Source organism: Pseudopipra pipra, chromosome 28 (genome assembly GCF_036250125.1).
Source record: "Pseudopipra pipra isolate bDixPip1 chromosome 28, bDixPip1.hap1, whole genome shotgun sequence".
NCBI classification, from domain to species: Eukaryota; Metazoa; Chordata; class Aves; order Passeriformes; family Pipridae; genus Pseudopipra; species Pseudopipra pipra.
Genome location: NC_087576.1, coordinates 2,203,342 through 2,342,892, shown reverse-complemented (window position 1 = coordinate 2,342,892; position 139,551 = coordinate 2,203,342). Strand labels below are relative to the sequence as shown.

At 50.9% G+C, this 139,551-nt stretch overlaps 4 protein-coding genes and 3 long non-coding RNA genes across 8 annotated transcripts; 5 read left to right on the top strand and 2 right to left on the bottom strand.

Moving 5' to 3' along the window:
- Nucleotides 1-61,199: 61,199 nt before the first annotated feature.
- LOC135403698 (uncharacterized) lies at nucleotides 61,200-62,549 on the top strand. Its single transcript, XR_010425464.1, has 3 exons — nucleotides 61,200-61,267; nucleotides 61,896-62,047; nucleotides 62,376-62,549. It is a non-coding gene; the product is annotated as an uncharacterized LOC135403698 (long non-coding RNA).
- A 13,247-nt stretch (nucleotides 62,550-75,796) lies between these two features.
- STC1 (stanniocalcin 1) lies at nucleotides 75,797-89,098 on the top strand. Its single transcript, XM_064637950.1, has 4 exons — nucleotides 75,797-76,144; nucleotides 79,127-79,269; nucleotides 81,247-81,458; nucleotides 85,616-89,098. Exons 1-4 carry the CDS (start codon nucleotides 76,027-76,029, stop codon nucleotides 85,890-85,892), a joined length of 750 nt encoding a protein of 249 aa, XP_064494020.1. The 5' UTR covers nucleotides 75,797-76,026; the 3' UTR covers nucleotides 85,893-89,098.
- Nucleotides 84,312-85,619, bottom strand: LOC135403699 (uncharacterized). The gene is made up of 2 exons (XR_010425465.1): nucleotides 85,509-85,619; nucleotides 84,312-85,003 (listed from the first exon to the last, which is right to left on the bottom strand). It is a non-coding gene; the product is annotated as an uncharacterized LOC135403699 (long non-coding RNA).
- Nucleotides 89,099-102,160: 13,062 nt separating the features above from the next.
- NKX2-6 (NK2 homeobox 6) lies at nucleotides 102,161-104,751 on the top strand. Its single transcript, XM_064637852.1, has 2 exons — nucleotides 102,161-102,290; nucleotides 104,189-104,751. Exons 1-2 carry the CDS (start codon nucleotides 102,161-102,163, stop codon nucleotides 104,749-104,751), a joined length of 693 nt encoding a protein of 230 aa, XP_064493922.1.
- A 3,482-nt stretch (nucleotides 104,752-108,233) lies between these two features.
- Nucleotides 108,234-112,276, top strand: NKX3-1 (NK3 homeobox 1). The gene is made up of 2 exons (XM_064637951.1): nucleotides 108,234-108,652; nucleotides 111,850-112,276. Exons 1-2 carry the CDS (start codon nucleotides 108,316-108,318, stop codon nucleotides 112,248-112,250), a joined length of 738 nt encoding a protein of 245 aa, XP_064494021.1. The 5' UTR covers nucleotides 108,234-108,315; the 3' UTR covers nucleotides 112,251-112,276.
- A 12,269-nt stretch (nucleotides 112,277-124,545) lies between these two features.
- On the bottom strand, nucleotides 124,546-137,835 carry SLC25A37 (solute carrier family 25 member 37). 2 transcript variants are annotated; one of them, XM_064638114.1, is made up of 4 exons: nucleotides 137,332-137,835; nucleotides 128,614-128,842; nucleotides 127,176-127,232; nucleotides 124,546-125,295 (listed from the first exon to the last, which is right to left on the bottom strand). In XM_064638114.1, the coding sequence occupies exons 1-4, from the start codon at nucleotides 137,512-137,514 to the stop codon at nucleotides 124,775-124,777; spliced, it is 990 nt and encodes a 329-aa protein (XP_064494184.1). In that variant the 5' UTR covers nucleotides 137,515-137,835; the 3' UTR covers nucleotides 124,546-124,774. The 2 variants fall into 2 exon arrangements, with proteins under 2 accessions (XP_064494184.1, XP_064494185.1); XM_064638115.1 differs by lacking the exon at nucleotides 127,176-127,232.
- LOC135403790 (uncharacterized) lies at nucleotides 137,805-139,207 on the top strand. The gene is made up of 2 exons (XR_010425492.1): nucleotides 137,805-137,942; nucleotides 138,293-139,207. It is a non-coding gene; the product is annotated as an uncharacterized LOC135403790 (long non-coding RNA).
- The last annotated feature ends 344 nt before the right edge of the window (nucleotides 139,208-139,551 follow it).

The window sequence follows — 139,551 nt, the reverse complement described above, 5'->3', positions numbered from 1 at the left end:
AATTCCCAATTTATTGTGTGTGTGACTCATCTCCCCAGTCCAAACACTGAGCAGAGCCTTTGCTGCCCCTTTAATCCCTCTTGGTAATGTTTGCTTGAGGTTCATGTGATAAGGGCTGAATAAAGGAGGCAGAGCAGTGAGCAATCAGGTGAGGGCTGGCAAATAATATTAAAAAAAAAATCTCTGCTAAGAAAGGAGAACATTGGCTTAGTCAGCTGTAATAAAGTGGTAATAAAGCTGCTCAAGGCCACAGGTGTCAATATAGAGCTGCTTTATAGAAGCTGAAATTTTTATAGGTTCAAATAAGTGTTACAGAGCACATGGAACTAAAACTGTGCTGTATATAAATTTGTATTTATATATATTCATATATCCAGTATATTATATCTATTCATCTTATATATTTATATATATATAAATATTCATATATATTCAGTATATTTTATATATATTCATTTATTATGTTCATTTATAAATGTGTAAATATATCCATTTAAATCTACAGGAGAACTATATCTACAGGAGAATTTTCCTGCCATAACTAACATAAGTTCACACTTCTAATATAAGTGCTATTAAATAGTTATTTCTCTCTCGGGTATGTGTTAAAAAGCTCTGATTTTTGGGACATTCTTAATTCAGACTTTCCCCTTGGGTTTTGCTGCAGCTCCAGCCATTCTGGGGCAGACTGGGAGCTGCAAACAGGTGGGCTCTGAGCTTTTATTAAGGGTAGAATGTGCTAATTAATGACAATTTCTGTTCGGTGCTGATTGCAGGAACCAACTCAGGTGTAGAACTGGCACGGGAAGGGTAAAACTGGATTCTAAATCTGTGTCTGGATATGTTTAGACATTTACAGTGGGTTTCAAATGGGTGTAAAATGCTGGTGAGCAGAGGCAGAAGAGTCTCTGCAAGTATCTGAGAGCCCCTGGAGGGGGATTTAGTGGCAGGGAGAGGAAAAGGACACCTGAGAGTGCCCTCAAAGCTCTTCTGAGCTGCAGGAGGGACCCAGGAGCTCAGGGAGCACTGTCACAACTTGGGGCAAAAACAGGCTTGGACTCCTGGAATGGGTTGGGTTGGGAGGGACCTTAAAGCTCATCCCATTCCCAACCCCCTGCCATGGGCAGGGACACCTTCCACCGGCCCAGGTTGCTCCAACCTGGCCTTGGACACTTCCAGGGATCCAGGGGCAGCCACAGCTTCTCTGGGAATCCCATCCCAACCCCTCCCCACCCTCCCAGGGAAGAATCTGTGTCCCATCTAACTCTCCCCTCTCTGTTTGCAGCCTTTCCCCCTCGTCCTGTCCCTCCTGGCCCTTCTGTCTCCTCCTGGGGAGCAACCTGAGACTCCTGGGACAGGAATCCTTGTTGGGAGCAGCTTCTTTGGGACAGGGTGGCTTGGAGACAGTCCCATCCCTCCCCCCAGCCCGTGTCATCAGCCCAGGTTATGAAAGAGGCCTCCAGGCAAAGAGCTGGGGAAGGTTTGGACATCCCCCTGCCAAAGTGCTCCTTGGAGCTGCTCCGAATCCCAGAGGAGCCGCTGGCATTGAACTTGGGTCGGTGTCTTTTTAGCTGTGTCAGGAGAAAGCTCAGTCCAAAAGGTGGACAATTCAGTGTTTGAAATGTTCTACGAATGGAAACGAGCTGGGCTCATTCTTGGACTGCATCTTTGCCTTAATTAAGAAAAATAACTGCGAGCAGCTTGGTTTTCCAAACGAGTGGCCGCTCTCCAAGCATTTATCTCGGCTCGTTCTCTCCGCATGACGCACTTGAAAATTATGAGCTGACCCCCCCCAATCTCCTCAGCTAATGCTCTGAAGAAACTCGGGCTTTTGAGCAGGAGAGGAGGGAGAGTCACTCTGTGAACAGACACAACATCCCGACAAAGAGCTGGCAGGAAGGAGGGAATGTGATGTGATGTGGTCTTGGGTAGACTTGAAAGGGAATTGGATGTAATTTCCTTTTGTGACTTGAGAAGCATTTGATGTTCCTGCCCTTGCTTCAGTGATTCTGTAATAATCTGATTGCAGCTTCTTCCCCTGGAGGTGGTCAGAGAGTCTGGGAGGCCTCAGATGGCAGCAAAGCTGCTTTGAACTTTCTGAAACCCCCAAACGATTGTGCCGAGTCCAAGGGAGCAGTTTTCACGTTCATGGGGGGTAAAACTGGACAACAAGTTTGTCTCAACAATTAATAACAGTAATATTGGTGTTTTTAAGCTGAGTGCTCTCTGCTTAATTGAAAGAAGGAAGCAGAAAAGGGTGAAATTCCTTCTTGCACTGAGGGTCTGCACAAATCCTGCCTGTGTGAGATTAAACTGAGTGTCAGAAGTCAAGTCATGGTTGTATGTGAAGCACTGGACAGAGCTCAGGAAAAATCAGGGTTCAAATCCCTTCTGCCTTGTCCTGAAGTTCACTTTGAACCAGGTTTGCAAAGGCACTGAAGCACCTGACAGGGATTTTCAGGACTGTTTCCCAGGGTGGGTGTCCTTTCCCCTGCACTTCAATGGGTCCATGTTCAGCCATGACCCGAAGGACCCCCCTGTGAGCCCTGCAGGGCTGGGCAGTTCAGAGAGGTGATTTTATTCTGCCCTGTGTCTCTGTTTGTTCCCTCCTGCTGCCCCCCCTGAGCCCAGGCCAGGCTCAGCAAACAGCTCAGCAGCTCTGCCCAGCCCCGTGGCCACATCCTCTTCCTCTGGGGGCAAGTTTGGGGCCAGACTGTGGTGTGTCACAGCCCAGCCACGGGGTTGTTGCTTCACTCCACAGTCACCTGCCCTCTGCTTCCCTGCATTTCCCTTTCCCAGGCTCCAGCCCCAGCCAGCCTGCAGGTTGTTTTTCTTGGGAATCCAAACCAACCCACACAGCTTTGCCTCCGTGTTCCTTTGCTCCCCTTTGCTTCCTCCACCTATTCCCAGCTGCATTCCAGCCTTCCCACAACCTGCCTCTCCCTGCCAGCCCCATCCCTTCCCCTCCACTTCCAAAACCCACTGGAGTCAACAGGAGACTTTCCACTGCCTTCCAGGGCCTTTGGATCAGCTCTTGGATAATCTCAGTGCCTTTTGAAAACCTCCTCTTTACATAAAGCTTTTCCTTGTGCTTGCCTCTGTTGTCTCACCCATCCCAAAGTGAATTATCCTTCTTTTCCTCAACTGGCAGCCTTCAATATTTTACATTCTGGGGTTCTGTTGAAGGATATGATCCAATGGCTGCTTTAGACCTGGATGTTTGGAGAAGTTCCTTCCCTTCTAGCTGTGAATTACCTGCTCCTCTGCTTATCTGCAGCACTTGGCTACCTTTGTACTGCCGGGGTTTAATGGAAAGTAAATATAAAGGATAATGTTTTCCCCCAAAAGGTGATTGAAACTCACTCAGTGAGCAGCAGCTGAGTTATTTTTGGTGTGGCTTTAATCAGGTTACAGACTGTCAGCCGAGTCTGACTAATGAAACCTCATTACAAACATTCTGCATCCCTGCAGCACTTTTTGCCTCAGAGATCATAGACAAATATGGTGTTACGAGCCTGTGGCTTCCTTCTTTCCTTCCTTTTTCTTTGAAATGTAGGACCAAAAATTGGTTACTTCATCTTCCTCCTCTCTCCCTCTTAGTTAGCTGCGTTTTGCTTAATTGTCCTTAATGAACCCATCCACATGCCCCAGTGTGATGGAGCACATGCAGCAGCAATCTAGGCAGGCTGGAGGGAGTTCATTGAAGGTACAGGACCTTTCCATGGATTTCTCAAGACCCATGAACGTCTTGTGAGTTCTTAAGTTGATTAAAGTGACTTTTTTGAAGGTTAATTCTTCTCAGAAAACACCTGCAGCCCCATTTCGGGCTGTGCCATGTGTTGTGTAATTGTGTGCACACGTAGAGCTGTTTAATGTTCTCCATCCAAAAGGGGACAAAGCAGATCATTGTGAATTCAGCACTGTGGTCTCAGGGCCTTTTTTTTCCTCTAAAGTGTTGCCTGTGGTATTGTTTATCCTGGTGCTACGTGAGGCCTGGCTCCTTTTTTCCCAAGGGAAGGGGAATTCTGCGTGTTCCGACGTGGTCCTGAGCACAACCCTCTGCTGGCTGCCATCCACCTGGGCTCTGCTTGCCAGGCACGAGGGCACAGGGGCTCAGTTCTTACAGCTGGGCTTAAGGAGGGGGCAGGCACCACTCAAGGGTGTGGGTACATCACAATCATGGAATGGCCTGGGCTGGAAGGGCCCTAAAGGTCACCTCATTCCACCCCTGCCATGGGCAGGGACACCTCCCACTAGCCCAGGTTGCTCCAACCTGGCCTTGGACTCTTCCAGGGATCCAGGGGCAGCCACAGCTTCTCTGGGCAACCTGTGCCAGAATTCCAACCGAGAATTCCTTCCCAACATCCCATCTATCCCTGCCCTCGGGCAGTGGGAAGCCATTCCCCCTTGTCCTGGCACTCCAGGCCCTTGGAAACAGTCTGTCTCCATCTTCCTTGCAGGCCTCTTCAGGTCCTGCTGCAATCAGGTCACCCCAAAGCTTCTCTTCTCCAGGCTGAACAATCCCAGTTCTCCAGGCTGAACAATCCCAACTCTCCCAGCAGAGCTGCTCCATCCCTCTGATCCCCTTGGTGCCTCTGGACCCTCTCCAGCAGCTCCATGTCCTCCCTGTGCTGTTCTCCAGGGCTGGAGCAGCTCTGCAGGGGGGTCTCACCTGAGGGGCAGAGGGGCACAATCCCCCCTTTCACCTGCTGCCCCTGGGACACAGGGAGGGCTCCTGGAGCCAGAACTTTGAGCATGGTTGTGTGGGAGCTGTCACAGAGGGTGGATCCAACCTCAGGCCTCCATGCCCCTCGTCTCTGTGCCCCGGGCCAGCTCGGACAGGGCTTGGAGCAACCTGGGCTAGTGGAAGGTGTCCCTGCCCACGGCAGGGGGTGGGATTATATGGTGTTTAAGGTCCCTTCCAACAAAACCATGCTGGGGTTGTACCCACCCTGCCCCTCCTTCACCCCCACGTTGCCCGTGGAAGGCTGTGCCCTCCCTGCTGCCGGTGCCACCGCCGGGCCCTCCGGCCCCGCTCCCTTCCCTCACAGCTCTCATTCCTGGCAAACAGGAAAAGGGAAGCAGAGCTATTTTACCTGGATAATCTGCCTCGGTCTCCAGCCCGATGGATCCAATCCCTGCCCACGCACCCGGAGCAAACACAGAACAGTTATTGAGTCCCCCCTGCCCTGCGCGAACAAAGGGGCAACTGTCCCCCCCCCGAGCTGCCTCTGCTGCCAGGGGCTGTTCCTGGCGTGGGAAGGTTGACGGACTTGGTGACAAAGAGCTCCCAACGTGGACAGGGCTGTCCACCAGCCAAGCTCTGCTTTGGACCAGTGGAGTTAAGCTTGAGTAAAGCCAGGCCTACAGGTCCGGGTGCGGGTGTGTCCGTCGGGATGTCACAGCATCAGCAACACCCTGCCTGGGAGTGCCCCCGGTATTCCTTGGTATTATCCTTTAGGATCTTTGGAACAGCTTGCCCAGAGAAGCTGTGGCTGCCCTGGGATGCCTGAAAGTGTCCAAGGCCAGGTTAGATGGGGCTTGGAGCAACCTGGGCTGGTGGAAGGTGTCCCTGCCCACGGCAGGGGGTGAGGCTGGATGGGCTTTAAGGTCCCTTCCAACCCAAACCATTCCATGATTTTCAGATCAGAGGACTGCAAATGCAGTTAAGCCTCTCTTGCACCTTATTAATAAGGCTCAGACCTTCACAGACCTCAGCCTAACAGCATTAATAAGGCTCAGACCTTCACAGACCTCAGCCTAACAGCACCTACCTTCAGTGTAAGGCTTTACATTAGCAGGACTTAAACCACTTTAACAATAAAGTTCATATTTCCCCATCCGAGAGATGAGGAAACCCAGGGTGTCCAAATTGGGTGGTTTGCTGCAATGTCCATCCAGTGTGTAAACCTGCAACCTCCTGGGTTTGGGTTAAACTGAGCCTGTGATGAACTACAGTTCATCTCCTGTGATGAACATCATCATCAAAACTACTGTGATGAAGGAGGTGGGACCTGGAGAGGGACCCTGGGCAGTGTTTGCACTCAGGGCAAGATGCTGGCTGGGTGGTTTTCCACGTTGGTTTGATGTGAGAAACTATAAGAAAGTAAAAAAAAAGCAGAATAAACCCAACCCCCTGATGAGCTGGAGCATCTGTGGCTGCCTGAGCTGCAGGGGATTGCAGCACCTGAACACAGCTCCTCACTCCTTGGGGACACACCACAAATGGTGAGGACAGTGCCAGAAGCCCTCTGACAGATTTTAATAGGTTTTTCTTCTGAGAAGGAAGAACCACTTTTAATTATAAATTATAAATGGCTGTTTCCTGGGGACCCATCCTGGTGGACATGAGGCCCAGAGTGGCTGCCCTGCTCCCATGATGATTTGGGGATGAATTTCAGGATATTTATTGCTTTCCCCAAAGCCTTGATCCCTGGAGTCATGTGTAGCACGGCCTCAGCTTTCAGTTATTACTGTTGTTATTTTAATTGCAAAGAAAGCAGTTTTCTGGGTCTCAGAGATCTCCAAAAACTCCTGAAAACATCAACCCGAGAGATGTAAAACTGAGAAAGCAAAATAAAAAGAACTCCAAGCGGGTTATTTGTTTATTTTTTTTTAATCTCCTGGTCTCTGTTATTTTTTTGACATGGCTGATGGTTTTGAAGGCTTGGAGCTGGCAGTCCTGAGCCCTGATCTGACCCAGTCCTTTCTCCAGAGAGGCTGCAAAGCTGTCAAAAAAGTGAGTTAAAGCATGAATTTAATCCTGCTTTGCAGATGTAGGACTTTGGAGAGGTTGGGACTAAGGACTCAAAGTCTCATAGGACACCTGTAGTGGCATAAAAAATTAGACTATGTTAGACTATAAGATTATTAGACTTATTAGACTATAAGGCTTCTCTGCAGTGAAGTAGCTCAGAGCCTCCCCTAATGTTGCTGTGTTGCTTCTGGAAATCTCAGAGAAAATAAGATATATTTCTATAAATTTATATCAATTATTTATAAAATAAAAGAGAAAAAATAGGGGGGAAAAAAAAGAGCAAAACCTGCCAACAGTCTTTGAGGGGAACAGATGAACAAGGAGAGCAGACGAGCAGAGCTCAGGGGTTTGATCCTGGTGGGGTCAATTCTACCAGGAGAAGAAAAAGTAATCCCTGCCTGCCCAGCTCCCTTCCCCCGGCGATCGGGAGCTCTTTTTGTGCCGGTCACGTTTCTGTGCCACCCTCCCCGTGCCCTGCGAGGGGACAGGCACCGGGCAAGGAGGAGAGGGAACAAAGGCAGTGCCCGGGGCTGTTTGCTCACTCCACGCACTGTTGTCTCCCATCAGATAAGCCCGTGGCCATAGGGTGGAAGATTTCCAAACCCAAACCAGCCAGAAAAAAAAGAAAAAAAAAAAAATAAAAAGGGAGAGCGGGGAGACAAACAGCAGAAACTCTCGAGTTTCATCTGCCCGAGGTCTGGACCTGCACCCCCCCGGGTCATATGATGAGATTCCCGGGCAGAGGGAGCCTTCTGGTTCCATCCTGCTCCAGGGTGTGCCTCCTGCTGCCGGCAGATCTTCCTGCACCGGCTTTCACCCACTGAACAGGACAAATTGGGGAGGGAGGATGAAGGAGTGAGGTGTTGGGAGGAAAAGCTGCACCTGCCAGGTGGTAGGTGGGTTATTCTTTAAAGCTGCCAAGACAGGAGGGCTCCAAGGGACAGGAGCCAGCCCTGGGGGGACAATTTGGGGGCTGGGGGCTCCAAGGGACAGGAGCCAGCCCTGGGGGGACAATTTGGGGGCTGGGGGCTCCAAGGGACAGGAGCCAGCCCTGGGGGGACAATCTGGGGACTGGGGACTCCAGGGTGACCGAATCCTGTGATCCCCCTCCACAAGCACAAGCAGCAGGTCACTCCCTTGTCCATATTAAAGAACCCAAACTGTCCCCACTGGGGTTTGTTTTGCTCTCTGAGCTGGAGCACAGCCAGGATTTAATTGGTGTCACTCAGCCCAAACTTACTGACCACCTTCCCCCTGGTTTCCTGGAGTGACTTTTGGCCTGCTGGGGTGTTTTAACTGGAGGAAAAGCAAAGGCTGCTTTCAAATGGTGCTTTTAAGCATCCTGTTTAAGGAGTGGGTTTGCTGGGTGCCAACCCAAACGGGCACCATACATTCCAAAGAAAAGCTGCTTCCAAAGCATTGCCTGCAGAAGGCAAAACTCTGAAGCTCAAATGGAGTAAAACAAACTTCCCAAAGCATTTAATTGGGTTGCTCAGTTTTACAGAATCCCTTGTGTTTATTAACTAAGTGCTTTTGAGCTGCTAATCCATTTTTTCCCCGTTGCTGTTTTAATCCTGAGAAAACAATGAAAAGCGCTTTTAAAGAGCAGAGCTCAAGTATTTCGTGGACAGCAGGAATGTCCCTCCAGCCTAGCACATCTCAGCAGCCCTCTGGGATATTCCATGGGCTCCATGGCAGGAATTCCAAGGCCAGTGCTGACAGGAGTGGTTGTGTTGTCCTGGTCTTTCCTCGGATTATTCCAGCTCTTGGCTTTGTTTGAGCTTCCACTCTCCCTCACCTCATTTAATTGAGGGTCTGACAGCTCTGACAGTATCAGGAAAGGTTCCCTAAAAGATTCCCTAAATCCCTGGGCTGTGTTAATGAGCTGTCAGCAATCACTTAGGCTGGCAAATAGTGGGAGGGAGAGTTGGGTTTTGCTAATCCCGCTCAAATAAGGCATAAAAGAAGCAATAAAAATGAGAGATAAGACCTCAGCAAGTCCTTTTGCCTCAAATCCATCCAAAAAGGGGGGATGGCTTTAAATTTTTGCCACTTCAAAGAAGTCATTGGAGAGTTACCCGTGCACCCAGCACAAGGATTAAGGTTGGAAAAGGTCATAAATGTTGGAAAAGACCTCTGAGATCATCAAATCCAACCTTCAAATCCCACTAAACCACAAAATGTCACATCCACTCATTTTTTGGACACTTCCAGTTCTACCTTTGTACAACCTTTGTTCCCTCTGTGCCACCCTCTGGCACCACTGTCCCCAGAGATTAAATTCAAATGAAATGCCCCCAAATTAAAACCATTTAATGGTTTCCTGCTGCCAAAGATGAACCTCCAGCCCATTTTTTCCCATCCAGCCCAGGTTGGTGTTGCAGCCTTTGGGTGTAGAACGTTGATTTCTCTCTGTCCTTGTCCTCTGACCACACAAGAACACACAGGGGGAAGAGCCCAGGGCAAAGGCATCTCTTTTTATCTCACATAATGTGCTTTTTGTTGGTGTCACCCCACGGATAATCTTGTCCCCTGGCACCCCCACCTTTATCCTGAGGGAAGGAAAACCCCCTTCTTAGGAGAATGGGAGCTGGAATGAACAATGCAAAGTGCTGTGTGTGTTCAGGATCTCCATGAAGGGCTGGAAAATTCCAACAGAAGCTTTTGTGTGACAACTTTGGTGATGTTTGGGTGGTGAGTCTGTGGCAGTGCATCCCAGAAACAAAGCAGGAACACCCCTGGAGTGAGATCCTGGTCCTTTTTTTATGCAGCTTAGGGCAGAAATATCACAGAATCACAGAATCCTGGGGTGGTTTGGGTTGGGAGGGACTTTAAAGATCATCCCCTGGTCCCACCAGAGCAGGTTGCTCAATGTCCCACCCAACCTGGCCTAAATATCACCTCAGACCATGGCAGGCTTTGCTTTATTGATGATTTCCACCCACTTTCCACCCTGTGCAGCTGGATTTGGCATCCCAAGGGATGCTCCAGCAGGACCTGTGAGGCCATCCCTGCCCACAGGGTGGACCAGCAGGCACCAGTTCCACCAGTCCCTGGCCTGGGACAGTGGAGAGACAGGACATGGAGCTCCCCAGACCTGCAGTTGTTCTAGAAACCTCTCCTCCACTGCAGGGAGGACTTACAGTCAGTTCTCCCTGGAAAAAAAACCCTTGGAATGGCAGGCTCTGATGGGAGAATGGAGAGCCAGATAAAGGCAAGATAAAGCTTATCCAAACACCTCTGTTTGTCCTGCAATTCATCCAGTAAATTGCTCTGCCTGAATGGAATTTGATGGGAAGTGATTCCAGGCATGGAACACAACTTACAACATCTCCTCAGCTGCCACGTGTGTCCCTGTGGGAATTGGAGCCAACCTGATCCTGAGGAGATTGCTGCTTTAAATAGTTTGAAATCTATTTAGCCCATCTCAGACAATCTCTGCTGTCAGGGGATGCCATGAAAGCAACTTGCCACCATATCAGCACTTGCCAAAAATGTAGGCTTTGATTTCTCTGCCACATCATTGTGATTTCCCCACTTTTTAGAGTCTCATTAGGTTCCTGCTTCCTTTGAAAGGAAATATTGAGGTCAGAGGGGTCGTATCTATCATACTTTTAGCTCTCTTAAAATTTACCTTTTTGTTAAAATCTTCAGCTTTAACCCTTTTGAAATGAAACCTGGTGATTTTGTGCTCCCAAACCTTCAGGTAACAGGTGGGATGAGGGGAAGGGCATTAAAGAGCTCCTTGTTCCAGCCTGGGCTCTGTGCTGGCTGCTTGGCCTCACAAATCCTGCCAGGGGCACACCTGCCTGCACGGGAACAGCAGGTCCTGGACAAAAATAAGGCAGCTTTGCCCTTCCAAATCCATTTTTCTTTTGGCTGGGATGCATTTCCTGAATGTTTCCTTGCACCTCTTTGCTCCCACAGGACTCAGGTGCACACGAGGGCAGGTGTGTTCCCTCCCTCCTCCTCACAGGGCTCTGATTCTCCCCTCAACTGAGCTTTTTGATATGAATTGCAGTAATTTTTGCCTTTTCTGTGCCTTGTTAACAGCCACTGAAATGCTGGCCCAGGAGCTGAGGTGTCAGGAGCTTTGGGGATGCACACCCCAGTGCTCAGAGGTGCTCAGGGACATGTGCCCAAAGAGGGGGGGATTTATCAGCCTGAACCAGGAAAATCTCATTTCTAGGACCAAAAAAAAAAAAAAAAAAATAGCACTTTTCTCCTGTTCAGGGTTGTGTGTTTAATCCCTTGTCCTGTGATAACTTTCTGTGAGAATTTCTGAACTTCTCCCTCACAGGACCACGATTTTTAACCAAGAGCAAGGAGCTGAACTGGGTGTTTTACCCAGCAGGCTCTAAATGGGAGCCTTTGTTACCACAGTGCAGCTTTTAGAGACACTGAAACCAATTTTTTTTTTGACATTTAAATTTCTGCTGTGACACCAGAACCCTCAGGCCAAGCTTCTCCAATCAGCAGTTTAGTAAGGGACTGATTGCACAAGAGTTTCGAAAAGCTGCACAAATACCATTAAATCTGTTTTACAAGGTGGGAAACGGAAGAGCAAAGCTGTTCCCTGAGCTGATAACGTGGATTTGGGAGCAAAGATCAACAGGGATCTTTCTCCAGTCTCCCTGTGCTTCCGGTTCCCAAGATGAGGAGATTAAAAGTGGCATAAAAATCTCTGATTGGACTCCGCTGTGTTGGCTCAAACACCTCAGGGAAGTTTTTAGGCTCAGGTTTTTCAAAGTGTCCATGGCAGCACAGACCTTAAATGCCAAGGAAGGACAAGCCAAGTTGTGCTGACTGGGACAGGGAAGAAGAGGAACATTTCTGGCTGATTCAGAGCTCAAATCACCCTTCTCTCTCCCCAAAGTGACAGCAGGATTTTAGGCTTCTCAGTCTCAAAATATTACCCTAGAAATTTTGTGTAATGTGGGAATTTCAGTGCTGCCCAAGCACTTCAGGGAGCAGGTTTTGCAAAGCTGAAATGTACCCTTCCAAGTATTTTGAGGCTGCAAAAGTGCCCGAGGTGCAACTTCCCTTTCACCTGTGATTTTGCTCGACGTGCACCAGCACAGGCTAAACCACAGCAACAGCGGAGAGCAAGTGCAGAGGTGATTAAAGAGGGTGAACAAAGCCAGTCTCGAGCTTTCTGTGGCTCTAAACATTTTTAAGAAGTGCTTTAGATAAGGATTTATTGCTGAGCAGCGTGTTGGGCTGCGTCCTGTGCCAGGTTTCACGTTGCTGACTAATTCTTTGGGCTGTTCCGAGCCACTGACTCCAAACCTGCGTCATCAGAGCCCTCAGTCCAAACAAGTGGGTAGGAATTCGTGGCTGAGGCATTGGCTGGAAGACCCTGTGTAGGGGGAAGGATTTCACCTCTCTGAGTTGTGTTTACCTGCTCACACTCCCACACCCTGGGGGCTCAAACCCTGCTGGGTGTCCCTGTCCCGGGAGCCTGGGCAGGATCTCTCCTGGTGGTGGGGACGTGGAGGACCAGGGACACCTGCTGCGTTCCCCTTGGATGCTGGCAAGGAATTGGGGTTTGAAGAACTCCTTTTGAAGTCAGAACCTTGTTTGCTTTGCCCTCCCTGCATCTTGGGCAACGAGGTGTTGTTTCCTCATTTTGGGTCTTACGGCACAGCCCGTTTTCCTGTCGGGGTGGCAGGAAAAAGGTACAGGATGTACAATCCCCTTTCTTGTCATCCTCCTGTCCACCTGTCAGTTCATCTGTGCTGTGCTCTTGATGCAGGAGATGCCACTCCTGGTGTCTGCCAGCATAATTGTGCTCGGTTGTCCCCGTAATTCCCAACAGATTCCAGGTTTTTAGCTCTTCCTTCATATTTTTTCCCGGTGCTTTCACAGATTTCCGTGCACGTCTCGCCCTCACCTGCTGCAGATTTCCCAGCACTAAACTCTACAAGTGTTACCTACTGCAAGGATGAAAGAACAGAGCACCAGGGAGCACCAGGAAAGGCTAAAAATAGAGCAGCAGGGAGAGAGGAAGGATGTGGGAGGAAGGGAGATGAAAGAGAGATTATTTCAAAAAGCTTTTCGTGAGACTTTCGAGCATTATCTGTAAAACTCTGAGCAGCAGAAGGTGACAGCACCTCCTCAGGGCTGGAGCAGCATTTCCTCTGCTCGGGGATGAGTCACTGGAAGTGATATTTGTGCCCTCAGGTTTGGAGAGAAGTGAATCAGTTCTGTTAAAAACCAACACGAAACCATCCGAGGACAGGGGTTCTTCCAGCCCCCCTGGCTGGGACATCTCGGAGAGAACAGCATTTGGGAACTCAAATGTCAGGGCCTGATGGCAAATGTCTGATGGCAGAGAAGTTTTTTCTCAGCTTCCCAGTCTGCTCCTGCTTTCAGAGCAGCGAGGGAGGTTTGAGATGCTCTGAAAAGGTCACTTCTCAGGGAGGTGTTTGAAGCCCAGAGGGAGGGATTCGTTCACCAAGGGCAAAGGTTTGATCACTTCATAAAAGCTTCAAACTTCAGCAAAGAAATGGAAATTTCCAAATTCGAATGGTTTTGTTCAGGGTGGGTTTTACCTCAAAGCCCAGAATCCCAGGGTGGTTTGGGTGGGAAGGGATATTAAAGCTCATCCAGTGTCACCCCCTGCCATGGGCAGGGACACCTTCCACTGTCTCACCTTGCTCCAGCCTGGCCTTGGACACTTCCAGGGATCCAGGGGCAGCCACAGCTTCTCTGGGCAACCTGTGTCAGGGCCCCAGAGATAAATGGGAGCCCAGTTTGGAGAACTTTGATAGAAACCTCTCCCAGTGTCACAGGAGTGGGTCCTCACTGGATCCTCACTGTTATTTCATTTCTTACTCAGCCTTTATTGCCTGGTGACTAGAGCTGTATCAGTTACTGATTACTGATAATCCCATGGTCCATAAACCCTCCCTGAAACAGTTGTTGAGCTAAGTTTGAAAAGCCTGTGTGGAAATCACACTTAAAATCAAATTATTTAGTCATACTTGGTTCAACTGCCCCAAGGAACGGAGGATATTAAGGCAGAGAAAACCCCCTTGGAGCAATTAGTGTGTGATTATGGTACAAAGCTCTCAAAGGCCTTTTCCAGCCCAAAGGATTCTGTTATTCTGGTTTAGTGCTCAGTTTTATTTGGTAGCTTGGGGACAGGTAACGTGGTGAGACTCGGGGAGAAGGTGAGACTTGTTGGAACTTGGCAGCTTATAAGTGGCTGGAAAACGCCAGAAAGGGTTTCCAGGAGGCATCCAACCCCTCGGGAAGGGCAGGGACAGGGCCAAGCTGTGCCCCCCGGTTGTGCCTGTGCTGGGACACCTGTCTGGGTGCCGAGGCAGGGATGGGAATTCCCACCTGGAGCTGCTGCGCTGTGCGCTGCTGCCATCCAGAGCTCGCCGGGGGAGCTGCGCTGGGAGAGGACGCTCTGCCGGCCCCTCACCTGCCAGGGAAAGGCAATAAATAATAAATGCCATAAATAAGGAATGAGGGTCCAAAATAGCTTCTGTTTCCAGCGGGGACTGGAAGCTGCCACTGGCACATCTGGAGCGAGGATGTTTTCATTTCGTATTCTCTGTTCTCTCCTCCCCCAGACACCGGTTTGAGGGAGGAGAACATGATCTCCTCAAAAAGAACCTGCAGGAGACCAGTGTTCACACACTGGCGTTTTTATAACCTGATTCAGTTCGTCTTAAATGACTCTTTATGGCTCTGTGTGAAAAATAGATGTAATTCTGGCTGCTGGTCATTTATAGGGATGTCTCCTGGAAGGGAAGCACAGATCTGCCACTTGGGGGGTTGTGGGAAACCTCCTGACTTCTGCTTTCAGAGAGAACAGACTTGGGAATTGCATCCCTGGGGGTCTCATACAGGTACTAGAAAGTAAGGATGGAGCAGTGTGGCCCTCATGGGAAGGACGTGGAGCTGCTGGAGCACCAAGGGGATGAGAGGGATGGAGCAGCTCTGCTGGGAGGGAAGGCTGGAGAACTGGGATTGTTCAGCCTGGAGAAGAGAAGCTTTGGGGTGACTTAATTGTGGCCTGCCAGGATCTCAAGGGAGTCTGAAAGAAAGATGGAGAGAGACTTTGGACAAGGGCCTGGAGGGACAGGACAAGGGGGAATGGCTTCCCACTGCCAGAGGGCAGGGACAGATGGGATAGCGGGAAGGAATTCTTGGCTGGGAGGGTGGGGAGGCCCTGGCACAGGTTGCCCAGAGCATCTGTGGCTGCCCCTGGATCCCTGGAAGTGTCCAAGGCCAGGTTGGAGCGACCTGGGCTGGTGGAAGGTGTCCCTGCCCATGGAACTGGAGCAGCAAGATTTGATGGGCTTTGTCCATCCCTGCAATTCCCCTGGCTCCAACACTGCCATGTGCCACTGGCACGTTTTTATGGCATTGCTGCCGATCCCTGAGTTTAGGAAAAGCTCCGCTGGCCACGTGAGCCCCGGGCTGTGCCAGGGAAGGGTGGGTTCAGCTGCAGCATCGCCTCCTGTCATCGCCCCGTTTAATCCGATGTTTTGGGAGATTCCCAACTCCGGTGCCCACAGGAGGGAGCCAAATCCTTTGCTCTCGAGACAGACAAAACTCACCTTTGTCTCGAGTGTCTCCATCAGCTGCTCGTGTGTGAAAGGGAGGAAAAGCCAATGGAAATCTCTGCACACACCAGAGGAGCCTCGTGTGCCTTTTCAAAGGGAACTCAAACTTATTCGGGAGATTAAATGAAAGAATTCAGGGGAAAAGCATCATGCTGAGGGATATCATATAATCATGGAATCCTGGAATGCTTTGGGATGATGGTTTTCCCTTGAATTCCTTCAGATAGTTTGGGCTGGAAGGGACTTTAAAGCTCATCCCATCCCACCCCCTGCCGTGGGCAGGGACACCTTCCCCTGTCCCAGGTGGAGGCAGGAATGTTGTGTCAGAGGCAGGGAAAAGTAGCCTGAGCTCTGGGAACCTCTTCCTGTGCCTCATTTTTGGTTTTTCCCTCTGGTATGTGGCCTGTTGCTGGATGAGGAAAATCCAAAGCAAAGAAAACTTTCAAGTGACTAAAAATAAACGGGTTTTTTTTATGAATATTTCACAGAAGGCTGGGATTTCTTCATCTTTGGCGACACTGGGGGCAGCTTTTCCATATTAAAAGAATCCATTCTTGTTATTTTTTCACTTGGTATTTGCTGGATTCCGTGAGTTTTTCAGCTGCTTTTTGCCATCTGCAAAAAGGGTTGCAGATGCCCTTGGACATTTGCTTTTGCTTTGGGGTGGAATGGCCTTTTCCCAGCTCTCCAAGGGCTGCATCCCAAACTGATAACCCCAAGACAAGGCACCCTGGCAGCCCAGCCAGTGGGATAACCTCTGTGGTGGGAGGAATGACCTGTTGCTGTTTGTTGTCACCATAACAGAGCGGGGTTGGAGCTGGAAGTTGGCAAATGGGATTCTTCCCTTCTTAAGGGCTGTGAGGAATATTTGTAGCATCCCTTTCCCCTGAGTTCCCTGTAGGATTTCATTCCAAATGCCACTTTTCCTTGAGCTGGGTGGTAAATCTGTGCCTCTCCTGTCACCAGCAAAGCCCATCCCAGCTCTGGCTGATCCAGAGGATCAATCCTACAGGAACATGGTGCTTCCATGGGATGCTGGGGACACAAAACAAAGGGTGTTTCATACAGTTATTGGATCAATGATAATGAAAAAGTTTAAAGCAGCCAAAGTACCCCCCCCCCCCCAAAAAAAAAAGCACGAGGGCAAACAGAGCCTGAATCCTCCCTCCATAATTCAGAACAGCTCCAGGATGGAAAAGAAAATAGACGTGTCATGGGCAGTGTTTGTTCATGTGTGCAAAGAACACATTCCTTTCCCCTGTGCTGGAGTGGGGGATCTGTCAGGGCTCACGTTTTTTCCTCTTATTATTTCTCCTCGTTAAAGGTCGTGGTGCTCTAAAAGCACATCGTCCATGTGCTCTCATCCCTGGGACACGGCGTGGCCAGGGATCAAATCCCTGTGGAACAGACCCCCAGGGATGAAATCCCTGAGGAACAGACCCCCAGGGATCAAATCCCTGTGGAACAGACCCCCAGGGATCAAATCCCTGAGGAACAGACCCCCAGGGATCAAATCCCTGTGGAACAGACCCCCAGGGATCAAATCCCTGAGGAACAGACCCTCAGGGATCAAATCCCTGAGGAACAGACCCCCAGGGATGAAATCCCTGTGGAACAGACCCCCAGGGATCAAATCCCTGCAGAACAGACCCCCAGGGACCAAATCCCTGTGGAACAGACCCCCAGGGATGAAATCCCTGTGGAACAGACCCCCAGGGATCAAATCCCTGTGGAACAGACCCCCAGGGATCTCCTGCTCTGCCCCCAGATCCATCCAGGATGGATCCTGGGAACAACAGCCAGGGCTGAAATCCAGATTTCCTGAAAAATGAAGGTTTCCTTGTCAATCCACAGCTCCAGGAGTCTCCACCTTGGTGTGATTCACCAGCTGGAGAGGGAACCATCTTCATATGAACATGTTATTTGAAGACAGCTCAAAGATGCTGTGATTCATTTGCTTCATTGATCTGGGGTTTTTTTGCCCCTTTTTTTAGCTCCCTTTCAAAAAAAAAGCCAACACTTGCCCTGCTGTGGGTGGCAGTGAGAACATCCTGTCCCTTGAAGGCCCCAATATGACCCTGATTAATTCTGATTAATTCCCCAGTCCCCAAAACTGGGGAGCCACGTCGTGGCCTCCCGGGCTTTCCTCCCAGTTTAAGGATTAACAATGTGAGTCCAAGCCTAAAATAACTGGTTTATTGCAGCTCTGAATCTTTGGTGTGCTAGAGCATGAAAAAGGCTCAATCCCTCTTGCTTTGGGCTCAGTAAATACTCTCCCAGTGCAGTTTAGATTTTGGGCAGTGCAGTGTCCAGGTTTTTATTTAACATCCCTGTCTCAGCACTGGGGATGATAAAGAACATTAAATCCAACTTTTGCTTGATGGCAAAACGCCTTCACTCCTCAAGAATTGGCCCTAAACTGGTCACAGCTGAGGAAGAGACTTGAGCTGTAGTTCCACAAGGGAAGGAATTGGCTGCAAATGTGGGTTTTCTGCTTCCAAAAATGGGGGATCCTTCACGTGCTGAAAGGAGTCCTTTGCTCTTGGGAAGCTCAGATGTTTTTAGGGATAAGGGGGAGGGAGAGAAGCTTCTGGTTCCCCATCCCCTGTCGGTAGATTGGGAAGAAGACTCAGCCAAAATCACTCAGAAAATCGGTGGCAGCACAAGATTCTGGTAATTTTTTATTTTATTTTTTTTTTTCTCTTTTTGATTTTCTTCTTGAGAGCTTCTCAGAAGTTTCTCCTTTGCTTTAGGATTTGGGATTGGGAGGAGGTGAAAAATGGGGAGTCAATGAGGACTGTCTAAATCCCCTGTATAATTGTGATACTCCTCTGTGGGTTTTAAGTAAGTATTTAAAACAAAAAGCTTTTCTACTGGAGGCCAGGAGATATAAAGATGATTCAAAGCATAAAATAAGGGGATGGATTAAATGGAGAATAAAAAGGAAAATAAATGAAGAACTTCTGTGGTTAAGTGCTAGGAGCTTTGGAAAATAATGCTCAAATTAAAAGCATGTGCTCTAGAAAGTTACAACATAGGTATTGCAAAAAAATCCATTTTTCCCAAAGGGTGGGGGGGAATTAGGATTCAAAATCATGAAATGAGCTGGGGAAGGGCTGGAGATTTCTGCACAGGAGGCAAAAATCGGGATGGGGATCAAATGTAGGGGATTGTCAAGCACAAAACATGGAAGAGCTCCAGTGGGTGATGTGGTGCCACTTCCATGGAATAGGGAAGAACTGGAATAGAGGGAAGGGCTCAGCTTCAGGACTCATTGCTTGTCTGATTTTCACATCTGGGATTTAAGAGCCTGTGTTTGCTGGGAGATGTCCTGCTAAAGCTGGCAGTGGGCACCTCCAGGGGGAGTTTAAAGGACTGTGGTTATTCCTTTGCCTGACTGTTTGCAGGAAGCTTCCTGCATGTGGAGAGAGGAGCTGGATTCATGGGGCAAGAGGCAGTTTGTGGCTCATGGATGCAGAAATCCCACGGCTGGGAAGGGGCCCCTCTTCCTCCTTGTCAAAGAAATGATCAAAACCATTATTTCTAGATCTGGAACAAAGTCTCTGCTAGAATCTGCAATGACTCGCAGCAATTTCCCAGTTGGAGAATTCAGGAAGGAGGAGAGAATTCCAAGCTGGAGATTTCAGCCCTTAATTGGAACCCTCTGGACGTGCCTCTCCCGTCCCCAGCCCAGCATGTGGAGCTCAGCAGCTCCTTGCTGTGTCTCTGTCCAGCACTTCTCTCCCAGCACAGATATTCCTGCTGTGCTTCACCAAACCAGCCTTCCCAGCTGGGTTTTGTCATTAACTGGTCTGATCCTGCCCTTTGAAACCTTCAGAATTCCCCCATCCTGCTGGAACACACGGCTTTGGAGGGGGGTTGTCCTGCACTGAGGGTGGTGAACCTCCCAACTGGCTCGTTTTGGAGACACCACACAGAAGGTGGTGCCAAGGCTGTTCCCAGCCTGGAAGAGCCAGCTGAGGCAGAGGGAATGAGGAATGGAATGTTGAAAGCACAATGGAGGGGTTTCCTGGATAAAAACACACTTTAAAAAGCCATGGAATCCCAGGTTTGGCTCATCCTTGCCATGGGCAGGGACACCTCCCACTAGCCCAGGTTGCTCCAGTCTGGCCTTGGACACTTCCAGGGATCCAGGGGCAGCCACAGCTTCTCTGGGAATTCCATCCCAGCCCTCCCCACCCTCCCAGGGAGGAATTTCTTCCTAAAATCCCACCTATCCAGCCATCAGCTCATGGAAATCAGCATTGCTGCAGTGAAGTCAGCAAATCCAAACTCACATCAGCTAAAAATCAAACCACGTGTCTCTCCTAAGCTAAAAGACTTAAAACTGCAGCTGGTGGAGGTTGGTGGAGGGAGTGGCAGAGAGGAAAACAATGAGGGACCTGCTGTCCTACACAGACAGTGGGAAGGGGGGAAAAGAACAAAGGGAAAAGGTGGAAATCAGAGGAAAAGGGTGGGAGATGCTCCGAGCACGAGCAGTGCTGCAGGGTTATCACTGCCCTCAGCAAGAGAGGAGCTCTGCCACTGGTTCAGTTGATGCCATGAGAAAGCAAAACACTCCCAATCCCAAATCCAAACTGGGAGCAGTGAATGGAAAGGCTGTTTGTGTTCTTTGCATGGTCAAAGCTCTTGTGGCCGCGGGCTCCACCACCAGGCTCTCAGCGCTGGTGGCACTCAGGTATTGCTGTCCCAGTCATCCCAGTTGTTCCCAGTTCATCCCTGAGAGCAAATCCACCTTTTGAGTGACTGCCAGGCTTTGGAATCCTTGAGAAATCTGGGAATTCACTGTGCTTCCAGCCCTGGGCTGGCTGTTCCTAACCCTGACTGCAGGACTCATTCCCCAAGGTTGGGGATAGGTCTTTCTAATTTTATCCCTGTGGAATTCCTAGAAACCAGACAAAATTGACTTTCACACAAGAATCTCCATTGTTTACACACCCTGGCCCTCTGTTCAGTCAACAAAACGTGGTTTTTATTAGGTTTGCCCTGGAAAAAAGGAGACATTTCAAATGAAGGGGAAAAAAATGCTCGGTTTGGGTGTTTTTGGTGAAATCTGGGGGTGGGGAGTTGGTGGGCAGAGAATGTGGATGGGAGATCAAAGCTTTTGGTTGCAACTCAAAGGTTACCAAGTGTCACAGATCTTTATCAGCTGAGAGTCACAGAGTCATCCAGGTGGGAAGAGACCTGGCCAGGCTTGGAAGGGACCCTAAACCACCTCATTCCAAGGGCAGGGACACCTCCCACTAGAGCAGGTTGCTCCAACCTGGAGCAATCCAGGGGCATCTCATCCATTAGTTCTGGAAGGAGCAAGACAAGGGGGAAAAAAGGCAAATCAAGCCCTGAAATTCTCAGGGACACTCATCCTGGCCTGGTGCTGGAATCAGTCCAGGGGATGGGTTTGTTGTTGGCAGCTCCCCCCGTGGAAGCAAAAAGAACTCGGGTGCTGGTGAAGGGTCTGGGTGGGAGGGAGGAAGGAAAGAAATCAAATAAAGGCTCTGTAGTAGCAGATTAAAATCTGGATAACGAAAATGTAGTTTGTTTTAAAGGTGGTGGTGATTCCTATCTGGGCTGCTGGAACATTCCCACATCAGGGCTTTGCTCTGGGAGAGCCCAAAACATCCCTTTGCTGACATTATCACCCAGGCAACTCCAGATAATTACCTGTGTGTGTCTAATTGCTGGGGTCACAGGCAACTCTGGGCTTTCATTTTCCACCAAGTTGTTATTTCTGTCTCCCTCTCTCTCTCTTTTTTTTTTTCCTTCTCCTTTAGCAATGACATTTGCATTCCTTTGAGCAAAATACCAAGGTTAAACTAAAAATAATCCTGCCCATCAGTTTTAGATTAGGACTAGTAAAGCAGGCACAGCTTTACTGTAAATGTGGATGTCATGACTGCTGGGTGCTCTGCCAGGAAAGTGCCACAGTCAGACACTGCAGGAATTCGATTAATGGGGTTTTTTTTAACATAATCTGAAGTTACTTTTGATTGCCAAGTGGTGCCTACTATTAATATCTGTGTGAACCCACCTTCTTTCGGGAGAAATGAAGATGTGTGGGAATTGTTTCCTTTCCTGAGAAGGAGGAGGGGTTTGAAACCTGTGCCATTCTCCTTCTGGAAAAAAAGCAGCAGCACATCCCCGAATCCCAGTTCCCTTGAAAGCAATGAATTCATGTTTATTATAAGGGTCCAAGGCCAGGTTGGAGTGACCTGGGCTAGTGGAAGGTGTCCTTGCCCATGGCAGGGGGTGGAATTAGAGGAGCTTTAAGGTCCCTTCCAACCCAAACCATTCCAGGATTCCATTAAACAACATTTTGCCCACAAGGTTTTAATCTCTGGTCGTGACTCTGAGTTACCTGAAACAGATTTATAAATATTCCCTCCCCTTTTCCCAGGGAAAGCACAAATCTGGTGGTTTGGGAGCTCAGCTTGCAGGGCTGGCACAGGAGACCCTGTAAGGGAGTGTTAATCCTGCCTCTCCCACACTGCAGAGGTTTAAAGGAAGGTGTTACCCTGTGTAGTCCCACAGGGGAATTAGAACCAGTTCTAATTCTGAAATCAGAGTCTCCTTCAAAGGCCCAGTGCCCCGGAAGGCCCAAGTCCCTGGGAAGGAATCCATTCCTCTGTTCCCCTTTCAAAAGCTCTCAACATCCAAAGCATGGGATTATTTTTGCTCCCCGTGGGTGAGAGAAAAGCTGGAGCTCGTGTTCTCCTTCCAGAGGGCTCCATGAGGTCACCAGGGAATCAGAGAATTCATCAATAACTCCAATAAACTCATTTTGGAGCCCCAGCACACGATGAGGAGGATCCACGTGGGATCTTGGTGCTTTCCTGAGGTGGGTTTTGGGCAGCCCAGTCTGCACAGCCCAACCACTGAACACCATGGTAAAAACAACAACACAAGGCATTAGAATCAGAGAATCAGAGAATCATAGAATCACAGAATCAGCTGAGTTGGAAGGGACCTCTGAGATCATCCAGTCCAACCCTTGATCCAACCCCGCCGTGGTTCCCAGCCCATGGCACTGATGCCACATCCAGTCTCACCTTAAAAACCTCCAGGGATGGAGAATCCCCCCCTTCCCTGGGCAGCCCATTCCAATGGCTGAGCACCCTCTCTGCAAAGAAATTCTTCCTCATCTCCAACCCAACCCTCCCCTGGCACAGCTGCAGACCCAGCCCTCTTGTCTTGCTGATGGTTGCCTGGGAAAAGAGACCAACCCCCCCCTGGCTCCCCCCTCCTGTCAGGGAGTTGCAGAGAGTGAGGAGGTCTCCCCTGAGCCTCCTCTTCTCCAGGCTGAGCCCCCCCAGCTCCCTCAGCCTCTCCTCCCAGCACTTGTGCTCCAGTCCCTTCCCCAGCCTTGTTGCCCTTCTCTGGCCCTGCTCCAGCCCCTCCATGTCCTTCCTGAGCTGAGGGCCCAGAACTGGACACAGCACTCCAGGGGTGGCCTCACCAGCGCTGAGTCCAGGGGCAGAATCACTTCCCTGGCCCTGTTGGCCACCCTGTTCCTGAGCCAGGCCAGGATCCATTGGCCTCTTGTCCCCCTGGGCACACTCTGGCTCCTGTTCAGCTGGAATTAAACAGGATTCCCTGGATGCTCTGTGCATGTTCTGCTCTCCAGGCAGCTACAATATTAATTCCCCTAAAAGTAGGACAAAAAAGGCGGCAGAACCAGCTGCTGACTCTTTAGGCTTGAATGGGACAAATATCACAGATATTTACAGGATTTTGGCTCAATATCTCAAATTAAAGGAGCTTCCCACAGCCCAGGCTGGGTGAGGAAAACCCAGGCACCATAATTTATCAGAGATATTAAAGAGAGACAGTAAAGTTCGTTCAACATTTATTAGTGTGGCTGTAAAACTTCATCTCCTTTGCAGTGGTTTTGGGGGGGGCAGAGGATGTTTCAGATAGAGATTTGTGTTGGAGCAAAGCCTGGGAGATGTTCTCTCCTCCTCTGGCTTATTTGAAATCTCCTGCAGCCTTGGCTCTCCTCCCTGAGGTGGCAGAATGGTTTTTACATGGGCTTGCAAAAAGATTTGACTTGATTTTAATTTTTTTCCCCAGGATTTAATTTTTTTATTTAATTTTATTTTAATATTTTATTTTATTTTAATTTTTTTCTCAGTGGAAACTTGTGAATTGGTTTCTTAATAATAAATGCACTGCAAAGCTCATTTATTGCTCTCTACATAAACTCCTGACTTGCTCTGGAGACCAACAGATCCTTCTTCCCTCTGGAATTGCTCCTGGACCCAGTCACAGACTTCAACATTTGTATTTTGAGACAAAATAATACAATTAATGTCCTACCTTTTTGATCCTTTGCAGGCTCAATGCTCCCAGGGTGTGTTTGTTATCCAGAGCTTGGTGACATTGAATATTGAGGTTCTGCTTGCACAGGGTTTAGAGAGTTAAAGAAATGCTAAAAATGGATCAATTAATTTTAAAATATTTAATCAATTCATTCCCTGACAATACTTCCAGCAACGTGTTTCTGAGCATTAATAATAATTAATTACTGTGTATTGAAAGGATGTGTTCAAAATATGTGACATGTATTTCTATATTTAACATTCTCATCCTCCTTTATTAACCTTTGGCAAATCACTTCCACAGGCAGCTCCAATATAAAATAGGGCTGAAAGAATTCCCAGCCACAAAAAATTCCCTCCTGGAATTTCTCCTAAGATGAGCTGAAATACTCTAGTCTGTGAAAAGGAGCTTTTAAAGAATTCCCCACTTCCTTTGGCTTGGAGGAAGGGAAGTTGTAAATTTGATTTTTGGAGCCGTTCAGCTCTCTGGAACTTTTAAAACATTTACTTAAGGGTAAAAGAGACTTTTTGGTGTGGGAGCTGCTGGGATTGCTTTTACATCCACTTGCATCTGTGGCTTTCTCCCTTCTGAGCAGAGAAGATCCATCAGAAAATTAATTTCTGTCTTCAAAGCTCTTCCCCTACAACAGGAGCACAGAAAAACTGACTTTCAAGAAAACAGTCCCAAAAAATTCACTGCCAAGGAAAAAAAACTTTCCATCCACTCAGGGTTCAACATGTGGGGTTTTCACGCCCTGGCCCTGAGAGCTGAGTGCATCTCTTAGCTAATTACCCACTGACATTTAATTCAGGCCTAAAAAGAGTCATGGGGGGGCTAAAAATAATGCCAAGGCACCAGTGAACACTCCACTGGTGGGATTTAACACCGGGGGTCCTGCACATGCTGCTGGGGTAGGTTTGGGGTAGGGTTAGGGTGAGGGTTTAGGGTTAGGGATTGGTTTAGGGATGGGGTTAAGGTTGGGGTAAGGGTTAGGGTTATTGTTAGGGTTAAGTTAGGGTTAGGGTTAATATTAGGGTTAGGGTTACCTTAGTGTTAGGGTTAGGGTTGGGGTTAATGTTAGGGTTAAAGTTAGGGTTAGGAATAGGTTTAGGAATAGGGTAAGGGTTGGGGTTAATGTTAGGGTTTGGGTTAGGGTTAGGCTTAGGTTTAGTGAAAGGTTTAGTGTTGGGTTAGGGTTAGTTTAGGTTTAAAGTTAGAGCACATCAGTGTGAGCAATGCTCTGAGTTTCTCTGGGACATCCACTGCACCAGGGTTTATTCCTTACATGCAAGAGCATGAATTCTGTGCACTTTAAGGACACCCTAACTCAGGGCAGTGCCCCCATGCCAGGGAGCTCAGCTCCAGCCCTGCCAGCAAACCCAGTTGTGCCCAGGGGAACAGGAGAGCTCTGCAGGACAGTGGGCCCAGCCCAGCAGCTGCCTGGCTCCAGGAGAAGATGCTCCTTGCACGAGTCTGGCTCTGCAAGGTCGAGACTTCCCTTCCCAGCAGCAGCTTTTGCTCCCCCCAGCCCCGCAAACGTCACCCAGAGAACCCCCCCAGGGCTGTTGTGGGTTAGGGTTGGGGTTGGGGTTAATGTTAGGGTTTGGGTTACAGTTAGAGGTAGGGTTAGGGTTAGGGTTAGTGTAGGATTTAGTGTTGGGTCAGGGTTAGTTTAGGTTTAAAGTTAGAGCACATCAGTGTGAGCAATGCTCTGAGTTTCTCTGGGACATCCACTACACCAGGGTTTATTCCTTACGTGCAAGAGCATGAATTCTGTGCACTTTAAGGACACCCTAACTCAGGGCAGTGCCCCCATGCCAGGGAGCTCAGCTCCAGCCCTGCCAGCAAAGCCAAGGAGACAGTTGTGCCCAGGGAAACCAGGCAGTGCCCCCATGCCAGGGAGCTCAGCTCCAGCCCTGCCAGCAAAGCCAAGGAGACAGTTGTGCCCAGGGAAACCAGGCAGTGCCCCCATGCCAGGGAGCTCAGCTCCAACCCTGCCAGCAAACCCAGTTGTGCCCAGGGGAACAGGAGAGCTCTGCTGGACAGTGGGCCCAGCCCAGCAGCTGCCTGGCTCCAGGAGAAGATGCTCCTTGCACGAGTCTGGCTCTGCAAGGTCGAGACTTCCCTTCCCAGCAGCAGCTTTTGCTCCCCCCAGCCCCATAAATGTCACCCAGAGAACCCCCCCAGGGCTGTTGTGGGTTAGGGTTGGGGTTGGGTTAGGGTTAGGGTTTGGGTTATAGTTAGAGGTAGGGTTAGGGTTAGTGTAGGATTTAGTGTTGGGTCAGGGTCAGGGTTAGTTTAGGTTTAAAGTTAGAGCACATCAGTGTGAGCAATGCTCTGAATTTCTCTGGGACATCCACTGCACCAGGGTTTATTTTTTACATGCAAGAGCCTGAATTCTGTGCACTCTGTGCTTCATGGACACCCTAACTCAGGGCAGTGCCCCCATGCCAGGGAGCTCAGCTCCAGCCCTGCCAGCAAACCCAGTTGTGCCCAGGGGAACAGGAGAGCTCTGCTGGACAGTGGGCCCAGCCCAGCAGCTGCCTGGCTCCAGGAGAAGATGCTCCTTGCACGAGTCTGGCTCTGCAAGGTCGAGACTTCCCTTCCCAGCAGCAGCTTTTGCTCCCCCCAGCCCCATAAATGTCACCCAGAGAACCCCCCCAGGGCTGTTGTGGGTCGTGACTCCCCCGACAAACGACGTCAGCGGGGTTTGGATCATCAAACCCGCTCCTCCAGTTCCAGCAGAGATGGATTTTTGGCTGCTGGGCTTGGGCAAGGCTGGCTCTGACGGGGAGGATGTGATGAAATCCCTCCTGCTTTGTAAACGAACCCGACGAGAGCTGGAAATCCTGAAATAGAATAAATACAGCTGACCCTGAGCAGGGCCACTGGGCTGAATGGAACCAGCCTGGGAGCAGTGGTGTGAGATCCCCCTTCCAGGTTTGTCTAGAAATAGAGCTGGGGAGGAAATAACGTTCCCGTTCTGCACATTTTTTTTTTTTAAGATTTTTCAGCTTTTCCCTGTTTTGCAACAGGATGGAGCTGAGATCTTTTGAAGTGTGGCGTGGAAAAAAACTGAGATAGACTCCAAAATAAAAGGAAAACAAATAGCTCAGGGACCAGATCACCTGAGATGTGGAAAACCCACATCCCTCTTCTGCCTGAAATACAGGAGGAACTTGAACCTCCACTGTTTGTATTTGAGATGAATATTTGAACTCGGCTGTGTAACCCATCAGTCACCTCCTTCCATTGAACCTTCTCGATCTGTGGCAGCAAAGGGGGTTCCTTGGGGTGTCCTCTGGCAGCTGATGAGCTTTGCAGTGGCTGTGGATTAACTGCAGTAAAACATTTCTGCTGAAATGGGAGGGATTATCCAACATCAGGCCAAAGCAGCCACCTTGGATCAGTCCATTCACACAACCTGCCCTTGCTTTGCCTCTGGGAATTCCTGTCCTCTGGCATGTGCCAAGCCAGGGACCTCCTGTGAGCTGGGACCTCCTGAAATGAGGAGGTTTTATGCTTGGTTTAAGTGCTGATGGACCTCCTGTGAGCTGGGACCTCCTAAAACAAGGAGGTTTTGTGCTTGGTTTACGTGCTGATGGATCTAAGGATGATCAGAGGATGCTGCTCCAGCGTGTTTCAGTATGAAAACTTCCAGGCATCCTTTGGGCACACATCTGGGTAATAACCTGAATTATAGGAGAATTTTCTCTCCTGCTTGGAGGTGTTTATCCTGTGATCCCTGATCCTCCTGGGAGTCAGGACCCTACTGTGTGCTTTGGGTCACCCTGGATGACCCCAACTGCTCCTCTGGTGCTCTGGGGCACCTTGGAGGTCCAGAGAAGTGTCAGAAGCAAAAACTGGATTTTCTGTCTGCCAGGGGGCTCCTCTGAGTGTTCCTGTGGTTTGTGGAAGGGACAGAGTGTGAGTTCTCCAGCTGAAGGCATGTGCAGTCCAGAGGGAACTGCATGTTCTGTCCAAAGGGAACAAAGTGGGGGAGGAAATTGTTTAATCCTATAGAATTCAGGACTCCCAAATGCCATCGATTAAAGGACTGAGCAGTGGCTGAAGGTTAAGATCCTTCAAACAAAGCTGTCAGCTGATTTGCCATTTTTAATTGGGATTAGGATTGGGGCTGAGCATTAAAGGGACTTCTCTCCCTCCTCAGGACTTGCTTTGGGTTTGCAGAAGGCAATATTCTCTTTACAGCTGGGATGTGAAGGACAGGGGGCCAATCTGGGGGACTTCCTTTTATAAAACATCATTAATTTTATACTTAGCTCCGAAAACAACATTTTTAACTTGATCCCCACAGCAGCAAAGGAGCCACGGGCAGGTGATCCAAGAGGGCTTGAATATGAAAACCAGACACCCCAGTGGAAACTTCCAAGAATTTGAGCCTGCAGAACCAATTTACTCCTCTGAAAGTTCTGTTTGCACTCCCTCTGTGCAGCCACCGAGGGGATCAGAGGGGAGGGAAGGATGGGAGAACTGGGATTGCTCAGCCTGGAGAAGAGAAGCTTTGGGGTGACTTAAGTGTGGCCTTCCAGGACCTTCCACTTTTTAATATGGCACAGCATATTAAAGAGTGGAGTTAATGGAGCACCAGGAGTGTGTCTTCCCACAGATCAGCCACTTCTCAGTGCTTTTAACCCCTGGCCTTTGTTAATTGTTGTTTGGGGATCAGATTTTCCTCTGCCCGTTGCTCTGTGGGACGTGAGGATGGTTGTTGCCTCCAGCCCACTGCAGTCTGTGTCTGGCTGTCTCTCTGTTCAACAACCCAGATGTTTTTATAGCCACTTTATAAAAGCCTAAAACAAATAAACACCCAACCCTAGCCCTTCACCTCTCTTTGGATTCAATATTCCCGGAGTGTCATTGAGGCTAATGAGTGTTTCCTTCTCTTGATGAGCAGCAAATTCACACAGATCTGTGGCAGAGCTGGAGAACCACAGTGACAACAGAGCTGAGTCCCTGCTGGGAATCCTTGGGATCCTTGGGATCCTCGGGACCCTTCCCCAGAGCTCATCCCACCACAGCAGAGCCTCGGACGTGCAGCCCAGGAAGTAAAACAACAACATCTCCTCTCCCCCACTGCTTCCAAAGGGGGGATGATTTGCAGCTCCATCCGTGGAACTTTCAAACGAGCATTTCCCTGGCAGATTCATTTCCAAATACCAAGTGGCTTTTTTAATGGGAAAAATGAACCAAGAGGTCTCACACTGTTGTTTATAATCACAGCAACGTCATGGGGTAATGCTTCGCCCACTTATCTTGCCACGGGATTATTCATCCCAGGAGTGGGGATGGGAGGAAAAAAAGAGCCTTCTGACATGGTTGTTTTGCAACCTTTTCCTATTTTTAAAAGGCACCCAAGCCCAGAAACAAACAGCGTGGGTTTAACTCAGCCCGACGTCACCTCGGTGCCCCCAGAACCTTTGTGGGCGCTCCCGGATCCTGTGTGTGATTCCATCCCTCTGAGCTGTGATCCCAGGGAATTCATGGGACACAGCTCTGCCAGGTTTGGGGCATTTGCTGTGTGTGCTGAGCAGGGATCAGGATGTTCTCCATCATTTTCCCAGTGCTCAGGTTTAACCAGGACACCCAGTTATGGGTTGGTTTGCACCACCTTGGGCTAAAGATCCAAAGATCCAGGGGCATCCTGTGCTTGCTTGGTTTGGTTTTAGGGACAGGGGTAGGAAAGTGGATTAGTCCTTTTAAAGGATGGATCAGAGAGTCCCAGAAATGGAGCAGGAGTTTCAGGGATTTCCTGTGGCAAAGATTGCTGAGTGTCTGATGTGCCCAGAGTTCCAGGTCATGTACTTTGGATATTAGGGGAAAACTTCTCACTGAAAGAAGGGTCAAGCACTGGGACAGGGGATGGTGCTCCATTCTGGAAGTGTCCCAAAAATGAGCAGTGTCTATTTACCATCCCTCTGTGGTTTAGTGGGCAGGGTGGCATTCAGTCAAAGGTTGGACTTGGTGACCTTGGAGGTCTTTTCCAACCTGAGTGATGGTGTGATTCTGTCTGCTGGGGGCTGCTTTGCTGTCATGGCCCAAGAAGACACCCCAGGGTGGATCTTTAAACCACAAAAATTCAGAGTCTTGCCATCCATCCATTGTCTGTTGGCTGCCCCAGTTCCAGTCCTGTTTTCCAAGCATTCCCTTTGCCACGGAGCACCCAAAGGTTGTTGGTACCCATTTCTGAGCCACACAACATGATAGAAACCCAAAGGGAGGCAAGACACCCTCCACTACAGGCTTGGAACGTGATAACATTGAATCAAACCCTCAACCTTTATATTTTTGTCCTGTGTCTCCATGACCAGGGTCTGAATTAGTGCAGTGGAAAAGAGGAGCTTAAATACCCACTGAACCACAAAAATACACTGAGATTTCCCAAACAAACTGAAGGAGAACCAGGGAGTACAAATCAGTTGCTGGCAAGTCGAGTGGAGTTGATGGTGAGTTGCTTTGAAGGCAGTGTGAGCAAACAAACAAATGTATCCAGAATTATTTACCCCCACCTTGTTTAGGAACTTGCAAGTAGCAAAACACCCAAACACTGTTTGGCTGTTCCAAACGCACTTCTTGCACTTCGATATTGTTTATAAACATCTCTTAGAGCTCCCAGGGCAAAGCAAGCCCCTGTTCCAGAGGGCACTGAGTAACCAGCTGGAGGGAGGGAGGTGGGCACGGGAGGGGAGCCAGGCTGGTGAGGTGAAGTCACCAGTTAATGGGTTGCAGACTCCTCAGTGCAGCTCTTTCCCATCAGTGTCTTTCCACTGAGAGACTCTTCCTGTGGCTGCATTTGCAGCCCACAGCAGCCTCCAAACCTCCTGAGCCCCCTGTCCTTGGGCTCAGGGACCCCAGGCTTTGATGTCCCCCCTCGAGGGACAGTGGTGGGACCATTCCCAGCACTTTGGGGGCTCTCTGGACACAGAATAATCTCTGTTTGATGTGCTGGGAGGGTCTTACACCTCTGCAGCCCTTGTGAGCACAGGAGGAACTCCTGAGTGTTCCTTGCTCCAGGCACTCTGGAGAATCACACACTGGGAATCCTCAACAGCAGCACCCACCTGTCTGCACTGGGGGGTCGTGTCTGGGCTTTGAATTTGTTCTTAAATAGCAACAACCATCCACTCTGCACTAAGGAAGAAGGAAGAAGGAAAAAGGAATGAGGAATAGGGAATAAGGAATGAGGAAGAAGGACTAAGGAACAAGGACTAAGGAATAGAGAATAAAGAATAAGGAATAAGGAACAAGGAATAAGGACTAAGAACTAAGGAATAAGGAACAAGGAATAAGGAATAAAGAATAAGGAATAAGGAATAAAGAATAAGGACTAAGGAATAAAGAATAAGGAATAAGGAATAAAGAATAAGGACTAAGGAATAAGGAACAAGGACTAAGGAATAAAGAATAAGGAATAAGGACTAAGGAACAAGGACTAAGGAATAAGGAATAAAGACTAAGGAATAAGGAATAAAGAATAAGGAATAAGGAACAAGGAATAAGAAATAAGGAATAAAGACTAAGGCATAAGGAATAAGGAATAAGGAATAAGGAATAAGGAATTAGGAAGAAGGCCAGTGCATTATGTGTGCCCTGTGCAGAGGCTGCAGTTGGTGTCTGCAGTGACACAGAGCAGCCCCAGCTCTGTCGTGCTGCTGCACCAGCCAGACGTGATTGGAGCTTCATTTCTGGGCAAGGGAGAGGCAGAAGAAGTTAATTAAGGGAATCTGGAACAAATTCTCCCCAGAGGAGCTGATGATGTGACGGTGACTGGTGCCAGCAGAGCTGGAGCTCATCAAAGGTTTGGGGCTTATTGAGTTAAAAACTACTAAAGGTGTATTTTCACCTCCAGCTGATAAGGAGATGGGTGCTCTGGGTGATTAGCAGGGCTGAAGGGCTGTTTGGAATAAAGAGATAAGCTCCCCTGGATCTGGAGCTGAGTGTGAGACGAGCTCTGGACTGGATGATCTCAGAGGTCTTTTCCAGCCTAATTGATTCTGTGATTCTGGGAGTCTGGGCCTGACATCTTGCACTTCTCTGGCTTTGATTGGGGTGGGTTGGGAGTTGCTTCAGCTGGGGAGGGAGGGCCAGAACATAGAGAACTGGTGACACAGAGTCTCTCTTCTTCTTTCCACCAGGGCTAATGGGAGTTTGCTTGGGCTTCAGCATTAAATCACTGCCTGAAGCTGCTCACTTTGCTTTTGCTCTGAGGTGACAGGGAGAAATATTGGGTGCAGAAAGAAGCCCTGACCTCTAATAAATGACCTTTGACTGGTAGGTCACGGCTCTCCCATTCCTTCCTGATTTCAACACTTCATTTCTTCTCCGGGATAAAAAAAAAAAAAACTCCAGCAGCTCATAATTGATCCTTTGAGAGGAAAAAAATGGGGAAAAAAAGAGATTTAAAAAAACAGGTAGACCTGCACTGAATTTATTGCAGCTCCTGTGTTTTCCCTCAGTGAAAATGGAATAAGTTTTTCAACTCTCCATTTTTAAACAGCAGCACCAACCCCTGTGCTCTGTGAGGGCAATTCCCTTCTGCTTCCACCCAGCTCTGTTGGCAGATGAAGGTGGTTGTTTTCTTGGGGTGCATTGTGGATTTAAACAACTTCCCCAGACTAACCAGGAGCTGCTTCTCGTTTTCCTTCCTGCCAGGAATCCCAACCAGCTCTGGAGGGATCCTGGGATTGGGAACCCAAATGCTGAGGCAACACTGAGGGGGAGTTTGAGATACACCTTGAAGAGTTGTCACCAAATGGCTTTTGGGACTCACAAAATTCATCAGTTTTATAAAATTCGGGTGTTGTTGCTTCTCTCACTCCTCCCAAAGCAGATGACAGTGCTCTGGTTAACTCCTGCTACCCTTTCACCTCCCAAAATTTCCAAGGCTGATAAAGAGAACTGTGAAAGGTGGAGACTGTTGACAAGGAATGGAGGGACAGGACACAGGGAATGGCTTCCCACTGCCAGAGGGCAGGGAGAGATGGGATACTGGGCAGGAATCCCTCCCTGTGAAGGTGAGGAGGGGCTGGGATGGAATTCCCAGAGGAGTTGTGGCTGTCCCATCTCTAGAAGTGTCCAAGGCCAGGTTGGAGCAACCTGGGCTAGTGGAAGGTGTCCCTGCCCATGGCAGGGGGTGGCACTGGATGATCTTTAATGCCCCTCCAACCCAAACCATTCCATGATAACAATAATAACCACCCCCACCAGAAACTTTTTCAGGAAAGGGAACACTCTCCCTTTATTTCCAAAGATTTCCAAGGGAGGGACAGCTGCACTTCAATGGCTTCACTGCTTATTTCTCCTCTGTGATTTTAACAACAAAGGATAAAATCAGGTAAATCTGATGCCTGGGTGTGAAAATTCCCACTGGAATCCTCCAGTTCAGAGGGAGGAGTTAAATTCCTTTTTCTTCCCAGTGCCACTGGATGCATCCCACGAGGAGGGACATCTGCTGAGTGACTCAGAGCAGGGGACCATCCCATGCGTGTGAGCAGCACAGGCTGCCTCACACTCAACCTTTCTGAGGCTTTTTTTGCTGGTTAGGCAATAAAATAAAGAAAAGGGGGGAAAGTCATGCCAGGGAAGAACTTTCAGTCAGCTTTGAAAGCAGCAATTTGGCCTGGAAACGTCTCCAACATCCAAATGTTAATAATGAGGGCATGTTCCTGCTGACAGTCCTGGAGACAGGAATTCTCCTGGAGTCCAGGGCCAGCTCCTCCAGTCCTCTCTCCTTCGTGGCTTTGCTCTTCCTCATGGAAAACCCTCTGGGGAGGGGGTGGAGGAAGGGAATGGGAAGGGACTGAATGCCTCGAGGTTTGGCCTTCAGGGAGAGGAGAGGCCAAGCCTTGAGGAGCAGGGGGAGGATGATGATGCTGAGGAGTTAACCAGGGTGATGGTGGAACCCGGAGCTGAGCCCTGGGGATCCCTTGGGAAAGAGGAGGGGGCAGGAGGGGGGGCATTGGTGCCTCCATGGAATTCTAAAGCTAAGTCCAAGGTGTGAGCAAATCCCACTGAGCCACCCCATGGAATGCTCGATTTTTGGACACTTCCAGGGCTGGAGACTCTACCACTTCCCTGGGGAGCCTGCTCCAATGATTAACCACTCCTTCCATGACAAAAAATTCCTCCTGATCTCCCACCTGAACCTCCCTCAAGCCGTCTCCCCTCCTTCTGTCAAACCTGCTGGTCGAGGTGCCAAGGAAACACCGGGAATTGGCTTTTTTTTTGCCAAGCTGAAGGGGATGGCATTTGGCCTGTGCCACCTGGAATTGCCAGCTTGATGCTGCAGGACTCAGGGAGAAATAAATCTGGGCAGTAGCCCTGGCAGTCCTTGGAATTCTGCAACCCTTTAAAGCAGTTGTGCAACGAAGGGGAAAATAGGAATGGGTTGAAAAGGGGGGTTTCATCAGCCAAGGGCTGGGGGATAAATCAGAGAAAGCCACATGCTGAAAGTAATGGATCTGCAGGGTTTGCCTGGGCCTTGGCATTTGTTTTCCTTATTTTTTATTTTTTTTTTTTAATTCTTCACAAATTGTTCCTCTGCCAATTGTGGTGCCAGGCTTTAAATGGGGTATAACTGTCCCCTGCTGAAGTTTGTGAACCAGTGTGACCAGTGGAGCTCTGTTCCTTCCACCAGCTGAAACATTGGCCTCTGGTGTGTTTTTGTGACCTTTTTCATTAATCTGGCTGGATGATGACAATATATTCCTTCCTTTATGTAAGTGACCCAACACATCCTTTGTTCTCCTGCAGCCAAATGAAAATGCAGGCCAGAATTAATCACTGGCACAAGAGGCCTCCTGGGAGAAGGGAGGGGAGGACTCCAGGGAGGGAGTTATGGAATCACAGGATAATTTAGGCTGGAAAAGACCTTTAAGGTCATCAAGTCTGAGTATTAACCCAGCACTTGGGGGGTCAAGTGCACCTCTAACCCCTGTCCCCGAGGACCAGGTTTAGCTCAGAGCTGGGTGAGCTGTGGATGAATCACCACCCATTCCATGAGGAACTGGATCTCTGGAGTCTGTCTCCAACTTCTGTGGCATTTTGGGGCATCAGGGAGCACTTGGCTGGTGCTGCTGGTGCTCCTGGGAAAAGCAGGAGGCAGCTCTTTGGTCCTGGGAGAGTTTTAGAGCTGGGAAGTTCTTTCCTCGTCCGAGGTGAGACAAAAAAGTCGAATGATTTGCTCGTGACTTTGCCCAGGTCATTTTGGGAAGTCTTCACCTTCTCTTTCTGGGGGTGAGTTTTAATGTTCTGACCTGGGGGTTGCTTTAACACCCAACCCACCCCTCTTGCACATGAGGATGTTTTAGTGGAAATAATAACCCATTTTCCCGGGCTCGTCCAGAAAAGGGATTTTATCCCCAGCTGAGTGTTTCCCATTAAGACTTTTGATTTTTAAGGGGCTATTTCAACCAGTCTGCACCCATCTCTAATGACCACCAGCCTCTGCCTGAAGCTGTAGCCCAGTTTTCAGCCCTCAGCCCCTCCTTGGAGGAGCACAGCCCGTCCTCCCCACGTCAGTGGAAAGAGCAGGGTAATATTGTGACTGGCCCAGCTCCAGCTCTCCGGGGCTGAAGCCGTGGGATGATTTGCCTGTTGTTTAAATGTCAGAGGATCAGGGGTGTCCGAGGGGAGAAGTGGCCTCTGAGCTCATCAAATCCACGTCACGGGAGCCACAGAAATCCGGGGCCAGAGCAGAGTTGGGGGAGACATTGCAAAGACAATTGAAGAGAGCAAAAGGATAAAAGCAGGCACTCCAAACTTAGAGGTGAAGACAAATATACTGATCTATACAGGCACTGGCAGATGCAATTTAATAGTTACTATTACTTGTAACACACACCCCACCCTACAGTACATTTTTTCGTTCACTAATCACCGAGGTACCAATATTTAAGAATGGAAAAAAATTCAATATTGAAAAATAAAACCTAAACTTGAAGCCTTTTCTTCTTTTTCTTCCCCAGAAAACTACAGCAATTTCAGTATGAAATGTCAGGATACTTATAGAATTTTACAGTCTACATTGGCTTTTTTTTTTCGTGTGTGTGTGTGTGGTTTGTGGTTTGTTTGTTTGGGTTTTTTTGAATTTTCTGGAAGCCAAAGTGGCTTTCCCGCACAGGTCCTGTGGGTGTCAGTGATCCCATCGGAATTCCTGTGACTCAGCAGTTGTGCCTGACATCCCAGCCCATCCCAGCCCGTGGCACTTTGCTCCACACACATCTGGCCACGTTTAACATTTCACGGGCAGAGCCCTCTGAGCTATGCCAGGAATTCCAGGGAGAAACCTGGAGGCCAAGCTAATCCCAGCCCTTCAAAGCACTGAAGCATGGCCTGGATGTGGAATATTTCCCAACAGCACAACCAGCTGTGCCCTGATCCACTTGTTTGACCCTGCAAACAGCTCTGACATCCTCAGGAGGGGATCAAACCAGCCCAAGTTTATTCCAGCCACTTCCACCAGCTGGAACCCAGCCAGGATTCCTCCACCACAAATCCTGGAATGACTGTTCCCCCTCTTCCCCTAACCCAGTTACAAACCAGAACACACCTTGTCCTTGTCCCCCTTCAAACACACTGTGCTGGGAGGGGTCACCCTGCAGGTCAGGAGGCTCAATTTGGTCAAGCAAATTATTGCTGCAAAGTTCTCCTCTCCCCGTTTCAGAGAGGGAAAAAAAACTGCAGAGTTTGGTTGACTTGGTAAAGCAGGAAAAAAGAATTATTCTTCCTGACACCCCAGTTTACCCAGCAGGTTCTCCTCTCTCTTTTTTTCTGCACTTACTCTCTTCTCTTTCCCTTTTTCATTAATTTTATTTTTTTTATGGGTTAAATCTTGTTTGGTTTGTTGGTTTTTTTTTGGTCTTTTTGTGTTTTGTAAAAATGTGCTTTGGCAGGAGCCGGGATTTTTTTTGGTCAGTAATCCACTTATGCTGTGGTTTAGAAAACCTCTCAAATCACAGCTTGGACACAACATTGCTCACTGGCCTCGTTGGCTGCTGGTGTGGCACGAGGAACGTGGCAGGAAACCCATCCTTTTGTGTTCAACCACCCTCCCAAACAACCAGAGGAGCCAGTTCCTGCCACAGTCAGGCCTTTGGGCTTGGAAGGGGCTGCAAATTCGGGATAAAAATACTCCCAGGTGCAATCTTGACAGATTTAAACTCAATATCTCGTAGCTTTGTCTCTCAGGCTCTGTATTTCTGTGCATGCAGGTGTAAATCAGGGAATCATGGAATGGTTTGGGTTGGAAGGGACCTTAAAATCATCCCATTCCACCCCCTGCCATGGGCAGGGACACCTCCCACCAGCCCAGGTTGCTCCAGGCTATCCTTGGACACTTCCAGGGATGGAGCAGCCACAGATGCTCTGAGAATTCCACCCCAGCCCCTCCCCACCTCCCAGGGAGGAATTCCTTCCCAATATCCCACCTAAACCCACTCTCTGCCAGGCTGAAGCCATTCCCTGTGTCCTGTCCCTCCAGGCCCTTGTCCATGCTCTCTCTCCATGATTTTTGGCAGCCCCAATATTATTAATATTATTATGAATGGCAGTTGCCCACCTGGAGCTGGGCAACCAAACCCCTGGAAAATCCCATTTTTCCATGGAAATCCCACCTGATGCTGAAGGCAGTGGAATTTTACGATGGCTCACGAGAAAAACTCCATTTTCAGGTTCAGTAACGTTGCAGGTCAGTAGTTGGTGTTTCAGTTCCCAGGTTAATTTTATGGAATATTTTGCATTGTGCCAGACTCTAATTATCTCCAAACAATTCCTGCTTTCCTTTATTTTTGCCCCTTTTGCACGTAAATGTCTTATAAAGGAACTGAACTCTCCCTTTTCTCTGAGACCGGTAATTTTTAGACAGAAATGAGGAGAAATCTCGAGTGGCTTTTTTTTCTGCAAACCCATTACAGGCCTTTAGGATGAGGACAAAACACTTCCTTAAAAACAGGTTAAAAGCCCATTTAACCAAAAGCAAATGAAATCAACGTTGCTTGGAGAAATTTCCAGGTACAGTTTTAGAGGACCAAAAAAAAAAACAAAAAAAACCCCTTGTGTTTGACTTTTTGTTGTTTTTTTTTTTTCTTACGACATTTTCAGGCTTTGATTTTTAATATAATTTAATATAATTTTAATATAATCTCGAAGGCTCGTGGGTTTTTTTATTTTCCAAGCAATTTGCTGGTGGGTCAGCCTGCTGAATTAAATAGTGGGTGAAGTGCCCTGGGTGAAAAGCTTTGCAGTGTGTTAGAAAATTTGGAGGTGTAAAAAAAGTTTGGGGTCAAAATCAACCACTGAGAGCAGCCAGCCTGAGTGTTGGTGCTTCCTCTGAGCTGGTGCTGGGTCTTTCCTGTAGAACCCACAGAATTCCTGCCCCAAAAATTGTCTTCCACCTCCCCACTTCCCCAGAGCATCAATCAGCTGAGGGGTTGGGCTTTTCCAAGCTGAATGATTCCATGATGCTGTGATCCAGCAGGTCTTTTCCAAGCTCCATGATTCCATGATTCTGTGATCCAGCAGGTCTTTTCCAAGCTGCATGATTCCATGATGCTGTGATCCAGCAGGTCTTTTCCAAGCTGCATGATTCCATGATTCTGTGATCCAACAGGTCTTTTCCAAGCTGAAGGATTCCATGATTCTGTGGTGATCCAGCAGGTCTTTTCCAAGCTGAATGATTCCATGATTCCATGACTCTGTGGTGATCCTGGAGGTCTTTTCCAAGCTCCATGATTCCATGATGCTGTGGTGATCCAGCAGGTCTTTTCCAAGCTGAATGATTCCATGACTCTGTGGTGCAGGGGGGTTGCTCTGCTGTTTCTCTGTTTGCATTCCCACTGTGATTCCCTCACTCTCCTCATCCCAGAGAATTCCAACGTTGTCACAGTGCCCTTCCCAAGAGCAGGAGCCCTTGGAGTCACAGACCTGCTCTGCTGAATCAGAGCCCTTTTCTTCCTCCCCTCCTGCCTCCCTGGGCAGCTCCCCAGAGCAGCAGGGAAGCTTTGCCTTAAAACAAGAGCTTAAAGGGACAAAAAATAAAAATAAAAAATAAAAAAATAAATAAAAGGGGAAAAAAATCCGAAAGGAAAAGCTGGAAAAGCAAAGCACTGCTGCCTTTTCTGTGCAGGCTCCCCCTTCCCTCTGGGAATCAGGAGCAGAGCAACCCCAAGGGAATGTCTGGAGGTTTAATTTGAAGAGTTGCTGGCATTGCCCTGGGCCAGTGTCCCCCATCCCAAATCCCAGAGTTGCTGGCATTGCCCTGGGCCAGTGTCCCCCATCCCAAATCCCAGAGTTGCTGGCATGGCCCCGGGCCAGTGTCCCCCTATCCTAAATCCCAGAGTTGCTGGCATGGCCCTGGGCCAGTGTCCCCCTATCCCAAATCCCAGAGATCCTGGCATGGCCCCGGGCCAGTGTCCCCCATCCCAAATCCCAGAGTTGCTGGCATGGCCCTGGGCCAGTGTCCCCCATCCCAAATCCCAGAGTTGCTGGCATGGCCCTGGGCCAGTGTCCCCCCATCCCAAATCCCAGTGTTCCCCTGTCCTGACTCCCAGGCCCCCAGAAAGGAGCCAGGGGGGGCCAGGGCTGAGTCAAAGGCTCAGAGGCACTTTCTCAGCACTCAGCTGGGAAGTCCTTTGGGGTCAGCCTGTCTGAGTGGGATTGCTGCCTCTCCTCATGGATCTGTTTTGGATACCAGGCACCAGTGTTTGCCTGGAGCCCTGGAACAGGAGGCAGAGGGGGGCAAAGGGCTGAGGTGAAGGAGAGTGCAGGGGCTGAGGGGGGAGGAAACAGGCAGCAGCTCTGGGGAGAGGAGAGTGGAAACCTGGAGAGGGTAGGAAAATAGAGGGGGATCAGAGATGAATATTTACAGAACCACAGAATATTCTGAGTTGGAAGGAATCAACAAGTTCAGTGGAGCACAAAACCCAGAGCCTTGATGTCGTTGGGCCCACGGGGTGATGGGAGAGCCAGAAAAGGAGGAGGAAAGAAAGAGGAGAAGAGAGAGATCCCGAGGAATGGAGGCAGGTCCAGATGGGCCAGGGCTTGGTTTGTCAGACAGAGAATCCTGGAATGGTTTGGGCTGGAAAGGACCCTAAAGATCATCTAATCCAAGATGATCTGCTGGGCCAGGCTGCTCCAATCCCAGTCCCACCTTGGACACTTCCAGGGATCCAGGGGCAGCCCCAGCTTCTCTGGGCACCCTCTTCCATGCCAACAACGAGCCATGGCTGGGAACTGAGGCACCAAGCAGTGGTGGCACCCCTGGGCTGGGAATGAGCTGATCTGTGAGGTGCTTCCCAAGCCAAACCATTCCAGGATCCCATGGCTGGGAATGAGCTGATCTTTGAGGGGCTTCCCAAGCCAAAGCATTCCAGGATCCCATGGCTGGGAATGAGCTGATCTTTGAGGGGCTTCCCAAGCCAAAGCATTCCAGGATCCCATGGCTGGGAATGAGCTGATCTGTGAGGTGCTTCCCAAGCCAAAGCATTCCAGGATCCCATGGCTGGGAATGAGCTGATCTGTGAGGTGCTTCCCAAGTCAAAGCATTCCAGGATCCCATGGCTGGGAATGAGCTGATCTGTGAGGTGCTTCCCAAGTCAAAGCATTCCAGGATCCCATGGCTGGGAATGAGCTGATCTTTGAGGTGCTTCCCAAGCCAAAGCATTCCAGGATCCCATGGCTGGGAATGAGCTGATCTTTGAGGTGCTTCCCAAGCCAAACCATTCCAGGATCTCATGGCTGGGAATGAGCTGATCTTTGAGGGGCTTCCCAAGCCAAAGCATTCCAGGATCCCATGGCTGGGAGAGCAGCAGGTCAAGCAGAGGTTAAACAGGGGGGACACCAGAACGAGGGGCTGATGCAGCAGAGGAGCAGGAGGGGGAGGCAGAGCTGGGGACAGGACACAGCCAGGGGGATGTGTCGTGGCCACGAACGTCAGGGGTTGGGATAAACATCCTGCCTCCAAAGAATCCTGCTTGTGCAGGGATCTCGGGCTGAAACTGTGCCAGCAAACATCTCCCCGGGTGCTGACACTGCTGGGCTGGGTGTTCACCCCCTGCACACACACACAGCCAGTCGTGGTTTTGGCCAAACATTTGTGGGGTTTTGCTCCTTCCCCAGAGTCGGGGTTGTTGTTACAATTAACGGGGAATTGTCTGACAGAGTTTTTGTACGTCTTTTTTAACTACTTTAATAAAATTTCCCCCTGGTGAGAGGGGGGCAGGATTGTTGGGTCTGTTAGCCAGGCACATCTTCATTGCTTTATAGGCTTTAGAAAAGATGATCCCTAAAAGGCTGGAGGGCCACGAGCAGGGTTTTCATGAGATACTCAGCTGCCAAGCTCAGCTACTGTCAGCTCTGTGTGCTTAGATCTGTATTTGGGCTGAAATAACTCCCTATTTTTGTTTCCTTACAACTTCTAGACGATGGGAAGTGTTTGCTTTTAAATCCATGGGTAAGAGCTGAAAATTTAAGGGCTTACAGAACCTTTTTCATCTCCTACTGAGCAGCAACTCTCAGGAGATTTTACCTCCAGGAGGTTTTATCTCCACCAGAACCTGCTTCTCCATTGCTGTACACCCTTCAGGGTCATTAATGCTGGTCCTGAATGAGATGGTCCTGAATTAAACCCCAGGTCTGTGCAAGCCCAGCTGGGGAGTGGAAAAGAGAAAGGAGAGGCCCAGCCTGGTGTCCCAACCTGGAGCTGCTTCCAAATCCAGCTGTTCCCCACCCCTGGGATGTGCTAAACCAGAGGGTTCCAGCCTGTGGCACTGGTAGAAGTCCCTTTGGAAACTTTCTTCTCTCATTTTCTTGTACAAACGTGGGTTTTCAGAGCTAAATTGAAACCACTCACGGAAAGCATTTTTTTTTTTTGCCTCGTTTGTTGGGGTTTTTTGTCATATTTTTCATCATAAACAGCAAATGCAGCTTTATCTGTAAACAAAGAGCCTCGACTTTCTGTCAAAAAATAATAATAATAACAATCAAAAGCTGGAAAATCAGCGGCTTTTGATGCAAAGTCATAATTTTCCACGGGAAAACCTCCAAATTCCATGGCAGGGTATGTCAGCACTGTAGATGAGTAAAAGAGATACAGGCAAGGTTTAAACCAGCTCCAACTGGTACCAGTAAGAGTCCAGCACTGGCTGTATCAGCTTGGCATTGCCTCCCCTCCCCGTGTTTACAGCAGAAATCAGCTCCACGCACGAGCTCCTATTGAATCCACATTGGACAATGGCTCTGCTCCATCTTTTCCTTTGCCTCTGGCCAATATCTTCCCAAGGCCATGGCTGAACTCAGTGATCCCAGCAGTTAATTATGTCCCATTGTGCCCTCAGGGGCAGATCTGTCCCGGGGAAGGTGTCCCTGCCCATGGCAGGGGGTGGGATGGGATGGGTTTTGGGTCCCTTCCCACCCAAACCATCCCATGGTTTTGTGCTTCGTGGAGTTGGTGAAGAAAATGTACAGTTTTTACCCCTTTGGGGAGCTTAATTCTGTCCACAATCTCTCCTCTGCAGCTTCTTCAGTGCAGAGAACCAGCAGAAGAGCTGAACCACAGGTTTTCCTTGGATTATTACAGGGAGAAGCCAATGTTGCTGTCCTGGGGAGTCTGAACTTGCTGCATTTTCAGACCCTCGAGGAGAGAAAGCTGCCAGTGGGTCCCCTGATTACCAAGGTGGGATTTTCTCCCTGCAGGAAAGTGGATCTCAGCCTTCAGAAGAAGAGAGCCCAGAGAGCAGTTGCCAGCCCTGTGCCAGGAAATGTTGGCACGAGGCACAAAAAGGGAGATTTTTTTCCTCTTTACCTTTGCCAGCCCCACAAAGGCTGATGGTTGGTGATGCTGAAGGCAAACCTGCATTATTGTTCAGAAAAGGAGAAGTCCCTGGGGCCAGTTCCTGGTGGATAATGGTGGTGTTTCCTTAAGGAAACGGGGCAATCACCGGGGTTATTTTTGTTGGGTGCCATCGTTTTTAGCATCCTCGGCCCCAGCCCACGTCAGTGCCGTGGCTTTAACAATGCCTTGTAAGAGGATACAGCAGTTGCTAAGGAAACCTCTGTAGCCCAGGAGCCAAACAAATAACAGCAAATGAAGCAGAGGCCACCGGGGGCCTGATCCTGCAAATCTTTCCCCCGCACTCAGCCTGAAAAACTTTGCTGGGAGATGCTCAGACCTCGCCGGGGGGGGGAAGTTTCTCTGTCAGAGACTCCTCAAATTTTTGTGCCTTCCCCCGGAGCAGATCAAAGGCAGCAGCAGGAGGAGCAGCACGGAGCTATTTCTGGCTTCTGATGGGAATTAATTGTCTGTTCAAAGCCCCCGTGGAATCTTTGGTGGGATATTCCTTTCACCCCGGGAGGCACCGGCAGGAAACAGCGGCGAGCGCGGCCCCCGACCCCCCCTGGACCTGCAGATCAGACACCTCTGGGCATTGATGCCCTCAGGACATGTCAAAGGGTCTGAGAGACCCCCCCAGGGAAGGCTGGTGGTGGTTTCTGGCTCGTGGGCTGGGTGGAGGAATCAGTGGATTTCTGTTCCCAAAGAATGGAAGTGTGTCCTGCAGGGATGCTTTGATAGCACAGAAACCCTGAATGGGTTGGGTTGGGAGGGATCTTAAAGCCCTTCCTATTCCATGGGCAGGGACACCTTCCACTAGCCCAGGTTGCTCCAACCTGGCCTTGGACACTTCCAGGGATGGGGCAGCCACAATTTCTCTGGGAATTCCATCCCAGCCCCTCACCACCCTCCTTCCCAACATCCCATCTCTCCCTGCCCTCTGGCACTGGGAAGCCATTCCCTGTGTCCTGTCCCTCCATCCCTTGTCCCAGTCCCTCTCCAGCTCTCCTGGAGCCCCTTCAGGCCCTGGAAGGGGCTCCAAGGTCTCCCTGGATCCTTCCCTTGTCCAGGTGAACCCCCCCAGCTCTCCCAGCCTGGCTCCAGAAGGGCTCCAGCCCTCGGAGCATCTCCCTGTCCTCCTCTGCACTTGTTCCAACGGGTCCTTTTGAACAATAAAACCCACAATATTAGTCCAGCAGAGACTTTCCTCCATGCAAAATCCTGGTTTTTTTTCCAGGGGACAAGAAACCTGATCCCAGGGACTGGACAAGATCAGCCAGGAGAGTTGGATCTCACAGAAAGTCACAGCAACACTCAACCTGTGCTCAACCTTCTGCTGGGGGAGGAGGCCCTGCAGCATCTCCAGGTCCAACCATCCCACCCCACAAAACCCAGCAGCACATGCAGGGTTTGTAACAAAAAGCAGAAACTTGAATAGGGTGAAAACCAGACACGAGGGGGGAGCACTGCAAAGGCAAATACTTGTTACCTGTGCCCACCTAAAAGCAACAGGGCCTCCTATCCTTTGGAATTTAACACCAAAAGAGGCATTTCGAGGCCAAAACCCCCAGAAGTTTTTGACAATGAGGAACAACCTCACTCCAGTGGGGAGAGGTTTGTCCAAGTCGTGATTTTAGACCCCAAAGGCTGCAAATTGCTGAGCAAACACTGATCCTTCCACCTCAACCCCCTTTGGTTCGGGTCAGTTCGAGCCAGGAAGGAGAATATTCAGCCTGTGCTGGGATAAACCACCCAAATAACAGTGACCAGGAGAGCTTTTGATGGGTTTGGGTGAAAATCTGTGAGCTCTGTGGACTACAGGACTCTCTCCTGCTCATTTCCACGGAACCCAGGACAATGGGACCAGGATTACAGGGTGTTACCCTGAGACAAATGAAACACAGCATTAAGGAAAACAAGGGTTGCCATGGAAACAGCTGATAAATGGGCACATGTTTAAAAAAAAATTGGCTTAATTTGCTTGTTTAAATGGGAGGGGAACTGTTTTGATCCTGCTTAATTGCAGCTGATCCTGTTTAATTGCATTTGCTTCCATCGAGTCCAGTGTCACTGCTGGAGCAGCAGGATGAAAATCCAGGGATTTTAGTGGGAAGCTGAGGCAAGGAGAGGTGGCTGGGTTAATTCCCAGCTTGCTGAGTTATCCTTGCCTGGATTTAACCCTCCCAAAGGGCAGGAAAAGGAAAATGGAAAGGGGAAAAAGGGGTTTTCTCACCTGCTTGGCTCGAGTGGGAATAAAACCAAGCCTGGTGGTTGTGAAAAAAGGGGAGTTTGTCTTCTCCTATTTGTCCTTTCTGAGGTGCTAATTCTGATTTTAAGGTCTCAGGGGGAACGAGCTCCATGTTTAGCAGAGTGGAAAAGCAGGAGCCAAGTGTGGAGAATCAGAAACCTGACTGGAATCAGAGCAACCAGATTGTGGGGGGCTTTAAATAGAATGGCAACTAATGCCATTAAAATGGGAGGGGGGAAAATGAAAAGGTTTAAAGCACCTTATGAGGGCATTGATATGCACTGAGGAGATTCTTAACTGGTTCTACCTCCGGGGAAATGGAGAAAGAGAGCAGGGAAATGGGGAAAGAGAAAAGGGAAATGGGGAAAGAGAGAAGGGAAATGGGGAAAGAGAGAAGGGAAATTAATAAAGAGAGCAGGGAAATGGGGAAAGAGAGCAGGGAAATGGGGAAAGAGAGAAGGGAAATGGGGAAAGAGAGCAGGGAAATGGAGAAAGAGAGAAGGGAAGGGGAGAAAGAAAGCAGGGAAATGGGGAAGAGAGCAGGGAAATGAGAAAAGAGAGAAGGGAAAGGGAGAAAGAGAGAAGGGAAGGGGAGAAAGAGAGAAGGGAAATGGGGAAAGAGAGCAGGGAAATGGGGAAAGAGAGCAGGGAAATAATAGGGAAAGAGAGCAGGGAAATGGGGAAAGAGAGCAGGGAAATGGGGAAAGAGAGCAGGGAAATAATAGGGAAAGAGAGCAGGGAAATGGGGAAAGAGAGAAGGGAAAGGGAGAAAGAGAGCAGGGAAATGGGGAAAGAGAGAAGGGAAAGGGAGAAAGAGAGCAGGGAAATGGGGAGAGGAGGGAAAGGGAGAAAGAGAGCAAGGAAATGAATAAATAGAGCAGGGAAAGGGGCAGGAGCTGCTCCCCTGAGCTCTCCCCTGCAGGGCCTGGGAGCAGCTGCCCTGCAGGAAAAGTGTGTCCTGCAGCAACCAAATCCCAACTCTCCCACCTTCAGGGAATTTCCTCCCTGGGCAGACGTTTGCCTGAGTCCTTCTAACAGCTTGTCCCCCTAAATATAGCTCCCTTTCAGCAGCACATTGTTTCCTTCCAGCAGTGGGGATGGAGATGACATTTTGTTGGCCTGGGGAATGCCATTAACCAGCGTGGCTGTTCTAACATTTTTGCAGAGCTTTAGAGAAACCAAACGAAAGAATTCCCATTACATCTCCTCCTTTCTGCACTGGGGAGGATTAAAACCAGCTCGTCAACACACGCCCTGGATGTCCTAATTAACTCCTTTCCTCGTGGCTTGGAGAGGCTCAGCCCTGAGCTCCCTGCACGGGGATGCATTTCACCCACCGGGGCTGGAATTGGGCCATGGGGATCACTCTGAGTGGGATTACACCTCCACAGGGGCAGATAGGAACTCTGGGATTGCAGCTGCACAGAGGGAGAAGAAAAAAGGTTCAAAGTATGTTCTGAGGGCATCAATATGCGCGGAGGAGGTTCTTAACTGGTTCTGAGGGTGAAAGGAGCAAAGTTGCTCTTTTGGGTTCGGTGCCTGAGAAAGGTTCGGTCCCAAAAGCCTCCCGTGGAAATGGGGGTTATTTTGGGAGGTTTGGCACGACAGGGGGTCAATAACAAGCCCCAGGCTTGCTCAGGTTGGGATGGAGGAGCAGGAAGCAGGAGCTGGGAGACGGGGAATTCTCCGTGTTAGGAGAGGAACATTCTCAGCTGGAGGTGTCGCAGTCACCTCTGGATGGAGGGACAAAGAGCAAACCCCCTCTTACACCTCCACAGGGGCAGATGGGAACTCTGGGATTTCAGCTGCACAGAGGGAGAAAAGAAAAGGTTCAAAGCACGTTCTGAGGGCACTGATATGCACGGAGGAGATTCTAAACTGGTTCTGCCTCCAGCCCCATAGGGTGAAAGGAGCAAAGTTACTCTTTTGGGTTCAGTGCCTGAGAAAGGTTCGGCCCCAAAAGCCTCCCGTGGAAATGGGGGTTATTTTGGGAGGTTTGGCATGACAGGGGGTCGATAACGAGCCCCAGGCTTGCTCAGGTTGGGATGGAGGAGCAGGAAGCAGGAGCTGGGAGACGGGGAATTCTCCGTGTTGGGAGAGGAACATTCCCAGCTGGAGGTGTCGCAGTCACCTCTGGATGGAGGGACAAAGAGCAAACCCCCTCTTACACCTACCCAGGGGCAGATGGAAACTCTGGGATTGCAGCTGCACAGAGGGAGAAGAAAAAAGGTTCAAAGTATGTTCTGAGGGCACTGATATGCATGGAGGAGATTCTAAACTGGTTCTGCCTCCAGCCCCACAGCGCTGAGGGTGAAAGGAGCAAAGTTGTTCTTTTGGGTTCAGTGCCTGAGAAAGGTTCGGCCCTAAAAGCCTCCCGTGGAAATGGGGGTTATTTTGGGAGGTTTGGGACAACAGGGGGTCGATAACAAGCCCCAGGCTCGCTCAGGTTGGGATGGAGGAGCAGATGGTTGGGAATAGGAAGAGGAAGCAGGAGCTGGGAGATGGGGAATTCTCCGTGTTGGAAGAGGAGGTGTCCCAGCCGCCTCTGCATGGAGAGGCAAAGAGCAAACCCCCTCTTACACCTACCCAGGGGCAGATGGAAACTCTGGGATTGCAGCTGCACAGAGGGAGAAAAGAAAAGGTTCAAAACACGTTCTGAGGGCACTGATATGCACAGAGGAGGTTCTTAACTGGTTCTGAGGGTGAAAGGAGCAAAGTTGCTCTTTTGGGTTCAGTGCCTGAGAAAGGTTCAGTCCCAAAAGCCTCCCGTGGAAATAGGGGTTATTTTGGGAGGTTTGGCATGACAGGGGGTCGATAACGAGCCCCAGGCTCGCTCAGGTTGGGATGGAGGAGCAGATGGTTGGGAAGAGGAGCAGGAAGCAGGAGCTGGGAGATGGGGAATTCTCCGTGTTGGAAGAGGAGGTGTCCCAGCCACCTCTGCATGGAGAGGCAAAGAGTAAACCCCCTCTTACACCTACACAGGGGCAGATGGAAACTCTGGGATTTCAGCTGCACAGAGGGAGAAACAATGGTTGGGAAGAGGAACAGGAAGCAGGAGCTGGGAGACGGGGAATTCTCCATGTTAGGAGAGGAATGTTCCCGGCTGGAGGTGTCCCAGCCACCTCTGCATGGAGGGACAAAGAGCAAACCCCCTCTTACACCTACCCAGGGGCTCCAGATGTTCCCACAGGAGCCATTCCCAGGCATCTGGTGAAGGGATTGGGATTTGCACAGCGTGTCCCACTGCCAGGAACAGCCAGATCCCTCAACAGGGAGCCTTCATTTCTCTTGCCTGATGACAATGCAGTTTGTTCTACAAGAACCCTCCTGTCCGTCCTCCTGTTCCCTCGTCCAAGGAAGCTGTTTGTCAGGGGTTTGGGACCTTGCCTTCATCAGGAGCTGCTGGGACATACTGTTTTCCCAATGTTTTAACTCCCAAATGTGCTGTGGTTTATCCCTGAGGACAGAATTCTCCTCCTGCAGTTTTAGGGGGGGTGCAGTTTAACCGTGTCACTGAAATATTTGGTTCCTGTGAGCTCCTTCTTTACTTTTTGAAAGGAAATCCTAAACAAAAAAAACAAAACCAAAAACAAAAAAACCCCAAACACTCAGTTTCCAGTCGCAAACTGGAAACAAACCAGTTTATTTTCTACCAAGATAAATAAATAAATAGACGTGAGAATAGAAAACATTTTCCCGTTGTAGTTCCACCCCAGGGGTTTATTTTGTCTCGGCACAGAGCAACTCCAGCTTTGATCCTGCACCCTGGAGGAGGATCCTCCTAAGGAAAAGGTTCAGGCAGCAACCAGAAAATCCATCCAGAACTCCTGGAGTTGTTCAGGCTGGAAAAGACCTTCAAGGTTGTCCCTGCAAGGCCACCACTGAGCCCTGTCCCCAGGTGCCACGTCCCCAGGGGGGTTCAATCCCTCCAGGGGATTTAACCCTCAGCTCCCTCTGCTCCTCCTCACCCTTGTGCTCCAGCTCCTTCTCCCAACTTTCCTGCTGAATCCCACGGTTTTCCCCTGTTTTATGACGTGATTTCATTGTCTGGAAGCAAGAGATGAACCCCAAGGGTTTTCCTTCTCCTCCCAGCCCTTCTTGGCCCTTTTCTTACGGAAAAAACCCAAAAGCCAAACACACAACCCGGGTGCCAACGGGAATTCTGGACTCTCTGGTAGGATTTGGCAGCAGAGTTTTCAGCTGGAAAACCAGAATATGCCGAGTTGAGGGATGGAAACGGAACCAAAACCATTTGCAAAGGGAGGCACGATCATGTTAAACGAGGAAGTTTTTCTAATTGCATCAATTGTGGATAAAACCACAGCCCATTTTCCGTTGGGAAGGAGATGAAATGGATGCTCTGGGTTCAAATGTCATCACACACTGGTGTTATTGATGTGGCAGGAAAGAAATCTTTGGTCCTGAAGGCTTCACAAAAAAAAAACCTTCTGGGGGGTTTTTTGGGGGGGCACGAAATGATGTTCCTGCTACTCCCAAAGCCACGTGAGGGGGTAACACTGGCTGGAAATGAAGGTGGCACTGGGAAGGGTTGGGGTCCTCCTGCATTTCCCAGGAACTCCGAGGTTTCAAAGGAGATGAATTTGCTCCTAATTAAAAGCCCAGACCAGACGTAGGAAACTTGTGCAAGGGAGTAATTAAAGCGAATTTCTCTCGGTGCCTGTGTGCAGGGGCTCTGGGTGTGGCAGGCAGGGGCTCCAGGTGGGAGTTGGGGGCTCTGTGTTCCCTCCCACCAACTGAGAAGGTGTCGGGGTGACCCCAGGGGGTGACACCCCCAGGCTGGAAGAGAAACAAGGCAGAAAATATCAGCAGGAAAAAATCGCAATTTTAAGTCTTAATTGTGGCATCTGGAATCTCTGCTGTTAAGCTGAGGAAGTAGGTTTTCACCCCAAATATCCATTTTTCACCTCAAATATCCATTTTTCACCCCAAACATCCATTTTTCACCCCAAACCCCCCTGGTTTTCCCCCCAACTCCCCCATTTTTCACCGTGGGGGGGTCGGGGACCCCCAGCCGGGATCATCCAGGACCTGCTGCAGAGCCTAAGGGTGGGTAACTGGGAGCACTGGGGGCAGTGGGAGCACTGGGAATGAGTAACTAGGGACACTGGAGATCATCCAGGACCTGCTGCAGAGCCTAAGGGTGGGTAACTGGGAGCACTGGGAGCACTGGGAATGGGGATGGGGGCTCTGGGGAGTCATCTAGGACCTGCTACAGAGCCTGCGGGTTACTGGGAGCACTGGGAGAGGTACCTGGGAACATTAGGGACACCGGGAGAGCATCCAGGACTGGGAGCACTGGGAGCACTGGGAGCACTGGGAAGGGGTAACTGGGGACACTGGGGGATCATCCAGGACCTGCTGCAGAGCCTAAGGGTGGGTAACTGGGAGCACTGGGAGCACTGGGAATGGAGAGGGGGGGCTCTGGGGGATCATCCAGGACCTGCTGCAGAGCCTGCGGGTAACTGGGAGCACTGGGAGCACTGGGAGCACTGGGAGCACTGGGAATGGGGAGGGGGGGCTCTGGGGGGTCATCCAGGACCTGCTGCAGAGCCTGTGGGTAACTGGGAGCACTGGGAGCACTGGGAATGGGGTAACTGGGAGGTTCAGCCAACTCTGAGGAACTTTTCTGCTGGTTTTTTTTTCTTGTAGTTTTTTTTTTTTCTCTCTTTTTTTTTTTTTTTTTTATTTTTGTTCCCGGGCTGGGTGTGTTGCCAAAAAGATTAGAACCGACAAATCATCAGCAAAAAACCGAGAGTCAGGGATCAAGAGGAGAGAGAGAAGTGCCTGGAATAACACCGGGAGCCCCCGGGCAGCCCCGGAAAGCCTCGCTCGGGGGAAGGGGGGGGTCAGGGAGTTCTCAGCCCCTTCCCGAGGGTGGGAGAGGTTTTAACGCCGGGATTCTGTGCCGGGAACACGATCCCACGGACCCCACCTCTCTCCTTTCTCCTGGAAAGCCGGAGCTCCGGCCGCTGCTTACGTGGGAAGTGACGGGAACGGGAGAGAGGAGAGACCCGAGCGCGGCTTTAACCTCCCCGGAATGGTTTTTCCAGCTGGCCAGGGGGAGGTGGGATGGCCACGGAGGTTGTTCCGAGGGATTTTAGGAGCTGGACGGGCTGCCAGGCAGCTGAGCCAGTTTATGGGATGATCCGTGGGGTCTGTGGGAATCCTGGATTCAAGCAACAAGCTGGGAGAGATGGTTTGGGGGTTTTTTTTTAAAGCCCCTTGGAGACAGGGAGGTGCAGCCCCAGGGGAGTGAAGGAGGGTAGATATAGATGGGATATTGGGATTAAATCCTTCCCTGGGAGGGTGGGGAGGGGCTGGGATGGAATTCCCAGAGAAGCTGTGGTTGCCCCTGGATCCCTGGAAGTGTCCAAGGCCAGGCTGGAGCAACCTGGGCTGGTGGGAGGTGTCCCTGCCCATGGCAGGGGGTGGAATGAGGTGATTTTAAGCTCCCTTCCAACCCAAATCATTCCATGATTCTGTGATTCTGTGACCTTCTCATATAAACCACTAAACCCCAAACTACGTGAAACCCTCCCTCTCAATGCGTGTTTTAACCAGGTAGAGCTTTTGACCAAAGGCCTGAGAAAAATGTGTGTATTGCCCAAAGCAAATGTGAGTCTTCTTCAAATAAATGTGTGCCCTCCCCAAATAAATGTGTGCCTTGTCCAAATAAGTGTGTGCCCTCCCCAAATAATAAATGTGTGCCCTCCCCAAATAATAAATGTGTGCCCTCCCCAAATAATAAATGTGTGCCCTCCCCAAATAATAAATGTGTGCCCTCCCCAAATAAATGTGTGCCTTCCCCAAATAAATGTGTGCCCTCCCCAAATAAATGTATGCCTTCTCCAAATAAATGTGTGCCCTCCCCAAATAATAAATGTGTGCCCTCCCCAAATAAATATTCTGGGTGTTCTTTGGGGCAAGAAGTTCTGGAGGAACCCAGCAGTTAAGGACTTCAGGAGAAACATTTCGGGAACAAGTGTTCCCAAAGTCCCACTGTGGAGGGAAAAGCCACTGGAAGTGGAGTTTTCACAGGAACCTTCTTCCTTCAGCGAAGTTTCTTTGCATTTCTTGCATTTCTCCCCCTGTCAGTCCCAGCTCTGGCCATTCCTTCCGGTGTGGGGCAATCCCAGAGCCTCGTGCTGTGCTCCAGAGTTCAGAAATCTTTGTCCTTGTCTAAACTTTGCACTGCAGGCCTTTGTTTATGAGCTGTCTGAGGGGAGCTGGGACTCAATGGAGCATTGTTCAATAAATAATCAAAGCCAGACACCACCAGAGGTTTCTTTCTTTATTTATTTATTTCCCCCCATAGGAGACAGTATATAAAAACTCCTGATGGGCTGGAACACGGTGTCTTCCTCTACAGAATGTAATTTAAACTCATCAAATTAATCACCACCGACACCCCAGCACTTGAAGCAATTTGTAACATCACACACCAAACATCAAGTTGCTTTGTAAGCTGGGACCTTGCTGTGATTTAGCTGCTGGTTGTGCTGCAGAAAAGCTGTAATTAACTGCTGGCAGTGTGATCTATAAGTGGCACTTTGCTTCGTGTTTAATAGGAAAGAATTAAACAGGCTTTTCTGAGCCTGTTGAAGAGTCAGTTTTGGGTGATGTCTTGCATCCCCCTCTCCCTTTATCCCACTTCTAGAGCAAGATGGGAGTGTGGCTGACTTGGAAGAGCTCAGGGTTGATGCAGCAGAGCTTCAGGTTTGACTCCTACCTGTGGAAAAGCCAGAGGGGATTGTCCTGCTCCATAATCCCTTGGTTTCCTCTGCTCACTGACACTTGGTTTTACCATCACTGAAAACATTGTTGGCCAAGCCAGGGTTACCTGGAAGGGATTTCACAACAAACTCCCTGGAAATGTTAAAAACCTGAATATTTGAGGCACTTTCTGCCTTGTTTTAATGGGTCATTTTTCTGGTCATAGGCTGGACTTGATGATCTCAGAGATCTTTCCCAGCCTTGCTGATTTTCTGGTTCTCTGAAGGAAATCCAGCCTCTGATCTTTCTGCTCCTCTTACTGGGAAGTGCAGGTGGTGACAAACCCATTTGCTTTTCTCATTGCGGGCAATTCCCAATTTTTTTAGTGAAATATGTCTTTTTTTGAATCAAAGCACAAAGCTGCAGCCTCAGCCCTGTGTTTTCTGTGCTTCCCTGAGCCAGGTACCCACTGCCCAAATCCCTCTCAGCCTCCTCCCCAGCTCCTCTGTTTGAAAAAAAGCCTGGAGATAAAGTGGGAACATCCCTTGGGATATGAGAAGAGTGAGATCAGAACTGAAATGCTCCATAAATCACCTGCCCAGCTGGATGGGACTTGAAGGAACCACAAAGACAAGGACAAATCTTCACCTCTTGCTTGGTCTAAACTCCTTTTCATCAGTCCAGGAGTGTGCCTGTAAATCCACCTGACAGATAAAACCTGCAGCTTTGGGCTGTGATTTTTCATTAAATAACGTCTTTCAAGGATGTGTGGGACTCTCAAGGTTAAAGTGGGAGATGGAATAAAATAACTGGTTAAAAAAAAACAGCTAAAAAATGGGATGTTCAGTGGTCAAACCCACATGTTGGGATCCCTTGTTGGGATCACTCTCCTGGGGGAGTGAATTTGTGGCAGGTTTTGGATGGGGAAACTTCAGTCAAGCCTGGAAGTGCCTCTTGTGCTCCACCAAAAGCCCTTTGATGGTTTAACAGCAGTGCTCTGGAGAGCTCCAGATCTCTGGGATATCATTCCATCCACGGAGGGGGGAAGGGGGAAAACGAGCCCCAAACCAAAGCATTCAGGAGGCCACATGAAGGAGGCTCTGTGGCTGACAGAGATCCCACTTCCCAGCCTGGACTGGGTGTACTGGAGCAGAAAACCTGGCTGGGAGGGCAGGGGGGCAGCCCCTGGCCCAGCCCTGGCCACCAGCACAGGGCTGGTTTGGGAGGTGCTGAGAGCTTTAATCCCAGGAACATCAGGATGGACCGAGGACATGAAAAGCAAGCTGCCAAATGGGGTTTCCAAGGCCTTTAAGGGAAAGCCAGGGCAGATTCCCACCACAACTCAGCCCCGACCACCACGGGCTGGGAGCTGCATTTCCAGAGGGATTGTGCAGCTCCAAGGATTTCAGCTCTGGGTCCTCCCAAATGAGTAGAAAATCAGGCCTAATGATGGAAACTTTTCTAAGCAACCTGATACTCCAGAGCCTCCTAAACACAGAAGTGGAGGGATAATAATGGTAATAAAATCAGAGCCCTTCTAAAGGCACGATCCAAACTGTTCCCAGCCCCAGCCAGTCTGGGCTGCCTGCTGTTCACCCTGGGTGACTGCATCTCCTTTTGAGGGGGAGAGTTACCTGGAAAGTACCTTTTTTGGTTGTTTTTTGGGTTGGTTTTTTTTTGTGCTGGTCATTTGAAACACTAGGAAAGAAATGTGAGGTTTTCCTGAGGGGGTTGCACCCCCCAACTTCCAGATGAGTTGCTCCAATAAAGAGACACTTCAGGAGAGGAGGGAACTAAGGTCAGCTGAGGTGGGACAGAATCATATCAGAGGATCACAGAGTTATTTGGCTTGGAAGGGAGCTTAAAATCATCTAGTTCTACTCCCTGCCATGGGCAGGGACATCTTCCACTAGCCCAGGTTGCCCCAACCTGGCCTTGGACACTTCCAGGGAATGGGGCAGTCCCATCTGAGGGCTCTCCATAAACCCCATAATGCCTAAAGCTCGGCAGAAATGGCTTTTTCAGAGCAAAAGGAGCCTCCAAGAAGCCCTTTCGTGCTTCTCTACCTCCTCCAGGCTTGTCTGTTTAATTGATCCATCCTTATTAAGTGTTTGGAGGTGCCCAGGGTCCCACAGCAGAACCTCCTTTACCTTCTCACCGAGGAAAGCAGATGAAGGGAAGGAAGAGAAGAGATTGTGGGAGACAACAGCAGGGGGAAGGGGAAGCAGGTCCTTTGCCCAATGTTTTCTCAGGTGGAAGGAAGGTTCAGGCTGTTTTAGCCAAGGACATCAAAGGCAGGGAGACCCTCCCCAGGCTGCTGGGCTGGCTGGGTTTGGCTGGGCTTGGCTCAGAGCTCAGGAGTGACTCAGAGTGACAGGGAGCAGTGTTTGTGTGTGTGATCCAGGATGGGAAGGAGCCTTTGTCTGAGAACTTTTGCAACTCCCTGGGTGAGTTCAGCCCAGTGAGGTCAGTGGGCAAAACATCTCTGAGGCAGGTGGAGAAACCCCCCTGACTTTGAAACTCTGGGGTTTGGGAACACTGGGGTGGAGCTGCTGTGTCTGTGCTCAGCTCTGCTCCACCCCTGGAGTGCTGTGTCCAGCTCTGGGCCCTCAGCTCAGGAAGGACATTGAGGGGCTGACAGACCCCCCCACTTGCCCACTAGAACCCCTGGGAGCCCCCTCTGATCCCCCTGCATGGCTCAGGGGGGCTCCTCCACCAGCAGGGAAGAGCAATAGTGACCCAAGAGACCTTGTGCTTGTCCCTGTGTCTCCATGTCCCTGTGCCCCCGTGTCCCTGTGTCCCTGTATCCCCATGTCCCTGTGTCCCTGTGTCCCTGTATCCCTGTGTCCCTGTGTCCCCATGTCCCTGTGTCCCTGTGTCCCCATGTCCCTGTATCCCCATGTCCCTGTATCCCCATGTCCCTGTGTCCCTGTGTCCCTGTATCCCTGTGTCCCTGTGTCCCCATGTCCCTGTGCCCCCGTGTCCCCATGTCCCTGTATCCCTGTGTCCCTGTGCCCCTGTGCCCCTGTATCCCTGTGTCCCTGTGTCTCCATGTCCTTGTGCCCCCATGTCCCTTTGTCCCTTTGTCCCTTTTTCCCTGTGTCCCTGTGTCCCTGTATCCCCATGTCCCTGTGCCCCCATGTCCCTGTGTCCCTGTGTCCCTGTGTCCCTGTATCCCCGTGTCCCCGTGTCCCCATGTCCCTGTGTCCCTGTGTCCCTGTATCCCCATGTCCCCATGTCCCTGTGTCCCTTTTTCCCTGTGTCCCTGTGTCCGAGGGACAGGGAGCGAAGGCACTGGGAGGGAGAGGAGGAATTCCTACGTGTGGGGCTGTGATTTGGGGCCCTTGGGAGCCTCGTGGGCTAATGAAGAGAACAGCTTGTCCTGGGAAATGGGAAGCTGGGGTGGGACTGCTGGCTCGGGGTGACCTGAGCTGCCCATTGTCCCCCCGCAGCTCCTGGGGGCACCAGCACTATTTACACAACGGGGCCACCACTTCCAGAGGGCTCCTGCTGCTCATCCAACACAAATAACCCGGGGATGGAACAAGCCCTGGCTCCAGGGCTGAGCTCCCAAGCACCTGCCCTGCTGCTGACTCCAGGCCAGCTTGATTGCAGCAGAGTGAACGCAGCAAAACCCCAAAGGAATCAATTTTTTTTGTCCTAAATATAAAGCTGAAATATCCAGTAATTCTAGACCACATCAGCCCTTCAGGCTGCATCCTGCTGAAAATGCAAACAGTTGAACCAGACACCCAAACCTTGCAAGAATCCAAGCAGCAGCAGCAGCAGCAAGTCCCTGGCTCTCTGCCACCACTTTATTACTTATTCCTTATTTTTCTATAGCCCTTGGCATGGCGAGAAGTCCTCCTTTAATTATGAACAGGAATGAAGAAGCCACAGGAGGAAATCATCCAGCTCTGGAGCCGGATAGCTGGAGCTGCACTGATTACAGGGGGGCTCTTATCAAAGCTGACACAGAGCAGGAGTGGGAGCCACGGGCTGTGCGTGGGACAGAGCCCGGAGAGGACGGAAGAGCTGAGGAATCCTGCTCAGCTCAGTCCTCCCCGGGCAGCTCTCTGCTCTTCCTTTCCCTCTCCCTCTCCCTCTCTCTCCCTCTGCGCTGAGGAAACGGGAGAAAAGCAAAGACAAGTCCCAGGAGAGGGAGGAATGAGATAAAGGTGGCACCTTTTTGCTTCTCCTTTCAACGCATCAGAGGGGGAGGAGAAGGCTGGGTTTGACACAGAGGTGAGCTCGGGGTGATGAGGCTGTTTGTGGAGCCAGGAGGAAACTCCTGAAGCCACTGAAGGCTCTCCCAGGAAGGGAATAACCACTGTGGGTTTGTCTGGCCAAAGTCTGGGGGGTTCTCTGGAGGATCTGAGCATCTCATCCAGAGCCACCTCAGCTTCAGCCACTGATGGATCCTCCAAACCCCATCCCTGGAAGTGCCCAAGGCCAGGTTGGAGCAACCTGGGACGGTGGAAGGCGTTCCTGCCCATGTCAGGGAGTGGGCTGAAATGGGCTTTAAGATCCCTCCCAGCCCAAACCATCCCAGGATTCCATGTTTGGAAGGAATGACCCCTGTGTGTTTGTCTGGCCAAAGCCTTGGGGGTTCTCTGTGTGGACTCTCAGCCCCACCTTCTCTGGAGGATCTGAGGGTCTCCTCCAGAGCCACCTCAGCTTCAGCCACTGAGGGATCCTCCACACCCCATCCCTGGAAGTGCCCAAGGCCAGGTTGGAGCAACCTGGGATGGTGGAAGGGTGGGCTGAAATGGGCTTTAAGGTCCCTCCCAGCCCAAACCATCCCAGGATTCCGTGTTTGGATGGCACATGGAGCTGCTCCCAGCACTCCCCAGGAGCCCAGGACAAGTTTGCTGGGACTCACCAGGGAGTCACCAAAAAGCTGCAGGACCAGAGGCCACAAACCTGATGTTTTAAACCATGGGAAGGTTCCTGCTGCTGGTTTGGAGCCATTCCCTCTGCATTTTTGGGAGCAGAACAGCCCGTGCCTGTGTCTGTCCCCTTCCAGCCCTGCCACTGCTCAGAGCCACTGCACTGCCCCAAAACAGCCTAACAAAGGTGGTGTTGGCCTGAATGACCCTCAGACTGCACCAAAACAGGGATAACGTGGATCCATCACTCCCCAGATGTTGCCCCATCTCTGCAGATTTAAACCCTCGCCTGGGGATTCTCAGCATCCCCTTTATTTTATGGGGTTCTTGATTATCAAAAAGCAGCCTGCTGAGCTTCATTGCCTTGTTTTCCCCCTCATTTCCCACTCTGGCTCGTTTTTTCAGCCAACACCCACATAAGGCCCATCAATAATTGTGTCAGAGCTGCAGGCACCTCCCAACCCTGGACATTTTTTTTCCCCAAAAAGCCCCAGATCCCCTCTGGGCTGTGTGAGGCCAAACCCTGTGCAGGGCTGGGGAACGTGGAGCTTTCATTGCCTCCAACCCAGAAAGGAGCAGAAAGACAGAACTGGGGGTTTTATGGTGCCCAAAGGGGATTCAGATCAAGGGGTTTGGATGAACTTCCTCCTCTTCCTTTGCTCCAACTGCTCCTTTCTTCAAACAAAGGAGATCATTTCCCAGCGATTTGGGGGATGAGGGGGAGCCAAATTCTTGGTGGTTTCCCTCAGTCAGTTCCCTCTGCCCAGAGCTGTGTTTGGTGCCATTCCAGCACTAAAAAAAGGAATCACAGCAGATCCTGCTGGGAGCAGCTGCTCCCAAGCCACACCTGAGGGTTACACCTGCTCAGGGGGAACATCAGGTCATGGGATGGAACAGAAACCCAGGGAGGAGAAAATCCTCCTGAAATTTAAAGTGCTGGCGGATTTGGGATGAATCCCCTGCTTAACAGAGGATTTCAGCAGCTCAGCTCTCCCTCCAAATCACTAAAAATCCATTAATTCCCTTATTTCCCCCCCTTCATCCCTCTTATCTTTAGTGGGAGATAAGGCAAGGACAGGCAGAGATTCCCCTGTTGCCAGCAGAGACAAACCAGAAGCAGAGCAAGGATGAATTTCCATCACACATCCCAACACTTCCAGCTCTGGCACAACCCTGGGATGAAGGAAATCAGCCTTCACTTCTAAAAATACCCAGAAACATTTTGTCCAGAGGTTTAAAAACACCCTGCTCACCTCTGAGCTGCCCTGGCACTGGATATGAAGGGCAGAGGTTATATTTAGGGTTATATTTAGGGCATTCCTGCATGGACAAGGTTATTTTCTTTTTTTTGGCTTCTTCAGGAGATTCCTGATAATGGATTAATTTTATCAAGGAAAACTCTCAAGGTCTCAGTGGAAAGAGCAGAATGTCCTTAAATTCCTGTGCCAAACACAGGCCTGGGTGGGGAAAAAAAAAGGGAATAATGGCAACGTGAAAAGAGACTCTCCCCTAACAGGTGGAAACCCGGGCAAATGATCTTCCAGACCTGACCCTGCAAACACCCACATGTGGGCTTAATTTTAAGCATGACTGGTTCCTGAAAGTCTGGGATTTAAGGGATTACTCGTGCTTCAAATTGAAGCCACATGGATGGATCCGTGGAGCTCCCAACTGGCTGGGTGTGAATTGGCCACTTGGAGCTTTATCTCGTAATAAACACCAAAATAATCTTATTAACAGTGGCTGGGGGGTTGTGCAGCACCTCAGACACAGATCCCTGCAATTATTTGGGGCTGTTATTACTATTAAAGGAGCATTTCAGCTCTGCTGGTCCATCCTCATCCTCTCCCTGCACCTCTGGAGTCTCTGAAGTTTCATTTTTTTTCAGGATCTGCTTCAGCCAAGGGGCAGAAACAAAGTCTCACCACGTTTTATTCCCCTCCCCTGAAAGGGGTTTTCCTTTAAACCCTCCCATTGTGTCCCTTCCACTGTTTTTGTGTAACATCAGTGATGCCACTGGGCCTCCTTTGGGGCTGGGAATGATAATTCCAGGCAAGATTAAGAACAACTTTCTTCTCCCAGTTCAGGGAGGAGCATATTGGCAGAAAATAATCCCCCTCTCAACCCCCAGTTATTAAAAATGAGTCTCAATTTGAAGCATGTTCTCTTTTAAACCCTTTCCTGGCTTAAAAACTGCATATTCTTTATCTTTATTCACGTCTGAGCCCTCCTTAAAAATCCTCCTACGTGTCTTCAGCAATATCTTGCAATAACGAGCCTAATTATGAAATTTATTTTTTTTTTACTCTCAGAGCTATTTTTTTTTTTTTCCTCAGCCATGAAAATTGGAATAGTTACAACCCAAGGCCACTGAGCAAGAGCTGCAACCCCTGCCCAGGGTGGAGGGGGGGTGGTGGGAGCAGCATCATCCTCTCCCAGCAGCTCATCCCCGACTGCTCCTCTGCAGAAACCAGGGATAGAAACTGGGCACTGGAATAAAACCAGGGAGTGGCATCACCTGCCCTGAACTCTGGTTTTTAAGTTTAGCTGCAGTTTAACTGTTTCTGGAGAAAGCTCCTTCCCTCTGGAGTGAAATGTGTTGGAGCAGATCAGTGTCCTTTAGTTTTTCCCCGTTCCAGAGTGGGATTTATCAGCAGGATCCTTGTCACCAGCACAGCCTCCAAATTAAAGAGAAAATGTTCCATCCTGCCTCATTTAAGCCAGGGAAAGGGGAGCCTGTTTTTCTTGCAGCTTTCTTGTTCAGCCACTAAACAAATTTACTGAGCTCTGGATTTGTCCTGCTCAACTTTATTATGAACATCAACTTTCCAGGGAGCAGAGACTCGGCCCCTCTGGAAGGTGCTCCGAGGGCTGGAGTCCCTCTGGAGCCAGGCTGGGAGAGCTGGGGGGTTCACCTGGAGAAGGGAAGGCTCCAGGGAGACCTGAGAACCCCTTGCAGGGCCTAAAGGGGCTCCAGGAGAGCTGGAGAGGGACTGGGGACAAGGGATGGAGGGACAGGACACAGGGAATGGTTCCCACTGCCAGAGAACACTTTAGATGGGATGTTGGGAAGGAATTCCTCCTTGTGAGGGCGAGGAGGGGCTGGGATTGCATTCCCACAGAAGCTGGGGCTGCCTCAGTGAGTCCCCAGGATGGATTCTGAGCAGCCCAGCCCTGCTGGTCGTGCCTAACGAGCTGAACTGGGCCCTGCAGCCCCTGCCCTGTGTGCTGAGGGGTTTATGTAACGTGGGAGAATAGGGGAACCCAGTGTGCGAGGAGGGAAAATTGCTTATTCCATAATGACCTGGGACAGAGAGGGATAATTAGGGTTTCTTTTCTCTTTAATTAGAAAATGGCAAACACAGATTAATCAATTACAAATGCCTCTTTATCCCGCGGTGCCCTGCAATTAACAGTACTTAAATGTGTTAACAAAGTAGGAGGCCCGCATTTGTAAAGCAACTTCTTGCTGCTTTTTCTTTCCCCCCCCCCCGGTTTCCCTGACTGTGTCTGAGCCCTTTCCATCCTCCCTTCCTCTGTGCAGAGGTTTAACCCTCCTGGATGAGGGGTTTAAAACAGTTGTAAATCATCACACAGCGTTAGCAAAACCAAAAAAAAAGCCCTTTTGGCCGGGCTTGGAGGGGGAATGAAGCAGGGGAAGCCGTGGGTACTCTCCGGGGTCGCACACGACAATGGCAGAGGAAAATCCAGGAAATACAATAACTCGATTCATGGCTCGTTTCTTACGCCGCTGCCAAAAGCGTGATTAAGTCGCAAAGGGTTCGATCAGGGACACGCGGGGTAACAAAACCCTCCTCTCCATTGACAGGGCGCTATTTTCAGGGAACATCCAGTGCCCTGTCCCGGACAAAAGTAGGGGAGGACGGGCCGGGGAGGGAGAGGGGAAGCCCGGCGGGGAGGGAGGGAGGGAGGGAGGGGGGGAGCTGCTGCATTCAGGGGGACGAAGAAGGGCCCGGGAGGGAGGGAAGGCAGGTGGTCCAGCGGCAGGAGCATCCCGGCTCACCTGGAGCCGCTCCCGTGTGTCCGGGCACTGCTGCCATCTATTGGGAGCGAGCGGCTCCAGCCCTCTCCAGAGCCGGGTTTGGGAAGAGGGTGGGAGCGGGGAGGTGTCACCGCGCCCCGGAGCATCGCCAGCCTCGGGAGGGAAGGATTGTGGGGCTGCTCCACGCGGCGCTTCCAGAGCATCATGGAATGGGTTGGGTTGGGAGAACCTTAAATCGTCCGATCCCCCCCTGCTCGGGCCTGCCCTGATCCCAGGATGGGCACGGGAGAATCCCGCAGGAACCGCCGCGTTAGACTGGGATGGCTTCAGAGCGAAGGGTGATCAGGAATTCGGGGGTGGGGGTAGGGCAGGACATCCTGGAATCCCGGGGTGGTTTGGGTTGGAAGGGCTTTGAAATCATCCCGTTCCACCCCCTGCCGTGGGCAGGGACACCTTCACCAGCCCAGCTTGCTCCAAGCTGGCCTTGGGCACTTCCAGGGATCTTGGAGCAGCCACAGCTTCTTATATCTCTCCTTGCATCATTAGGAATTGTGTGGGAGCCCTAAATCACCCTCCTGGACCCCCAAGTGCTGGTGACACAGCCCAGGCTGAGACATTGCCTGGTGATGCTCAGTTTTGGGGTGGAAGAGGTCAGGTTTAGGTGAGACATTGGGAAAAATTCTTCCCTGTGAGGATCGGGGGGCCCTGCCCATGGCAATGGCTTTGGGATTGCTAAGGGATTTGGGGATTGCTGAGGCAGCTGGAGCTTCCCAGAGCACTGAGGGGGGAAGGAGAGCAGAAATTGGGATGCCAAAGGGCTGTTCCTGCTTTGGAAGAACTGGGAATGCAGCAATTAAATAGGCCAGGCTTGGAATGGGGCTCTGGGGTTCTGTTGATGCCTCTGGGAATGGGTTTGGATCCCCTGGTGCCCAGTTGGGGGTCAGGCTCCATCTTATTCCCGTTCCATCTCTGCATCAGTTCTCTGCTCTGGAGAAGGAGGACAGAGGGGAAAAGCTCGTGGGACATCATTCATGGGGTAAATTGAGCATCAGAGGGAGAAAATATTCCCTGTTCACCCAGCTTGTTCCCTGTGTGGTGAAGATGAACCATCAGCTGGGCTTGTGATTATCCTCTTGGAAATAAAAAGGCAAACTGAGGCAACACACGAGTGCAAGTAGGGGAAAATCACATTTTAGTGCGTGTTCAGCAGGAACATGTGCTCACCATATCCTATAGCTTAGGTGTGTTCCAGCAGCTGCTTAGTGTGCATTTATATAATAACTTAATTGGAAGTGGGCTCTGCTTGGGGAGATTAACTTTGCAGTGTTGAATGCCTCAATTTTTTGGAAACCTCTTCAGTGCAGGGACTGCTGGTCAGGCCTTTTTTGGTTAAAACAAGCTGACAGAATCTCCTGAAGACTCATTTTAAAAGCTCTCCTATGAGAAGGGTTGGATCTGCCCAGCACAACCTGGCTTTTTTTTCTGACTGGGGGCACTGGGAATTTCCTCGCAGGCTTTTAAAAATCTGTGTTTCTTAAACAGGAAACATTTACTAAAGAAGTAACTCGCAACTAACAAACATAAATAGACTCGCACATAGCTCGAGTTCCAGCTTTGTCTCCTTTGTTTATCAGGAATTTGTCAGACAACTGTCTTGGGCTCTAATATATCCCACGGAGGCCTGGGGCAGCTCCATCATATATTGCAAGGAAAAAAAAACTTGATGGGAGGCACAAATTCCCAGCCTGGGCTGGGGCTTCTCGTTCCTGATTGTTTTATGGGATAACCTGTGGAAGTGAGTGTGTGAACTGGGAGGGGAGGGGGGACCCAGGGAGCACCTGGAGAGTCATCCTGGGGGTGAGCACTGGGATCACTGGTGCAATTCCCACCAAAACCAGGCAGGGAATGTGACTGGGGAGATTTTCCACCGTTTAATTGGGGTGGGGATGGTCAGAGGTGCCCACAGGTGGGTTACTGCTGGTGACACCCCCCCCCTCCACCCTCCCAGCCCCTTTCCCTGGACCTACCCAGCAGGTGAATCCCCCCTGGAGGTGGATTTGGGAAGGGAGCAGGGCTGCCTGGACGCTGGGGCAGCCTTTGCAGGCAGAGCCGTGTAACAAGTGCAGCCTCTATTCAGCCACTTTAATGAGGAAGCCGAGGCTCCAAAGCTCCGGGGAGGGGGATGGGAAGGCAGGGGCAGGGCTGGCCAGTCCTTCGGGTCAGCAACAGAAATGTATTTAACCGTTAGACACGACATGATAGAATCGATATATGTGCTCCCCCCTGCCCCTCCCCAGTTCCCAGTTGGTCCCCAGGCTGCTGATTCACTCCCAGTGCCCGTGTCCAGCTGATGCTCCAGAAAGTCCCCGTGTGAATCCAACCCCAAAATAGCTCCACTCCCCCATTTCGGGGCCAAACTGCCCTTTGATTCTTTCGTTCTAAATCCTCATTTTAGCCTCTGCAGAGCCAAAGGGGTCCTGGGGGCTCTGGGTGGAAAAGGGCTGCTGAGAAGCCAATTTAAGCAGCCCCAGCACAGCCAGGGCACGACCCAGCCCTGCTGGAGGCAGGGGAGGCTTCCCAGAGCCCGGAGCTGTCCCGGGCTATTCCTGGTGTCCCTCTGTATATTTAGCTGGGATTCTGTGCCTCTATTAGGGCCTTTCCCTGCTCCTCAGCACCAGGGGAGCTGAACAACTCGGTGTTCTTTGCATCCTTGCCCAAATTTGCCCTGTTGTTCCCGGGAAGCCGTGCTGGGGAGCGCAGGGAATGATGTTGCAGATTTTGCTGCCTGCTGGCACTGTACCCGAAAATAACCAAAACTCCTGGCTATTTTTAGTGCCAGAGCATTCTCAGAAGCTTCCTGCCTTGATTTCCCTGCCTCCTCCTGCTTATTGTTCACTGCTTTGGGCTGTGCTGTCATTCCAGGAGTGGCCCCCAAGCCTCACCTGCCCCAGAGAAAAAAAAACAACACCTCAGTTTCTGTGATATGAACTCCTTAATTTCATTTTTGTGGCCATACCTCTTCTAGCCAGCTATTAAGTGCTGTTAATTAGCCAACCTCCATCCTAGGAGATATTTGCTACCCCAAATCCAGGCCTTGGCAAGCCCGGATTGGAAATTTTTCTTTGGCAAGTGGAAATTTTTCTTTGGAAAACGTCTAAGCTATTTTTTCAGGGATTGTTCCAGCCCCTTTTCTCTCTCTCACGAGCCCGGCCTGGTAAGCAGGAGGCTTTCAGCATCACTCTGAAATCCCTGGGAATAATACCTGCTGCTACCTGTCCTGAGCCACGGGAAGAGCTGAGAAATCAGGAATTTAAGATTGTCAGGAGCTCTGCAGGGCGGGAGCAGCTCTTTGGTGGGTGTGACAGCAGCCACTGAGCAGCAGGTCCCTCGATTTGGGGGGCACTGGCCAGCAGCCAAATTGTCCTGGAGCCCCACTGAGAGTTCCCTGCAGCATCTGAGGCACCAAAGCTTTGCCACGAAGCTCCTGCAGTGAAGGACAGGGTTTATTTTGGGGGAAGAGAGCAGGAATTTCCAAACAAAGTGGCCAAAACCTGAGTGGAATTGGAAAAGTGAGCACAAAATGATGCTGCAACCCCTCCTGTCTCCCTAAGCCAGGTTGGGTTCCAGTTTTCTCAGGCTTTGTCCAGCCCTGGCTTAAATATCACCAGGGACTCAAATTACTGCTGGGGCTCGTCCAGCCAGGTCTGAACTCTTGAGGCCTGACCTGAGGGATTAGTGCTGTGGCCAAGGGTCCTGAGCAGCCCTGGCTGGAGGCACCCCCAGCTCCCCTGGCTGGGAAGGCAGCTGGCAGGAAACAGGCCCCTTCCTCGGGGTAGGAATCAGTGTTTCCTTGAGCCCAGGGATTAACAAAGCCTGGGTTCCCACACATTCGTGCCTTGTGGGCAATTGTTCAGCACAGTCGAGGCTTTTCCCACAACTGGGGGTGTTGGACATTCCCAGTTCTTCCCCCCTGGTGGCCAGTGAGGGGTGCTGGGGTGATGTGGGCTTTGAGGGGAGTGGGTTTAGGGTTGTCTTCTAACAATTTGGCTTTTGGCAAAGGGCTTGGGGAACTCTGAGGCATTTGGGACCCCAGCAAATGCAGCTGAAGGTGCCCAGAGAACTCAAACCATCAGAAATGTGCACAGCTCGTGTTTGTAGAGATATCACCTTGTTACATCAGGCTAAACCCACTAAGAATGGACTTAAAAACCATGGCAGGCTTCACAAACCCAGCTGGGTTTTAGTTCACTTGGTGGTTTGAAGGTCTGGGGGTTTGGGGTGTTTTATGGGCTGGGATTTTTTATTTTGTGTGGAGCCCAGCCTGGAATTTTTGACTGAAAAACCAGGCAAGAATAAATTCTGCTAATCTTGAAAAGAGGACTGGGGGCATTATCCTGACTTGCTTAGGACAGGCAGAGCAGGACCAAAGTCCTGGGTTTTGGGTTCTGATCTGGCTGAAATGTCAATTTGTTGCTATTAGATCCACTTGTGGGTCAGGCCTTAAAGTCTCTCTATTTGTTTCTAGATAAAAGATCTCCAGAAGATCTCCAGAAGACCTCCTTTATTGTGTTTAAAATTCAAACTGGGAGCTGACACAGTGGAGTTTCCCAAACAACAGCCCCTTGGTGTTTAGGTGGCTGTGACATCCAGCTCTGGCTCAACCAGAAACCTGCAGCCAAATCTTCCAGGGCCTTGAACTGGGTCAAATTCCCAGTTCACACGAGGCCTCTGAGCTGCTGACTCTTGGGGCTGATCACCAGATCAGTGGCAATTAGAACAGACAATCAATCCCTGTTTAGTTTCCATTTGATGCAGCAGCAAATCTGGGAGACAGATCTTAATTTAGGACTACAAAGGGAGATAAAACAGCCATGCAAATCGCTTGTCCTGCTTGGTGATGGCTCTATTTTCCTGCAGCTGCTTCAGAGGGAGCTGCTGGGAAGAATTAAATGGAGCTTTGGGATGCTGTGACCCCCTGGAATTATCCAGGGCTGGGTGGGAGCAGCCTGGGCTGGTGGAAGGTGTCCCTGCCCATGGCTGGGTGGTCTTTAAAATCCCTTCTAGCCCAACCCACAATTGCTGCTGTGAGAGAACCGTTGCTCTTCTCCCTTTCCCTTTGCAAGCTCCCTAAAAATCACCTGTTTGCCTTGACATGGTTTGAGTACCCGAAACTCTGCTCTGTAAAATCTGCTTTTCTCCTGCTTTTGGTGAAAAAGGCAAAAGCCTGGTTTAGAACTGTGGCCCCTGGAGCTGTCAGGAAACAGCTGGAGGTGAAATTTCCCTGGCAAACACAGAAAGTCTCCTTGGATGTAGAGGACAGCTCGGAGTTGCTGCTTCATTGTCACCCCCAGTGTCCTTTATCCTTCTTGTTTGATCCACTCCCTGCATCCCAGTTTCTTTCTTTCACTCCCATCCCCAGACCTCCCTTGGCTGGCTGCTTTGATGACACCCTCTCCTGCTTCTTTTCCTAATGAATGGATGGAAAAAGGTCTTCTGACTAAGCTAAAAAAACAGGTTTTTTAACTGGTGAGAGAGCTCGGAGCAGCTGGCAGATATTTCTGCAAGCCCTTTTCCTCTTCTATTTTAAGTTCAGTTTAGATCAAAAAAGAGGGTGCAGGGAGAGGGGGAAAAAAAGAAAAAAAGAAGGGAAGAAATGAGCTTGGAAAGCAGGATTGGATCAAAAAAGAGGGTGCAGGGAAAGGGGAAAGAAGAAAAAAAGGAAGACTTGAGCTTGGAAATTCAGGGCTCCCTGCTGCTGCTTCCCTGCTCCTCTGAGGAAGGAGGGAGGGGTGAGGTGCACTTGGAGCTGAACCTGAGGAAGGAGGTGGGAAGGGGAGGGCTGGAGGTGCTGGTTTGCTTCTCTCAAACCTCCCTGGATGTGGGGTTCATCATCCTGCCCCTCGGAGGCCAATCCACAGGGAACTCCCCCCCCAATTCCCCACAACTCCCCTTCCTGAGCCTGCCCGGGGTGTGCCCGGAGCAGCAGATGGGGAGGGAGCAGGGCTGGGAACAGGGCTGGGAACAGGGCTGGGAACAGGGCTGGGAACAGGGCTGGGAACAGGCAGTTCCAGGCTCTTCCCGCTTGGATTTCCCCTCCCAGCTGAACCGGGAGGGACAAACCCCCTGCTCAGCCCCAGCCCTGGCCCCTCCCCTGGGTTTGGGTCTCCAAAGGACTCCTCAGGGGTCCCCCTTGGCAGGGGAAGCATCACCTGTCCAGGCTGGGAGAGGTGGAGAGGTGGGAGCTGCTGCCTTTCCTTCCAGGCAGAGGCATAAATATTAAATCCCGAATTTTCCAGAGCAAGGAAGCACAAATGGGGTGGTTGAGTTCATGGGGGAGGATGATGTGGGGGGGTGTCTTTTCTTCTGAGCAGCCTGGGCTGGTGGAAGGTGTAGAAGATGATCCTCGAGGTCCCTCCATGATCCTATTCTGGGATTTTCTGGGATTAGCAGGAGCCCTAAAAGGAGGAGAGTGGCTGTATTACTGCCAGAGAAACATGGAAAACTTCCCTGCTTCTCCTCTCCTAAAAACACCCTGTCCTTGTTTTTCTGGGACAAACAGGTCCCACCCAGGGGTGTTTGGGGTGGGGACTGGCACAAGAAGCTCCCAAAATCCAGGAGCTACAAAGATTCCCAGGGACCTTCAGCCTCTGCAATTCTGAGGTTCCACCAGATCTGAGATTTGAGCTTTCCCAGTTCCTTCTCTATATTTTAATGATGCTCTACTCACTCTGTGCTGATTTAGGCCTTGGCAATTAACAGTTTTTCTCCGACAATGATCTTTCTGCCTTCTGAAAAAAATCACAGGCAAAGAAGGATTCTCATGTCAAAGGGTTTTTTTGTCCAGCACAGTGCCCAGAATTTTTATTATACCAACCTTAGGACCTGTGACTTGTTACTTTAATAGAAACTAAAAAAAAAAAACCACAACAAACACAAATTGCCACTCTTGCAAAACAAATTCCAGTAACTATTGGCTAGAAAAGTTTGAAGGGACTTTCTCAAGAGTGGAGTGAGGAGGCTGCCATGTCATTCCCTGATTGGTTTTGGGTTTAATTTAATTTTTTTTTTTAATTTAAAGAGCTGCTGTGCAAAGTGAAATGCAAAATCCTGCCTGATTCCTGCTTGCCTCACTCACCCCTAGTGCTCGGGAAAGGAAAGATCTTCCCAAGGATCCTTCCCCACTCCATAAAAAACGAAAAAAAAAGCAAATTCATGATTCATGAAGGCTCTGGCCATAGATCTTGCAAAGAAATGCTTGGCAGCTTGAGAGAATAGCTGGGTTTATTTTAACCTTTAAGAATGACACCAATTTCACAGCTGTTAATGCTCTGTGGCTCCTCCGCTTTCCAATGCAAATTGCACACCAAGGGCTGCTGCATCCTGATGAGGGGGGAGGCAGAATCTCCATATTAATGTGCCAATATCTTTGTTCTGAAGTGTTTAATTTTATGCTTTAATGAGGGATCCTCTCCCCTGTTCAAGGCAAGCCTTTGCAAGAAACTATTTGGATAATTTGCCGGTGTCATCCGGCGCTGGAGCGGGGCAGGGAAAGGCTGGCTGGGATTTTGGGGGTGTCTCCGGGGTACAAACTGTTGGGAGGGGAGTCCCTGAGGAAAGGTCTTACCCAGAGCCCCTCAAAATTGGGCTTGGGATTGACTCCTGCCAGGGATTTTGGATGAGTTTGGGATTGACTCCTGCCAGGGATTTTGGATGGGTTTGGAATTAACTCAGAATTGTTTTTGGGATTGACTCCTACCAGGGATTTTGGATGACTTTGGAATTAATTCCTGCCAATGATTTTGGATGGGTTTAGGGTTAACTCAAAATTGGGTTTGGGATTGACTCCTGCCAGGGATTTTGGATTGGTTTGGAATTCACTCAGAATTGAGTTTGGGATTGACTCCTGCCAGGGATTTTGGATGAGTTTGGGATTAACTCCTGCCAGTGATTTTGGATGGGTTTAGGGTTAACTCAAAATTGGGCTTGGGATTGACTCCTGCCAGGGATTTTGGGTGGGCTGCTGGGAAGGAGGTGGGGTGGGTGCCCAACCCCTCTGAAATTCCAGGGGTCCTCCTCCCTCTCTTCATCCCTTCCAGCCTCTCTGGGCTCTGTTTGCTCTCCCTTCAGGTGACCAGCTCTGTCCCTGCACACACCCCATGTCTCCAAATCCCTCCCTCAGCAGCAGCTATGACTTGGCAAAGCCCATTTCCCTCTGGAAAGGCAACTTTCCCACCCCCAAGGGCCACATCCTGCCTCTGCACCTCCCCTCTGGGGCTGGGCCTGGGGCTGGAACATCCACCTGCTGCAGGGAGGGATTAAAAACCCTCCCATTCTGCTTGGCAGGTCCACATCCAGCCCAAGAGTGCAGCAAAGCTTTCAGCAATGCCTTTAAAGGACTCTTTCCCCTTCCCCAGAGGAGTGTTTTCACTGCCTGAGGTACCAGGAGTTGAGTGCTGAAAGTTCTTTATGTATCTCGTCCGTGAATGCACATTTGGTTCGAATCAAAATCCCATTGAAACAGGCACTGGGATTTAGAGCACGGGATTACAAGTAATTCTGGGTTATTATTAGTAATCACTTTTCATCAGGCATTGCCTTTACAAGATCCAGAACAGTCCCAGCAGAAAGAGACTAAAATATACCATTGCTTTGATTGAAAAAAATGGAATTGTGCGAAGTGAATCCATCGTGGAGTGTAATAATATGAGAAAACCTTTAACTGGCCTTCATTTCTGTTGGAAATGAATTCAAACACCACAGAAGATAATAGTTCATGGAATCCTTAAGGTTGGAAAAGCCCTCAATTGAGTCCAACCTGTGAGTGATCCCCACCTTGAGCCACGTCCAGTCCTTCCTTGGACACATCCAAGGGTGGGACTCCCACCACCTCCAGGGCAGCCCTTTCTGAGGCCTGACCACCTTTTCCTGAAAGAAATTCCTCCTGATGTCCAACCTGACCCTCCCCTGGCAGAGTTTGAGGCCTTTTTCCCCTTTTCCAACCGACAGTTGCCACCTTATATTGAGCATTAACCAACTGCACCTTCCCCCCACAGCGGCTGGGACACCATCAAACCCAGCCTGACTTTCTGCACATGAAGCAGAGATATTAAATCCCTTTAATAATAAGATTTTTCAGCAGGTTTTTGTTGCTGCTGTTGCCAGGTTTATGGAGCCTGTAGCCAGATCCAAGTGGCTCTGTCGGGGCAGACACCCGGGTAACTCTTAAATTGCATCCTGCCTTTTGGAACAAGTTCTGACATCACTGCCCCGGTGCAGCCGGGGTTATTCAGCTGGGCTAAGCAAATTAAAAGGTTCTGCTTTGCCTCTCCCTTACTCTGCTTTTTGTACTGGCGGTGTAATTGAGGCAGCTCCTGCTCCCCAGCTCCGGGAGGGGGGAGCTGCATCCCGAGGCAGCGTGTGGTGCCGCACGGGAGCCATGGCGGAGGGAAGGGGGGATGGAAGCCGTGGTTTCACTAATGTGCACCTGCTGAGGAGCTGCTCCAGCGGGGCCTGCGGGGGCTGGACGGGGGCCAAGGCCTCGAGACAGCTCGGTTTGATCCCTGGCAAACCGTGGAATGTTTCCCAGGAGGCTTAAAACACCTTCCGTCGGCGGCAGCGAGGAGGGGCCGCGCTCCGAGCCCTCCATGAGACCAGGGAGGGAGTGGATTCCCCGTTCCTGGAGTGCCCAAGGCCAGGTTGGATGGGCCTTGGAGCAACCTGGAACAGTGGAAGGTGTCCCTGCCCATGGGGGGTGGGACTGGATGGGCTTTAAGGTCAATTATTCACATATTGTGAGGTTCCACCCCCAGGCTTTTCCCACTCAAACTGAGAGTTGGATTAAATGGGATATTGGGAAGGAATTCTTCCCTGTGCAGGTGGGGAGGCCCTGGCACGGGTTGCCCAGAGAAGCTGTGGCTGCCCCATCCCTGGAAGTGTCCAAGGAGCAACCTGGAGCAACCTGAGCTGGTGGAAGGTGTCCCTGCCCATGGCAGGGGTGGGGCTGGACAGGCTTTGAAATCCCTTCCATCCCAAACCATTCCATGCCCCCCCGTGCCCTGTGGGGATTCTCCAACCACCATTTCAGCACGTCCAGAGCGTTGGGGAGCCACGAGGGGAGGGCGGGGGGAGTGTGGACGTGGGGGACAAAGTGTCACCGGGGAGAGGGGCGGGGAGAGAGGAGGGTGGGAGGGAAGGGAGGAGGTTCGGGAGGGAGCAGAGGAGGGTGGAGAGGGAACAGAGGAGGGTGGAGAGGGAACAGAGGAGGGTGGAGAGGGAGCAGAGGAGGGTGGTTTGCTGGGAGGAGCAGTGGAGGGTGGTTTAAGAAGGAGCAGGGAAGGTGGGTTCAGGAGGGAGCAGAGGGTGGTTTAGGAGGGAGCAGGGGCTGGTTTAGGAGGGAGCAGGGGCTGCTTTAGGAGGGAGCAGGGGCTGCTTTAGGAAGGAGCAGGGGCTGGTTTTCTGGGAGGAGCAGGGAAGGTTCAGGAGGGAGCAGAGGGTGGTTCAGGAGGGAGCAGGGGCTGGTTTTGTGGGAGGAGCAGGGAAGGTTGGTTCAGGAAGGAGCAGAGAGTGGTTTAAGAGGGAGCAGAGAGTGGTTTTCTGGGAGGAGCAGGGAAGGTGGGTTCAGGAGGGAGCAGGGGCTGGTTTTCTGGGAGGAGAAGGGAAGATTGGTTTAGGAAGGAGCAGGGAAGGTCTGTTCAGGAGGGGGCAGGGAAGGTGGGTTCAGGAGGGAGCAGGGGTTGGTTTTCGGGGAGGAGCAGGGAAGGTTGAGGAGGGAGCAGAGGGTGGTTTTCGGGGAGGAGCAGGGAAGGTTGAGAAGGGAGCAGAGGGTGGTTTTCGGGGAGGAGCAGGGAAGGTTGAGGAGGGAGCAGAGGGTGGTTTTCGGGGAGGAGCAGCCGGGCCGGGGCAGCGGAGCGTTTCTAACTCTCTCCCGCCGAGGTGCAGTTGCTCACGTCCCTCCGGAGCGCAGCGAATGGAGGGGTCCTGGCTGGGGAAGGGGGGCTGAAAGGTGGGCAGGGATCCAGTTACACAATTGCCCTCGCAGCATTCCCAGCCAGGGAGCAGCTGAGCACAGAGCGGGGCGGGGGGGAGTTATTGACTTTGGGTCCCCCCCCCTTTCTCTTTTTCTTCTTTTCTTCTCCCCCTCTATTTTTTTTTTATTTTTTATTGAGGTTGGATAAAAATCTTAACACCTTGGGAATAGCCTAACAGTGGTACAATAGCCTGGCCTGTGCAATTTAATAGGGTCTCCTGAATGGGAATGGAAAGAAGGGGATGATTCTCCCAGGGCTAACAGTGCCTTTCTTTTTTCTCTTTCCACGAACCGGCCAGGAAAGAAACCCTCCAGCATTTAACCTGTAAGGGAAGGGAAAAGTCTTCCAGCAGCTTATGCTGAGCTTTTAGTCACAAATACTGAAACTTCTTATTTTTATTTTTATTTTGGGGTTGTGTGGTTTTTTTCTTCTCATCTGGTGAGCTCTTTGTGCCCTAGACCAGCGACCACCTGAGATCAGGAGCAAGGAAGATTTTGGGGGGAAAACCTTATCCCATGATGCCTATTCCTGTATCCCTAAACAGTCTTAAAAGCATGACCCTGGAATGGGCAAACCATGATCCTTGGACAGTCCTGATCCCTGTGCTGGTTGTTTCTTTTTCCCTTTAAAACTCGGGTACAGGAGAGAAGCCAAACTCCTCTGGCATCCAACTCCCTACAGCGAGGGCAGGATGGAAGTTTCTGGGGTATTTTACAGTCCTTGTTTCACTCAGGATGCAAAATAAATAATGCAAGTACGCTCTGGAACCAAAGGACTCTGATGGCTCAGGCAGAAATTTGCTTGTACAAGTCTCCTGCCAAATTTGACAGCGGCTCAGCGTGAGTTCCTGCACTCCTGAAATAAGTTTAAAATCGCTGTTTTAAAGCAGCAATAAAAGTTCTGCTTCCACAGGGCCTTTTTTGGAGGTTCAATAAAGTTTTCCTGGTGTCCCACTATTTGCCTGTGTCCTGATCCAGGACACAGAATCCAGAATCTATCCCACAGTGCCATGTCCCCAAACTCAGCCTCATCTTACCATTGACCTCCTGTTACTGCTGTTTGTAATTAAAACATGCAGCAGGTACAACTCCTAAGTAAAAATCAAGTCAATCAGCCCTGGAATAACGATGGAAAGAATAGGGAATGTGCTGGAATAATTGGAGTATCTCCTTGCACTCGGACTCCCAGCTGGATGCATACGTGCTCAGAGGGCCAGGACAACCTGCTTTGCTTTGCAAACTCCTCTGCAGTTCAGCTGGAAACATTAAAAAAGACAAGTAGGAATGTTCACCTTTGGGGGTGAAGGGGTGGAGGAATCAGAGCTTGGAGTTTGCAATTCAATTGTGTGGAAAATGCAACGTTTCCCCTCCAAATAGGCCTTGGATGGAGCCGTGATTCATCCCCCATTGAAGTCCCTGCCAGAGTTGCTTTTGATTTAATCACAATCAAACCCTCTGGGATTATTCTCACTTGCAAACTGGACTGGATCTATTAAGTGAAGAAACCACAACTCTTTGCGGGGCTGCTGCTGCTTTTTCTTTAATTTTTTTTTATTTTTTTTTTATTTTTTTCCTCGTTTAATGAATTTGGCTCCGTGTCCCAAAGCGGAGCCGAAACCCGAAACCCTCCTGTCTCCCAGAGCTTTCTGACTGTTCTTGGAACATCTGGCACAGCTGTTATTTTGACCCCAAGGCAGGAGCACAACCTCACTCCTGTTCCTATCCCAGTGGAAGCCGACCCCCAGGATGCCAAGGGGAGCTGGGGCTGTGCTGCCCAAACTGGGCTGGGAGCAGAGGGACGGGGCAGGATCCGGAGTGGTCCCATTTTCCAGGGGAAAAAGAAAAGAGGTAGGAGTGAGGTAAAGCAGTGACAGAGCTTTTGGAGCTCCATGAAGAGCCTCCTCCTGCTCCTCTTTCCATTCTTATGGACTTTGAAATTTAGCTGCCCATAAACCTGAATAAATTCCCGCAGGTTTTGCACCTTCACTTCACTGAAGTGTAGAATTGGTTCATCAGATGGAATTTCTATCCGTGGATGGATCCATGGATCTCCTCAAGCTGGGTTTCCTTGCCTGGCACCTTCCTTCTTTTCCCTTTTTCCTTCTTTTTTCTTTTTTCTCCTTTTTCCTTTTTTTATCCTTTTTCCTCTTCCTCCTTCTTTTTCCTCTCTTTCTTTTTCCCCTTTCTCTTTTTCCTTTCCTTTCTCTTTTTCCTCTTTTTACCTTTTCCTTTTTTTATGTTTTCCTTTTTTCACGGGCAGGGATATTTTTCCTTCCCCAAAAAAGATCCCGGGGAGAGCAGAGCGAGCCCCGAACACCCTCAAGCTCCAATCTCTCCCCCCCGATCAGCAATACCTGATATCTAAATCTCTTGGCTCAGTCTAAGCTGCAGGGACTTGTAACTTTTTATCTCTAAATCTTCCTCCACGCACCTTCCCGATTTCCTTTCAGCTCCAAGGCTTAATACCCCTGCTTGTGCTTTCATCCCTCCAACACTGCGAGCTTTAAATTGTCTCTGGGATACAGGATAATCAGTTCTCTGCTGTGTTAATTCTCATTACGTGCCTATTAAAATGAAGATTAAATCAGGCATTAGGGTGCCTCCTCCCGTTATGAAATCTGAAAAACGGGATTGAATCGGGCTGGGTTGGGGGCGGGGGAGGGAGGAAGGGAAAGCACCAAATACCTAAAAAATACCGTTTCTTGAGCTTCACCGGGAAGGAATAAAAGCGAGAGCGAGGTGTGAATACACGACTTTATTCCGGGAGTTGTGCAGGTGAGGGGGAGATAAGGAGGCAGCAGCCGAGGACGCGGGTTTTGGGCAGGGAGGGGGGATTTGCATGTGCCTACGTGAGGTGCAGGGTGTGAGTCCGCGGGCTCAGCCCGGCACACACGTGCTCTGGCAGCAGCGATGCCTCCCCGGCAGCACGAACACACCGCTACCTGCGCTCACCTCGCCGAGGGGGGGGCCCCTTCCAAGGATCCCTGCCAAGCTGCTCGGGTGGGAAAACAGCTCTCCCGCCAGGGCAGGTGCTTTTCTTGCGGGGTGGGGGAGCGTTTAGGACCGCGCTGTCATTTCCTCGAGCTCAATTATCCATAGGAAGTCCCCCCCCCCTCCCTCCTTTCCCCACTTCTCCTCCCTTTCCCAGCGCTCCTCCACGAGCAGATTAACTTTTCGGTTATTGTTGCTCTGGCAGGTACTTTTAATTGGCTGGAAAACATCCTTCCTGTGAAGTTGCAGTTTCGTGGGGCTTGAATGAGTCCAGTCCTCCCCTGGCTCTGCCCAGCGCCGCCGATTGGCTCCGCAGCCCGGGGGGGGACCGATAAGGGCGGCTATAAAAGCCCTGGGCTGCTCCTGGTCCCCCGACGAGCAGGAGCCAGAGGGGCCACCCGGATCCTGCGGCACATCCAGCGCATCCCGAACATCCCCGAGCTCCGCAGCCTCTCCCCGGGTCTCTGTCGCTGGGAGCGCGTATCCAGATCCACATCTTCGCTCGAGCCGGAGTGGGAGAGGAGACACGCACACACACACACACAGAGCCACCAAAAAAAAAAAAAACCCACCCAAAAAAACCCCCCACACTTAGCGGAAACTTGTCAGAGAATGCTCCTAAAGTCTGGTTTTCTCCTGCTGCTGGCGATCAGTGCATCCGCATCCTACGAAGCCGAGCAGAATGACTCTGTGAGCCCCAGGAAGCCCAGGGTGGCAGCCCAGAACTCAGGTAACACCCAGCAAGGAGGGCTTGGAGCTGAGCCCTCATGTCTTAAACTGTCTCACATTGCTCTGCTGCTGATTTTTATTCTTTTTTCCTTTTTTTTTTTCCTTCTTTTTCCTTTTTTCCCTTCTTTTCCCTTTTTCCTTCTTTTTCCTTTTTCCTTCTTTTCCCTTTTTCCTTCTTTTTCTTTTTTTCTCCTTTTTCCTTTTTTCTCCTTTTTTCTTTCCCCCCTTTTTCCTTCTTTTTCCTTTTCCCCCCTTCTTTTTCCTCTCTTTCTTTTTCCTTTCCTTCTTCTTTTTCCTTTTTTATCTTTTCCTTTTTTATCTTTTCCTTTTTTATATTTTCCTTTTCCCCCTTTTTTCCCCTTTTTCCCTCCTTTTGTCCCCCTTTTTTCCCCCTTTTCCCCCCTTTTTTCCCCTCTTCTCCCCCACCTTTTTCCCCCCCTTTCCCCCCCCCCTTTTTTCCCCTCCCTTTTTTTTCCCGCTTTCCCCCCCCTTTTTCCCCCTTATAAACTTAATGGCTGGTTAAGGCACAAATATTAACATGAGGGTCTGCTAGGAGGGTGTTGGTGCAGAGCTGGAGCAGGAATCTCCTCCAGGAGCTGGGGCAGGGAGTTGGTGTGTGAGGATGCAAAAATCCAGCCTCTCTCCTCCTCCCCCAGCTCCTAAATGAGTCCCATGTACTTTTGATTATTATTATTATTGTTGTTATTATTATTATTTTCCCTGCTTGCATGTACCTCCCTCCCCTCTCCAGTCGCAGCCCTACTTTGGTGTTAAACCCCTCGCTTTTTAGGAAGTTGATAAAAATCCGTGGAAATTGACCTGAACCATTGTTCTGCCAAACATCTGCCCATTCCAAGAGGAGGAGAGAGAGAGAGAGAGAGAGCTGCGACTTTGGAGAATGCAGTAACCTAGAAACTGTCCCCTGCTCGCCTTTATTTCCCCAAACTGATTGCTATCAGCGAGCTGGGACGGTAAAAATACGATTGTGACATTTAACAAACTTGCTTTTACAATGGAGGCAAAAAAAAAACCGCTGGCAAGTCAGCTCTGGATGTCTCCACTTTGATGCTTTAGATAAGTTGGAGACATTGTCTCGAACAATGGGAATTAAAAATCTCTCTTCTACTGTACTGGAAAGATATTAAGGCTCTAATTCAGAGCTCATTAACAGCTGCCTTATTTTAGATCTGCAAGGCTCTGCAGCATTAGAGCAGGGTGTTTGCTCGAGTTCCTTTTGTATTTGGTTGCTATAGAAACATGGGGTCTCACTCTTGCACCGTGCCTAAAACAATAAAAGCTTAATTCCTCCTTAAGTCTGCTGCAGAGCAAAGTTAGAATGTGAACCTGTGGCAGCAGAATTGGGGGGGTGACTCGTGCACTGGGGAGGTTGTGAGCTGGGGAGAGGATGAGCTGACCAAAGATTTCTCCCTTCAGGCCCACAAGCAAGAATGAGGAGGCGTTAACTGTTTGGGGTTTTTCTTCTAATTATTATTATTTAATATTATTTCTCCATTTTTTCTGTAAAAAAAAAAAAATCCCAGTTGTAGAGAATCATTTTTAGGCTACAACTCAGCTCTTAATAAGGTGTGTTCTCTTCCACCAAACCCTCACTTTTCCCACACCTCACAGCTCCATGGCTTTGCATTTCTTCCTAAAAGAATGTCTGGTAACAGGAGCTGCAAAAGTAATGAATATGCCTTGCCCAGACACATATGGGGACAGATGTTCATCTCAAAAAAAAAAGGTTAATCCCTCCTAATTTCAGGGCAATCATGTGGCAATAGTGCTGATTCATTGTTAAAAGGCACGGGATCTGCACGAGAAAAGCTGGGATGACATGGATCCCCTCCTGCTCAGCCTAACTACTGCCTGCAGGATTTTAATTATACATGGTCAGCTCCATTTACCTCAACTTTCTCTGCCCAAATGTCCCTTCTCCTCACGAAATCTTCAGCAAAAAATGACCTTTCTTGGCTGTGCTTGCAAACCACCAGGTCGGGGTTTAGCACCAAGTCCTTTTTAGTGCTAGTAATGGACTCACGGGCTAAAATCTGATTTCTTGGTGCTTCAGGCTTCTTAGGGAAGCACAAATACATCCCAAGGAGTGCAGATTTTGTGGCATCTCCTTGGCAATCACCGTCACTTCAGTCCTGTTTTCACAAAGCCACGGGTTTGGGAACTGAGCCCCTGGAGAGGATCTGAGCACCTGGTGCTCTTCCTGGGCCCTTCCTCATTGCTTCTCCTTCTCCAGAGGGAGTTGGAATGAAGCTGGGAATGCCTGGAATCAGGATTCCTTTGGGATGGATCTATCTAGCCAAGGACTCTCAGGTGTTGTCCCTCTTTTAATACAGGTGGGAAGGTGTTGGGAGTTGCATTTTCTGTTCCTCAGTTCGCTGGGTCACACCTTCAGTTCATGGAATCCTGGAATGGTTTGGGTTGGAAGGGACCTTAAAGCTCATCCAGCTCCAACCCCCTGCCATGGGCAGGGACACCTTCCACTAGCCCAGGTTGCTCCAAGCTGGCCTTGGACACTCCCAGGGCTGGCACAGCCACAGCTTCTCCAGGCAACCTCCCCTCCATCTGAGCAAAGAATTTCTTCCCAATATCTGCCCTAATTTTCCTCTCTTTTAGCTTAAAACCCTTCCCCCTTCTCCTATCCCTGTGTGCCCTTATAAAAAGTCACTCTCCCTCTTTTTATAACCCCCTTTTAAGCACTGGAAGGGTCCCTAAAGTCTCCCTGGAGCCTTCCCTTTTCCAGATGGACACTCCCAGCCTGTCCCTGGAGTGGAGGAGCTCCAGCCTTGGGAGCACCTTCCCTTTGTTTTCTCCTCATCCCCTCTCCCCCCATCCCCAGGAGCTGCTTGTCTGCAGCCCAGCCCGGCTCACCCTGGCTCTGGGGGAGGGTTCTGTGGTCCTGGGGGAGGGTTCTGTGGTCCTGGGGAGCCGTGTCCGTGTGCTGATGCTCCCGTGGCTCTCCCTGCAGCAGAGGTGGTTCGGTGCCTCAACGGGGCCCTCCAGGTGGGCTGCGGGGCCTTCGCCTGCCTGGAGAACTCCACGTGTGACACGGACGGGATGTACGACATCTGCAAGTCCTTCCTCTACAGCGCTGCTAAATTCGACACTCAGGTACGGCCCCGGCACGGAGGGGACCGGGAGAAACCCTTGGGATAAAACCTTTCCATGCCCCGGCTCAATAAAGGGCTTTTATGGGGCACCGGAGCACGTGCTGAGCTGAACCGAGGCTTTAACTCCTCCTTCTAGAGCTGGGCTTTGGGCAGGCTTAACCCTCCCTGTCTTGCAGCCCTTCACAGACACACACACAGCTCCTTGGGGGCTGTTTTCTCTGGGATAAACCCTCGGGAGAAAACCCTTCCATGCGCTCAATAAAGGGCTTTTACAAGTCCTGCAGCACTGGAGCATGTGCTGAGCTGAACGGAGGCTTTAACTCCTCCTTCTAGAGCTGGGCTCTGGGCAGGCTTAACCCTCCCTGTCTTGCAGCCCTTCACAGACACAGACACAGCCCTCCACAGACACAGCTCCTTGGGGGCTGTTTTCTCTGGGATAAACCCTCGGGAGAAAACCTTTCCATGCGCTCAATAAAGAGCTTTCCAAGTCCTGTGGCATCACGGAGGCTTTAACTCCTCCTTCTAGAGCTGGGCTTTGGGCAGGCTTAACCCTCCGGGTCTTGCAGCCCTTCACAGACACAGACACAGCCCTCCACAGACACAGCTCCTTGGGGGCTGTTTTCTCTGGGATAAACCCTCGGGAGAAAACCTTTCCATGCGCTCAATAAAGAGCTTTCCAAGTCCTGTGGCATCACAGAGGCTTTAACTCCTCCTTCTAAAGCTGGGCTTTGGGCAGGCTTAACCCTCCCTGTCTTTCAGCCCTTCCTGCTCCTCTCAGCCACGGGATTTTGGCTCCACAAACACATCCTTGGGGGCTGTTTTCTCAGGAGAAAACCTTTCCATGCGCTCAATAAAGGGCTTTTACAAGTCCTGCAGCACCAGAGCTGAATGGAGGCTTTAACTCCCCCAAAGCTGGGCTTTGGGCAGGCTTAAACTTTCCCATCTTGCAGCCCTTCCTGCTCCTCTCAGCCACGGGATTTTGGCTCCACAGACAAATCCTTGGGGGCTGTTTTCTCTGGGATAAACCCTCGGGAGAAAACCTTTCCATGCGCTCAATAAAGGGCTTTTACAAGTCCTGCAGCACTGGAGCATGTGCTGAGCTGAACAGAGGCTTTAACTCCTCCTTCTAGAGCTGGGCTTTGGGCAGGCTTAACCCTTCCTGTCTTGCAGCCCTTCCTGCTCCTCTGAGCCGTGGGTTTTGGGCTCCACAGACACATCCTTGGGGGCTGTTTTCTCCGGGGCAGTTTCCACACGTTCCCTGCTCCGTGTGAGGACTTGGCAGGGAGGGCTCGCTGGGCTGGAGGGTGAAGTTTCCTCTCCAGGAGGAAATAGAAACGTCCTTCTAACAAAATAAGTCTTCTGACTGTGTGACCTGGCACGGGGCTGGGGTTTGGGTTGGAAGACTTTGGGGCTGGGAATGCAGGGCCAGCTCAGCCTCTCCAGAGCTGCAGTCGGGATAAATGGGATAATATTGGAGGGCTGCAGCTCTGCCAAGGGCACTTCTCCTTGGGGTTTTCCTCCTAACATGCACACCAGCCCCGAGTTCCCTGTGCTCCTGCTCCCAAAGACAAGCTTCAGAGCACTTCAAGCATCTTGAGTGGTGATGAACCAGGGGTGTTAAACCTCTGGCATTAAATTGATGGTTAAATCAACCCGACCCCCTCCTGGGGGGGGAGCAGAATTGGCCCATCTCTGGTCCTGGCACTTCCAGGTCTGTTCATGCAAAGACTCCCATTGCCTCAATCCTTTGGGAAGAGGAGCTGTGGGCTCTGTGCATCCCAACTGCTGTGGGTGGGTGATGTCTCTGCAGTAATTGTGAGGATCAGAGTCCTGGGAAGGGACCTCCAGCAGGTCCCTAATTGCAGGGAGGGTCATTAACAGCAGCCAGGCACGGTGGAGCACCTGCAGTACTTCCCTTTCTGTTGGATTCCCTGGAAACCCCTGGGAAAAAAATCCCCTTTTTCTCCTGTGCTTGCAGGGAAAAGCTTTTGTGAAGGAAAGCCTGAAGTGCATTGCCAACGGGGTGACGTCCAAGGTGTTCCTGGCCATCCGCAGGTGCTCCACGTTCCAGAGGATGATCTCCGAGGTGCAGGAGGAGTGTTACAGCAAGCTGGACATGTGTGGCATCGCCAAACGGAACCCTGAGGCCATCACAGAGGTCGTGCAGCTCCCAAACCAGTTCTCAAACAGGTATGTGAGGCAAAAATACAGGAATGGGGTGAAAAGAGCAGGGCCGAGCTGACTGAGCTCCTGCAATCCCAGGGCAGCTCAGCCCAGCCCTGCTCTCTGCCTTTTCAACTCCTTTTGCCAGCCTTCTTCTGCTTCTCTGTTTTGGTAAACACACTTATAAACATCTCCAGAGAATAAAATTAACTGGGCATTGGTTACTTCAAAGCCTGGAGCTCGTTTAAGTGTTAATCCTTTGGGTGGGAGGGCAGTGTGATGGTGAGCAGGGCTTTTACATCCCAAACCAGATCCATTCATTCAGCATCCCTGGAATACTGAGCACTTCATAGGGTAGAAACATAGAATCCTGGAATGGTTTGGGCTGGAAGGGACCTCAAAGCTCATCTCCTTCCACCCCCTGCCATGGGCAGGGACACCTTCCTCTGGACCAGGTTGCTCAGAGCTCCATCCAACCTTTCTCGACCCACTGCAACTTCATTCCCTTCTCCAGACTGCAGCCACCCTCTCCTTGGGTTTATATGGCACTTGGAAAATGAGTCCTTGCCCTCTGCCTTCCCAGGAAAAAGCAGGAAAAGCTAAAGGGAACCAGCAAACCTGATCCTCTGTCACCTTATTCCGCCATAACCTGGTGGTTCATATTTCTAGGGATGCTCTGGGCTCCTGAATGGTCTGGTTTAGGGTTGTCTCCAGCCCTGGTCTGGTTTAGGGTTGTCTCCAGCCCTGGTCTGGTTTAGGGCTGTCTCTGGTGGCACAGGCTCCCTGCAGGAATGGGCACATCACGGGGCTGGCACCTTGATGTGAGCCCAGAACTGCCCCATCCCCTCCTGCAAGGACAAGGTTCACCTTCAGGGAGTGCTGCAGTCTGCTCAGTCACGCTGCAAGGGCAGGCACTGCTTCCCCTGAAGCCTGGAACAAGCAGTGCTGAGTCTTGTGATCGGGATAAAAGGGATCTTTTGGAGTAAATATGCTCTGGAATTGGAGTGCAAACAGGGTGAGCTGCAGTGGCTGGTCGTGGCAAACCCCTCAGCTCCTCTGGGGTGGCTGCTTGGCTTGATCTAGAAGCACCTGAAGCCTCCAGACCTATCCTAGGACAGGTCTGCAAGTGCTAAACAGATAAACAGATGTTACATCTCTGCCCAGCATGGATTTATCCACAGAATCACAGACTATCCTGAGCTGGAAGGGACAAGCAAGGATCACTGAAGTCCTGGTCCTGTTATACAGAACTCTAGTGTAGATATTAAATCAGGAAATGACACTTGTGGGAAGGCAAAACTATACTGGGGGGGAAAGGTAAAAATGATGTTTGTGTGTCTTTCCCCTCTTTCCCCAAGGAAAGTTGGAAGGGATTTGCTTTGGTGTTCCCTGAGGGCTGGGACAAGGAGCATTCCCAGGTTGAACTGGTGGGTTGTGGAGTTAAAAGGATGGATTGTAGAGTTAAGGGATGGATTGTAGAGTTAAAGGGGTGGATTGTAGAGTTAAGTGATGGATTTTAGAGTTAAGGGATGGATTGTAGAGTTAAGTGATGGATTGTAGAGTTAAAGGGATGGATTGTAGAGTTAAAGGGATGGATAGTAGAGTTAAGGGATGGATTGTAGAGTTAAAGGGATGGATTGTAGAGTTAAAGGGATGGATAGTAGAGTTAAAGGGATGGATTGTAGAGTTAAGGGATGGATTGTAGAGTTAAAGGGATGGATTGTAGAGTTGAAGGGATGGATTGTAGAGTTAAAGAGCCCTTGGTGGGGCTGGAGGGGGGTTGGGGTGAGCAGGGGACGTGTGGACACTTGGGCAGTGCTGGGGATGTTCCTCCCAGAGGACCAAGCCAGGGCTGGATCCTCTGTCTCCCGAGGAGGAGGGAACTCCTCCCCCACAGCTGCCAGCCCCTGCCAGAGCCAGAGGATATTATGACATGTTGAGTAACAAAAGCAGCAGGATTTCCCAGCTAATAGTTTACACTGAGGGCTCCTAAAGCATCCTGCTTTCCCAGCCCCTGTCCCAACATAGCCACGGAATAAGAATGTGCCACTTGGCCTGGGCTGCTGAGAGGAAGTAGTTAAAGGTCATAGCACCTTCCTGTGATTTAATCTCGTGGCAGGAGCAGCAGGAGAGGAAAGTCCTGCTGCCTCTGCTCACAGCTGAGCTGCTGAAGGCACTGCCAAGCTCTGGGATTGCAGCTCCAGCCATGGGAAGCACCAAGGCTGGCTGGGATCTGCCCCTCCTGTCCCGTTAGGCTGGGACTGATTTAAACTGGAGTGTGGCTCGTTCACCATCAGCTGCTGGGCTCCCTTGAACCCTCAGTCCCAGCCCTGCTGGGCTGTGCTCACACCCAGCCAAAGCCTGGGCCTTTTGTGCTTCAAGTGCAGCACAAACTTTAACCTCAGCTGACCTCGCCTGGCTGCTCCAAAGGCCAGAGCTGAGAGTTGGGAAAGGAGTTTGGATGTGAGCTCTCATTTCCCTCTTCCTTCCCCTCCTCCACCTGCAGGTTATTCTCTTCTCTGCTCCTGTGGAAAAATGTCACAGTGACCTTAAAGGCTTAAAATAAGTTCCCCGACGTCCTTTCAGGCAGCAAATACGGGATTGCTCCTCTTTTTCCCAATTCTTTTTCCCTGGGAAGGTGTTCCCTGGTCCAGCAAGGTGCCAGCTCTGCTGTCCCAGCCCCTGCTCGTGGGGCTGTGCTGGCTCTGCCTTCTCCCCATGGAGGATCATTCCCATAGGAATGATCTCATAGGGCTGTTCTCATAGGGCTGGGAAAACGGATCAGCACAATTTCCTGGCTCCTCCTGGAGCAAGGAATACGTGCTCAGGGCTGCTGGAAGAGGAAAATGAAGCTTTAGGGAGACAGGCTCGTAGCAGGGGGAAGCACAAGGTCCTCACTTGGGATTTAATGCATGAGAGTGACAACTGTGTGTCCTAAAGATCTGTCCCGAGGGAATCTGTGCATCTCCCAAGCATGGAGTGACTGGCTGCTCCCTCTTGTGGTGCCCTGGAAAGGCTGTGCGTGCAGGGGAAGGCAGAGGGACAGGAGGGGATGGAACCACAGGGATGGATCCGTTCCCAGAAGGATCGTTCTGGCTCAGAGCAGGGCTCGGTTTAGTCTCAGATCCTGGCTGGGGATGGGCAGCACCTGCTGGTAGAAAGAGCGATTATTTTTCTTCCTAAAGCTCTAGAAACTTGGATTCTTTAGTGGAGAGTAAACCACACCCTTAAGCCAATTAGTACAGCCCTTAGCTCCTTGGTTTTACCTTCTTCCCAATCCACCAGGATAACAACAACCCCACTGTGTTTATATCCTCACCTTCCAGAGCTGCAGCAGCTCTGGGTGGATTTGGAACTGGCCTGGCTGATCCTGTGCCACAACGTGGCTTTTTTTTTGGCTCATCAGAGCCCGGTCAGGCGACTGTGGGAGCAGGTTTAGGACAATTAAATCCGAATTTTGGTGGTTGTGTTCCATCCCTGTGTCATGGGCACAGCATCTCCACGTCCAGGGGGGTTGTTAGATGCAGTGACAACAGGGTTGGTCTTGGAGTTCTTTTCCAGACTTAATGACCCTGTGGTGACATGTACATTGTGCACTGTCAGAATGAGGGACTTAAAAACTCTGATTCATAGAATCCCAGAATCAGCTGGGTTAGAAGGGACCTCCCAGATCATCCAGCCCAACCCTTGATCCAACCCCGCCGTGGTTCCCAGCCCATGGCACTGATGCCACATCCAGTCTCAGCTTAAAAACCTCCAGGGATGGAGAATCCCCCCCTTCCCTGGGCAGCCCATTCCAATGGCTGAGCACCCTCTCTGCAAAGAAATTCTTCCTGATCTCCAACCTAACCCTCCCCTGGCACAGCTGCAGACCCAGCCCTCTTGTCTTGCTGATGGTTGCCTGGGAAAAGAGACCAACCCCCCCCGGCTCCCCCCTCCTGTCAGGGAGTTGCAGAGAGTGAGGAGGTCTCCCCTGAGCCTCCTCTTCTCCAGGCTGAGCCCCCCCAGCTCCCTCAGCCTCTCCTCACAGCACTTGTGCTCCAGTCCCTTCCCCAGCCTTGTTGCCCTTCTCTGGACCTGCTCCAGCAGTTTTGTCTCTTGGGCTGTTTTATCTCTTGGGCTGTTTCATCTCTTGGGCTGTTCTGTTGGTCCTTGCTGAGGTAACGATGGTTCCTCTGGTGCAGATACTACAACAAGCTGGTGAGGAGCCTGCTGGAGTGCGACGAGGAGACGGTGAGCACCATCAAGGGCAGCCTGATGGAGAAGATCGGGCCCAACATGGCCAGCCTCTTCCACCTGCTGCAGGCCGACCACTGCGCCCAGGGCCACCCCCGCGCCGACTTCTCCAGGAGGAGGCTCTCGGAGCCCCAGAAGCTCAAACTCTACTTCAGGAACCTGCGAGGTGAGGGCTCGGCCCCGGCCCACGGCAAGCGCGGCTCCTCCTCGGCCGAGAGCGCGTGAGGGGACGGCCGCCCCGGGGGCCCCGAGGGGATGCCAAGCGCTGCTACCAAAGCTCCAGAGCAAATGCCCCCAGCCCAAGCGTGCTGCAGCCAGGCTGAACAGCACCTGGGAAACCTGGGGTTAGGTTTAGTCGTTGATATTTTCTGTCCCCCAACCCCCCTTTCTGAACAAAACCTCTCCGCGTGGGTCGGCGTTCGGCGTCTCGGCTTCTCCCGCCAGCAAAACGTCTCTTTTTCTTCCCCCCCCCCAAAAAAAATAATTATGTCCTAAAAGGTCTTAGTCTTAAGTGGTCAGGCCTTCAGACCCCAAATCTAAACGTACTGTAGTGCTGATGCCACTGGAGTCTGAGGATCTGGCCCCCAGGAGAGGAGCTCGTCCCTCCTGCCCGAGCTTAGGGGACAAGAGATGCACTAAAAACTCGTTGCACACCCCAAAAGGTGTCAGGGGAGTTCGTGTGATGAATCTGTGCTGGCCATGGACGAATATGAATGTCATGTTCCTGGTCTCTTAGTGTCCTGCAGTCCTGATCCTGCCAGCAGAGCTCTGGTAACCCCTGGATTTCCCAAACCGGCTGGGGGGGGAGTTTGGTGCAAAAGGAGTTCAAGCCGCCCCCCCACGCCCCCCAAAATCAGGAAAGGGACGTTTTGTACCCCAGACATGATTCAAAGAGCTGCCAGTCTGAGGCTAAAAGCTGGCCAGAAGGTTCCATAATCTTGCATTGTATTTAAAAGCTAACATCTATGTACTGTATTTAACTGTCTAAAGCTTTAAAAGAAACCTAACAGAAACAAACCCTGTCTTAAGAGTAGAGTATTAAAGGTCTTGCTCTAACTGTGGTATAAATAGTTTTAAAATCTGTCATGTACTGTACATAAAGTCCACGAGAGTCTGCTTGAAAGGAGCAGAATATAATAACTTTATTGCCTAAACTTAGTTTTGTAATTTAGCTCTTTCTTTTCTTATTTTATTATTATTTTTTTTCTTTTTTCCTGGAAACAGTATCTCTGTCGTATTTAAAGAGTTCACATTCTACTCCGTGGCCTTTTTTAATGGAAGAGGGGGAAAAAATGGTTTAGGATGGGAATTGCAGGGCCAGAAATGGCTAAAGTGGAGGGGGAAAAAAACCAAATTAAAAGCAAGAGGAGTTGAGGCTGGCCAGTCCTGTCCCCCCAGAGCTGCTGTGAGACCCCCTCAGACCCCAGTGCTGCTGGGGGGGGCTCCTGTAGGAATTATCAGATGCCTTGGGAATTCCCTGGGAACACCAGTTGCTGGGAAAGGCAGGAAAAATCCCAAAATCCTCTGAAGCTTCAGCGGTGAAGCTGAGGACAGGGATCCACACCTGGGAGCTGCCTTTCCCCCCATCCTCCTCCTCCTCAGCAGGCTCTGGGAAGAGGAGCAGAGGGGCCCGTGCTGGGGGTCCCCCAAACCCGCTCCCAAATCGCTCTGGGGGAGCCAAAAAAATCAGGATCAGCCAGGCCAGCTCCAAATCCATCCCCTCAGAGTCCCTCTGCAGGGTGGATGGCTCTTCCTCAGCTACTTAGCCAGCTAATAAAGGAGGGATCTATTTTCCTTTTCGAAACCTTAAAGCAATATAACTTTTTTTTCTTTCGTTTTGTTTTGGTTTCCTTTTATTTTTTTTTTAAATAAATTAAAAAAAAAAAAAGACAAAAAAAAAAAAAACAAACCACGAAGCCTTTAAACAATAACCTGCTGCTAATATGTGGAAACCAGATGCAGTGGCAGCGTTTCTGATGTTGCTGCCTTTGTTCAGTGTAGCCCCAAAGCGCTGTCAGAAAATTGGAAGCAGCAAAAAAAAAAAAGGAAAAAAAAAAGAAAAAAAAGGTTGCTGACGCTCAAGGGTTATTTTAATTTTTTTATTTTGAAGACTCTGAGTTGTAGGGCAAGGAAGATGCAATATTGTTCCTTTTTCAGTCGGTCAGGGATAGAGAGGCCAAGGAGAAGAAGTTTTGCAAGGTGAAAAAACCAAAGGCTCCTCGAATATCCCGCCCCTGAAAGTCGGGGGTTGAGCAGGAACTTTGACCCCAGGGTTGTGGGATTCCCACCCCAGGGCATCCCAGCCGGGAGACAGGGAATTCTGCACCAAATCCATGGAAATAGTTACAAAAAAGGTTCTTTACCTGGCTCGGGGCAGGGTCCAACCAACCCCCTGGGCTTCCCAAAGCCTCTCCCTGCCAGCCCCGCCCTTCCATGGGATGTTCCTCATGGAAAAGTGGCTTCTCCATTCCCAGGAAAGCCCAGAGAAGGAGGATAAAGCTGATTTGGGGCCGGGGAAGAGCGTGAGATCCCCCCCAAGCTGATCTTTTCTTGGGGTGGTCCCACCAAAATTCCTCTTTCCCGGCAGCGCTTTAAACTCTTAATTAAGGGTGCCCTTAATAAAGGTGGGAATTCAGCGGGAAAATCCTCCCCCTCCCGGCTGGATTTGCTGGGGTGCCACAGGAAACCACCCCTGTGCCCCCCAAACTCAGCTGGGTCCCACTGGCCGGGTTTTGGGGTTGATTTGAGGCGGCACTTTTGTCCCCCCGAGCAGGTCTGGGGGTCACCTGGCCCTAACTAAGCCGGGCTCAAAGTCCCTCCTAACCAGGGCAGGTGGGACAGGAGCTTCCCATGCCCTGGGAAATTTTGGGATGAGGTGGGAGAGCCCCCCCCGGGATGGATTTTCCATCCCAAGTCTGGCGATTTCACTGGTTAATCTTTATTTTTTTTTAATTTTCACGGCAAAAGTGATTTTGGTTTTTTTTCTTCTCTCGGGGGGCAGGGGAGGGGCTTCTCTAGAAACGTTTTGCATGAGTCTCCTCGTGATTTGTTTGCACTTTAGAACGTTTTGTGCCATTAATAAATTTGCATTTTATTGTATTTATAATTTAAAGATGCCTAGAAGGGAGTGAGAGAGACTTTGGGGTTTTTTTTTTCGTTTTGGGGTTTTTTTTTTGTTTGGTTTTGTTCTGTTTTTTTTGCTGAGTACTGGAATAAACAGTGAGCATATCTGGTATATGTCATTATTTATTGTTTAAATTACATTTTTAAAGCTCAGTGTGTTCATATAAGAGGTTATTTGAAACATATCATAGTAACGAGAGAGATGCAAGTTATTTTCTTTGCTTATTTTTATAATTAAAGATGCGTAACATAATGAGGCCTATGTTGGATTTTTCTTCTGCAACGAAATAAAATGTCAAATTTAAGGGGTTTTTAGTGTCTGGGTCTTTCATTATTGACATTATTGTTGACATTATAATTTTTTTTGAAATAATAAATTCCTATTTTCCTGGTCCTCACCCTTCCTGAGTGGGGAGAGAAGGAGGGAGAGCAGGAGAGGAGGAGTGTGATCCCTGATATAAAAAAGGCTGGGAATGAAATTTGGGAGCAGACTTTTCCCTTCCTACCTGCACAGGTCTAATATAAAAATAAATATAATAATATAAAATATAATGTAAAATATAATATAAAATATAATATAAAATATAATATAAAATATAATATAAAATATAATATAAAATAATATAAAATAATATAAAAATAAATATAATAATATAAAATATAATGTAAAATATAAAATATAATATAAAATATAATATAAAATAATATAAAATAATATAAAAATAATATAAATAATATTAAAATAAATACAATAATATAAAATATAATGTAAAACATAAAATATAATATAAAATATAATATAAAATAATATAAAATAATATAAAAATAATATAAATAATATTAAAATAAATACAATAATATAAAATATAATGTAAAACATAATATATAATATAAAATATAATATAAAATAATATAAAAATAATATAAATAATATAAAAATAAAAAGGGGGGAGGAACAAAAAAAAGCCCTTCCACAATAAGAATAATAAAGGACAATAATAATAATAAAGGACAATAATAATAATAGTAATAGTAATAGTAATAGTAATAATAATAATAATAATAATAATAATAATAATAATAATAATAATAATAATAATAATAAAGGACATTGTCTCCTGCTGTCGTGATTCAGCCACTCCGGGTGGGAATGTGGAAGGAGTTAAAAAAAGAGAAGTGAAGCAGGAGGCTAAAAATATAATCCAAGTGCAACCAAATTGCCTCAGGGGGGTGATTCCCACCAGGAAAAGTCTTGGAGGGGGTGAGAGGCAGAGGGAAAGGCAGCAGGAATGCAACTGGCTGCAGGTGTTAGAGGTTAGAAATCAGGGATTCACAGTCACAGGTATAAAATATTATATATATATATATATATATATTTATTTATTATATGGAGTTCAGGGTGAAGAAGTGGCCAAATTAATCTGGTGGGTTTAGGGGGACTCGATTTAGGCTGGAAATCCTCGTTAAGCAGAGACTCCTGGAATGGGCTGGGTTGGGAAGCACCTCGAAGATCATTTAGTTCCAACCCCCTGCCTCATCCATGCTCTGCTCAGAGGGGAGGATGTTCCACTCACAAAGTTCAGCAGCACCAGGCCCTCACAAAATACGACTTTTCCCATCAAATCCACCTTTCCAAGCCCTTCCTTTCTCCCTCCCAGTGCACAAACCTGGATTTCACTGGTTCCTCCCCCCCAAAATTGGTGTTAAAAGGAGCATCAGAGAGATTTTGCTGCGCCCCCCCCTTATCTCAGCCACGGAGAGGCTGCAGAACCCTGGGCAGAAAATACCTGGGAGAGACACAGGAGTTTTATTCCAGCTGGAAAAACCAGTCAAACCTGTATGAGCTCATGTGGGGGGAATGGCATTATTTTCACACAGACAGGATTTTTTTTTCCTCTTTATTTTTTTCCCTCTTTTTTTTTTTCTTCTTTTTTTCCCCCCTCTTTGGTTTTTATTTTGAAGCAGAGCAAAACTCCTGGGATAACCCAGGATGATCCTTGTTCCCTGCTCCTTCCCAGTTCCCCCCTCCAGCCTTTCCCCTGCTCTGGATGGGCTGATTTGACCCAAACTGGCCCTACTGGTTATTTAGAGCAAAAAAAAATATCATTTTTATGGAGAATACTGTTCCCTGGGGAGTAAATCCCACTTGCTTCCATCGGATTTCCTTCAGGGCTATTTTTCAGCTGCAGGCTCGGAGGGTTTTGTGTTGCAAAAACAAATCCCTGGATGGGCTGTTTTGGCTTGGAAGGACCCACCAGCTCCATAAAATCATCAGCCATCCCCAGCCTGGGGCCCACACTCCAGCAGGCCCAAATTCAGCTTTCCCATGGGGAATTCTGAGTGTCCCATCCAGCAGAAAAGAGCCATTTATTTCGCTACTTATTTATTTTGCTATTTATTGCGCTGTTTATTTTGCTAGTTATTTATTTTGATGGCTGTGCCGATAATTAAACCTGGAAGCTTTTTCCAGGACTTAATAAATAAATAAATAAATAAATAAATAAATAAATAAATAAATAAATAAAAAGATGAATGAATGAATGACTAAAAAGCCCATTTTCTCCATTTTCTGAGCTGTTGTTGTGAGGCTGAAGTGCCTCCCATGTTGTTCCTCAGGATTCCCTTCTCCTGGCTGGCCACGATTCCCGTGGGGATGAGGTGTCCAGGTTTCCGTGGGGATGAGGTGTCCTGCTGTGGGATGGAGTCCACATTGGAGGTGAATTATCTGGGAAAGGTGCCTTGGATCCCTCCCGAGTCGTGCCTTTATCCCTGCAGGCCTGGAGAGGAGCAGGACCCCCCTCCCAGGGCGCTGCTGGAGAAACCACGGGCATGGAAAACGCTCGGCAGGGGGGTCGGAATGAGGTGGTCCCGGGGGTGCCTTCCAGCCCAAACCACTCCAGAATTCCATGAAAACCAAAAAACTCTATCTGAACCAGCAGAGGAGAGCACAGATGTTTCCTTGGGTTTGTTATGTTTGGTGTGACCCCAGGTTTCCACCAGCATCACTCAGCTCCCTGCCCCAAGAACCTTCCCGTCGGATCCTGCCGTGCATCCACGGGATATTTATTCCCCTCTGGCCCGAGGGGAATCTTTCCTTCCTCTGGGCAAAGCCAACTGCTGTCAGGAGGAAGGAAGGAGGAGGCTGAGGGTCCTGGATGAGATTCCAGTCACCTCCTGGAGAGGTGGAGCTGCCAGGGCTGAGTCAGACACATCCCAGCGACGCAGGAGTGTTTTCCTCCTCGTCACTGGGGAGGTGGGAATGGTCATCCCAGCCCTCATCCCACTGACACAGAAATAGCCATCCCAGCCCTGATCCCAGTGACACAGGAATGGCCATCCCAGCCCTGATCCCAGTGACACAGAACAGCAGGAATGGCCATCCCAGCCCTGATCCCACTGACACAGGAGAGCAGGAATGGCCATCCCAGCCCTGATCCCACTGACACAGGAATGGCCATCCCAGCCCTGATCCCACTGACACAGGAATGGCCATCCCAGCCCTGATCCCAGTGACACAGAACAGCAGGAATGGCCATCCCAGCCCTGATCCCACTGACACAGGAGAGCAGGAATGGTCATCCCAGCCCTGATCCCACTGACACAGGAATGGCCATCCCAGCCCAGATCCCAGTGACACAGGAATGGTCATCCCAGCCCTCATCCCACTGACACAGGAATGGCCATCCCAGCCCTGATCCCAGTGACACAGGACAGCAGGAATGGCCATCCCAGCCCTGATCCCACTGACACAGGAATAGCAAATAACCCTCTGCTCAGATATTTCTGCTGGAAAAAGCTCATACATTTTCCCTATATCCTGCATTTCCAGGAATTTGCTCAGCAGACACCAGCAAAAGCCTGGGAGCAGCACATCCCGTGGTGTGTCCAGGCTCTGGCAAGACACACAGGAGTTTTTTTCAGCACCCCCTGATGGGCCTGATATGGTTGGATGAATAATACAGTGATGTTTCCAAATTCTGAGTGCTCTGGCTGCCTGTCACAGCCCCTCACTGAGGCTGGAAATGTTGTTTTAATGCTGTAATATTCTCTCACATCACATTCATTGCCCCCAAGCGCCTCAAATGAAGCAAGCCAACAATCCCAGCTTTAGGCCACCTTCAACACCCCAGCTCAGCTCAGATGGGAGCTCCCAAAATATCCTGGGAGAAGCCAAACTGACCCAAACTAGGGATGGATTTGGTTGAAGGGAATAAAACACAGAGATGCTCCTCTTCAGTGAAGAATTTTGGCCTCCCAGCTCAGCTGCAATTTGATTTAAAGACAATTATTGTTGAAATGTGACGACTTTGGGATCCGGGCGCTGTGGCAAAGGACGGAGCCGGAGCTCAGAGTTCATTCCTGCAGAATTCCCACCTGGCCGGGCCGCTGGGAACGGGGTTAGAGCTTCGTCAGCCCCGGCCCGGCATCGCTCCGCAGGATTTCTCAGGCAGCTCCGGGGCTGCCAGGAAGTGATTAAGAAAGCAAAGGAAACAAAAGCGAGTCAAAGAGCCCCGACCCCGCTCCCCCTCTTCCCCCTCGGCGATTACTCAGGGTCCCCTTGGAAGCCGCTCTTGCGTCAAAGGATGGCACCTAAAAAGGAGGGATCGCCCGGGTTCCAGCCCGGATTCCAGGAATCGCCTCGACTCCCGCCCGGATTCCAGGCAGGGAGGGTTGGGGATGATTTGGGGCAGAGCCTCTGCCCACCCTTGAGAGCTTTGCTCGGTCACCGGGACCCCAGTGCAGCCCCAGAGCTGGCACTGGGATGGCACCGGGCAGCCACAAACACAAAGCCGGGCCAGAACTTCCCCCCAAAAAAAATCTTGGGACGCTCAAAGCTCATCCTGACCCAGATCCGCCAAAAAAACACCCTCACCCCTCCCAAAAAAAACCCCTCCAGTGTCACAAAAACTCCGCGTTTCAGAGCAACGAGGCAACCCAAGGTTTGGTTTCTCCCAACCGTCCCAAAAAGCCGGCGGGATTCTCCGCTCCCCGCCCTGCTCGGCTCCTCCCGGGAGGCTCCGCTGTGTTCTCAGCTGGTCCCTTCGCCCCCGGGCCGGGGCACAGCCCGACATCACCCCGGGCTGTCCCCCCCCGGCTCCCACTGCTGCTGGCAGAGCTCTAAAGATAGATCCCAGCAGAGATTATCGGCCCCGGCTGTATTAATAGGAGGCAGCTGCTCTTGAAAGAGCCTTTTAAATAAAGAAAGAAACTTCGGTGTATTTTTAAAAGCCTTTTAAGTGAGCAGAGCTCCCCCTCCTCTGCTCTGGCACACACACACACACAGTCCAAGCACCCAGGGCATGGCTTGGCCCTGGAGGGTCCCTTTTTGGCACCTGCTGGCTCAAGGGCTGCTCTGCCCTCTGTCAGGGGCCAGGACACTGCTCTGTCCCTTCTCCATCCCCAAGGGACAGTGGGGGCAGTTCTGAGGAAGGGGAAGGGGTGTTCCAACCCCCCTGGGTGCTGCTGGGCCAGCTTACAGCAGTGATCTCCCCCCCTCTCCCCAAAAAAAAAGCCACTGGCAGAGCTGCTTTCAAGGAATCACAGAATATCCTGAGCTGGATCCACAGGGATCAGCAAATCCAACTCCTGGCCCTGCACAGACACCCCAACAACCCCACCCTGTCCCTGCCCAAACTCTCCTGGAGCTCTGGCAACTTTGGAGCCATGACCAAACCCTGGGGAGCCTGGGCAGTGCCAGGAAAACACAGAGAGGTGCCCAGAGTAGCTCTGGGCAGAGCAAACCCATCCCTGGGGGCCCGTGGGGTTGTTCTGGGGTCTCCCACGCTCTGACAGCCCCCAGATCCCCAGCCCTGTGGTGGGAGCAGGGTGGCAGGAGCCAGCTGTGCAGCTGCTGATCCCCACATCTGGGCACCCTGGCACAGGCAGGGCCTGCTGGGAGGGGTCCCCTTTGGTGGGGGCAGGAGGAGGATCCCACCCTGGTACCCCTGGCACCCTCTGCTCAGAACCATCATCTCCCTCGTGGCTGAAAAATGGAGTGAAAGCTTAGCTGGGCTGCTCAGCCTGGCAATGAACCCTCCAGCACAGCTTGGGCTCCTCCTGGCACTGCTCGGGCCTGGGGGTACCCCCTAAATCCCATTTTTATGGGCAGTGAGGGTCCACGTGGCACCTGGGGCAAAAGGGGCTGGATTTGGGAACCAGAGTGCTGCCCTGGCCCTGCTGAGGTGCTGGGATGAGCATGGAATCTCTCACTGGGTTGGGTGGGAAGGGACTTTAGAGATCATTTAGTTCCAAACCCCCTGCCACGGGCAGGGACACCTCCCACTAGCCCAGGTTGTTCCAACCTGGCCTTGGGCACTTCCAGAGATCCAGGGGCAGCCACAGCTTCTCTGGGCAACCTGTGCCAGGGCCTCCCCACCCTCCCAGGGAGGAATTTCTTCCCAATATCCTGTCTGTGACATGGAATCACAGAATGGTTTGGGTTGCACGGACATTAAACTCATCCAGCCGTGGGCAGGGACCATCTTCCACTGTCCCAGGGTGCTCCAAACACCATCCAACATGGCCTTGGACACTTCCAGGGCTGGGGCACCTGTGCCAGGGCCTCCCCCTGCGAGTGAAGAACACCCAGGTGCCCGTGGTTGTTCACAGGAGGTGCCCAAGTCATGTTTTTACTTCCAAACCCCAACCCGGGGCAAAATCTCTTGCTGTGCCATGAAAATCAGCCAGGGCAAATCCCAAGGGAGAGCAAGAAGGGTTATTCCCTGTGGGAATAGAGGCTGAAAACGCTGGGATTTGTGCCCGTGGAAGGAATGATGGAATCTCATCTGTGTCCCTCTGGGACAGGGAGACACAGCCCCAGTTTTGGGACTGGAATTGGGATAATCCCGCTCTCCCGGGCACCAGGGGGACGTTCCTAACCCTTAACATCCTCCATCCACACACTTGTGCTCTGAAGGAGGTTATTCCTCTTGGCAGCCCTTCAGCTGGAAGCGGAAAATCCCGGCTCAGCAGGAGTTTTTAGGGGTTTTTTTTTTAAATAAACTCCAAAAAAAAAAAAGGACGTCACAACCCCCAGCACCAAAAAGGGGCTGCTCTGGGTGAGAAGCAACTCCAGCTGCTCCTGCACGTCTCCCAGCCCCGCTCAGGAAGTTGCTCACAGCCAGTTTATGTGTTTTAAGGGTGGGGAGGTTGACAAATAGGAAATTTAGGACATGTCAGAGCTGATAACACATGATGCACTTCCCCCCTGCCCTGTGAATTATTCGGGGCTGGCTTTTATTTTGAGCCTTGTCGTGCCTGGGATTGCAAGGTGGGGGCAGCCACAGATGACATCAGAGAGGCAGAAAATTCAGCAATTCTGGGGTTTTAAAGCTTATTTAAGGCAGATATTTTAAGTTACGTTCTCGGGCCGGCGTCCAAGAGATCTTTTTTTCTTCAAATCTAAATAAACATCTCCCGTTTAAAAACAAAACAAAACAAAACAAAACAAAACAAAGCAAAGCCCAAACCCAAAGCAGAAATTAAACCCCAGCACCAGGGTTTTCCCAGTAAAAACCAGGAACACAGAACAACTTGGGCAGGGCTGGATCCCTGAAAACCACGGAGCAGCTGCCAGAGGGATGCACGGAGAGAAAGGGGGGCAGGAGGAGCTCCCTTTTTTTTTTTTAAGTGAGAATGTTGCAGTTTGGGGTTCAGAGAGGTGGAACTGAGGGGTGGGGGGGCTTTTTAAAGGTATTTGGAAAGGTTTTATGGGACTTTTTCCAAGAGATCCCTTTTAAATCCCCTCCCCTGTGCAGCTCGGGGGGTGATGGGGGATTTTACACCCCCCTGGAGGTTGGGGGGGCACAGCTGGGCCACACACCCTTTGCTTCCCCAGCATCCAACAGGCACAGACCCAATTCCCCCTTCCCTGAGGAGCATTTCCATCCCAAACACGGAATCCCACAGTGGTTTGGGTTGGAAGGGATCTTAAACATCATTTAATTCCACGCCCTGCCATGGGCAGGGACACCTCCCACTGGCCCAGGTGGCTCCCACCTGGCCTTGGACACTTCCAGGGATCCAGGGGCAGCCACAGCTTCTCTGGGAATTCCATCCCAGGCCCTCCCCATCCTCTGAGTGGGGCAGAACCAGATATTTCCCATATATATGACTTTGGGATGCTCCAACCCTGCCAGTGGGACAGAGGGCAGCCCCTCATCCCGCTGGGAATGTCTGGGAGCTGCAGGGGGGAGGCTGGAAAGGCACCTCGAGCTCTCAGCTCCCCGCGGGGGGTTCTGCTGCAGCGGTTTAGTCCCGATTAATTTTGTTTCCAGCAGCTCTTGTGCCACCTGCTGACCGAAGGCTCCCACCACACCCAGCACCCCCCAGTACACCTCAACACAGCCCAGTACAGCCCAGTACCCCCCAGTACAGTCCAGCACTGTCTAGTACAGCCCAACACAGCCCAGTACAGCCCAGCACACCCCAGCACAGCCCAGGACAGCCCAGTACAGCCCAACACTGCCCAGTACAGCCCAGCACAGCCCAGTACACCCCAGCACACCCCAGTACAGCCCAACACTTCCCAGTACAGCCCTGTATATCCCAGTACATCCCAGTACACCCCAGTACATCCCAGTACACCCCAGTACACCCCAGCACAGCCCAGCACTGTCCAGTACAGCCCAACACAGCCCAGTACACCTCAACACAGCCCAGTACAGCCCAGCACAGCCCAGTACACCCCAACACAGCCCAGTACATCCCAGTACATCCCAGTACACCCCAGTACCTCCCAGCACTGCGCAGTGCAGCCCAGCACATCCCAGTACTGCCCAGTACACCCCAGTATAGCCCAGCACAGCCCAGTACATCCCAGTACATCCCAACACAGCCCCACACAGCCCAGTGCAGCCCAGTACAACCCAGTACACCCCAGCACACCCCAGTATACCCCAACATACCCCAGTACACCCCAGTACAGCCCAGTACAGCGATGCTGCAACGTGCACAGAGTTAGAAACTCGACCACCCGCTGCAAACCCGCTGGATTCCCTTCATCCCATGGGAACAGGGCGGGAAGGAGCAGGGACGCTCCTCCAGCTGCCTCCTTGAAACAGTGACAGACAAGCCCAGAGAACGCGATTTTCTGAGTCCCAATGCCCTCCATCTGCCAGCGCCGGGGGACACTGAATTATTCATGACGCTTCGCCAAAATAATCCCGTCTAAAAATAACTCCTCTGCTCCAAAGGCGCCCGGAGCACTTTTAACCCCGAGCAGTATTTTTGTCTCCCGGCTGTGACACAGCAAAGCCCTAAAAATCAGCGGTTCCTGCCCGCCCGCTGCTCTGGAACCGCTGTGAGAGCGCAGAGAGGGGGATTTTTTCACCCTTTCAATCCTCGGGTTTGGAGCTCGGAGGAGGAGCGGAGCTGCACATCTCGGCTGTCCAAGCAGAGGGCACTGCTGGCTCAGGATTCGAGGGGTTTAAGTCAGTCCTAAAGTCCTGCTGGCACAGCAAACCTCTGCCTTAGTGGATATCGCTGCAGCAGCAGCTGAGAAACAGAAACCACCTTTCCACTTAATCCCCCCGGTTGCAACAGGTCCCCAAAATACCAGGAGTAATTAAAAATGGTGATAAATCCCAGCTGAAGAGAACAGTGACACAGAGCACCAGGGAAGGGCTGGCTTGGCTCAAAATGGATAAAATGGGGGCAGAGGAGATAAATAGAGGTAAATCGAGGCTAGGAGGTGCCAGCCTGCCCCACTTTGGGGGGCTCAGCCTTGTGACCCTGCTCCTTGCACTTGTCCCATCCCCATGTCCTTCCACCCTGCCCACGCCCGGCAGGGATGTGGCTCCATCCCAAAATCAGACAGAGGGTTCTCCATGAAAACTTCCTAAAGTTTAATTTCACCTTTTCATATTTTTATATTTCCATCCCGCGGATTCTGAAAGAAAGCACCTTTCCCTGCTTTCCCCCCCCCTTTCCCCTCATGATTATTAGAAAGCCTTGGAGAGGGAATCTGCTCCCCTCACCCTCCTGCACTTCACTCTCTGCCACCAATTCCATTTTCTCTGCCTTTTGTTTTGTTCCGCTGATGAAAAAGGACAGAAAGGAGCTGGGGGAAAAGTAGAGGATGTAGAAAACCCTTTTTAAGTTCAGCTTCAGCTGCATCAAAGCATTCACGAACTCCTTAGAGGTGTCTGTACGTGTGCTCCGTGCTTGCAACACCTCCTGCGTCCACCTCGCTCATTACTCCCTTTATTCCCATGATATCCCAGTTATTCCCGGAGTAAATATTCTCATTATTTGAGCCCTTTAAAAACACCTTAAGAACAAAACCTCCCGGCAGGACAGGAGCGCTGGAGGAGGGGGGGGTTGGCAGAGTCGGGTTTCCAGGGCTTCGGATGCTCCTCCGACATCTCATCGGGATCTTGATGCATCCCAGAAATCAGATACCCGCAGAAATCCCGCCGTTCAGCCCCGCCGGTGGCTGGGAGCAGCTTTCTCCTGCTTTCCCCTAACCCGGTTAGGAGGAGCAATAATGTCCCTGCGGAGCCGTGACCGCATTAACCCCCCGCTCCCAGAGCAGCCGGGCAGCGATGGTGGCTCGCGATGGATCCTCCCCGTCTCCTTCCCGGGAATTCCCCAGGGGCAGCTCCCCCCCAAACGGGGCCTGAGCCCTCCTGGATGCCTGGGAAAGCTCCCGGACACAGGGCAGGGAGCAAAGCTGGGGCTCCGGGCAGCAGGGGTTGGCAGGGGAGAAGCCGTGCGGGCGATTTAGGAGCCTCATCCCAACCTCTGGATGCTTCCGAGGCTGCTCTGCCAGCAAGGGAGGGCTGGGTGAGAGCCAGGATGGTCACTGATCTGAATTAATTATTTCATTTTATTCAGTAATAATTTTATTAATTCATCAATAATTTTATTAGTCACTACCTGTTCTATATTATGATATATTATTATATATCATCGTATTGTTGTATTTTATTCTTATATTAAAAATAAAATAGAATCAATAAAATATTTGCTACGTTATACGTAGTGCTAAATATATAATAATTAATGATAAATGTCAAAGATAGAAAATAATCAATTAAAGTTAATAAACTGAATTAATCCTGCTAAAATCCGTTTCCCTTCACTCTCCCACTCAACCCACCCCGCGCTGCTCCCTCTGCACGTCCTGAGAGCCAAATCCAGCCTCGCCATTAATCTCGGAGTCATTAGGGGAGGATAAAGGTACTTACCCCAATTCCTTCCTGCTCGTCTCGATCCCAGCCAAGCATTTCGCGGCGGCGCCGCCGCCTCCCGCCAGCGACGAGGTGTAAAGTTACCGCCTGTTTGCTCCTGCCTGTCGGTGCTTCCAGCCCCCTACGAGCCATTTAGACGTGGCAATGAATCCAGCCGGGAATTGGGAAGGCGCTGGGCGGGTGGGACACAGCCCCGGGCTGGTAACTTAATTATACAATAACACCCTAAGTAATCAGAACTAGTAATATATAGAAAATAATATAAGTAACATGCCAAAATAAAATAAAATAAAATAAAATAATAATAATTATAAATAACAATACCCCTCAAACAGCCCGATTAACACCTTAGTCCTTTTTGAAGGACTTCACTTGAAGTGAAGGAAAACTTGAATTCCAGTGCTGCCATTCCTGACCCTGTGCTGGAAAGTCCTCCTGGCGTTTACTCCTTCGTTTGGGGCTCAATTTTTAGCACTTGGGGGAGAAAGGAAACCCCCAACCCGGACTTTGAAGGGTTTTTGAGTGTAGGATCATTTCAGGCCGTGGTTTGTCGGGGAGGGAACTGCCCTGGAAGGGTTGGGTGGGCAGGAGGCTCCAGCCCGGGCTGGTTCCATGAGCTGCAGCATCTCTCCTCTGCTGGATCAAGAATTTTGGGGTCCGGGAAGCAAGTGCAACAACCCATAAAAGGCAAAAAAAGCCATCTGAGGGGAGAGTGGGTGCTCTCCACAGGGCAGAACCCCGGGAGCAGGGCCTGGGCTTTGCCTCCCCCCGAAGGGATCCAGCAGATGCTGAAGGGATGTTGCACCACGAGCCCACAAATTCATCCCCCCCGCTGCCAAACCCTACCAGGGAGGTGGGCTCGGGGTTTCCCACGTTGTGTTCAGTCCTAATTCCCTCTTTACACTGGAGAACAGGGATCGTGGGATCATGGAAAGGGATGGGATGTCCCGGGGGGGTGAGTGCACGTGGGGGTGAAATCAGGGGCTGGGAATGAAGCCGGGTGTTCCACAGGAATTAGGGCCGACCTGGGGGGATCTGAGCCACGGAATCACAGAGTCACTGAGCTTGGAAAAGACCTCTGAGACCATCGAGTCCAACCTGTGACCCGACCCCACCTCGTCACCCAGACCATGGCACTGATGCCACATCCAGGCTCTGCTCAAACCCCTCCAGGGACGGGCACTGCCCCCCCTCCCCGGGCAGCCCATTCCAAGGGCTGATCTCCCCCTTTGGAACGAGTTTCTTCCTAAAAGCGGCGCTTCTGGGCCCTTTTGTGGCCGAGCCACTGTATTTATTTTCCCTGCCGTGCCAGCCCCTCACTTCCTCGCCTGCATTTGGATGGTTTATTTATTCAGCCCCCCCTCCCAGCCCGGTTTGGCCGTTCCGGTGCTGCGGGAGATACCGACCCAGCCCAGACACAAACGAACCCTGGCTCTGTCAGGGCTGTCAGCAAACACCAGCGCCTGAGGCCGGCCAGGAATTTTAATTGAAATCGCCGGTCCCTGGGCTCAGATAAGGCCCGGCATCGCCCCACGGGGGACCGCGAGCCCACCCCGCTCCCCAAACTCCCGCGGGGTGCCCTGGCCCCGCTCCGTGCCCTGGCACGGGGCTGCCGGTTGGGTGCCCGCCCGAGGCAGCACTGGGACATCCTGGGAGGGAACTGGGAGGGAACTGGGAGGGAACTGGGGCCCGGAGCTGTCCCCGCGTCGCGAGGGCTCCTCCAGCGTCCCCCCCCCCACCGCCCGCAGGAGCTTGGTGGTCTGCGCTCCTTATCAGCCCTTATCTCCCGAAGCCGCTCGCTAATGTGACCTTAATGGAGCTAAATCGACTCGATTTGTTTTATTGCGGCTTAGCCCAAACCCCAACAGCCCTTTCCAACCCCCCCCTTCCCTCTTCCCTTGTTTTGGAAACACGGAGGGAAGGGGCTGCTCCTTCCTCGGAGCTCGGGGGGGGCAGCGTGTGGGGAGCCGGAGCATCCCGGGCTGCAGGAAGAGCCCTCCGGGGGACTGTCCCTCCTTTCCCTTCTCCCTGTGACCCCCGGGGACCCCCCCGAGCCCGGTGGGCCGGCGGGGGCCGGGGGTGGTGCCCGGCCCGGCGGCTGCGGGAGGGTCCGAGGCGGGAGCGGGGCTGGGAGCGCTCGGTGGCTCCGGCACCCCCGCGGCCCCCCGGCCCCGGGAGATGCTGCCCACCCCCTTCTCGGTGAAGGACATCCTCAACCTGGAGCGGCCGGAGGCTGCCGGGGGCCCCCGCGCCCCCTCCGGATCCCGCAGCGCCCGCAGCCCCGACGGGGAGGACGAGCCGCCGCCGCGTGAGTGACCCTCGGGGCCGGGGGGGCGGCGGGGCGGGGGGGACTCCCCTAAAGAGAGGGACAGAGAGACCGGGAGGACCCCACAGAGCTGCTTTCGTTCCCCTGGAGCGGAAAACCGAGAGCAGCGGAGCCGCTCGTTGCATCCTCGCACGCCCCTTCCCGCCGCTCCCGGTGGTCCCCGCCGCGGGCCACGGCCCGTTTCCTCATTTTTCCCCATTTTTCCCCTTTTTTTCCCTGTGATATGTTTGGGGGGGGGGTTGTTCAGTGTATTTTCGGGGCATCCCGATGAGCCCCGGCGCCCCAGCGCATCCCCCGTGCGCCCCCGGAGCTCCGGCTGCCCCGGGAGAACGGAACGGAACGGCCCGGGAGGTGGATACAGCTGGGAGGGGGTGGATATAGGATAGAACCGGGGCTTTTTCTGCCCCAAAATCGCCCACCGCCACCGTTTCCGATGACAAAACCCCCTCGTGTCGATGCTCCGTGGATCGTCCCCGCCGGGGACGCCGAGGCGCTCCCGGGGATGCTCCGGGGCGGTCCCCGAGGGGGAATCCGGCGTGTCCCCCCTTCTCCCCGCTGCCAAAATCCCGCAAAGCTTCCTTCGCTCGTGTTTCCCCAATTCCCGGCGGCCGCGGAGCGGGGGAACGGCGAAACCAGTAGGAGCAGAGCGCGAGCACTGGGCGGCACTGGGATCCAGCGGGAGAGGGCGAGAGGAGCCCGGGATGGGCTCTGCCCGCTCCGCACCTGCATTCGGAGCCCTCCGACCCCCCATTTCCCCGCAGAATCCCCTGGAATTCCCGGAGGAACGCTGGGAATTGCCTGCCGGGGAAGCCGAGCGCATCCCAAGAGCCGGGAAGCGGCTGCCGGGAATGATCCCAGTTGCTCGCGTGCCGCGCGAAATCCCGGCAAATCCAAAAAAAACACGAACCAGCGACTCCTCGGAGTCTTCTCCCAGAGCCAACAGTTTTTCCTCCTTCGTTCCCAGCCCCTCCGGTTTTTTTTTGTTTTGCTGGAATTCGCAGGGATGTGGGATCCCCCTTTCCTGGGTTCTGGAGGTCTGGGTTCCATCCATCCCGTGCCCCACTTTCCCTGTGCCCCTCAGGCTGGAGCTGCCCAGGGCGGCACTCCCAAAATATCCCAGGAATCCTTAAGAGGCACCAAAAGCAGCCGTTATCCAGAATTAATAGAACAGCCTAATTCTAGCCAAAAAAAAAAAAAAGGGGGGGGGCGGGAATATCCTTAAATTCCCGTTGAACATCACAGGAAAGGTCACGTTAATTTATCAACTATCAGCCTTAAATTTATTAATTTATTAATTTATCAGTTTATCAACTATCAGCCTTAAATTTATCGACTACCAGCCTTCAATTTATTAACTTATCAATTTATTGATTTATCAACTATCAGCCTTAAATTTATTAACTTATCAATTTATTGATTTATCGACTGTCAGCCTTAAATTTATCGACTACCAGCCTTCAATTTATGAATTTATTAATTTACAAGCTCTCAGCCTTCGATTTATTAATTTCGTAATTTATCAACAATCAGCCTTAAATTTATGGACTATCAGCCTTAAATTTGTTAATTTATCAGTTTATTGACTATCAGCCTTAAATTTATTAATTTATCAATTTATCAGTTTATCGACTATCAGCCTTAAATTTATTAACTTATCAATTTATTGATTTATCAACTACCAGCCTTAAATCTGTTAATTCATCAGTTTATCAACCATCAGCCTTAAATTTACCGGCCATCAAGCTTTGATTTATTGATTTATTAATTTATCCCCATTTCAGCCCCGTTTCACCTTATTCCCGAGGGATGCCGTTCCCGCTGGAATGGGAAGGGGGATGGATTTGGGGCTCACTCCGCCGCGGTTTTTTGCTTCCCCGCAGGGAAATGTTCGCTCGCCCCTCCCTTGGAGGGGGAGGAGGAGAAGAAAAGCCCCCCGTGCCCCCCTCCCAGGCCGCGGCAGAGGAGGAAGCCGCGCGTTCTCTTCTCCCAGGCGCAGGTTTTCCAGCTGGAGCAGCGATTCCAGCGGCAGAAATACCTGGCGGCGCCGGAGCGGGAGGAGCTGGCGCGGCTGCTCCAGCTCAGCCCCACGCAGGTGAAGATCTGGTTCCAGAACCGGCGCTACAAGAGCAAGAGGCAGCGCCAGGACAAATCCCTGGAATTGGCCGCCCGCCCGCCGCCCCCCCCGCGCAGGGTGGCGGTGCCAGTGCTGGTCAGGGATGGCAAACCCTGCCTGGGGGGTTCCCGGCCTTACCCGGCCTTTGCCAGCCTGCCTGCCGGCCCTTATTCCTGCCGGTCCTGCTACGGCTCCTGCGGGGCTGGATTTGGGGGGGGTTACCCCGGGGGGCCCCCCGGTGCCACCCCCGGGAGCGGGGGAATGGCCAGCGCTGCCCAGCTGCCACCCCCGGCCCTCGGGGGGGGGCTCAGGGCTGGCAGGTGGAGGTGAGGACCGTCCAGGAGCCAAATCCAAAGGATTCCCGGGCAGCGGGACGACTCCAGCACCCTTTCAGCAGAGGGAAAAGCTTGGGAAAAGCTCCCTGGAAAAACTCGGGAGAAGCTCCCTGGAAAAGCTCGGGAGAAGCTCCCTGGAAAAGCTCAGGAGAAGCTCCCTGGAAAAGCTCGGGAGAGAAGGGGACGCTGCCACCCCAACCCTGAGACTTTGGGGAGCCAAGGACTCTGTTATTTATTATTAAACACAAGGATTTGGAGTCTGGCCCCTCCCAGCTCCCAGAGGATTTGCTCCTCCGGGATTTGCTCCATCAGGAGGGTGTGAACACCGGATTTCTTCCTAAGGACAACTGGGAAACACACACCACTGTGGTTTTTTGTGGACAGCATTGAACGGTTTGACTTCTTCTAATCTTTTTAAATATATTTCTGATTTATGTGTCTTAATATCTCCCAGCACAGGTGTCCATTTCTGTCTTTATTATTATTATTATTATTATTATTATTGATTATTTGCAAATAAAACCCCAATTGGTAAAATGGTGTTTTCACTCTCGCCTTCCCCTCACTTTGTACTTGGAATTTTTCCATCCGTGGTTTTGGCACCTGAGCATCAAAACCCTGGCTCACATAAAAAAATTTAAACTCTAATTAAATGCTAATAATTAATGGAGAAAGATAATCACCTTGTGGTCCAAGCTCAGGGAGCTCCCAAGGTTTAACCCCCTCCAAGGTTTATCCCTCTCCAAGGTTCATCCCTCTCCTTAACTCCTGACAAATGTTTTCAGCTCTCCTGGTTTTTCTTTATTGTTAAAATGGGTTTGTAGGTACTTTATGGGGCAGTTCCCAGGATCCCACTGGGGGTTGGTGTCACTTGAATTATCCCAACCCCATCCCTGAGCAACCAAGAGGTCCAGGATTCCTAAATCAGGATCCAGCATCAAATGCCTTGATTATATTTATGTATTGATTATATTTCTATAATATTTCTTATATATTATTATAATATTATATATATTATTATATTATATATAATTTTATATTATATATAATTATATATTATACTTTATATATTATTATAATGTATATTTATATGTCTATCCCTATCTATTAAATTTATTAATAAATAGGGATAGACATTTATTAAATGCATTTAATAAATGTTACTGATTATATATCGATATTGATTAATATTAATAAATATATTTATTAATAAATGTATTTATTAAATGCAGGAGAGCTGGATGTCCCAGTGACACAGAGTCACCACCACACAGGACGGGGGAAATCTTCCCCTCTCCATCCCTGTCCCTTTTCCAGGCTGTTCCCACCTCATTCCCAACGGCTTCTTATCCTCCCCAAAAGACTTGCAGGAGGCAATTAAGCTTTTATCTGTGATCCCACTGAGCCCCATCACTTCCCAAATGGGACATCCCTGCCACTCGGATCAAACCAGAAAATCCCCCTGGGGGAGATAACTCCTCTTCCTGCTGCTCCGAGGCTCTGGAGCACACGGAGCCCCTGGAAACGCCCGGATCCTGCCCCTTCTCCTCCCCTCCATCCATCCCCACTCACTCAGGGATATCTCCTGGAATCAGCTGGGGCTCGGGGCTCTGGCCCAGGGGAAGATTCCACGGGGTCCTTGCACTGGGAATTGCTACTGGCACTGGGAAGAGCCCCGGCAAAGGGCAGCATCCCAGTGTGGGGCTGAGAGGTTTTCCTTGGAGCTTCAGCAGCAGAACCAGGCAAAGCACAGGAAACTGCCCCAAATCAACCCAGAAATCCAGGAAGGAAATCGTTTCCCTTGCCAGCTCAGGATGAAAAGGGTTGGAAATGGGAATTATGAGTGCAGGGGGAGTGTTTGGGATGGTTGGGGCTGTCCTGTGCAGGGCCAGGAGCTGCACTCCAGGATCCTTTTGGATCCAACTGAACAACTCCAGACATTCTGGGAAGGCACCATTCATTTCCCTATCATGGTTTGGGAAGTGATAAACTGGAATTAAATGATCCCTTGGGAAGGGAAGGAATTGCCCGTGGGAAAAGAAGCCCTTCTGCTGGGTCTGGAGCCCGGAATAGTCGTGGATGGACACTGGGCTGAGCCCCTGTGGGTGCAGGGGAAGGGGCTCTGTGGTAGGAAAACTGTCCCCTAAATCCAGCAGGGACCCTTTGGAACCCCCCCCACCCTCCAGCAGCACCTTTCCCAACCCCTAATTCGCTCTCCAGAACCAAAATTTGGGGGTTGGAGAGTCACAATAAAACCCTCGGGCTGCAATTCCTCCATAAATCTTCCCAAATTCCCATTCTCTGACTGAATTACTGAAGCTGCTGAGGTTTTCCGAGCATGCAGTGGATACAGGGGGATATTTTCCAGGCCAGCAGGTTAAAGAAGGAGGGGGAAAAAAGGGCAGGATAAAGCAGAGTTTGGGACAGAGTTTGCACAACCTGCTCCAGGCTTTGGGCTGCTGTAACCAAACACCCTCCTGTAAAATCAACAAAGTCCTCGGGGGACTGCAGGGAAATCTATTGTTTCCCTTTTTAAGGTTAAAAAAAAACACGCCCAGGATTTTCAGTTGAGGGGAAAAGCTGGATTTGGGCAAGTTTTGGGAATAAAAGGGTTGACCAGTGCTCATTCCACCAGCAGAAGGACTCTGGAGTCACCAGAGCTATGGGAGGTCACTATATATTGAGATATATTGATATATTCCAAACAGAAACTCTGGGAGAACAGCTACAAATAAAGTAGATCCTGAGGAAAATAACCTGTTTTAACACTCGTGGGTTTTCTCGGGTTTGGGAAGGTTTTACCCCTTTTGGGTGCCCAAGGCCTTGCAGGATGGTGTGTAAAGGTCCTGAAGCTTCCTCATCCCACAGCTGGGCAAGGAATTAGGCTGAGCTTTAGGTTTAAACCTTCGTGTGAACCCTCAGCCCTTTTCCATGGGAGGATTTGCCTCTGGAGCTGCTCCCCCTCTGTGTTCCATCTTCTTCTTCAGCTCTGCAAAGCGGGTGAAAAGCTCTTTGATGTTTTCCCCTTGTTCTCCAACACACTGGAAATGCATCAGAGGGAAGAAAAACCCCCCCAAATAAACCAAAAAACACCCAACCCTTTCAGTTCTTCACTTTTCCCCCCTGAAAGCAGCGTTTTCCCAAAGAGCTCAGGGATAGAAATCATTCCCATAAGGAGGAGGGAGCAGAGCTCTGTCTCTCTCCTCTCCCAAAAAAAAAACTCAGTCTGGAAGCGTTTTGATCCCAAAACTCCCATCCTTCTCCTGGTCCTAAAAGCCAGGGGGTGATCTGTCAGCAGGGAAGGGATCCCTGGGGAAGGATCCGCGTGCGGAGCAAGAGGGAGAAGCCAAGAGCCAAAAACGCGGCGGGAGCCAAGAGCCGAGGGAAGGGCGTAGACAGCGCCGGGGCTCTCCAATCAGCCCCGGGAGGCTTGGCTGCCGCCGGGATAAATCCAGAGCCGGGAGGGGGGGAAGGCAGCGGAGCTCCGGGCAGGGCCAGCGGGAGGAGAAGAAGGAGAAGGAGAAGGAGAAGGAGGAGGAGGAGGAGGAGGAGGAGGAGGATGAGCGCCGGGGTGCTCCCGGGAAGGAGGCAGAGCTCCCCCAGCAGCGCCCCGGCAGCGATGAGCCGGAGCCCCCCGGCCCCCCAGCAGCCCAGCCCGGCCTCCTCCAGGCCCAGGACATCCTTCCTCATCCAAGACATCCTCTGGGATGGGGCGGAGCGCGGAGCGCGGCTGGACAGGGGCAGGAGCAGAGGCTTTGGCAGCGTCGGGAATGGGGAGAGCGGAGCGGCCCCGGCCGAGGGGAGGGAGGGCGGCTCCGAGCCCGGGAACCCCCCCGGGAGCCCCCATCCCACGGGAGCATCCCACGGCACACGGACAGCCCGGGGAGCCGACACAGGTGAGGGCTGCGAGCTCCTGCAGGAGCTGGGAATGGGGCAGGGAATGCATCGGGAATGGCTGGGCTGGGATTAGGGAATGGATCGGGAATGGATCAGGGAATGTCTCTGATGGGGTCAGGGAATGGATTGGGAATGGATCAGGAATGTCTGTGCTGGGGTCAGGGAATGGATCAGGAATGAATCAGGAGTCTCTGCTGGGGTCAGGAATGGATCGGGAATGTCTGTGCTGGGATCAGGGATTGGATCAGGGATTGGATCAGGAATGTCTGTGCTGGGATCAGGGAATGGATCAGGAATGTCTGTGCTGGGATCAGGGATTGGATCAGGAATGTCTGTGCTGGGGTCAGGGAATGGATCAGGAATGTCTCTGATGGGGTCAGGGAATGGATCAGGAATGGATCAGGAGTCTCTGCTGGGGTCAGGAATGGATCGGGAATGTCTGTGCTTGGATTAGAGATTGGATCAGGAATGGTTGTGCTGGGATCAGGGAATGGATCAGGAATGTCTGTGCTGGGATCAGGGATTGGATCAGGAATGGCTGTGCTGGGATCAAGGAATGGCTCAGGAATGGCTGTGCTGGGGTCAGGGAATGGCTCAGGAATGGCTGTGCTGGGATCAGGGACTGGATCAGGAATGGCTGTGCTGGGGTCAGGGAATGGCTCAGGAATGGCTGTGCTGGGATCAGGGATTGGATCAGGAATGGCTGTGCCTGGCTCAGCCCAGGGACAGGATCCAGCCCCGGCTGCTGGATCAGACACACTTGGATCAAACCCCCGGAGCTTCCCAGCCCTGGCAGGGGCAGAGGAGGGGATTTAGGGACTGTGTGAAAACCTTTCTCCGGGTGCCTCAAACAACTCCAAGGGCTGAACCTGCCTACAATGAGGTTTAAAAACTCCCAGTTGATACGTTTCTACAATTCCCTTTTGATGCAGAAGATCCCAGGAAAGGCGGAATGCAGATCCCAACATCCCAAAACACGAGTTTTTGTGCCTGGTGTCCCTGTCCCTGCTGCAGCACAAGCCCATCCAGGGCTGGGGGTGGGATGGGACTCAGCCTTTCCCTGAGCTAAAACAGCCAAAAAAGCAATTTTGAACTCCCTGGTGAGCAGATCCTGCTCCCTCCAACAGCCCCTGCCAGGGGAATCTTGGCTTTGCATCTCAATTCTATTAAAAGAAGTTCCTACATAAAAGCAAGTTCAGAGACAGCCCCCGGGCTGATTAATCAAAAAAAAAAATCACTAAAAGCCACCCCAAATCTCCCAGGAAGTGTAAATGAGCCCAGCCCTGGCATTCCAGGGGGACAACCAGGATTTCCACCAGCTGGGAGCTGTTGTTTCCACCTCGGGCGTTGTGTTCACACCTTGAGAAAATACACTTTAAAAAAATCACTAAAGGCAAACGAAAATTGGCTCATTTCCATCCTGACAATGCCCAGAAAGGAATGAACTGCCCAAATAAAGCGAGTTGAGAAGCTCCAGGAGCTCCAGGTGACACTTCCCAGGAGCTCTGGGCTGTGACTCCGGTGATCCGTCGGTGCCACGAGGGATAATCCGGAGGCAAACACTGGGATCCAGGGCCAGCTCTGCAGTTTGAGGTGGAAAGCCAGGCCTGAAGGTTTCAAACTGCCCCAAAAATTTCTTGGAGCTGTGGGATGGAAAAGGAAGGGATTGATTTTCAATGGTTTCCACCTGCAGCCTGCTCCGAGCTGCTCTGATCCCCCGCTCCTGAGCCATCCTCTGGAGCCTGAGGACTTTCTTTGGGATTCTTTGGGAATCAGGCTCTGATCCCCCGCTCCTGAGCCATCCTCTGGAGCCTGAGGACTTTCTTTGGGATTCTTTGGGAATCAGGCTCTGATCCCCTGCTCCTGAGCCATCCTCTGGAGCCTGAGGACTTTCTTTGGGATTCTTTGGGAATCAGGCTCTGATCCCCCGCTCCTGAGCCATCCTCTGGAGCCTGAGGATTGGTTCTCTTTGGGAATCAGGATTTTCCTATGGGCACGGGAGGATATTTAAAAAAAAAAATGCCTAAAAATGTGAATTCTGCATTAAAAACCTCAAGAGCCTTTGACACCACACGGGACACAACAGAACCTTGGGGGCTTGGGGAGAACTTCCACCAGCACTGAAAATGATCCCTTTCCAGGGATGTTATTACCTTCTATCCTTGTCCTACTTCTTGTCCTACTCCTTCTCCTATCCTTATCCATCCCTATCCTATCCCTGTCCTTTCCCTGTCCCTGTCCTTCCCCTATCCCTGTCCTTTTCCTATCACTGTCCTTTTCCTATCCCTGTCCTTCCCCTATCCCTATCCTTTTCCTATCCCTTTCCTATCCCTATCCTTATCCTTTCCCTATCCCTATCCCTATCCCTATCCCTATCCCTATCCCTATCCCTATCCCTATCCCTATCCCTATCCCTATCCCTATCCCTATCCCTATCCCTATCCCTATCCCTATCCCTATCCCTATCCTTATCCTTATCCTTATCCTTATCCTTTCCCTGTCCCTGCCCTTTCCCTATCCTTATCCCTTCCCTATCCTATCCTGTCCCATCCCATTCCTACCCCTCCCCTATCCCATCCCAGCCATCCCTTGAATCTCCGGGATGAACCCCTCCGATCCAGGAACACAAACCCCTCCCTTTCCCGTGACTCCCAAACCCCCACATTGAACAAATCCATCAAATCCACCAAAACATTCCTGGGACAACACGAACCTTCTGCTCTGTGGGATTTTGGGGGTAACTCTGTGGGATTCTGGGGTTAACTCTCCGTGATTTTGGGGTTAACTCTCTGGGATTTTGGGGGTAACTCTCCGGGATTTTGGGGGTAACTCTCTGGGATTTTGGGGGTAACTCTCTGGGATTTTGGGGGTAACTGCAGGACTTTGGGGGTAACTGCAGGATTTTGGGGATAACTCTCTGGGATTTTGGGGGTAACTCTCTGGGATTTTGGGGATAACTCTCCGGGATTTTGGGGGTAACTCTCCGGGATTTTGGGGATAACTCTCTGGGATTTTGAGGTTAACTCTGCAGGATTTTGGGGCTAACTCTCTGGGATTTTGGGGCTAACTCTCTGGGATTTTGGGGCTAACTCTGTGGGATTTTGGGGGTAACTCTGTGGGATTTTGGGGGTAACTCTGCGGGATTTTGGGGGTAACTCTCTGGGATCTGGGGGGTAACTCTCTCTTCTCTCCACAGATGCCCCTGTGCAGAGTTACCTGGCGGGGTGTGACCCCCCCCTGCCCACCTCCCCTCGCCCCCCCAAGCCCCCCAAGCGCTCCCGGGCCGCCTTCTCTCACAGCCAGGTCATCGAGCTGGAGAGGAAATTCAGCCACCAGAAATACCTGTCGGCCCCCGAGAGAGCCCACCTGGCCCGGAACCTGCAGCTCACCGAGACGCAGGTGAAGATCTGGTTCCAGAACCGCAGGTACAAGACCAAGAGGAAACAGGTGACGGCGGAGCTGGCGCGCTCGGACACTGCCCTGGCCGGGCACAAGGGGCACCCGGAGCTGCCGGGGGCATCGCTGCTCGCCCTCAGGGCCACCTGGCCCTACCTGCCCTGCCTCTACTACCTGCACGGCTGGAGCCCCTCCTGGTAGCAACAGCTTTTTTTTTCTTTCTTTTTCCCCCCTTTTATTTTTTTTTTTAAGCGGAAAACGTCGTTTTTTCGCTTTAAATCCCGGGCGCGGCGTCGCCCCTTTCTAGTGCTAATTAGGGGAGGGATTCGCAGTAACGAGCTCGGGGTCTTCTGCACGAACCTCTTGTCGCTGGCGGTAAAATAACCACCAAAAAAAGAAGCAAAAAAAAAAAAAAGCCCAAGACTTTTAAGTGTTTGAGCATTAAATTAAAGCACAAAATTAAATTTAATTTTTAATTCAATTAAATTGTTTTATTGCAACGCTCTGGGCTCGCCCAGCTGTGGCTGCCCCATCCCTGGAAGTGTCCAAGGCCGGCTTGGAGCAACCTGGGCTAGTGGAAGGTGTCCCTGCCCTTTCTAGTGCTAATTAGGGGAGGGATTCGCAGTAACGATCTCGGGGTCTTCTGCACGAACCTCTTGCCGCTGACAGTAAAATAACCATCAAAAAAAGAAGCCAAAAAAAGCCCAGGACTTTGACTGTTTGAGCATTAAATTCATCTTGGTTTATTGCAGCTGAGCCTGCCCCATCCCCGGGAGTGTCCAAGGCCAGCTCAGAGCAACCCGGGCTAGTGGGAGGTGTCCCTGCCCCTGGCAGGGGGTGCAATGGGATGGTTTAAGGCCCCTTTCCAAGCCAAACCATTCCAGGATTCCCTGATCTGCAGCTTTCAGGGGCAGAAAGGGCTGGTCCAGCCCCAGAGACACCAACTGTCCCTCTCTGCCCCTTTGCAAACCACCTCCCTTTGCCCCTTGCTCGGGGCAAAAAGCAAACTGCTGGCACTGAGCTGGCATGGCACGGGCTGGACGAGCTAAAAGCTAGGCTTAAAAATTAGTAAAAAGGCCAAAAACCTCATTTCTGCCATTAATACCACTAATACCACTGACCTTTGAGCTCCACAGCCCCCGCCAGGGGCAATACACGTGTTTTTGGGGCAGAATTCAGCTTCTTTGTGCCACACAAAGGGCCTGATGCTGCTGGGGCAGCCGGATTTTTTGGGGGGCAAGAGGTTGGGGCAAGTTGTCCCCACCCAAAGCCGCCCCTGTGCCCACGGTGCCAAGGCTGTGGGTGGCTCAGGAGCCGTGAGAAGCAGGGACAGGGACAATGGGGCACTGACAGATGAGTTTTGCATATCCGGGTGTTGGCCCTGCTGGAACATTCCCTGTTTAAAGCAGCAGCAGCAGCTGCAGGAGTTCAGCTCTCCCAGCAGAGAATTCCCTGTTTCCAGGGGTTGGAATCCTGTGGGGTTTAAGGCCCCTTCCAACCCAAAGCATTCCAAGGGTTCTGTGGGATCAAGATTCAAGATAATGATCCTGCAAGTCATTTTTTGCTGAATAAACTCCTGCAAGTCATTTTTTGGTGAAATAACTCCTACAAGTCATTTTTTGGTGCATAAACTCCTACAAGTCATTTTTTGCTGAATAAACTCCTACAAGCCATTTTTTGGTGGACAAACTCCTGCAAGTCGTTTTTTTAGGGAGCAAACTCCTCTTTGCAATTAGCAAAACAGCAACGATTTTTTATTTATTTTTTTCATAGCTAATCATCCTTAAAACTCCTCTAATTCCATGGGAAAAAAAAATGTAGAAATAAAGGAGGTTTCCAAGAGAGGAGACACATCAACTCATTTATTTTTTTTTCTGAACTGGGTTCCACCCCAAAAAAAAAAAAAAAGAAAAAGAGCAGAGCTCTGCTGGAACAAATTGAACCCTCTGAAATAAAAATACGAGGAGGTTTCTTCCCCTGTGAACCTCCCAAAACGTTCCTGTGGTACCTCTTTTTTTCCAAGAGGGGAATTAATAATCTCAGGGCCCCGACTCCCTCCTGCAGCAGGGAAATACAGGAGATTAAATGACTTTAAAAATCCCTTGGATTTGTCCCTTTCCACAGGTTTTTTTTAAGAAATCCCTTGGATTTGTCCCTTTCCACAGGTTTTTTTTAAGAAATCCCTTGAATTTGTCCCTTTCCACAGGTTTTTTTTAAGAAATCCCTTGGATTTGTCCCTTTCCACAGGTTTTTTTTAAGAAATCTCTTGGATTTGTCCCTTTCCACAGGTTTTTTTTAAGAAATCCCTTGGATTTGTCCCTTTCCACAGGTTTTTTTTAAGAAATCCCTTGGATTTGTCCCTTTCCACAGGTTTGTTTTTTTTGGGGGGGAACTGCTCTGGATCTCGCAGCTCCCACAGCAAAGGCAAAGCTGCTCCAAAGGCAAATTCCAGGGAAGGGAGTTCAGGGAGAGGAGAACACCCGGACTGGAGCCCTTTGCAGGAGATACGAATTTTCTCCCGCTATCAAAAGCTTCTCTCTGAGTTTGGAGGACACTCAGTGGCTTCTTAATTGTCTCAAAGTAACTCTTAATATCTCCAGATAACATTTTTTCCTCCCAGATGCTGCCCGGGTTTTTAGGGGGGAAGGACATCTCCCCTCCCCTGTTGCAATGTTTCAAACCCTGCTCCTTTATCCACTTTCCCCACTCCTTGCGACAACAAAAAGCTCTTTATGGCCTCAAAACCAGGCACAACCCCCCCTGAGAGCATCTCCCGCAGAATTCCCACCTCCAGACCCTCGGGATGCCCCTTAAATCCCTGATATTTGCACTAAATCCACTGGAAAACAGCTCTGAGCATCCCCTGGAGAGGGATCCCCGTGTCCTTTGCACGGGCAGGGATGGGAACCTGACACTGGGAAAGACTCAGCTGGGCTGGGAAAACGAGATAGAAACCCTAAAAATGAGATATAAACGCTGAAAATGAGATATAAACTCTGAAAATTAGATAGAAACTGCAAATTAGACATAAACTGAATTTCTTGGATGCTTCTTTGGGAAAATGCTTGTGGCAGAGCTCTTTTTTTTTCCTCCCTTGCTGACGGTTTCCAAGCAGCCAAAAAATCCTCCTCGTGCTCTGGATCCCAAACTTCGCTGCTCCAGTGCAAATAGTTGCTATTTTTGTACAGATTTTTTTGATACTGTTTTATCTGATGCTGGTTTATGACCCTCTGGAATAAAGAGAGCAGAATCTTTGCTAAAAAATCCCGGCTGCCTCCGTGGGTTTTTATCTCTGGGGGGTTTGGGGTTTTTCTTTTCTGAACATCCCACCACAACTCACGGGAGGGGGAGAGTTTGGTGTCAAATATTCCCCCCCAAAAGCACCATCTCAGCTGGTTCTGCAGGTGGAAAACCATCATCCAGCCCTAATTTTAGGTGCTCAGCCCCCAAATCCTGCCCCAATCCCATTCCAAACCTATTTCCCAGGATGCAGGCGAGTATTTCCCAAAAGAAAGATCTTAGAATATAAATATTATACATTATATATAAATATTTTATATAAAAATATTATTGTATTTTTAAATAGTAAAATATAAAATATTAATAATATATTATATTTATATAATATATATTTATATAATAATACAAAAATATTATTATATAAAATATTACAATAAAAATATTATATATAATAAAATATTATATATAATAAAAATATTATAAATAATAAAATATTATAAATAATAAAATATTATATATAATAAAATATTATATATAATAAAAATATTATATATAATAAAAATTATATATAATATAAATATTATATGGTATAAATATTTTATATTTATATTCTATTTATTTATATTATAAATTTCTACTAAAATGATTAAATTATTTTTAATACACGATTAATATAATTATTATAACTATAGTTGTTAATCATTATAATAAATAAGCAAATCCCGCGGGGGGGAGCGCCGGGGGAATTAATCAATCACCCATAAAAACACAATATCCCCTTGATTAATGGAGAAGGGGAGAAGAAAATGCCCGCGGCGAGTTTTAATCGGAATTAACGAGGCAGAACCGGGGAATGTCCGTCAATTAGTGTCGCGCTCCGCCGCCAACGCATCCATCAGGATTAAAGAGTGTCCACAACGCCGCTCGCTGCCAAATCGCTGCTTTAGAGCTCGAGAAGAAAGGAAAAAAAAATAAAAGAGAGGGGAAAAAAAAAATAAAAGAGAGAAAAAGAAGGCTGAGTGCGGATAATGTAACTGTTGACTAACATTTGCACGCAATAAACCGCATTCTTGGCAAGGAAAGGGCGGGTTCGGAGCCAAGGAAAAGCTTCTACTTGACCCTACACGAGGTTTGAAGCTGCGAGCAGTGGGAAAGAGCGGCGGGGAGTTAAAGGAGGGGGTGGGAAAGGCGAGGACACCCCCCCTGTGCCCGCGGGGAAGGGAGGGAGGATTCCCGGGGAGAAGAGCAGGAAAACTCAGCGAGGAGAATCGTTTGGGTGCTTCCCGAGGAGAGGGGGGAGTGGAGCTGTTAGGACACCCCAAACCTGGAAGCTGGAATTATATTATAATTCCATATATTGATATATAATGTATATAAAATATATCTGCATATAAAATATATCTGTATATAAAATATACCTGTATATAAAATATATCTGTATATAAAATATATCTGCATATAAATATATCTGCATATAAATATATCTGCATATAAGATATATCTGCATATAAGATATATCTGCATATAAGATATATCTGCATATAAGATATATCTGCATATAAAATATATCTGTATATAAAATATACCTGTATATAAAATATATCTGTATATAAAATATATCTGCATATAAAATATCTGTTTAGTGGAAGTTGTCCCTGCCCAAGGAATGAGGTGAAGAGTTCAGAATTCAAATGTTTTGGCTGAAAATCCCTTTTTTTTTTGCCCCCCTTGGCCGAGCCCCGGGGGTCCCGTTTTCCACAGGGAGAGTTGAATCCCTGTGATCCTCCTGCTGCCCGGGGGAGTTGGGCTCTCGCTCTGCCCCCCGAGCTGGCAGGGACAGCAAGGACACGAGGGAGGCTCCCGGGACATTCCCGCTGGATGCTGCTGGAGCAGGGGAGGACCAGCAGAGGCACTGGGGGAGGATGCTCACAGCGCTGCAGTTGTTGTTTTTTTCCCAGTGCTGTTCCCACTGAGGGCTTTTCCCAGCGCTGATTTTAGGATTTCCAAGAGGCCCCAGCCTTGCACGGTCTCCCCCAGCGATTCCTTCCATCCAGAGCCTTTTGGGACAAGCACAGTCCCAGAAAAGCGGGTGGGGGAACCTCAGAGCAGGGCCTGTCCCCCCTCAACCACCCTCTGGAGCCCTGCCTGCCCATCCCGAGCCTCCCAGAGGGACATTCCAAGGTTTTTAAGAGTGTTTCCAACACCGTTGGATTTTACACCCTGAGCAGGGAAGAGTTTGGGTCACCCAAACATGGCAGGGATGATCAGGGACCTCGGGGAAGGGGAAAGGGATCCTGTCCTGAGGGAGGGATTCCATCCTGAGGAAGGGACCTTTTCCTGGGGAAGGGATCCTGTCCTGAGAAAGGGACTTTTCCTAAGGAAGGGATTCCATCCTGAGGAAGGGATTCCATCCCGAGAAAGGGACATTATCCTGAGGAAGAGATTCCATGCTGAGGAAGGGACCTTTTCCTGAGGAAGGGATGCCATCCTGAGGAAAGGACCTTTTCCTGAGGAAGGGATGCCATCCTGAGGGACATTGTCTTGGGGAAGGGACGCTGTCCAGAGGAAGGAATTCCATCCTGAGAAAGGGATCCTGTCCTGAGGAAGGGATCCCATCCTGAGAAAGGGACATTATCCCAAGGAAGTGACCCTATCCTGAGAAAGGGATCCTGTCCTGAGGAAGGGTTCCCATCCTGAGAAAGGGACCTTTTCCTGAGGAAGGAATCCCATCCTGAGGAAGGAACACTCCTGAGAAAGGGACACTGTCCTGGGGAAGGGATCCCATCCTGAAAAAGGGATCCCATCCTGAGAAAGGGACATTATCCTGAGGAAGGGACCCTACCCTGAGAAAGGGACACTGTCCTAAGGAAGAGACCTTGTCCTGGGGAAGGGATCCCATCCAGGGAAAGGAACATTCTCCCAGGGAAGTGACCCTGTCCTGCAGAGCCCCTGCTCCTGAGAGGAGGGAAAATCAGGGCTCTGGGCTCTCTGGAAAAGCCTCCCAGGGTACTTTTCCACCATCCTTGGGCCTCCCAGCCCAGCCCAGCCCCGGGGTCCTGCTCGGAGCAGCCCGGGAAGCGAAGGGATCAGCACAAGTCCCTCTGCAAACACAGCCTGGGTGGAGCTCCCGGGGCTCGTCGCCACTCCCGGGAGAACAAATCCATCCTTCACCCTCCCGGGGGACGGCATCGCTCCCGGAGCAGGGATGGGGAGGGTTTTTTACTACAGAACTCCTTTCTAACACATATAATTTCTTTATTCGTTTTTTTATTATAAAATTCCTTTTTAACATGCATTATTATATATCATTTATTTATTTATAGAACTCCTTTTTAGCATATCATATATAATTTCTTTGTTTATTTATTTATTTATAATAAAATTAATTTTTAACATACATTATTGTATATTATTTATTTATTTATTGAACTCATTTTTAACATATATCATTTATTTATTTATTATAAAACTCATTTTTAATATACAGTATTATTTTTTTTTTAATTTCTTTACAGAACTCGGTTTTAACATATTATATATCATTTATTTATTTATTTATTTATTATTATAGATCTGCAGCCCTGAGAAGGTTTTTGGAGGGTCCAGCCTCCTCCCAGCAACCAAAAATTGATTTTTCTCGTGCAAATCCAAGCAGGTGAAAAGGAAAACGGGAGGAAATCCCGGCTTTCCTCTTCCCACCAAAAATATTCCTGTCGAGGCCTCTGAGCTGGGGTGAGAGAAGCAAAACCAAACGATGCTCTGAGCGTGGAGATGGCGCGTTGAGAGGGGGAATTTCCTTAATTCCAGCCCTGAAAGGCCCCAAATTGGCCCCGTTTGGGGCTGGAATTCCATCCAGCTCCTCTCCAGCCGGGGCTTGGCCGCCCCACCCCGCTCGGGAGCAGCTTTTACACCTGCGGAAAACACTTACCTGCTCCCCAAACACATCAGCGGGCTGGTGAAAGGAATTCAATCCCGTGGCTGAAGGCAAATGTTTTTATTGCTTTTGTGGCCAATTGTGGGGAGAATCGAGACCCGGGGGGGGGGAAGGTGGGGCCGGAAAACCTTCCCCTGCCCGGGCTGTGCCGCGTCCGCCAAGGCAAACAAGGCGGGGCAGTGAAAATTTGGGGAGGGGAACAAGGCGAGATGTTTGTCTTTGTGTCCGTTCCCCTTTTCGAGCAGGGCCAATATTTGAGGAGAAACAAAAGATAGCGATCGGATGCGGCGAACAAACACGGCCCGGATCCTGGATTAGCCCAAGGGCTCGGAAATCCCGGCGCCGGGCTTTTGGCACAGCTCCCCCGGCAGCGATGAGCCCGGACCCCCCCTCGGCCCCCCAACATCCCAGCCCGGCCCCCTCCAGGCCCAGGACATCCTTCCTCATCCAAGACATCCTCTGGGATGGGGCAGGAGCAGAGGCTTTGGGAATGGGGAGAGCGGAGCGGCCCCGGCCGAGGGGAGGGAGGGCGGCTCCGAGCCCGGGAACCCCCCCGGGAGCCCCCATCCCACGGGAGCATCCCACGGCACACGGACAGCCCGGGGAGCCGACACAGGTGAGGGCTGCGAGCTCCTGCAGGAGCCGGCGGGCTGGGAATGGGGCAGGGAATGGATCGGGAATGGCTGCGCTGGGATTAGGGAATGGATCGGGAATGGATCAGGGAATGGATCAGGAAAGTCTCTGATGGGGTCAGGGAATGGATCAGGAATGACTGTGCTGGGATTAGGGAATAGACCAGGGAATGGATCAGGAATGTCTGTGCTGGGGTCAGGGAATGGATCAGGAAAGTCTCTGATGAGGTCAGGGAATGGATCAGGAATGTCTGTGCTGGGACCAGGGAGTGGATCGGGAATGGATTGGGAATGGATCAGGAATGACTGTGCTGGGATTAGGGAATAGACCAGGGAATGGATCAGGAATGACTGTGCTGGGACCACGGAATGGATCAGGAATGTCTGTGCTGGGGTCAGGGAATGGCTCAGGAATGCCATATCCCACCCCGGGGGCACCTGCTGGAGCTGCTCTTTGCCTGGAGAATTTCTTGGATCCCTGGAAATGTCCAAGGCCAGGTTGGAGCACCCTGGGATGGTGGAAGGTGTCCCTGCCCATGGGATCATCTTTAAGGTCCTTTCCGACCCAAACCATCCCAGCATTCCACGATTTCTCCCTCCAAGCTCTGAGATACCACAGTTACTACTTAATTCTTCCCCCTCTTCTTCTGCTTGTCTTGTTCACTTACAGATCTCCCAGGAACAAACTCCAGGTGGGAATTTCGTCCTCCAGACCTTCCCTGCAGGAAATGCTGCAAGTTTAAGGAGTCACCAGGGTCTGTCCCATAAATAAATCACATTAAAACACACCCCCATCACACAGATATTTACACAACAATCTGTCCTGGTTCCAGAGGAACCATTAATGTCAATCAGAAAATTTGGGATTTGTTCCCAGGGCAGAGCCACCACCCAGCCCCGAGGGGACAGAGGTGGCACAGCTCTTGGAAGTGCCACAAGGTCAAGGGGTGGCACCTCCAGCAGCTCATTCCTCCTCCTGGGGAGCCATCCCAAAAGTTTCACAGAACCAGGAGCAAGTTTCCCAGGATCAGGAGCCATCCCAAAATTTTCAGACAATGAGGAGTCATCCCCAAAGTTTCAGGGAAGGAGGAGCAAGTTTCTCAGGATGAGGAGCCATCCCCAAAGTTTCAGGGAAGCAGGAGCCATCCCCAAAGTTTCCCAGGATCAGGATTCCTCATTTTGACTCTTCCCAGCATCATCAGCAGGATCTTCCAGGTCCTTTTCCTCCCTAATCCCTCTTTTTTCCTCCTTCCCACCTCTAATAATCCTGGCAGAACATCTTGGTGCTGCCTGAGAAATCAGGTAGACTTTGGAGAGACCAAAAAAAGACCAAACTTGGGCCAAAAAATAACCCCCCAAAAGATGAGGAATTCCTGCTCATGCACCTGCTCCAGCCTCAGGAATTCTGTGGTCCAGATCAGGCTGCTCAGGTGCCACAAATCCCTGGGATGAGCCAGGAATGTTTCCCCCTGGAGCTGAAACAATCCCCCCACAATGAAAGTTTTATGATTCTTGATGCTTTGGTTAAAATTCCCATTTTTTATCCCCTTTAGAGTCCACCTTGGCCAAGCCCTGGGGAGTCCCATTTGCCACAGGGAGAGGTTTATCCCTCAGATTATCGGGATGCTGCTCAGCCCATTTCCCAGGGAACTGTTCCTCCCTCAGCACTGAAACTGCACCAAGAAATGTGGGTTTTTTTCCTTTTTATTCAGGTCTTCTGGGGTTTTCCCTTCCAATTCTGCAGCAGAACAAGTGAAACCTCAGCAACTGCAGCTCCCCAGGGCCTCCACTTTATCCAAGGAGGGGTGGGAGGAAGAAAACCTGCAATTTGGGAATTTGCTGCACGAGCCACAGTCTGGGGGTTGGGTTTGGAAATCCCAATTCCTCGCCAAGAGGATCCCGTTCCAAAACTCTCCAGCGGCTCCTAGAGGAGGGTGAGCCCTTCCAGGAGAGTCGGCAGCTCCTGCCAGGCTGGAAAACCCCTCCCAGAAGGATTTTCCTCCTCCAGTGATGACGGGAAAGGGTTGGAGGAGCTGAGCCTGCCAAGAGCTCCGGCGACACTAGAAGGCACCATTCCCTCAGGGATCAGCCTGGCAAAGCCTTCCCAAAAAAAACCCCCAAACACGAGCCCACCAGCACAAAAATCGGGATATTTTATTTCCTTGAGCTCCAGTGATAACAACTGTAGCAGCATCTCACAAAAGAACTCCTGCATTGTTTTAAATACACATTTAAGAGAACACTTTTTTTTTTTTTTCCAACCCAAGAAAACCCCCCAAACAATACAACTGAAGAACTGCAAAGTTCCTCCTCCTCCCCTTAAATAAGGAGTGATGTGCGTTTCTTGCAGAGGAAGCAGCAGAACATGTTTCACAGACCAGGCTAAAAATCAAACTTCAGGCTCAAAGCTCGGCTTTCAAATGCAAACTAGGAGAGAGGAGGGGCCTTGGGAAGGGGGATCCAGCATCAAGAAGTGTTTCCTGCTGGAGGGAAGAGACCTCTGCAGTTATTCCCCCAGCTGGGTTGGTTTTATGGGAGAGCCAGAAATCCAGGGAGAGCCTGATAAATGTCCAAGTGCTCCTTTATCCACTCCCAGCTCGAGGAAGAGCAAATTCCCAAGAAAAGCTGGGTTTTGATTATTAAATCCCCTCCCAGCTCAAGGAAGAGCAAACCTCCAAGAAAACCCGGGATTTAATTAATAATTATTTGTTGATAATTATTAATTATTGGTGCTCAGGAGGTTCCCCTGCTCTCCCCTCTCCAAGGAGATGCTCAGCTGGCCAAAAACTCAACCAACATCCTGACTTCTCCACAGGCAAATCCAGGCTCCAAGCAGGAGATGAGGCTCTCCCAGAACCCCAGAGGGAAGGCAGGAATATCAAAGCAGCAGCCAGAGCAAGGGGGTGATGCAGGAGGCACCACTCCAAGTCTGGCTCCTGCACTGGTACTAAAAGCTGCCACCACCCCCCAGGACGCTACAATTTGCCTCTTCAGCATCAAAGTGACCCCAAAATTTCACCTCCCTGGAAACACTCAGTGCAAAACCAGCTGAACTTGGCCACTTTTAAGACACAGGGTGAGTTTGACACAGTGATTAGTTCCTTTAAAGACAAAAAAATTAAAGCATCGAGCAAAGCTCGTTTCCCCACGAGGTTTCTATTACACAAGGCACAGAGAGGAGCTCTTGGATTCACCTTCTCCAAAAAAAAAAAACCCAGAGCAAAGGGATTAGATGGGATTAGTGTCATCCTAAGGGACACAACTGGCTGGTGGGACACTCCAGGGACACATCCCAGCCCTAAAGCTGCTCCCAAAGCCACATCCCAGGGTGCAGAGCAGGGCAAGTCCCAGGGAGGGGGGGGATGGACCAGCTGGTGCCCTGGAACTCCTGGTTGCACATCCAGGCTCCTCAAATCCCTCCTGGATCACCCAAGGGGCTAAAAGGGGGGGATTTGGGGTGGGGAGAGCCCTTCCCAGGAGGAGCAGGGCACACAGGGAGGCTGCCACCCTGCCCCAAAGCTCAGCATTCCCACAGCAGGAAAACCAAACCCAGGGCACCAGGAACCTCCCCAGGGTGGATTTTCTCCCCAGGGTGGATTTTTTTCCCCCAGGGTGGATTTATGCCCCCTCAGGGTGGATTTTCCTCCCCCCAGGATGGATTTTTTGCCTCCCCAGGGTGGATTTCCCCCCCCCAGAGTGGATTTTTTGCCTCCCAGGGTGGATTTTTTGCCTCCCAGGGTGGATTTTTCTCCCCCCAGGGTGGATTTTCCTCCCCCCAGGGTGGATTTTTTCCCCCTCCTCAACAGAGCTCTGTCAAACACAAGCTGGGAGGTGGCTTTGGTTCTTCCCTAAGGCTTTCCCAAGGTTTCTGCTGCTGGTTTGGGAGCTGCCAGGACGTGACCCCTGCGACTCAGGGGCCAAACTGTAAACAGAAGCTCCAGGTGCTCCCCTTTTCCTGGGAGCAGAGCAGCTCCATGGACCCACTGGGAGCCCAGGTTGCTCCTGGCAGCAGGATCAGGGCTTTAGGGAGAAAACTGGGAATAAATTAAGGGAGGATGAAGGTTGCTCAGCTGTCACACGCCATAAAAATGTACCTTTAAAGATAAGAGAGTCTGCAAAATAAGTACTTTAAAAAATCTACATCTTAAAGAGTCTCCTTGTAAAACAATGGAAAGGAGTTTTCCCCTTTTTCCACCCCACCCCCCCACAAAGTGACCAGGGATTTCAGGGTGCTCTCCAAAATTCCTTCTCCTCCCCATCCCAACAAGGGGCCACCAAGTACCTGACACCCAGGTGAGAATCCAGGTCACCATTTGGGGGTTAAATGCTGTAAAATTAAAGCCAATCTGGCTATAAAAATAAATGCTTTTGTGTCTTCCTCCCACGGGATGGAAGAACTCAGCCCTTTTTAAACAGCTTCACATCCAGCTGTAATAGCACTTTTAGAAAACAACCCAAATGCTTCCATAGAAAAATAAAGGATAAACATTATCCACCTCTTTTATATTTCTATAAAAGTTAAGTTCTGTGACAGGATATTCTGCTGTAAAAAAAAAAAAACACAACAAAACCCCCAAAAAAACCCCCAAACAACCCACCCAGCTTAGGTTTTGTCCAACCTAAGGAAAGGAGGAAACTACACCTTCAATCTTATCCAGAAGAAAACAAAAATAGCAGTTGGCAAGTTGGCTCCTCCGAAAATAAAGTTATTAAATATATATATATATATATTATTAGAAGTCTTTATAAACTTTTTTGTTTAAAGCCAGGAGGACCCAGGACCTCCCCTGGAGGAGGATGTCGGGGTGGGAACCCTCCAGAAACGTGTTCCTCAGTGGGATCTGTGTCCCAGAGCTGGCTGGGGGGTGACACACACAGAGGGGACCCACAGAGGGGCCACTGAGGCTCCTGCCCAACCTTCACAAGGATGTTCTTTTCTCCAGCTTGTGCTTTGTGAGGAAGTACTTGAAGAACTCGTACACCGACCACGCGATGGCCGTCGAGGGCATCTGGTAGATGACCCGGGCTTGGACCCCCCTGAAGAAGCCAGGCAGCCCCCCCAGCTGGTAGACGGTCCTGAAGGCGTTCAGCATGCCCGAGAGGTGCCCGCTGATGTTGAGGGAGCTCAGGGCCGTGTTCTCCTGCGTGTTCAGGAGGGTCTTGCAGACGTCCAGCGGGGTGGTGGCGGCGGCGGCCACGGCGCCCGCCACGGCCCCCGCCACGATGTGGGAGCGCGGGTTGTACTCGCGGCGGGGGTTGATGTGCTCCTGCAGGAACTCGTAGGTGATGAAGTGGATGGCCTGGAAGGGCACGTTCATGGTCAGCTGGGTGGTGTAGCTGCGGTAGAAGGCCCCGAAGCCCTCGGTCCTCTGCACGGTCCTCACGCAGGACAGCACCGACTTGTAGGGCGAGTTGAACATCTGCATCCGCTGCTTCACCACTGGGGAGGGGAGAGAGGGCTGTGAGCTCCAGCACAGCTGGGCTGGTCAGCTCAGCGCCCACACTGAGCCCTGCTCCAGCCACAGCCACCCAGAGCCAACCTCGCCTTCCAAATCCAGATTGAGCCACCCAGAGCCAACCTTCCAAATCCAGACTGAGCCACCAGACCCAACATCTCCTTCCACACTGAGCCACCCAGAGCCAACCTCGCCTTCCAAATCCAGACTGAGCCACCCAGAGCCAACCTCGCCTTCCACACCCAGACTGAGCCACCCAGAGCCAACCTCCCCTTCCAAATCCAGACTGAGCCACCCAGAGCCAACCTCCCCTTCCATGGCCAAACTGAGCCACCCAGAGCCAACCTCACCTTCCAAATCCAGACTGAGCCACCCGGACCCAACAGCTCCTTCCACACCCCCCAAACTGAGCCACCCAGACTCAACCTCACCTTCCAAATCCAGACTGAGCCACCCAGGGCCAACCTCACCTTCCAAATCCAGACTGAGCCACCCAGACCCAACCTCACCTTCCAAATCCAGACTGAGCCACCCAGACCCAACCTCACCTTCCAAATCCAGATTGAGCCACCCAGAGCCAACCTCACCCTCCATGGCCAAACTGAGCCACCCAGAGCCAACATCTCCTTCCACATCCAAACTGAGTCACCCAGAGCCAACCTGCCTTTCCAAGCCCAAACTCCCGACCCAACCTCCCCTTCCAAGCCCAAAGTGAGCCACCCCAAACTTCCCAGTGCCCCCAAAAGACTCATCACAGGGAGGGAAGCAGGTCAGAGCTCTGCACTGCCATGGGCTAATGAACTCCTCTCCTCCAGCTTAATTAATGACCTTTTAGTTCTAGCTTAACTGACTCTTTAGTCCTAGAAAAGTGAATTAATCACTGTCCCTCACCTGGGAAGTGGAACAGACCCACCTCCAGCCCCACTTACTGGAGCAGCTTCCACTGACTCAAGCCAACTAATTTAATTCACTTCATCAGGGCATAATTAAAAGGATTTGACACACCAGAGATTTCTCCCCTCAGAAAAACCTGACTCTGGGCCAGCTCAGGAGTGCAGTGAGGAGCTGCAGGCCAGAGAATTGTCATTTTAGCTGCATTTTACACCGAGGGGCCTCATTTCACTGAGTTCAAAACTATTTAATTATAAGTTGGTTTTAATAAAGTGTTAAAAGGATAACTTAAATAGAATTAATTTCTGATAGAGAATAATGGGAATAAGTTAAGTAGTTTGTTTAAGTTAACTAAAAGGATAACTTAAAAAAATTAATTTCTGATAGAGAATAATGGGAATAAGTTAAGTAGTTTGTTTAAGCCAACTAAACATGTTTTAAATTGATCCATGGTTATTTCGTCTAACATTGTCCAAAATTCTTTCTTTTGCATTTGTTCCTTGTTTACCTTTCTATATCTAACAAATGTTTATCTGATAGGCTTTTTTGACAGGTTAAATGTTTTTAATGTTAGTGCTAAATTTGAGAAGATGCTCATTGCACATTATTTGAAGTTTTGTGCATTTTACTACATGTCCCCTGTTCGACATCTTGTGTTCAAGGAGTAATTAGTCAGAGTTTCTCCCAAACCTTGTTTTCTAATTTAAAAACCAAAAAAAAGGGGGAATTTGTCACCACAAATGCTAAGTTATGATGAGTTTGCTCCAGGGCAGCCAACCCTAAGGTATGTTTATAAAGGAACACCAACCATAAAGCAACGTTTATGTTACACCGAGGATATAAACGTCAGAGATCTGCTGCAACAAACCCCCTGTGCTGTTCTATCCCTCTCCTGCCTTGCTGCTTGGAATTAGACAGTGTATTTTTGGTGAGTGCCCCCGGGGGGAGCAGCCCTGCCCCTCCCAGGCCTTACCTTCGGCGGGATTCATCACGGCGTCGTGGAGCAGCGTGGCCACGCTCCCGGCGATCCCTGCGGGGCAAGAGCAGCCTTGAGAGAGGCAAACAGGAGCCAGGGCTTGCCCGGGCACTGCCACCCATGGAGGCAGCTGGGGGAGCACCCAGGGACACTGCAGTGACTCCCAGGGCAGCAAAAGCCACCCAGGGACACCAGGATGCACTCACAGCCACCATTCCCGACGACTCCCAGGGGTTTGTCCACACCACAACCCCCCCCCCAAAATGACTGAGACATGAGCAATGTTTGCAACCACCCCAGCACATCCATAATTAGGTGTTTTCAGCCCTTTACTCAGCCCTTTACTTTTCAAACACTAATTGCCCACACTGTGCCAAGTCCAACCAGCCATGAAGGATCCCGCAGTTGGCTCCAGGAAGGGCCTCTCCAGCCACACCTTCCCCTTTGATCTGGGTTCCCACCTCAAATTCTCTCTTGCCCAAATGACTTTTGGTCATTTCTCATTAACCCAGAGCTCCAGTTTTCCTGCTGGTACCAAAAAGCCTGTAGCTACTTGAAAGGCAGACATGGGAAAGGTATTCCTGGCAAAAAGCAGCAAGAAGAAGGATGTTTTACTCCCTGAACTGAGTGAAGTGAGTCCACGGCAGATTCCTGCTCTCACACCACGTCAGGTCTCCTGCACAAACCTTTTTCTAACACCCTGGCTGTTCATTTAAAGGGTTTCTGCTGTTACAGAGGTATTTCTGGGCTGAAAAGCAAAATATTCCTGATAAAAGCCAAATTGAGCACACAGAGGATGGAGGAGGGCACTTCATGTTGGAGCTGCCAGGGACAGATGGAACAACCTGAGCTCCAAACCACCCAGAGGTTGGAGTGATGCCTTCAACACAAGGTTATACCTTTAGGGGACACCTTCAAAGGCTGGACCTGATGCTCCTGAAGGCCTTTTCCAACTTTAATGGTTCTGTGACAACACAGAATCAGCACAACTGCACCTGAACACCTCTTGTCCTCTGCACTGAGGACTCCTGCTGGGATATTTGGGGGTTAAAGAGCAGTGCAGGAACCTAAACCAGCCTGAATTTGGAGGGCAAACACGAGTGCCATGAGGTCAGGAAGGGCTTCTCTACTCCACTGCTGACACCCAGCCCAGCCTCCTCTACCCTCTGGAAGAGAGACCTGCCAAGCACTGCCCAGTGCCAGGACAGGCCAGGGGTGTCAGAGGAACAAGGTGACCACCAAGAAGGGCTCAACCCGGGGGCAGGTGCCACCTCTTTGCCTCCTGCCTCCTCCCAGGGGGATTATTTGGCTGCCTGGAGCAGACATTCCAGGAGCAGAGCACAGGGAGAGTGGGAAGCAAGCAAGGGACAGGCTGACCAAACCACAAGTGGGGTGGGGGTGGTTTTTTTTTGGGGTAACAAATCCCCCAAAATACCATTGGCCAGGTGGCTGTTTCCTCCCTGCTGGAGAGTGTCACTGAGGGACTTTTTCATTTTCTCATAGCAGGCAAAGTACATGGCATGGGCAGGGCCAGCCCCCAGCATGGTGACATTAATCCCACGTAAAGGCCTCCAGAGCCCCTCAGTGAGGACAATCTTCTTCAGAGCTTCGTACACGCTCCTGTACTGGGCTTTGGGGTCCGGCTGCAAGCTCTGCATCCTTGTCTGCAACAAAGCACACGGAGGGAGAGGCCTTGGTTACCCAGCTTTTCACTCAACAAGCACAAAATCCACGAGTTCACAGAATCAGAGAATCAGCTGGGTTGGAAGGGACCTCCCAGATCATCCAGTCCAACCCTTGATCCAACCCCGCCGTGGTTCCCAGCCCATGGCACTGATGCCACATCCAGTCACAGCTTAAAAACCTCCAGGGATGGAGAATCCACCCCTTCCCTGGGCAGCCCATTCCAATGACTGAGCACCCTCTCTGCAAAGAAATTCTTCCTCATCTCCAACCTAACCCTCCCCTGGCACAGCTGCAGACCCAGCCCTCTTGTCTTGCTGATGGTTGCCTGGGAAAAGAGACCAACCCCCCCTGGCTCCCCCCTCCTGTCAGGGAGTTGCAGAGAGTGAGGAGGTCTCCCCTGAGCCTCCTCTTCTCCAGGCTGAACAGCCCCAGCTCCCTCAGCCTCTCCTCACAGCACTTGTGCTCCAGTCCCTTCCCCAGCCTTGTTGCCCTTCTCTGGACCTGCTCCAGCCCCTCCATGTCCTTCTTGAAAGACTTCCAAGAGCTTTAGAGGGGTGGGTTTGGTCCCCACACCGAGGCCAGATCGAATCCATTGCGACACCAGAGGAGGGAAGTGTAACCTCTGCTCTTGTTTATCCATGGAAAGTCCAAGGAATTAAGCTGGTGTGTGGTTGTTCCAAGTGAAGAAATACAGTTAGGTCTGTAATTGCCTCTTGCTTAACAACACCCCTGACTCTGCCCCAGCTTGTCTGGCCTGCAGTTGCTCAGCAGTGATGCTCCGTTGGGCAACAGGGTTCCTAGAAGGGCAACCTGAGGGAGCTGGGAAGGCACAGGAACCCCCCCAGGAGGAGGGAAGGCAGAGCCAGAGGGTGACACTGTCCCCCAGCAGTCTGGAGGGCCCTTCACCCTGTTTGCCCCCCCAGCTCCTGGTGCTCTGCACCCACCAAGTGCCACTGCCCGTCGGTCTTCAGTGGGTTTTTCTCCCAGGGATTTTTAGGCCAGCTGAGCTCCTGGCACCCAAACCCACTGCCATCCCCTCCTTATCCAGTTTTTCCATGAGGAAAATGCCTTTCAGCTCATTCCAGGGCTCTGCAGACTGATGCCATCACACCCCAGGGCTCTGAGCCCTGGAGGTGACAATGACTTTGCAGGGCACAGACCCAGTGAACTCCCTCCCAGCAGGGATGGGAGAGACACTGGTGAAGCTTGAACCTCCACAGCCATCCCAGCAAATCCTGACACTGGGATGCCCCCAAATCCTTCCCACCTGCAGCACTGGAAGGGGCTGCCCAGGGAGGAGGTGGAGTCTCCATCCCTGGAGGTGCCCAAGGAAGGACTGGACGTGGCACTCGGATGGGGCACGGGTTGGACTGGATGCTCTGGGAGGGCTTTTGTGGCTGATCCACCCCCATCCCACCGAAACCAGATGAAGGGATACACAGCCCTTGGTGCAGCCTCACGCCTGGAAACACAAACACTGGGCTCCTGGGAAAGCCACAGCCCTGGGAAAGGGGTGCTGAGCAACCTGCAACCCCCTGCAGTGGATGCTTTTCCAAGGGGAAGCTCCAGAACTGCAGCAGAAGGTGACAGGGAGGATCCCTTCCTTGGGGGACACAGCCCTCCAAGCTCATCAGGGCCCTCTGGTAATTAGCTGCAGCTCAGCTTCCAAGGCAGAAGTCAATTAAAAGCATTTTCAGGTTTGAAGTCTCGATTCTCTAAAACCACCCAAGGCACCAGAAACCACAAAGCACTTTCACACACACTCTGGGTTAGACCAAGGAAGGGATCAGAGCCAAGTTCAGGACTTTAACCCGGGATAATAAACCCAAGGTGGCTTTACACGAGGCCAAGCCAAGCAAATCACTGGATCTGCAGCAAATACTCTGCAAAAAAAGAAAAAAATCCCCCAGGAATTCTCTGCAAAGGGACCTTGGCTCAGCAGCCAGCAGAATTCCAAACTCCAGCAGCAGCTGGTACTGCTGAAAGGCATCACCCCACACCAGGGAATTTGGCAGCCTCCAGCAAAGCTTCCTGTTCCACAGCCCTCTGTGCCCTGGAATGGGGCTGAAAATAAACCCACAGGCTCCCCAAAAACCCTCCTGGGAAGGCAGCAAGGACCTGAATTAGCTGGGAGTTTAAAACCAGGTTTTAAACCTGTCACAGAGCAATCCCCTCCTGGGTTTTATGCACCTTCCCCTGCTGGGTTCCTGCACCTTCCCAGGCCACGGATGCTCCTGGGGAAGGGCTGGATTTTTGTGGTGCCCTGGAGAAAACCCTGCTGTCAGCGTGACTCAGCAGGAGCCACCTCTGCCAAGCTGCTTCCACCTGGCATTTGGGCTCCAGTTTTCATTTCTCTGCCAGTTTGAACTTGAAGGCATCGCCCTGACCCAGCAGATCCCAGTCTCAGCCCAGTCTGTCACTGGGATGCCTGGAAAGCAGCAAGCACCATTTCTATTTGGGTGTTGGTGGGAACTAACCCCAAGTATTTCCACCCTCACTGAGGGCCCAGTTTCTCCCACTTCACCCCAGGAGCTCCCATGACAGCACAGGACTCTCCTGAACCTCCTAAAACCCCACAGAGCCACAGGAAAATCAATTTACAGCCCCCCTGTGCCCCAGCCTGGTCAGGAGCAGGGCAGGTTTCCATGGAGCAGGGATGTAAAGTGGGGAGGCTTCCCTCACATCAAAACACCAATTTAATTTTTTTTGGGTGATCTGAGCCACCCTAAAGGGGTTTTCAAAACTCACACCATAGCCCAGAGTAACCCACACAGGCTGCAGTTTGAATCACCACCAGCACAGCCTGCTCTGCAGCTGGGGCTGTGGAGAAACCAGGACAGACAGCCCAAGGAATAATCCAAACCAGGAGTAACAGCCCAAGGAATAACCAAAACCAGGACAGACAGCCCAAGGAATAACCCAAACCAGGATTTAATAGGCAAGCAGCCCAAAGAGTAGCCAAACTCAGGATTAAACAGGATGAATAGCCCAAGGAGCAAGCAAAACCAGGACTAAGAGCCCAAGGAATAACCAAAACCAGGATTCAACAGGACAGGCAGCCCAAAGAATAACCAAAAATCAGGATTTAACAAGCAAGCAGCCCAAAGAGTAGCCAAAACCCCCCCAACATTAAATAGGACAAACAGCCCAAAGGCTGCAGTTTCTCAGGTGTGGAGGCTGGAGATGTGCCCTGAGCAGGGCAGCCCTCACCCCCCCCAGCTCCTCCTGTCACCTATCTGCAGCCAACAAGCTGCTCTGGGAGCCTCACCCCCCTGATAAGCAGCCAAGAAATACTTCTCCACCTACTTCAATTAATCCTCGTTGCATAAGGCAGGAGCTCACGGGCCCTGCTAGTCCTGGTTCCAAAGCTTGGGCATAAAAAAAACTCTGTCACCCAAAGTGCCAGGCTGGGGCTATTTTGGTAATTCCTCAAGCAGCTCCATAATTCCTCAAGCAGCTCCACAGCCCCCTCAAACAGGTGAGCTGCTGCTTGTGGGCGAGCTCAGCTCCCTGGGTGACCTTTTTGGGAATATCCAGGGTGGTTTTCTCCCCACAGTTGTTTCCCCACCACGAGTCAGGGCTGGGTTTTGCAGCTCCTGCCCAAGGGGGGGGTGTCACTGCTTGGACGTGGCACTGGACAAACACACCCAGACTTCACTTGGCTTTGTTTTTCTTTCTTTTTTTCTCCTTTTTTTTTCCTCCTCCTGAACACAACATGCTTTCCCCCCCCCGAGTTCACGTGACACAACCAGCTCTGAGAACACAATATGCCTTCACCAGGAAACCAGCAGCCTTTCTGCAGCAGATCCTGCCAGCTGGAGAAGGCACACTCAAGCTCTGAATCCCCATTTTCAGGGGGTTTATCAGCTGGAACATCTCCCAGGTGAGCTCATGGCAGCCAGTTGTGTCTGGAAAACAGCTCAGCCGTGACTTTCCAGCACCCCAACACCATCTCTGAGCTGGAACAAGAGGAGCTGCTCCTCCTGGAGCTGCAGAACCTGCCACCACCAAAAGCCTAAATAACCACAGAGCCTGAATAAACCACAATCACACAGCTCCCAGGTCACCTGGTGGGCTCACAGGACCTCAGGGACAGGCAGGGAAGCTCCAAAGTCCAACTGAACCACTGAAATCCTCACCCCATCCCTCCCACCAAAGCCCTGAACTCGTCCTCCTTCCCCTCTCTGGCATCACAGGGGTAGAGGGAGATGTTTCTCCCACCTTCACCCCTGTGTGACAGCACAGAACCTCCTGTGCCTGCCAGGACCACACAAAACCACAGGAAAAATCAGCCTGCAGACCTCCTGTGGCCCAGCTGGGCCAGGAGCAGGTCAGGTTCTCCTGGAGAAGGAGCTTTTGCCCCCAGTGCCACTGCAAGAAGGGAGGTTCCAGCCCTGCGACACCTCCAGCTTCTCCCTGAGCTCTCTCCCATCACCAATTAGTCCCCAGGGGAGGAAAACTTCCTTCACATCCTCCAGGGATGTTTTCACAGCCTGGGGGAAATCAGCTCCAGCAGAGAAATCACCCAGTGGCTCCGGGGGGAGGCTCCAGGGGAATCCTCCACAAACTCCCTTTGGGAGTCCCTGACACGCTGAGCTCCCTCCAGTAAATGTGGAGATGGATCAGCCTTCCCAGGACAGCTGTCCAAGCAAAACAAGCCCCAGCACTGTGAGAAACACCACCAGCACCCAGCTAAAATCCCAAATCCAGGCCAGGGTGGCAACACCAGCAGTGTTCAGGGGGGAAGACAGAGGATTACAGGGGTGGGTGAGGCTGGAGCTCCAGGGGGGCTTTACCTGAGGGTAAAAAAAATACCATTTATCATTCAATGTTTCAGCTAATGATGGAAAATGGGGTAAATTTCGATGGGATGCTGGGGAGAAATTCCTCCCTGTGAGGGTGGGCAGGGGCTGGGATGGAATTCTGTCTGGGAAGTGTCCAAGGCCACCTGGGCTAGTGGAAGGTGTCCCTGCCCATGGCAGGGCGTGGAATTGGGATGGTTTAAGGTCCCTTCCCGCCCAAACCACTCCGGGATTCCACGACCTCGGAAGTTGTGCAAGTGTCTGAAGCAACAACCCCCCAAATTCCAGCGTTTCCAGTTTCTCTTTCAGAGGAAATGACTCGCTGGAACCAAAACATTCCCTTCCCAGCAGGATCTCCCCAGGTGCCTGAAACAGCCTCTTTCTGCAACATCCAACAACCCCCCAACCTCCTCCAGCCCCTGCTCTGCCATTCCCAAGCCCAGGAATTGTTTTCCACGAGGAAGGAGCTTTCCTGGAGGGTGGCACAGCTCTCCTGGGGAAGTGGAGGAGCTGCTTTTACTCCCATCACAAAAAGAAAAACCCTTCTGGGGTCACAAAAAACCAAAATAAAACAAAAAAAAGCTCTTTTTCAGGGTCAATCTCCCCTTTTCCCCCAGCAGTGGGAGCAGGACTCGAGCCTGGAGCTCGGGATTTCAGTGCCTCACACACATGGGGTGGCCTTGGCCGGGCTCCACGGGAGTTTTCCCGCAGCCCAGAGCACTTTATCTGCTCCCAAACACTCCAAGGCACTTTGCTGAGCTGGATTATTCCCAGCCCGGGGCACAGCCAGGGAATTCACAGCCCGGTGCAATCATCAGGGCTTGGCTTTTCCTCCAAAGCACCTCCTGCTTCGGGAAACGGGGACAACCACTTTCGTTTTCTCCCTCCCCTTTCCCCCCGCAGAGGAAATGCCCTCGAACAGCTCCACAATTCCTCAAGCAGCCCCACAACTCCTCAAGCAGCCCCACAACTCCTCAAGCAGCCCCACAACTCCTCAAGCAGCCCCACAACTCCTCAAGCAGCCCCACAACTCCTCAAGCAGCCCCACAACTCCTCAAGCAGCCCCACAACTCCTCAAGCAGCCCCACAACTCCTCAAGCAGCCCCACAACTCCTCAAGCAGCCCCACAACTCCTCAAGCAGCCCCACAACTCCTCAAGCAGCCCCACAACTCCTCAAGCAGCCCCACAATTCAGGAGGGATGGGGCAGAAAACCCCAGGTTGGTTTGTGTGAAGAGCTGGTGCCACACTCAGGTGTCCCCATCCTGTCACATCCCAGGGGGAACAACCCAAATTTACCATCCAGGTCCAGCAGGGCCAGACCCAGAGGGATAACACAGCAAAAAAACAGGGAATATTTTCCTTCGAGTGCTTATCCCTGCACACTGGCAACACCTGCAGCGTCCCAAAGCCAAGGCAATTCCTCTCCTCTCCTCTTTCTACTCTTTCAGGGATCTCTGCATGGAAAAGAGGAGGAATTAGAGCATCTTCTTTCCTGCTGAACACAGAGGATCCATCCACGCCAGCAGTACAGCATATAGGGGGGTTGGGTTTTCCCAGTTTTTCCTCTTTTTTAAGGGCCCAGAGCAGCAAGCTGGCAGGGCAGAGGGAGGGAATCCCATTCCTGCTGCTTCCTCCCACTCTGGGAAGCCTTCCCTTGCAGACTCATCCACACCAGAACCCACCCAGCAGCCCCTTCACAAGCCCTGACCCCAACAAAGCCACCCCTGCTGCGACACAAAGCGGGGTTTGTGCCACCCCACAGCCACCCTGGTGTGGCCACACCACCCTGTCCCACCAGCTGGGCTGGAATTCCAACACTGTGGGAGGGAGAAGCTGCCCAGGGGGCTCCTGACCCAGGCCAAGAGGGAACTGGTGGCATCTCCCATGCCAGGGAGCAGCACTGGGGCTTCACCTTTGCACCCCTGGGTGTGCAAAGCTCAGGATGGGTCCAGGGGGAGGGCACAGCTCCAGTTCCACAGGACATTTTGGGGGGCACAGCTCCAGTTCCATGGGATGTTTGGGGGGCACAGCTCCAGTTCCACGGGATGTTTTGGGGGGCACAGCTCCAGTCCCACGGGACGTTTTGGGGGGCACAGCTCCAGTTCCACGGGACATTCTGGGGGGCACAGCTCCAGTCCCACGGGACATTTTGGGGGGCACAGCTCCAGTCCCACGGGACATTCTGGGGGGCACAGCTCCAGTCCCACGGGACATTTTGGGGGGCACAGCTCCAGTCCCACGGGACATTCTGGGGGGCACAGCTCCAGTCCCACGGGATGTTTTGGGGTGACACCTCAGGGACCTGCTCCCCGCACACCCCAGCACCTCGTGCCCACTCCCACAGCCTGGTGCAACTCTGCTCCCTGCCAGGGACATTCTCTGCCCTGGGGGGCCCTGTGCACCCCAACACCCCCTGCACACCCCAACATCCCTGGCACAAGTTCCCCCTCTTGGACCTCAACACCCTTCACACACTCCCCTGCTGCTTGCACCCCAAAGCTCCTTGGACACTCCTGCCTTCCCTGCACCCCAACACCCCCTGCACACTTCCCTCCCTTGCACCCCAACACTCCTCACATGCTACCTGACACTCCTTGCACACTTTCCATATTTACACCCCACATACCTCGACCCCCCTTACACACTGAGCCCCTCCCTGCACCCCAACACCCCCCACACCCCCAACAACCCCCTGCACCCTTTTCCCCCTCCCACACCCCATCACCTGTCAGACACTGTCCCCTCCCTGCACCCCAACACTCCCCACACATTTTCCCTACTTGGCACCCCAACATCTCTTACACCCTGCACCCCAACATCCCTTAAACACTGCACACCAACATCCCTTAAACACTGCACCCCAACACCCCTCCCACGCTGCCCACCCTGCACCCCAACATCTTACACCCTGCACCCCAACACCCCTTATACACTACACCCCAACACCCCTTACACCCTGCACCACAACACCCCTCCCACGCTGCCCACCCTGCACCCCAACATCTCTTACACCCTGCACCCCAACATCTCTTACACCCTGCACCCCAACACCCCTTACACCCTGCACCACAACACCCCTCCCACGCTGCCCACCCTGCACCCCAACATCTCTTACACTCTGCACCCCGACACCCCTTATAAACTGTCCACCCTGCACCCCAACACCCACCCTGCTTTCCAGCACCCCAACACTCCTTGCACATCTCCCCTATTTACACCCCATGTACCCCAATAGCCCCTTGCACCCCTTGCACACTCCCCCCTCTTCTTGCACCCCAACAACCCTCTGCACCCCCTTTACACACTCCTCCCTCCCTGCACCCCGACACTTCTCGCACCCTAAACACCCTTCGCACCCCCTTTGCACGCCCCTTACACACCCCCAGCACCCCACGCGTGTTCTCCCACTGGCACCAGCGCAGATCCCGGCCCCCAGACCTCCATACACGTACCCCGGGGCACCCCAAACCCCCGTACACCCCCGGGACCCCCCGACCCCATCCCCGCTACCCCGGGCAGGTCCCCCCGGAGCATCGCGAGCACCCCCGATCCCCGCACCCCCGGAGCATCCCGGGATCCCCCGGTACGCGCATTCCCGCTACACCCCGAGCACCCCCGACCCCCGCACGCCCGGGGATGCCCCCCGTGTCCCCCCGCAGGCACCTTGACCGAGTCCACGGGGTACATGACCGTGTGCTCCATGATTCCCGCCACCGCCCCGGCCACCATGTGCGTGCCGAGCGCGGCGCCGCTGGGCAGGCTCTCATACTCGTCCCCCTCCGCCACGGCGGGGCCGGGGGGCGGCCCCGGCCCCGGGGGCGCTGCGGGGGCGCAGCTCAGCTCCATGCGCGGGGGGACGCGGGGGGACAACGCGGGGACACGGCGGGGCCGGGCGGGCACAGGGACCGCGCGGCGCCACCGCCCCCCTTTAAAGCCGCGCCCCGCCCCGCCCCGACGCGCTCATTGGCTGGCTCTCTGTAATGTCACGAGATTGGCAGCGCGGAGAACGAATGGTAAAGAGAGGTGACGGAATGAAGAGTAACGATTGGCTGCGCTGCTGGGGGGGCGGGCTCGGTGAGGGGGACGCGCGGTCCTAAAGTCCGGCTGGGGGCGGGGCTGGGGAGGGCGCGGGTCCTGCGCTGGAATTGCGCTGGATTTGCGCTGGATTTGCGCGGGAGGATGCGGCGCTCCGGCTCCAAAGCGTGGTTTAGGACGGAAAACGCGGTGTCAGACGTGTGGGCGGCATAGGTGTAATGCCCTCAGGAGGAAATAAAGTAATAAAATAATAAATAAATAAATAAGAAATAAAATAAAATAAGAAATAAAATAATAATAAGTAAGATAGAATCTTATATAAGCTATAATAAGTAAAATAATAAAACCCATAAATAAAATAATTAGTAAATAAAATAAAAATATTAATATAAATAAAATAACATAATAAAAATAAACAAAATAAAATCATAAAAATAAACAAAATAAAATCATAAAAATAAATAAAATAATATTATTTTACATATTAATGTTTTATTGTCTTACTATTTTAATTATTTTATATTACGTATTTCTAATTTATTATTTATATCCTTTATATTATTATTTCTCTGTTCCACCGTGAAATCAGCCCAAAGCAGTTCAGTTTGACCCTCTCAGAGAGCAGGAGGCAAAGTCTTCGTGGCCCAGGGCGCCGGGAACAGCCCTGACTTTATTTCATTCCTCCTCAAAGGATTATTTGGAATTCGACCTTGCAGGGAAGGAGGTGTTTGTGGCGTGAGCTGAAATCAAGGTTAACCATTTCCACGATAATGCGAAGCAATTTATTGCCGAGTGAGCCTCGGGGAGGAAGAAAACCACCTCGGGGAGGAAGAAAAGCAGGACAACAAAGTGGTTGGTTTTCCCCTCCATGAAGTGAGGCGAGAAAATCCAGGTCTGCTCCTGCCCTCACCTCCCGGGGGGGCCCTGGAGAGGTGCTGGGGCAGCACGTGCTGTCCTGCTCCCTCATTCCCACGTTTGTGCTGGGAAGCCTCTGTTCCCAGGGGAACATGGAGCAGCTGGAGGAAACAACAATGACAACAACAATGACATGGCCACGCCTGGTTGATTTTGGGGACCTGGCAGTGCTTTCTGCACCCAAAGCCGGGTTTGGGCAGGAGGTGGGAGAGCTGGAGCTGAGACCTGGCCATCCCACCATCCCTGAGATCAGGAATCACCCACCTGGAGAAAGCAGAGACTCCGGAACCCTTCGCCAACACCAAATTTAACCCAGGAATTGCTAAACCTCCCCTTCCTTTCCCCCTGGTAGAAGCCACGGGATTATCACACCTTTGTTTCCTCCTGAGGGGACTAAATCCGTGCTGCTGACACGTCTGACACTGTGTTTGCCAGCCCAAGGGACATTTTAGAGCTGCAAACCCCCCTGGAATCCCAGCAGGGAGCTCGCCCTGGGTCTGCCACACACGAACCAAACGTGGCCACCAGAAACTTCCCCTTCTGTGACTCAGGGAAATGCCCGAAATAAAACTCGCAGGGGAACATTTTCCACTATTGCTCCACAGGGTTTTATCTGTGTTTTCTCCTCCATAAACAAGAATCAAAGGCCCTTTAATCTCCTCCCCGTGCCTTTGGCAGGGCAGGGAGGGGGAATTAAAGTGTCACTTACCCTAACGAGCCCTTTCCCCGCAGCCTCAGGTCCTGCTCCCTGATAATGACATGAATCAGTGGGGAATAGGTGCTGCTCCCAGGTAGGAACAGGTTATATTTTAACCCTGCAGCAGTGACATGAGGAATCCTTTCTGCTCCTGCTCCCGGGGCAGCTCCTCCAGCCACACGTGCCCAAGAAAAAGCACAGGCTGAGGATTTTCCCCGTGTTCACCAAGAAGGGAT

Excerpts from the sequence above, each read along its gene's own strand:
- NKX2-6 (XM_064637852.1), top strand. The coding sequence starts at position 102,161 with ATGCTGCCCACCCCCTTCTCGGTGAAGGACATCCTCAACCTGGAGCGG. Across the intron at positions 102,291-104,188 it reads GGAGGACGAGCCGCCGCCGC|GGAAATGTTCGCTCGCCCCT; the intron begins GTGAGTGACCCT and ends GCTTCCCCGCAG.
- STC1 (XM_064637950.1), top strand. The coding sequence starts at position 76,027 with ATGCTCCTAAAGTCTGGTTTTCTCCTGCTGCTGGCGATCAGTGCATCC. Across the intron at positions 76,145-79,126 it reads GGTGGCAGCCCAGAACTCAG|CAGAGGTGGTTCGGTGCCTC; the intron begins GTAACACCCAGC and ends CTCTCCCTGCAG. Across the intron at positions 79,270-81,246 it reads CTGCTAAATTCGACACTCAG|GGAAAAGCTTTTGTGAAGGA; the intron begins GTACGGCCCCGG and ends CTGTGCTTGCAG.
- NKX3-1 (XM_064637951.1), top strand. The coding sequence starts at position 108,316 with ATGAGCGCCGGGGTGCTCCCGGGAAGGAGGCAGAGCTCCCCCAGCAGC. Across the intron at positions 108,653-111,849 it reads AGCCCGGGGAGCCGACACAG|ATGCCCCTGTGCAGAGTTAC; the intron begins GTGAGGGCTGCG and ends TTCTCTCCACAG.
- SLC25A37 (XM_064638114.1), bottom strand. The coding sequence starts at position 137,514 with ATGGAGCTGAGCTGCGCCCCCGCAGCGCCCCCGGGGCCGGGGCCGCCC. Across the intron at positions 128,843-137,331 it reads ACCCCGTGGACTCGGTCAAG|ACAAGGATGCAGAGCTTGCA; the intron begins GTGCCTGCGGGG and ends GCTTTGTTGCAG. Across the intron at positions 125,296-127,175 it reads CGTGATGAATCCCGCCGAAG|TGGTGAAGCAGCGGATGCAG; the intron begins GTAAGGCCTGGG and ends TCCCCTCCCCAG.